The sequence below is a fragment of the Taudactylus pleione genome, unplaced genomic scaffold (assembly GCF_031769625.1).
Source record: "Taudactylus pleione unplaced genomic scaffold, aTauple2 ptg000017l, whole genome shotgun sequence".
Classification (NCBI taxonomy): domain Eukaryota; kingdom Metazoa; phylum Chordata; class Amphibia; order Anura; family Myobatrachidae; genus Taudactylus; species Taudactylus pleione.
This window is the reverse complement of record NW_028284419.1, coordinates 6,194,530-6,338,708: the sequence shown is the minus strand read 5'-3', so window position 1 is coordinate 6,338,708 and position 144,179 is coordinate 6,194,530. Positions and strand designations below refer to the sequence as shown.

Here is a 144,179-nt window from a genome sequence, read left to right as displayed (position 1 = left end):
AAGCAGATATCTGAAATAAACAAAATCACCAAGTTTATTTATATATCTTTATATTTTTCAGTTTATATATAAGATTATACAGTAAAACCATACTATAAAATAAAAATAGAGCATGTACGAGGGGGCGTGGCCTGGAGGGCAAGCAGAGTGGACGTGCCAACACGCAGCTCCTGTGATTCTACGGAAAAAAGGCTTATATTTGCCGTTTTTACGGTAACCCTGAGGGTGAATTCGCGGTGGGAGACAGCCGGTGACTCGGTGGTCCCCTTGCCTGGCTTCCCGGTAGAGGATTGGAGGGGAGAATCTACTGAGGCCTTCTTGACTGCTGACATCCCCGACCTCGGGTGCTGCACCTGGCCTGGAGAGACGCTGAGCGCTGCTGGATCACGGCGCGTCCTCGCCACGCTACATAGATATCGCCTACCTTGCGGGGTCTCTGGAGCTGGTGATCCCTGAAGTTGTGGCTCATACTGACCGCTCCCAGCTATGCGGCGTCCACAGATTTCCGCGCGAGTCCTGGAGTCGATGAGGCGGCCAGGCCTCCTACACATCACTGGAGCTGCGACCTTTATCTGCAGGCGTGGGGCCGAATAACCCTGCACCCTGACTAGTGGTGTGTGGATCTCCGGCTGCGCGGCTTAACAGCAAGCTGACTTCTAATAGCTCCGGAGTAATTGCCCCTTCTGCAGTGTGTGTCACTGCCTGGTGGCTCTGAAAAGGCACATAACATCTGAAGCGTGCTTGCCTGCACTCTCTGCCACAGGTACTGACATCACCCAGCCCCCATAAGCCAAGTTTTCTGGCCCTTGTTGATAGGTGAGGCTCTGCAGGTCAGGCCTCCTTATATAAGGGCTCATTCTACATTTGGCTGTAATTACATATTTTTTAATTTTGCTTTTTCTTTTTTCCTTTTTCATTTGTAATTTTCTCATTCACCACTAGATGGTGGTATAACCCACCTCTTTGAAAAGTTGCTGAATATCATTATGTGAACCTTCGTGACGAGCGTTGTCACAGCCATCCTACTACGATATTGACTACCAAACACGTGTCATTTTAGCTCTTTCTACCCATAACATTCCAACTGCATTATGGATAAATTTGTAGCTCCAAATACCCCTAAAACACAAAGAGCTAGGGGCGGTGGCAGAAAGGGTGATCAAGCTATGGAATCCATAGATGACTCATCTATCTCCTCAATTAACACTACCGACCGTAATGCCAGTTCTACCTTCGTGACTCCTTCACTATCCTATGCTGAGATTGTCAGAGCTATAAAGGAGACAGTGGAACCTTTACTTCAAAAACAGGCAGACAAATTCATGGGAGCTATAGCCGATCTAAAATCACAATTATCCTCAATAACACATCAAGTATCTGTGAATGAAAATAGAATCGGGACTAATTTCCATGAGATTTCTGAACTAAAGCAACAGGTCTCGTCCCTGACGTCTAATCAAACTCATTTATTAGCCAAGGTCGACGACCTAGAAAATAGATCTCGTCGCAGTAATCTTAGACTCGTAGGCCTGAAGGAGTCTGTAAAGGGTCCGGACCTTACCAAATTTTTGATGTCAGACCTCCCTGGTTTGCTGGGCCTGTCCTCGGAATTGTGCTCATTGGAGATTGAGAGGGCCCACCGTCTGGGACCTTTCAGAGACTCTAATAACTCCAGACCCAGAGCTGTAATCTTTAAATGCCTAAACTTCAAACATAAGGAACTTATCTGGATGTCGGCAAAACAGAAGGGTCCTTTGCAATATGAGGGCCAACGTCTCTTGATCTTTCAGGACTACTCAGCCGAGGTCTCAAGGGCATGTAGAAGTATGTCACCTATATGTTCCCAACTGATCAAAACGGGAATGAAATTTACTCTTATGTACCAGGCTTCGTATTTTTGCACCCGAAGGCATAAAAGACTTTACGGCGGTATCGGATGCTCAAGCCTACCTAAGGGAAATGGAACAGGAAACCGGCTCGCCTAGCATGGATCAAGCTGACTGATAGGACTCTGGCCCTTCAAGATTCAGATTGACCCTAAGCACAATTTCACTTAAGTAATCATTTAATGTCGACATTTGTTTAACTAATTTTCTCCTGCTTACAGATAATTTGAGGTTTATTCTTATAACTGTTACATATGGCTCTTTTGATCTATTTGAAGGGGCCTGTTGGTAGATAATTCCCAGTATTAGATAATTCCTAGTACTCTTTGGTTATTCTGATGGGAACTCTCTTATTTAGTTAGTTCCTCTACACTGGTTTTGATCTAGTAAATTTTAACTTTTTGATAGTTATTATGTTTGGCTGTGACTGTGCTGTTATGGCAAATTCACCCTCTCTCTACCATGTTTCTACTTTATTTTGGTGTTATTTTTATTTTAGTTTCTGTGTTTTTCTGAATGCGATATTTTTAAATGTGTTTTCCAGCAGTGGTAAATTAATAGAGCTTGTGAGACTTGAGAGGATTATTTTCCGAAGTTTTGAGTTCCTTTGCTACCCATGTCATTCCTGCTGTTTATGCTGCCTCCCTGGTAACCCCCAAAACTTAAATCTCTCTCATAGGAGGTTATATAGAAAAGGGTATATGATCCGATTTTGCTTACTGAACCATAGATTAATCCATGCTCGTGTTTCACTATGACTTCCAAACTTAGATTCTGCACTTGGAACGTCAGGGAGATTCATTCCCCGGTGAAGCGGAAGCGAATACTAACCTATTTAAATAAATTGAAAGCGGATATCACATACCTCCAAGAAACCCACCTCTCCCCCTCTGAGCATGACAAGTTAAACATGTTACATCAAAAAGTACTGGCTTCTTCCTCATACTCTTCCAAGGCACGTGGTGTGGCTATATTAATTAGAAAAGGGATTTCTCATACTATACATTCGACTATCATAGACCCCAATGGTCGATATATCATAGCAGATGCCACCTTAGATGGCACAAGATACACATTGTGCAATGTTTATGGTCCTAATAGTTATGACAAGAAATTTGTTTTGAATTTAAAAAATATCTTGTACCCTTTCGCTGATACCCAAATTATATTGGGCGGGGATTTCAATTTAGTTGTTTCTCCAATTCTGGATAGAAAATTTACGTTGGGGGATGCTTGGACTGAGTATGAGATTAATAATCAAGGCCACAAAAATGATACTAGTCTTTTTTGGCAAACTGTTAAGGCAGTTCTACGTGGTGATATTGTATCTTTTATGAAAAAATATAGAATTGACCAGGAAGCCATGTACAAATCTGCTCAATCTTCCCTGACTAAAGCGTTCCAAACATTTAAAGCGTCTCCCTCTTCGGCTAATAAAACAGCTTATTATGAATGCAGGCAACATTTTAGCCAAGTTCTTACCCAGATTGATGACCGTTACCATCGGTCTGGTAAATCTATTTTTTTTCAACATGGAAACAGGTCTAGCCGCTTACTATCGAATATGTTAAAAGGAGAAAGGGGTCATACTAATATAGCAGCACTTAGAGATGAACACTCAATTCAAGGGAGATAAAATAGCAGATATCTTTTTTCAATATTATCAGAAGCTATACTCTCAGGAACCTATATCTCTTCCGCAATTATCACGAACACAAATGGAGCATTTAACTAATAATTTCACTACTGATGAAGTCGATCAAGCTATAAAAATGCTTAAACCCATGAAGTCACCGGGCCCGGACGGTTTGAGTGGGGAGTTTTACAAAATACTCCGTCCGCATATCGTACAACCGTTAACTGACTTTTAGAATTCTTTTCTAGCCGGGGACCCCCTTCCGCAACACTTTAATTCAGCTACAGTGAAAGTGCTACCAAAACCTGGTAGAGACTTACTCCTCCCTTCATCCTACAGGCCCATATCTCTACTTAATGTAGATTACAAAATCTTTACTAAACTATTGGCAGACAGACTAAAAATTATACTCCTCTCTATTATACACCCGGATCAGACCGGTTTCATATGGGGCCGTAGCTCAGCTACTAATATCAGGAAAGTTCTTGCTGTTTTGCAGTTCCTTCGCGACTCTCCGACGGATGATCCCAGATTTCTTCTCTCATTAGACGCTGAAAAAGCTTTTGACTTGGTGACGTGGGATCATCTGTTCGAGACTCTTAAGAGGTTTGGCATGCCCCCCGCTTTTATCCACTTAATTTCCTCTCTATACTCATCCCCTAGAACGCAAATCTTAACCAATAAATATCTATCCCCTTCCTTTGTCATACAAAGAGGTACGAGACAGGGGTGTCCCCTTTCCCCTCTTTCATTTGCAGCTGCCCTCGAGCCATTGGCCATAGCATTGCGACAAAGTCAAGACTTCACCGGCATAAGAATTAGACACCAGGAATGCAAGTTGTCCTTATTTGCGGACGATATGTTGCTTTTTATTTCAAGACCATTACATTCTATCCCAGCCATACTAAAAATTGTTGATATGTTTGGTTCCTTTGCAGGCTACCGTATTAACATAGATAAGTCAGAACTGCTTCCAATTAGTGCACCCTCCTTCTTGATTTCTCATCCTCATGTTGCTTCATTATTTGCAGTTGTACCGCATAAACTTAAATATTTGGGTATATTTATACCAACAACACTTTCATCATTATATAGTTTTAATTTCTCACTTGTTATTCAAAAAATCCGGTCCCAATTACTACACTGGAAAGACCTTAAATTATCCTTATTAGGCCGAGTAGTAGTTGTTAAAAATATAATATTTCCCAAGTTGGCGTATCTGCTACAAATGCTACCTATTATGATCACGAAGGCTGATGCTCTATTATGCACGCAGGTCTTTTCTAAATTTATTTGGCACTATCGTAAATCTAGGATGTGTCGATCCCGCACTTATCTACACAAAACTACTAGAGGTGGACTCGGTGTGCCACATATTGAGGGGTTTGCCAGATCTGCCCTCTTTCGTTATATAACAGATTGGCTGTTACACACTAGTAACTTCACTGACCCTGGTCTAGAAGAAGCCCTTTTCCATCCGTATGCACCAGCAGCTCTACTTCACACCCCTATTACACAAATTCCCTCAGGGTTTAAATCTAATATATTGTTTTGGGACACCTATAGAGCATGGATTAACATAAATAAAAGCCTAAAGAGGTGCCCTTTCTCATCTCCCTATATACCCTTCTGGGGTAACCCATCTTTCACCTCCTCCCTCGCTAACTTGAATTTTCGAATCTGGTATCAGAAGGGCATAATGTCTATTAAAGAAGTATTTGACCCAGGTGCTCATCTCCTTTCTTTTTCAGATTTGCGGAAAAAATATGATATTCCCCAAACGCACTTTTTCATGTTTTTACAAATTCGCCATTACATTCAATCCTTGGATCCTCCTCTGATTACCTTCGGCTCCCCAGATGTATTGTTATCAATATTATCTTAATGTAAACTAATTAAATTTCGTATTAGACACCTGTACTCCCATCTGGTTGAAGCATCTCCTCATACGTGGTCGTCCACCATCCAGGCATGGCAATTAGAATTGACCGATTTATCAGATTTCGAATCCATTCTCAATTGTTTAGACAAGATTTTACCAGCCCTTAAATCTGCTCGTTTACAGGAAGTGCACATCCGTACTTTAAACCGTACTTATATAGCTCCTATCCAAAGAAAGTATTTTGTTCCCTCTGATTCGGGCAATTGCATTAAATGTGGTCAGTCTGAAGCTTCGCTAACGCACAATTTCTGGCAATGTGGTAAAGTCGCTAAATTTTGGAACAAACTATTAGAATACATAAATTCCATGTTACATGCACGATTACCCAAAACAGCTGCGCCATTCATATTCACGGAATTCTCCTCTTGGGAGAATATCCATTCTTTGCAACCTTGGAAACCCCTGTTGACTGTTGTGGTCACAGTGGCTAAACATTTGATCCTCAAACATTGGATCTCCAGTTCGGCACCTACATTAGCTGAGTGGAAGTCTGCTATGCTGGAAGTGTTATATCACGAGAGGCGGATGGCCACGTATGATATAGAAAGAGGTGTTCTGATCTTCTCCAAAAAGTGGGAAATATATATTGCATAGTTACCTGATCATTTACAAGATAACATCTGGAAGGTATTCGAACATGCGGAATGGTTCTTACAAAGACAAATTGTTTAGATACCTCTTTAATTACACTTTCATCACTTCTTCCTCTCTACCTCTTATATGATTAGGTGCCTGGTTTAGGAGTTTGGGTGCTTAGACTTGTAAATGTACTTTCTGATATTATAAGTTTTGATCCGAGTATGGCATGGGAATTTTTCGGGAAACCCTGCTGAAAACACTTAACTCTCACAGGAATGTATACCTTGTTGTATCAACTGAAATACCATTGTGTGATGCACATGTCGTTTTATTATATTTTATTGATTTTATTTTACTTTATTTTTCTTTTATTTTATTATCTTATTTTCTGGTTACTTTTATGTTTTTTTTTTTCTTATCTCTATTTCCATTCCATTGTAAAAAAAAAAAAAAAGGGGGACAGTAATCATTGTATTTGTCTTTTAAACTAACATTGTTTGTATGTGTTTATGTAAAATTTCGATTGATTGAAATGTACATTCATACGCTATGTGACATTTCTCTTTTGCTGTCCAATAAACAGTTTTCAAAAAAAAAAATAGAGCATGTACATTTCTATTTACAAATCAGTAGATACATATTATAATGTAAGTTTGATAAACATGACAAAATACATTTGTAAAAATTAAAACCCTTCATTTTTCACAGTATTCCACAAATATATTTCTTGTCACATGGTCCTGCCAATGTGCCACGTGTCCAGTGCTAGGTATCACCTTGCCCAACTGCAGGGTAGAATTCTAAAAAAAAAAAATAGGACGTTTTTTAGGGAAGGTGATGAGGAAGAGTTCCTGCCATAATCAGGAATGAACTAAAGGGCATTGGATCATATTTTAGCACTTGCAAGTCTACACAGTAATAAAAATGTGAAATTGCTTGGTTATAGTTCAGGACACAAAATGATACAAAGCACAGTGTTTATGCACATACATTTACTGCAAGTAGGTATCAGTACGGTGTGAAATGCATACACAACTGATCTCCGCTACCAGATTACTGCACCAGGGATAAAAAATGGTGCAATAAAGGTTGCAGACACAATTTAGCAATGGAGGTCAGAGACAATTAAAACCCTATGGGGCACCCTAGGCAAGATACTAGTATGCCCCCATGCCAAAATTACTTTCCAAGGCATTCTCTGGAGGCTTTATTTACATACAGCCACATTTTCCTCCTCATAGCCAACATTATGACTCATATACACCTATACACGTATAGTCCTCCAGACAGCCGGCACTGAGCACAATCATGTCTCTCCGCATATACATAATCAAACAACTCTGTTACTCTTAACAAACCCACACACACACACACACACGCACACACAATTCCTCCCACAGACAAATCAGAAATGGCCCCATAACTAACATTCCGACATTAGATTTAAAAGGGGAAAGCACCCTTCCCAGTACGCACTAGCAGCAGGAGAACTAGAAGCCCTGGAATACTAGGCTTGCAGCAGCTTGTAGTTTCACATCAAATTGAGGGAATCAGATTTCATAATACTGACAGACTACAAATTACTTCACTATGAATGGCAGGGAAGGAATGGATGCATGCAATGCCCCCTTCACAAGCAGTGCAGCATGAGGTGTGACATACCACCTAACTGTTTGCAGACTGTCCTGCTCTCTACCACCTGTTCTTGCAGCTTTGACTACTGTACCTGTTGCTGCTGTGTCTTATGTTCAGTAGCTACTTATCTGGATCCTGGAATGTTTGGTCCCTGTTTGAAATGTGATAGGCACTATTCACCACCTGGGATCTAAGCAATGAGTTACCACTCTAGTCCACCCTCTTCCAAACCAGACTTGACATTTAACCAATCGCACCCACATTTAATAGTTATGTCTTTCCTTCTAACAAGAACAAGCCCTGACATTGTCGATCTAATAATCAGGCTCAGCCTCTATGTCATACTTGCCTATATTTGAAAAAGCTTTTCAGGGAGATTGTGAAAGCAACACCTACTGTAAGAGCGTGGTGGTAAAGTGGGCATTTATTGCTACATCTGAGAGGCGTGCCATAATAATGACTTACATGCAAATGTAAATGAGCCCTGTAAGCAGTTAATTAGATCTACTTGTTGGTAAAAATACACTGATACTTTTCAGAAAATGCAAGTAGCCATAGGGATCATTGTGCCTTATAGTCAATGCAGGGAAATGATCCCATTTCAATGTATTTATCTCTGGGTTTTTTATATAACCACTTCATAATGGGGGTAAAGTGCAATAAGGGAGATTTGGCAAGTATGCTCTATGTCATGTAGTTCTTTCTATATAGAAAGACACAAATTAAGAACAAAATCAATTACAGGTCGAGTCTCCCATATCTAAAATGCTTGGGACCAAGGGTATTTTGGATATCGGAATATTCTGTATTTTGGAATATTTGCATATCATAATGAATGTTTTAGGAATATGGCCCAAATCTAAACACAGAATGCATTTATGTTCTATATACACTAGGGGTGTGCACCGGCCACTTTTCGTGTTTTGTGTTTTGGTTTTGGATCTGGATCTTTCTTCGTGTTTTGGATCTGGATTGGTTTTGCCAAAACCACCCTTCCGTGTTTTGGGTTCTGGGTTTTGTGTTTTGGATCTGTATTTTTTTGAAAAAAAGCATAAAAACAGCTAAAATCACAGAATTTGTAGGTTTTTCTGCTCCTATGCTATTATTAACCTCAATAACCTTAATTTCCACTCATTTCCAGTCTATTCTGAACACCTCACAACTCACAATAGTGTTTTTATGTCCAAAAGGTTGCACCGAGCTAGCTGGATGACTATGCTAAGCGACTCGAGTGGGCGGCACAAACACGTGACCCATCTAGGCGTGAAACTGCAGTGGCAGACAGGATGGCAGTTTGAAAAACTAGGCCCCAAACTGTACATAATGCAAAGAAAAAAAAGAGGTGCAAGATGGAATTGTCCTTGGGCCCTCCCACGCACCCTTATGTTGTATAAACAGGACATGCACATTTTAACAAACCAATCATTTCAGCGCCAGGGTCTGCCACACAACTGTGGCTGAAATGATTGGTTCGTTTGGGCCCCCACAAAACAAGCTGGCAATTAATCTGTCCCTGCACAAACTGGCTCTACGGAGGCAAGATGTCATCCTCATCCTCCTCATCCACAGATTCCTCACCCTCTTCAGTGTGTACATCCTCATCCTCACAGAGTATTAATTCGTCCCTGCTGGAACCACAGGTCCCTCTGTACGTTCTGGAGGCTGGTCTCCCTGGAAGAGTTGATAATTCATTTTATGAACATCATCTTCTCCACATTTTGTGGAAGCAACCTCCTACGCCTTTCGCTGGCAAGGTTCCCGGCTGCACTAAACACTCTTTCGGAGTACACACTGGAGGGGGGGCAACTCAGGTAAAATAGAGCCAGTTTGTACAGGGACCTCCAAATTGCTTCTTTTTCCTGCCAGTACAGGTACGGACTGTCTGACATGCCTACTTGGATGCTGTCACCGATGTAATCCTTTAACAGACAGACGCACGCTTGGCACTGCTGCTTTGAGGATGCAAGTGCGGCTACAACCCACACAATTCACAAAGACAGAAAAAAGAAGAATATTTTTATTGTTTGTGTAGCACACTTTGAGGGTGTCACCACCCTTTAACAGACAGACGCACGCTTGTCGCTGCTGCTTTAAGGATGCAGGTGCAGCTACAGCCCACACATTTCACAAAGACCGAAAAAAAAAGAACAATATTTTAATTGTTTGTGTAGCACACTTTGAGGGTGTCACCACCCTTTAACAGACAGACGCACGCTTGTTGCTGCTGCTTTAAGGATGCAGGTGCGGCTACAGCCCACACAATTCACAAAGACAGAAAAAAGAAGAATATTTTTATTGTTTGTGTAGCACACTTTGAGGGTGTCACCACCCTTTAACAGACAGACGCACGCTTGTTGTTGCTGCTTTGAGGATGCAAGTGCGGCTACATCGCACACAAGTCACAAACACATTAAAAAAATAGTTTTTTATTTTTTGGAGCACTTTGAGAGTTACACCACCCTTTAACAGACAGACGCACGCTTGTCGCTGCTGCTTTGAGGATGCAGGTGGAATCTAGACGGGATTTGGAACCGAGGACACACTACCTCCATCAATTGTCTAAATCCCACTGCACTAATGGCGGATACCGGACGCACGTCTAACACCAACATAGCAGTCAAGGCCTCAGTTATATGTTTTGCTTCAGGATGACTGCTGTCGTACTTCATCCTCATCGCTAGGGACTGTTGGAGGGTCAATTGTTTAGTAAAAGTAGTGATGTTCCTACTTCCTCTCTGGGATGATGAACAACTCCCAGCAGCAGCAACAGCACTAGGAGGAAGTGGTTCTTGATCTTTCCCTATTTTATTTTTATCGGAGAAAGTTTGGTCCTCCATTTATGTTATATTGATATATACGCGCGGCTAAAGCGCACACAAACACAGAAAATATTTTTTTATTTTTGCTGGAGAGTAGTGCACTTTGTGGGTTACACCACCCTTTAAGAAATGAGCCAGCCGGCTCTTTACTTATGGGACACAGGCTCACGCTTGGCGCTGCTCCTTTGTTGATGCACGTGCAGCCACAGTACACACAAGTCACAAACACAGAAAATATATGTTTTTTTGGTTTGGAGTGTACTTTGGGGGTTACAGAACCCTTTAACGGTCAAGCCAGCCGGCCCTTTACTTATGACACAGGCGCACGCTTGGCACTACTTTGTTGATGCACGTGCGGCTACTGCGCACACAATTCACAAACACAGAAAATAATTTTTTTTTTGGTTTGGACTGGAGTGTACTTTCGGGGGTTACAGCACCCTTTAACGGTCAAGCCAGCCGGGCCTTTACTTATGACACAGGCGCACGCTTGGCACTACTTTGCTGATGCACGTGCGTCTACTGCGCACACAATTCACAAACACAGAAAATTATTTTTTTTTTGGTTTGGACTGGAGTGTACTTTCGGGGGTTACAGCACCCTTTAACGGTCAAGCCAGCCGGCCCTTTACTTATGACACAGGCGCACGCTTGGCACTACTTTGTTGATGCACGTGCGGCTACTGCACACACAATTCACAAACACAGAAAATAATTTTTTTTTTGGTTTGGACTGGAGTGTACTTTCGGGGGTTACAGCACCCTTTAACGGTCAAGCCAGCCGGCCCTTTACTTATGACACAGGCGCACGCTTGGCACTACTTTGTTGATGCACGTGCGGCTACTGCGCACACAATTCACAAACACAGAAAATAATTTTTTTTTTAGTTTGGACTGGAGTGTACTTTCGGGGGTTACAGCACCCTTTAACGGTCAAGCCAGCCGGCCCTTTACTTATGACACAGGCGCACGCTTGGCACTACTTTGTTGATGCACGTGCGGCTACTGCGCACACAATTCACAAACACAGAAAATAATTTTTTTTTTAGTTTGGACTGGAGTGTACTTTCGGGGGTTACAGCACCCTTTAACGGTCAAGCCAGCTGGCCCTTTACTTATGACACAGGCGCACGCTTGGCACTACTTTGTTGATGCACGTGCGGCTACTGCGCACACAATTCACAAACACAGAAAATTATTTTTTTTTTGGTTTGGACTGGAGTGTACTTTCGGGGGTTACAGCACCCTTTAACGGTCAAGCCAGCTGGCCCTTTACTTATGACACAGGCGCACGCTTGGCACTACTTTGTTGATGCACGTGCGGCTACTGCGCACACAATTCACAAACACAGAAAATAATTTTCTTTTTGGTTTGGACTGGAGTGTACTTTCGGGGGTTACAGCACCCTTTAACGGTCAAGCCAGCCGGCCCTTTACTTATGACACAGGCGCACGCTTGGCACTACTTTGTTGATGCACGTGCGGCTACTGCGCACACAATTCACAAACACAGAAAATATATTATTTTTTTAGCACTTGGAGGGAGCACCCCTGATGGACAGAGCACCCCCTGGACAACACTACGGCACCCCTTTAGGACTGGGACACTGCACAGGACTTTGGAGTGGACACAGCCCCTATGGAGAACTGACTGCACAACACTGTCCAGCCAGCCCCTATGGACTTTGAAGTAGTGGACACAGCCCCTATTAACAACAGCAGCACAGCACAACACAGCCAGCCCCTATGGACTTTGAAGTAGTGGACAACAGCAGCACTACGCTACACTACACTACACAGCCCTAACTCCCACCCTCCCTCTTCACTGTCCACAGCCGAGTGAGAAAATGGCGCCGACGCGAGTACCTTATATAGGATCCAAAACCCACGAGACTCGGAAGGCGGGATGATGACGTTTTGCCTCGATTTCAGATCCGAGTCAGGCGGGAAAAGTCGAGCCTGACTCGGATCGGACTCGGATCGGACTCGGATCGGGGGGGCTCGGGGGGGTTCGGATTTCAGAAATCCGAACCCGCTCACCCCTAATATACACCTAATACACACAGCCTGCAGGTCATTTTGTACAATATTTTCAGTAATGTTGTGGCTCAAACAAAGATTGTGTACATATATGAAATTTATTAGTTTCATATACACCTTATACATACAGCCTATAGGTCATTTTATACTTTATTTTTTAATAATTTGAGCCTTAAATGTATATTGAACCATCAAAAATCAAAGGTTTCACTATCTCAGTAATGCTAAAAATATTCCGTATTTTTCGGAATATTTGGATATGGGAGACTCAAGCTGTACCTGCAAAATAAAAAGGAAATCAGAAAAAAAAAAAATACTATTTTCCCAAGGTGTATTAAAAAGTAGTACACACATACTGGGCAGTTTTATTTTTACACTGCAATTTAGAGTAGGACTAACACATGTACTTTTCCCTATTTTAATAATTTCATTATGGGTACACACTAAATGATGTGTACCCAGCCCGACATCGACAGCAACGGGACTCAGCGGGGGAGCCGGCATTGGCAAGTGCATATGCAGGGAGCGACGGCGGGGGCCATTCTGCATGTAGGGCTGGCAGAGATTGTCGCTGACGACCCGAGTGAGCGCACATAGGCCCTGATTCAGAGCCGCTCGCAAGCGGCGCAATGTTTCTGCACTACGCTTGCACCACATCCGGCGTGCCCCGCTGAGCGAATGAAGTTTAGTCGCTACAGGGCTCACAACAATACGGGGTGGCTGTCGATGGCGAGTGACAGCTCGCCCCGTTTTGTGGACGGTCGGAGGGGTGGCTGGACAAATGCGGGTGTTCCCTTAGGAACGCCCGGCGTTTGTAAGGATGTCAGTAGTAGACTTTCTGCTCCATTAGAGCAGGTAGTCCACTCGGCCTTGCGGCAGCCTAGACCCTACTGTAAGGTCTCGTCTCAAGGCTGATGGTCGCAATTATTGCGATGGTCTCCTTGGCCGCTCGCACAAGCTGTGGGTGGTCTCCCACAGCTTTGCGAGCAGCCGGAGACCAAAAAAAACCGCCCACAATCCCTGCAAGCGGGCAGCGACAGCGAGCGGCTCTGAATCAGGGCCATAGTCAGTGACATAGTGGGTACACATTAGTTGATTGGACGATATTTTGTCTAGTGTGTACCCAGACTTATTCTGTCTACACAATTTCAATTTGCTTCTCCTGCAGCTCAACACAGTTTTCCCAAGGTGTAAAACTTCACCTTCTAGCTGGATTTACTCACCTCTCTAACAGGACCCCAAATGTCCACTTGTTGCTTTTCAGAAGAGAACTGCTAAAATAATTTAGGACACCAAGAACCGCACTTTTAGAGGTCTTTTGTTCACCCTACATATTTTAGACGGCAACTGCATTGTAATAAACATATTACCCAGCTAGTATTACAATTAATAAAGTTGGTACATTTTCTGTACTCTATCTCCCACCATAGTTGGTATTACCAGGGTTTTATTCGTGGCATGTTAGCATGTGGTGCATTTTGCGCCGCCACATTTATAAAAACCTATCAGTTTAGAGGGTAGAGAAAGAAAAAAAAGAGAACTCTCATCTTTCTGGGGGCACACTTACACACGTTAGTGAGATATAACTTTTATTAGTACATTAAAATAGTTTTAGAAAGATGGGTGTCTACCAGCGATATGTCTGTGAATGACGTCATTCACAGACATAACGCATCGGCTGTGCAGCACAGCCGATGGCCAAAGTATCTGCAGATATATCGGTACATTGTGCTGTGAGTACGGGGACTTTGCCAACCACCTGTACTCTTGCTACAGAGGCCGCCAGTGACTGACATCACAACTGGGTGGGCACATGTAAATACCTGCCCAGTTGTGACATTGGTAAGTGTGTATGCACTAACCAATCATCCTAGTGTGTACCCAGCTTAAGTATGAGGATTGGGAAATGGAAAAAGTGACCTGTCAATGGCTCTCTTAAGAAATAAACTTTCCAAATTTTATACAGAGCCTATTATACAGTACTTCTGCATATCTTATTATTACTGATGTAAATGCCTTTTATTTCAGTGGTTGTGATTTAGTTACAGATTTTACACACATCACGGTTCTGACCTAAACTCTTCTCATTTGCCAGGCTGCACCTCTAACTCATTTAACTCCTTGAGTGCAGATGATGAGTGGGATTCGTCCTCCAAAAATGGGGCCTCCTCATTTGATGTGGTAGGTCTTATTTTGTTTTGTATTCTTGTTGTGTTATAATATCATTCCTACACATTGGGGGTAAGTTACTAAACTGCGGGTTATTAGAAGTGGAGATGTTGCATATAGCTACTTTACATTTACCTGGCACATTCTAGAAGATAATAGTTAGAATCTGATTGATTGCTATGGGAAACATCTCCACATCTAAAAACCCACACTTTTATAAATATACCCCATTGTATGCGTTTATAGTTTAAGATGGCTAAAACTATCAAACAAATGTAAGTGATCATCAATTTCAAGTGCAGATTTTATGAACACCTACATGTAGAATCCTGCTCTTTGCTGTTTTGGAAAGTAGATTAAGGTCAAAGCAACAACCACAAAGAATATTGCTGTGTGTTTAGTTTTTTATTTAAAAAAAAAAAAAAAAGATAAAAAATGTTTATATATATATAGAAAATAAAATCTAAATAAAACAAAACGCTATTGCTAATTAACACTTTTGTCATAACAATCTTGCCACTAGATGGTAGGGCCCTGTATAGTATGGATGGAGTGATGATGACACAATGCAATTGGTGATGTCATAGTGCTGTATGACTAAGGAAAACAACAATCCGTGTAGTGCACAGTCACAGAAAGTTTATCGGCTGATAAGCAGTGACACAAAGCGATGGACAAATTTACTTTGTTTTCCAAAGCGTTCCCTCGGACTCCGAGGACTGTCACCCCAAAGCAAAGAACTGGCGCACTGCCTGTGGTGCCAGCACCTACTGACCAGCTCAAAGGTAAACTATGCAGCCATCCATTATATATATATATATATATATATATATATATATATATATAGCGGTTATTTGCTTCATTCTTCACCCTGCATTTTCTAGCCTGCCGATTTTGATAGATAATTCGGATTGTAGCCTCATTTGGGCCACACTGCTATAAAATAACCTGCAATATTACAGTAGGGGAAATGTAATGAATAGTGATTTGTGAAAACCCCAGATTTTCTGCGATTATTGCTGTATGATTTAAAGCAGCAATGCTATAAGGTATTATTATTCTTAATATAAAACCAGATAAGCAAAACTGGAGATAGAACTGTAAATATATATTACTGTATGATTCAGGAAATGTTTATGATAAAGCAGAGAAAATAACCTACTATTTTCTTTGTTAGTTACAAAGGGGTCTATTTACTAAGCAGTGTTAGGAGACAAAGTGAAATAAGATAAGGTGCCAGCCAATCAGCTCCTAACTGCCATGTCAAAAGCTGTTTGAAAAATAACAGTTGGGAGCTGATTCACTGGTACCTTATCTCTTTTCATTTTGTCTCCTAACAGCTTAGTAAATAGACCACAAAGTTTGCTGCTTATCTTCTGTAAATCTGTGTATGTAATTATTGCCACTTTGATAAAGGAATAATGAAGCTGCAATGCAATTGCCAACCTGCATAATATTTATTCTCTACCCTCTTACAGGTAGGCACGGATCCAGCAATGGGAGACAGAATATTCCCTGGTGGCGTTACTTATGCTGTTGCCTTTCTTCAAGTCATTCCACCAAATCAGGCTCCAGCATAGAGACTCTGTCTAATAATACAAAGAACAAGAAGAGTTCTTGGTCTGACAGTTAGTGATAAAAAGACTATTAGAGGAGGAAACATCCAAAAGGCAGCAAATGTTTGAACAAAACATCACAACTGCTACAGACATGGTCACTCTCAGCACCTGGGACATCCTTAGGGTGTCTGCCTATATGGTGCCAAAGGGGAATGGATATGGCTGTGCTGCCTGCTGTCAGCAATTCCCTACCCTCCCATCCCTAGTGCAGCACATCCACACTGGCCATACACAGGGCTACAGCTGCAATCTATTCCACCGAAAGTTTAAGACCTTCTGGGAGAACTCTGAAGAGGTATCCAGCCATGGTACAACTAGGGCACTGGTCAGAGGAGAGAAGAAGCAGCGTGACACAGGAGAAAGCAAGACACCAATGCAGTATACAATACTGACCATAACCATTTATCTCAGTACAGTATAAATGGGAAAATAAAATAATTTACTGTATTTATACAATATTGATCTGGCAGGAGTGGTATATGTATTATACTGTATATAGTATATGATATAGCATATTTTCACAGGTACATTTATATATAACTGGGTGTACAGCATGTATATACCAGCCAAGTGAATGAAAGTAACAAATGTGACAGGTTCAGAAGGAAAGAAGACAAATGGTCTTGTATACATCATAAAAGGGCACAGAGGCTTCAGATCATTGATACCATCTTTATGCTCTCAATCCATGTACATTATTATTACATATCACAGCTTGTACACTGTCCATACACTGGTATATCTAGTCACTTGGCTTGAGAGCTGAACATAATCAGATTTTTTATTCACACATATACACAAAGTCATTTGGGGCCAGATGACAGAAAGGTTAGCGTGAAGTCTGTTTTTTAAAGCAGGGAACTGCGCACTGCCCTTATTTGGAGCGCCACACTGACCTCCGGACCTAAGCCAAAATTGGAGGAGGCCATTTGTATACTGTCTTGAAGAACAGAGAACCAGATTATCCGATTAGAAATTCCAAGAAGGACGTCCGGTTGGCGAGGAGAGAGACCATACTTTAATGTGCTGGCCCTGGATAGGGTGAGTGAATCCCCCATTGTATGAAAAGGGGAGAAAGCGCAGATTAAGAACTGGCATTAAAAGAGCAGTGTGAAGGTGTCCTCCTTCATAGGTTTATATAGTAAGTGGTGAAGCTGGCGGATATACCTTAAATAAAAAACAAACTTATATGTATGAGAAACAGAAGGAAACAAAGTTGCTGTCACCTTGACATTATCTACAAATCTGTAAAAGCAAATTAAGAATCTTGTGCAATGAAGCAAAGCAAAGATGGTGATGCTTTTAAACATTAGAATAGTTTTCTTATTATAAAGGAAAAGTACATATTTTAAGACATTGCCATCCATCCAATAAATAACCACTATTTTTAATAACACATAGGAAATCTATATTTAAATATGGACTTATTAAGGATAATATTAACAGCCAGAATAATTAGCATATAAAGTCAGGACTATATTATAAGAAATATATAGTATATTGAAACCTCTTCACTTAGTATGTGCCATATTACATGTAAAGGGCAATATAAAAATTAAGATAAAAGTAAATAATATATTGAATGAGACTTAATATGGTGAAAAAAAATATACAATATTGTCTGGTGTACAAAGAAACTTAGTTTTTTTGGGGAAAAAAGCTGAGAATACTTTATCTTGAAATCTATATCTGAACACTAGAGAAAGCTATTGTGACGTGGGGAGGTGGTACACCGTGTACCACCTGCACCCTGAGAGACCTCTACTGTGCATCGGGAACACAGGTAAATTTCCACACAAATAAATGATCGATTATTAACATTCTATGTGATTTACAAGAAAAATGAACTAAATGATAAACATATCAAAATTAACATAAAAGATTTAAATAAGACACTCTGGTTTTAACATCTGCAACTTGTGGATCCAAAAGGATTATCAGGCATGGTTTATTGTATCCCCCCCCATTTGTTTTGTAACAGTCCAGGTTTTAAATGATATCTATGCTTGACCACAGGTAACTTAATTAGTACCTCTGTCAATTTAATCATCTGTGCGCATCCATAGATATCTCGAAGACCTGAACTGTTGGGGAGCCTTGAGGACCACATTTGAGAACCTCTGTCTTAAGGGCATTTCTTAGATGTTCCAGAAACCTATCTTTTAGTCTACGTGTGGTGTGACCAGTGTGTTGGACACCACACTTACATTCCAGCACAATATGCCTGGTGTGAGTGAGCTGCCTGGTGCTGCGCGGCTTTGTTTGCCTTATATGCATCTAAGTCACAACGTAATGCGACTAGGATGCACCAGGAGACTGGATTAATATGATATGTGACACTTGTATATCTGTGTGCAACTGAATCTGTAAATGGAACTTGGCGTAGAAAAATAGCTGTGGCCGCTGCATCGTTGCACTGTGCATGCTGATTCCGAGACTCATCTACAAGTGTCACATATCACATTAATCAACACATCCTCCTGGTGCATCCTAGTTACATCGCATTGCGACTTAGATTAATTTTCGACATTAAAAGACCCAGAAAAAGATGCCCGCGCTAGAAGAGTCTCACGGAACCAGGGGCGGTGAAAGGGGCTGTTTGGCATGACTGCAGCAAAGATGTGTGGACACATCTGTACTTGTACAACAGCATCTCCATCTTTGGCATGTACAGTATATCACTGGGTTTGAGCTGAATTGTGTACACAGCAGTATACGTTACACTAACTCAATCAGAACCAGCCAACATCATTAGTGATAAGCTGTTGAATACTGAGTAAGGCCTGGTCAGATAGGGAAGAGTTTGGGGCAGCTTAACATGTATTGCCCCACATGGAACTAATATTTCCTGTTTTTATGCGCTTTCAAGATAAGCTGCATAGCCTAAAATGTCTTATTTAATATATTGCTAAAGGTTATTGCAAAAGGGATGGATTTGCTCCCAGTCACAATAACGGCCCTTAATCTGTATTTAAATATGAACTTATTATTAAGGACAATATTAACCGCCAGAATAATTAGCATATAAAGTCAGGACTGTATTATAAGAAATATATAGTAAATTGAAACCTCTTCACTTAGTATGTGCCATATTACATGTAAAGGGCAATATAAAAATTAAGATAAAAGTAAATAATATATTGAATGAGACTTAATATGATAAAAAAAAATATACAATATTGTCTGGTGTACATAAAATATTCTCAGCTTCTTTTTTCCAAGAACTAATTTTCTATCTAGAAATCTATATCTGAACACTAGAAAAAGCTATAGTGACGTGGGGAGGTGGTACACCATGTACCACCTGCACCCTGAGACCTCTACTGTGCATCGGGTACACAGGTAAAATTCCACACAAATAAATGATTGATTATTAACATTCTATGTGATTTACAAGAAAGATGAAATAAATGATCTAAATTTCAAAATTAACATAAAATATTTCATTAAGACACTCTGGTTTTAACATCTGCAACTTGTGGATCCAAAAGGATGATCTCAGGCACGGTTTATTGTATCTATCGCCCCCCCCCCGTTTGTTTTTAACAGTCCAGGTTTTAAGGATATCTATGCTTGACCACAGGTAACTTAATTAGTACCTCTGTAAATTTCATTTAACTATTTGTGCTCATCCATGGATAGCTCTCTAAGACCTGAACTGTTGGGGAGCCTTGAGGACCACATTTGAGAACCTCTGTCTTAAGGGCATTTCTTAGATGTTCCAGAAACCTATATTTTAGTCTACAGTACATGTGGTGTGACTAGTGTGTTGGACACCACACTTACATTCCAGCACAATATGCCTGGTGTGAGTGAGCTGCCAGGTCCTGTGCAAATCTGCTGGTGCCGGGCATTTTTTGCCTTATATGCATCTAAGTCTCAACGCGATGCGACTAGGATGCACCAGGAGACTGGATTAATTTGATATGTGACACTTCTATATATCTGTGGGCAACTGAATCTGTAAACGGAACTTGGCGTAGAAAAAAGCTGTGGCTGCTGCATCGTTGCACTGTGCATGCTGATTCCGAGACTCATCTACAAGTGTCACATAGAAAGTTAATCAACACATCCTCCTGGTGCATCCTAGTTACATCGCATTGCGACTTAGATTAATTTTCGACATTAAAAGACCCAAAAAAGATGCCCGCGCTAGAAGAGTCTCACAGAGCCAGGAGCTGTGAAAGGGGCTGTTTAGCACGACTGCAGCATAGTTGTGTGTGGACACATCTGTACTTGTACAACAGCATTTCCATCTTTGGCATGCACAGTATATCACTGGGTTTGAGCTGAATTGTGTACACAGCAGTATACGTTACACTAACTCAATCTGAACCAGCCAACATCATTAGTGATAAGCTGTTGAATACTGAGTAAGGCCTGGTCAGATAGGGAAGAGTTTGGGGCAGCTTAACATGTATTGCCCCACATGGAACTAATATTTCCTGTTTTTATGCGCTTTCAAGATTAGCTGCATAGCCTAAAATGTCTTATTAATATATTGCTAAAGGTTATTGCAAAAGGGATGGATTTGCTCCAAGTCACAATAACGGCCCTTAATACTGAAATAGAGATGTGTATGACTAGCGCCAAATTCCCTGTAAGATCCAATAGATCCAGACGTGCAGCTGGGAACAACAAGGGCCTTTCAACAGTGTCCCCACAGAGTAATTGTGAAGAAATGGAATGGTTCCAGCACTATCTTGAGATCTGTGTTGTAGATAGATTTCATCTTGTTCCCGGTGTATTCCGAAATATGTTAAAAAAAAAAATGTAAAACTAATATTGTGTGATATTGTTAAATGGAATATATTATATTCAATGAAACTGAAAATGTACTCACCATTTGTAGGTGGTATACGAGCGTTGGACCAATTTCCACCGTGGTCCTGCGGTGGTTGCAAGATACAACGTTGATCCAATGTGTTCTTGGATCACTCAGGAACAGTGTCAGTCATTCGGAATAAACAAACCACCTGAGGAAGCAGACAGAGGCTCTGTGAAATGCGTTGCTAGGTTACCATTCATTGGTTCTCCTCACTCCTTCATTAATTCTTTTAGTACATTTTTTCTTTTTGAATTTTTTTTTTTTTAATATATAATTTTTTATCGTGTATCTTATATGTCTTTTTAGATTATTGATGTCAATTAGGTTTCACCAATTATGGACCAATAAAAGTATTTTGAATTAAAAGTACAGCAATTTGATTTTTCATAAATCAGTCTTTTGGATCCAAGAACCATAAATCTCATATAACTGACGGACATCGATTGTTAAAAATAAATGTCCAAGGCTTATATCATACACCACAGAAGGTGAGTACACTATCGAATTTTGTAGGAGTTCTTTTGAGTTTACTGATTTGCACTATGGAGGCATGTTACATTTGTTTCTTCCTAATGACTGACACCGTTCCTGAGTGATCCAAGAACACATCAAATCAACGTTGTATCTCGCAACCACAGTAGGACCACGGTGGAAATTGGTCCAACGCTCATATACCACCTACAAATGGTGAGTGCATTTTCAATTTAATTGAATATAAAATATTCCATTTAAAAATATCACACGATAATTGTTTTATATATATTTTTTTACATATTTCGGAATACACCGGGAACAAGTTAAAATCTATCCACAACACAGATCTCAAGATAGCGCTGGAACCATTCCATTTCTTCTTAATACTAAAATGTCAACTTGAACTGATTCAGTTACATTTTCTACACTACAAAATCCAAGCAGATATCTGAAATAAACACAATCACCAAGTTTATTTATATATCTTTATATTTTTTAGTTTATATATGAAAGATTTTACAGTAAAGCCTTATTATAAAATAAAAATAGAGCATGTACATTTCTAGTTACATATCAGTAGATACATATTATAGTGTAAGTTTGATAAACATGACAAAATACATTTGTAAAAATGAAAACCCTTTATTTTTCACAGTATTCCACAAATATATTTCTTGTCACATGGTCCTGCCAATGTGCCACGTGTCCAGTGCTAGGTATCACCCTGCCCAACTGCAAGGTACAATTCTAAAATAAATAGGATGCCTTTTAGGTAAGGTGATGAGGAAGAGTTCCTGGCATAATCAGGAATGAACTAAAGGGCATTGGATGATATTTTAGCACTTGCAAGCCTACACAGTAATAAAAATGTGAAATTGCTTGGTTATAGGTAAGGACACAAAATGATACAAGCTCCATGTTTATGCAAACACATTTACTGCAAGTAGGTATCAGTACGGTGTGAAATGCATACACAACTGATCTCCGCCCAGTGGCGGGCTGGGCCGGGGGGCAGAGTGCCATGTGCTCCCTGGACCACAGCATCATGCAGGCCACGGGCCGTCTGTGCCATTGTGACACAGACGGCACCGCCTGTGTAGCGCTGACTGGACGGAGTTCGGTCAGCGCTGCACAAGTGACAAACTCACAGCCGCCGGCACCGGCAGCTGTGTGTTTGTTTTGATCAGCAGCCAATGAGAGTCTGACAGACTCTCATTAGCTGCTGCTGTGCCCACTGCAGGAGCCGCTCCATCTTCCGGCTCCCGCAGTGGGCAATAGGAGAGGCGTCATGATGTCATGACGCCTCTTCCATAAAGCAGAGCGGCCCGGCCTGGGCAGGACAGTCGGCGGGAGCGGGGATTGAGGTAAGTGGTTTTTTTTTGTAATACTTGTGTCTACTGGGGGGGGCTGGCACTACAAGGGGGGAACCACTACTGGGGGCTCTACAAGGGGGGAACTACTACTACTGGGGGCACTACAAGGGGAAAACTACTACTACTGGGGGCAATATAAGGGGGGGACTCCTACTACTGGGGGCACTACAAGGAGGGGGACTCCTACTACTGGGGGCACTACAAAGGGGGAACCACTACTGGGGGCACTACAAGAGGAAGGGACTACTACTGGGGGCACTACAAGAGGGAGACCACTACTGGGGGCACTACAAGGGGAGACCACTACTGGGGGCACTACAAGGGGGAGATCACTACTGGGGGCACTACAAGGGGGAGAACACAACTGGGGGCACTACAAGGGGGGACCACTACTGTGGATTGTTACTGGGGTACTTCAAGAGGGGGACTACTACTGGGGGCTCTACAAGGGGGGACTACTACTGGGGGCACTACAAGGGGGGACTACTACTACTAGGGGCTCTACAAGGGGGGACTACTACTACTAGGGGCACTACAAGGGGAGGGGACAACTACTAGAGGCACTGCATAGGGGGAGGAAACTACTACTAGGGGCACTACATAGGGGGAGGGGACTACCACTGGGGGCACTGCATCAAGGAACCACTGCTGGGGGCTCTATAAAAAGGGAAATACTGGGGGTACTGCATAGGGGGAGACTACAACTGGTGCCACTATTTAATGGGCACAAGGGTTACCACTATTGGGGGCACTGCATGAGGGGTGGACTGCTACTGGGGCACTATATAAGGGGCACTGCATAGGGGTACCACCACTGGGGGCACTATATAAGGGGCTTACTACTGGGGGCACAAGGGGCACTGCACAGGGGGGACCACTACTGGGGGCACTACTGGAGGCTTGCATAAGGGGGTCCTCTCCTGGGGAACAGGGGGGCACTGCATATGGGCACGACGGGGCTGCCCCATATCTTTATTTTTACTTTACATTAATTCCATATGGACCTGCCTCCTCCCTGGAACACTTAAGGGGGGGTGCTGTAGCATGCACGTTCGGGCACCCTGGCTACACGCTACTCCTTTGCCAGGGCCGCCTGCATGCATTTGCCCCCCAGGCTAAAAGTTTTCAGCCAGCCCCTGTCTCCACCACCAGATTACTGCACCAGGGATAAAAAATGGTGCAGACACAATTTAGCAATGGAGGTCAGAGACGATTAATACCCTATGGTGTGCCCTAGACAAGATACTATGCCCCCCCATGCCAAAATTACATTCCATGGCATTCTATTGAGGCTTTATTACATAGTCACATTTTCCTCCTCATAGCCAACATTATGACTCATATACACCTATACACGTATAGTCCTCCATACAGCCAGCACTGCGCACAATCATGTCTCTCCACATATACATAATCATACAACTCTGTTACTCTTAACAGCTCACACACACACACACAATTCCTCCCACAGACAACTCAGAAATGGCCCCATAACTAACAGTCCAACATTAGATATAAAGGGGAGAAAACACCCTTCCCAGCATGCACTAGCAGCAGGAACACTAGAAGCCCTGGAATACCAGCCATGCAGAAGCTTGTAGTTTCACATCAAATGGAGGGAATCAGATTTCATAATACTGACAGACTACAAATTGCTTCCTTATGAATCGCAGGGAATGAATGAATGCATGCAATGCCCCCTTCACAAGCAGTGCAGCATGAGGTGTGACATACCACCTAACTGTTTGCAGACTGTCCTGCTCTCTACCACCTGTTCTTGCAGCTTTGACCTGTTGCTGTTGTGTCTTATGTTCAGTAGCTACTTATCTGCTGTACCTGTTGCTGCTGTGTCTTATGTTCAGTAGCTACTTATCTGGATCCTGGAATGTTGGGTCCGTTTGAAATGTGATAGGCACTATTCACCACATGGTATCTAAGCAACGAGTTAACACTCTAGTCAGGGCTGGCGCTAGGGTTTGAAGCGCCCAGCGCCGTTCCGTGTTGCCGCCCCTTCCCTCCTCCACTCCCTCCCACTGTGCGTATATCATCAACCTAGCACCAACATAGTCCACTCGGCCTTGCGGAAGCCTAGACCCTACCGTAGGGTCTTGTTGCAAGGCTGATGGTCGCGATTATCGCAATGGTGTGTGGTCTCCCACAGCTTTGCGAGCGGCCGGAGGCCAAAAAAAGACCGCCCAAATCCCTGCGAGTGGCTCTGAATCAGGGCCATAGTCAGTGACATAGTGGGTACACATTAGATGATCGGACGATATATTGTCTAGTGTGTACTCAGCCTTATTCTGTCTGCACAATTTCAATTTGCTTCTCCTGCAGCTCAACACAGTTTTCCCAAGGTGTAAAACTTCACCTTCTAGCTGGATTTACTCACCTCTCTAACAGGACCCCAAATATCCACTTGTTGCTTTTCAGAAGAGAACTGCTAAAATAATTTAGGACCCCATGAACCGCACTTTTAGAGGTCTTGTTGTTCACCCTACATATTTTAGATGTCAACTGCAGTGTAATAATCATATTACCCAGCTAGTATTACAAATAATAAAGTTGGACATTTTCTGTACTCTATCTCCCACCATAGTTGGTATTACCAGGGTTTTATTCGTGGCATGTTAGCATGTGGTGCATTTTGCACCGCACATTTATAAAAACCTATCAGTTTAGAGGGTAGAGAAAGAAAAAAAAAGAGAACTCTCATCTTTCTGGGGGCACACTTACACACATTAGTGAGATATAACTTTTATTAGTACATTAAAATAGTTTTAGAAAGATTGGTGTCTACAACATCATTCACAGACATATCGTGTCGGCTGTGCAGCACAGCCGATGGCCGAAGTATCTGCAGATATATCGGTACATTGTGCTGTGAGTACGGGCGCTTTGTCGACCACCTGTACTCTTACTAGAGAGGCCGCCGGTGACTGACATCACAACTGGGTGGGCACATGTAAATACCTGCCCAGTTGTGACATTGGTAAGTGTGTATGCACTAACCAATCATCCTAGTGTGTACCCAGCTTAAGTATGAGGTTTGGGAAATGGAAAAAGTGACCTGTCAATGGCTCTCTTAAGAAATAAACTTTCCAAATTGTACACAGAGCCTATTATACAGTACTTCTGCATATCTTATTATTAACCTGATGTAAATGCCTTTTATTTCAGTGGTTATTTAGTTACAGATTTTACATACATATCATGGTTGTGACCTAAACTCTTCCCATTTGCCAGGCTGCACCTCTGACTCATTTAACTCCTTTACTAAGTTTACTAAAGTGCGGGTTATTAGAAGTGGAGATGTTGCCTATAACTACTTTACATTTACCTGGCACCTTCTAGAAGATAATAGTTAGAATCTGATTGATTGCTATGGGCAACACCTCCACTTCTAAAAACCCACACTATTATAAATATACCCCATTGTATGTGTTTATAGTTTAAGATGGCTAAAACTATCAAACAAATGTAAGTGATCATCAATTTCAAGTGCAGATTTTTTGAACACCTACATGTAGAATTTTGCTCTTTGCTGTTTTGGAAAGTAGATTAAGGTCAAAGCAAAAACCACAAAGAATATTGCTGTGTTTTTTTTTTTAAATAAAAAACTAAACAAAGATAAAAAATGTTTGTATATAGAAAATAAAATCTAAATAAAACAAAACGTTATTGCTAATTAATACTTTTGTCATAACAATCTTGCCACTAGATGGTAGGGCCCTGTATAGTATGGATGGAGCGATGATGACACAATGCAATTGGTGATGTCATAGTGCTGTATGACTAAGGAAAACAACAACCCATGTAGTGCTCAGTCACAGAAAGTTTATCGGCTGATAAGCAGTGACACAAAGCGATGGACAAATTTACTTTGTTTTCCAAAGCGTTCCCTCGGACTCCGAGGACTATCACCCCAAAGCAAGGAACTGGCGCTCTGCCTGTGGTGCTACCACCCACTGACCAGCTCAAAGGTAAGCTATGCTGCCATCCATGATTATTATTTATATATATATATATATATTATATATACACACACACATATACATACATACACACTTTATCTAAAATCTGTCTTCAAAGGGTTCAAAAAGATTAAGCAGAGGTTCCCAAACGTGGTCCTTAAAGCTCCCCAACAGTTAATGTTTGACCACAGTTGACTTAATTAGTACCTCAGTTAATTTGATTTAGCCACCTGTGCTCAACCATGGATCTCTCTAAAACCTAAACTGTTGGGGAGCCTTGAGGACCACATTTGGGTACCTCTGGATTAAAGGATAAGGATGGGTCTTCTGTTGTTTTTGGGGAGAACAAAACAAAAAAAAGAAAATCTGTTGATTTCTTAGGCATTGAGAGCAATACTGCACTTTATATTAAATTATATTTTATTTTAAATATAAAACATTCCCCCCCTCCCCATTCATACATTACATTGGTGAGCAATCAGTTCAAAATTACGGTTAAAAAAAATGAGCCAGTCTCCTAACACTGCTTAGTAAATAGACCACAAAGTTTGCTGCTTATGTTCTGTAAATCTGTGTATGTAATTATTGCCACTTTGATAAAGGAATAACGAAGCTGCAATGCAATTGCCATCCTACATAATTTTTATTCTTTACCCTCTTACAGGTAGCCACGGTTCCAGCAATGGGAGACAAAATATTCCATGGTGGCATTACTTATGCTGTTGCCTTTCTTCAAGTCATTCCACCAAATCAGGCTCCAGCATAGAGACTCTGTCTAATAATACAAAGAACAAGAAGAGTTCTCGGTCTGACAGACAGTTGGTGATAAAAAGACTATTAGAGGAGGAAACATCCAAAAGGCAGCAAATGTTTGAGCAAAACATCACAACTGCTACAGACATGGTCACTCTCAGCACCTGGGACATCCTTAGGGTGTCTGCCTATATGGTGCCAAAGGGGAATGGATATGGCTGTGCTGCCTGCTGTCAGCAATTCCCTACCCTCCCATCCCTAGTGCAGCACATCCACACTGGCCGTACACAGGGCTACAGCTGCAATCTATTCCACCGAAAGTTTAAGACCTTCTGGGAGAACTCTGAAGAGGTATCCAGCCATGGTACAACTAGGGCACTGGTCAGAGGAGAGAAGAAGCAGAGTGACACAGGAGACAGCAAGACACCAATGCAGTATACAATACTGACCATAACCATTTATCTCAGTACAGTATACATGGGAAAATAAAATATAATTTACTGTATTTACACAATATTGATCTGGCAAGAGTGGTATATGTATTATACTGTATATAGTATATGATATAGCATATTTTCACAGGTACATTTATATATAACTGAGTGTACAGCATGTATATACCAGCCAAGTGAATGAGAGTAATAAATGTGACAGGTTCAGAAGGAGAGAAGACAAATGGTCTTGTATACATTATAAAAGGGCACTGAGGCTTCAGATCATTGATACCATCTTTATGCTCTCAATCCATGTACATTATTATTACATATCACAGCTTGTACACTGTCCATACACTGGTATATCTAGTCACTTGGCTTGAGAGCTGAACATAATCAGATTTTTTATTCACACATATACACAAAGTCATTTGGGTCCAGATGACAGAAAGTCTAGCGTGAAATCTGTTTTAAGCAGGGAACTGCCCATTTTTTAAACAGACAAATGTGCCCTGCCCTTATTTGGAGCGCCACACTGACCTCCGTACATAAGCCAAAATTGGAGGCGGCCATTTGTATACTGTCTTGAAGAACAGAGAACCAGATTATCCTATTAGAAATTCCAGGAAGGACGTCCGGTTGGCGAGGACAGAGACCATACTTTAATGTGCTGGCCCTGGATAGGGTGAGTGAATCCCCAATTGTATGAAAAGGGGAGAAAGTGCAGATTAAGAACTGGCATTAAAAGAGCAGTGATGAAGGTGTCCTCCTTCATAGGTTTATATAGTAAGTGGTGAAGCTGGCGGATATACCTTAAATAAAAAACAAACTTATATGTATCAGAAACAGAAGGAAACAAAGTTGCTGTCACCTTGACATTATCTACAAATCTGTAAACGCAAATTAAGAATCTTGTGCAATGAAGCAAAGCAAAGATGGTGATGCTTTTAAACATTAGAATAGTTTTCTTATTATAAAGGAAAAGTACATATTTTAAGACATTGCCATCCATACAATAAATAACCATTGTTTTTAATAACACATAGGAAATCTGTATTTAAATATGAACTTATTATTAAGGACAATATTAACAGCCAGAAAAATTAGCATATAAAGTCAGGACTGTATTATAAGAAATATATAGTAAATTGAAACCTCTTCACTTAGTATGTGCCATATTACATGTAAAGGGCAATATAAAAATTAAGATAAAAGTAAATAATATATTGAATGAGACTTAATATGGTAAAAAAAATATACAATATTGTCTGGTGTACATAGAAAATTAGTTCTTGGAAAAAAGAAGCTGAGAATATTTTATCTAGAAATCTATATCTGAACACTAGAGAAAGCTATAGTGACGTGGGGAGGTGGTACACCGTGTATCACCTGCACCCTGAGACCTCTACTGTGCATCGGGTACACAGGTAAAATTCCACACAAATAAATGATTGATTATTAACATTCTATGTGATTTACAAGAAAAATGAACTAAATGATCTAAATTTCAAAATTAATATAAAATATTTCATTAAGACACTCTGGTTTTAACATCTGCAACTTGTGGATCCAAAAGGATGATCTCAGGCACGGTTTATTGTATCTATCGCCCCCCCCCCCCGTTTGTTTTTAACAGTCCAGGTTTTAAGGATATCTATGCTTGACCACAGGTAACTTAATTAGTACCTCTGTAAATTTAATTTAACCATTTGTGCTCATCCATGGATATCTCTCTAGGACCTGAACTGTTGGGGAGCCTTGAGGACCACATTTGAGAACCTCTGTCTTAAGGGCATTTCTTAGATGTTCCAGAAACCTATATTTTAGTCTACAGTACGTGTGGTGTGACTAGTGTGTTGGACACCACACTTACATTCCAGCACAATATGCCTGTGTGAGTGAGCTGCCAGGTCCTGTGCAAATCTGCTGGTGCCGGGCATTTTTTGCCTTATATGCATCTAAGTCTCAACGTGATGCGACTAGGATGCACCAGGAGACTGGATTAATTTGATATGTGACACTTGTATATCTGTGTGCAACTGAATCTGTTAACGGAACTAGGCGTGGAAAAAAGCTGTGGCTGCTGCATCGTTGCACTGTGCATGCTGATTCCGAGACTCATCTACAAGTGTCACATAGCAAGGTAATCAACACATCCTCCTGGAGCATCCTAGTTACATCGCATTGCGACTTAGATTCATTTTCGACATTAAAAGACCCAGATAAAGATGCCCACGCTAGAAGAGTCTCACAGAACCAGGAGCTGTGAAAGGGGCTGTTTGGCGCGACTGCAGCAAAGTTGTGTGTGGACACATCTGTACTTGTACAAAAGCATATCCATCTTTGGCATGCACAATATATCACTGGGTTTGAGCTGAATTGTGTACACAGCAGTATACGTTACACTAACTCAATCAGAACCAGCCAACATCATTAGTGATAAGCTGTTGAATACTGAGTAAGGCCTGGTCAGATAGGGAAGAGTTTGGGGCAGCTTAACATGTATTGCCCCACATGGAACTAATAATTCCTGTTTTTATGCACTTTCAAGATTAGCTGTATAGCCTAAAATGTCTTATTTAATATATTGCTAAAGGTTATTGCAAAAGGGATGGATTTGCTCCAAGTCACAATAACGGCCCTTAATACTAAAATAGAGATGTGTATGACTAGCGCCAAATTCCCTGTAAGATCCAATAGATCAAGATGTGCAGCTGGGAACGACAGGGACCTTTCAACAGTGCCCCCAGAGAGTAATTGTGAAGAAATTGAATGGTTCCAGCACTATCTTGAGATCTGTGTTGTAGATGGATTTTAACTTGTTCCCGAAATATGTAAAAAAAAAAAAATATGAAACTAATATTGTGTGATATTGTTAAATGGAATATTTTATATTCAATGAAATTGAAAATGTACTCACCATTTTTAGGTGGTATATGAGCATTGGACCAATTTCCACAGTGATCCTACAGTGGTTGCAAAATACAACGTTGATCAAATGTGTTCTTGGATCACTCAGGAACAGTGTCAGTCATTCGGAATAAACAAACCATCTGAGGAAGCAGACAAAGGCTCTGTGAAACGCGTTGCTAGGTAACCATTCATTGGTTCTCTTCACTCCTTCATTAATTCTTTTAGTATATTTTATTTATTTTTATTTTTTTAATATAGAATTTTTAATTATGTATCTTATATGTCCTTTTAGATCTTTGATGTAAATTAGGTTACACCAATTATGGACCAATAAAAGTTTTTTTTATAAAAAGTACAGCAATTTGATTTTTCATAAATCAGTCTTTTGGATCCAAGGACCATAAATCTCATATAACCGACGGACATCCGTTGTTAAAAATAAATGTCCAAGACTTATATCATACCCCACTGAAAGTGAGTACACTACAGAATTTTGGAGGACTTCTTTTGCGTTTACTGATTTGCACTATAGAGGCATGTTACGTTTTTTTTCTTCCTAATGACTGACACCGTTCCTGAGTGATCCAAGAACACATCGAATCAATGTATATCGCAACTACCGTAGTACCATGGTGGAAATTGGTCCAACGCTCACATACCACCTACAAATGGTGAGTGCATTTTCAATTTCATTGAATACAAAATATTCCATTGAAAAATATCACACAATATTAATTTTATATTTTTTTACATATTTCGGAATACACCGGGAACAAGATAAAATCTATCCACAACACAGATCTCAAGATAGCGCTGGAACCATTCCATTTCTTCTTAATATTAAAATGTCAACTTGAACTGATTCAGTTACATTTTCTACACCTCAAAATCTAAGCAGATATCTGAAAAAAAACACATCACCAAGTTTATTTATATATCTTTATATTTTTCAGTTTATATATGAAAGATTATACAGTAAAACCTTACTATACAATAAAAATAGAGCATGTACATTTCTAGTTACAAATCAGTAGATACATTTTATATTGTTTGATAAACATGACAAAATACATTTGTAAAAATTAAAACCCTTCATTTTTCACAGTATTCCACAAATATATTTCTTGTCACATGGTCCTGCCAATGTGCCACGTGTCCAGTGCTAGGCATCACCCTGCCCAACTGCAAGGTACAATTCTAAAAAAATAGGACGTCTTTTAGGGAAGGTGATGAGGAAGAGTTCCTGGCATAATCAGGAATGAACTAAAGGGCATTGGATCATATTTTAGCACTTGCAAGTCTACACAGTAATAAAAATGTGAAATTGCTTGGTTATAGTCCAGGACACAAAATGATACAAAGCACCGTGTTTATGCACACACATTTACTGCAAGTAGGTATCAGTACGGTGTGAAATGCATACACAACTGATCTCCGCCACTAGATTACTGCACCAGGGATACAAAATGGTGCAATAAAGGTTGCCGACACAATTTAGCAATGGAGGTCAGAGACTATTAATACCCTATTGGGGCCCTAGGCAAGATACTATGTCCCCCCATGCCAAAATTACTTTCCATTGCATTCTCTGGAGGCTTTATTTACATACAGTCACATTTTCCTCCTCATAGCCAACATTATGACTCATATACACCTATACACGTATAGTCCTCCAGACAGCCGGCACTGCGCACAATCATGTCTCTCCACATATACATAATCATACAATTCTGTTACTCTTAACAGCCCACACACACACAATTCCTCCCACAGACAAATCAGAAATGGCCCCATAACTAATATTCCGACATTAGATATAAAGGGGAGAACACCCTTCCCAGCATGCACTAGCAGCAGGAGAACTAAAAGCCCTGGAATACCAGGCATGCAGAAGCTTGTAGTTTCACATCATATTGAGGGAACCAGATTTCATAATACTGACAAACTACTAATTGTTTCCCTATGAATGGCAGGGAAGGAATGGATGCATGCAATGCCCCCTTCACAAGCAGTGCAGTATGAGGTGGGACATACCGCCTAAGTGTTTGCAGACTGTCCTGCTCTCTACCACCTGTTCTTGCAGCTTTGACTACTGTACCTGTTGCTGCTGTGTCTTATGTTCAGTAGCTACTTATCTGGATCCTGGAATGTTGGGTCCTTGTTTGAAATGTGATAGGCACTATTCACCGCCTGGGATCTATGCAACAAGCTACCACTCTAGTGCACCCTCTTCCAAACCAGACTTGACATTAAACCAATAGCACACACTTTTAATAATTATGTATGTTCTCCTAACAAGAACAAACCTTGACATGGTCAATGTAATAACCAGGCTCAGCCTCTATGTCATGTAGTACTTCCGATATAGCAAGACACAAAGCAAGAACAAATCAATTACCTGCAAAAAATGAAATCATGCACAAAATGTATTTTAAAACAAATAATCAATTAACATATAGCTACTGCGTATGTGTAAGGATCTACTAATCCACAAATAAAACAGATAAACCTGAGAAAGAGAATACGATGGCTCTGGCTATATGTGTTACCTTTAAGGAAAAAATAAATACTCTTTTCCCAAAGAGTTTTAAAAATGAGTGCACACATACTGGGCTGTTTTATTTTTACACTGTAATTTAGAGCAGGATAAGCACATGCTCTCCTCCCAATTTTAGTCTGTCTGCACAATTTCAATTTGCTTCCCCTGCAACATAACAGTTTTTCCACCTTCCAGCTGGGATTTACTCACCTCTCTAAACAGGACCCCAAATGCCCACTTGTGGCTTTTCTGCAGAGAACTGCAAGAAAAAGACAATTTAGGACCCCTCACCAAATGACACTGTGCTAGTTTTCTCTAGTGCTGCACTAATTCCTCTATTCCTGGCTGGCTGAATACAGAAAGGCCAACAGGAACCTATTAGTCAGGGTCATGTCACCCCAAGCATAGCTGGTGCAGCTTTCATACGCCTAAGCACTTCAGCATTTTCAGATTAAGGGGTCTATTTACTAAGCAGTGTTAGGAGACAGAGTGAAAAGTGATAAGGTGCCAGCCAATCAGCTCCTAACTGTCATTTTTCAAACACAGTCTGTGAGATGGCAGTTAGGAGCTGATTGGCTGGTACCTTATCACTCTGTCTCCTAACACTGCTTAATAAATAGACCCCTCAATCCTGTGACATCACCAAGGTCCTTCTTGTTTGCCAGTACTAATACAGGGGCTATGGCCCTGATGCAGAGTTGTGCACTATGTCGGTGTTTTCGCAGATGAGCAATTATCGTCTGCATGGGTCAAGGTACATTACTGTAGTCACTGGCAGCGAATATTTGTAGTGTGACTGACAGGGAGCAATTGGGGGAGATAACAGGGCGTGTCAGCTAAAAATGTGGGCGTATTGTAACAGTCTCGCAGTAAACAAGGCTTGGGCGACTCAGTTCCCTCCGCCATTCTGCACGAACATACAGTTACGCAGGACGATAACATCAAATGATCTGCAACCGATGCTGCGTCTTTGTTCGCAGATGCTTGGATTTGCAAAGATGCCAGTGGGCGTATCAATATATATCCTGCTGGCTGCGACATTGGCATATTTTCACACAGCAGCTGCGTACAGGATCTCAGCTGCGGTAGCAGTAGCGTACAACTCTGAATCAGGCCATATAACAAGTATGCACCACTCCTTTGGCACTGACCCACAAAAATACTCTGTAATAAAATAAAAGGACTAAAACCACTCTAAAAGCATTTTCTTAATTACACATATACAGACAATAATGGATTAATTCCCCTTTTACTTAAATAACCTAAATAAATTGATGTGAAATTGGCTATCTCCAAAGCTGAAGTGACATTCACTCATTTATAATTAAATGCTTTCAGGTCATTTCACAATACATACACCTGTTTGTAAGAGGTCCCACGGTTGGTTAGTGCATTAAGAAACAAAAGCTTCATCATGAAGCTCAAAGAAAAAACGTTAAAAGGAAATCCAAGAGAAGAGATAATTGACAAAAAACGAAACTAGAGGAAGGATATAAAAACATTTCAGAGGCTTTGTATCCCCTGGAGAATGGCTAATGCCGCGCATCCACTACCCGACCCAGGCAAGACAGTACGATTACGACATCGTAATCGTACAGTTGTTCCCCATCCTACACTGAACGATCAGTCGTTCAGTGTAGGCACCCTCCATCATCCCCGAACATGGTCAATCTGTCGTTATCGGCAGACTGACCAGCATGTTCAGGCGATGATTGATGAGCACGCATCGCTGGTCGTTTACAACATTTGCATGCCCGATTAACGAGCGATTGAACGATAATGATGTCGTTATCGTTAAATCGCTCTGTTTAATCGGGTAGTGGAAACCCGCCTTAAGTCTATCATAAAGAAACAGTTTATGGCATGACTGCAAATTTGAATGGGAGAAACTGTACAATGGTCAGCAAAACGGCCAAACACCTGACAAATCTGTGATATGTGCGACTGGTGCAAAGCAAAAAGCATTCATACTTCTTATATTGCCAAACTCATAGCTAGGAAATGTATTTGGTGCAAGCCTAACGCTGCAAATCACCCATGCATGATGCATTGTGGCAGGAGCATAATACTATGGGGACTCTTCGTCACTATAGAGAGCAAAATGGATGGAGCAAGATGAGGACAAATGTTGAGGGGAAAACCTGCTGCAGCCTGCATTGCATCTAAGCCTTGGGAGAAGACCTAAACCCCCACAGGACAATAACTGGGACCATACAGCAAAAGCCGCAGGAGTACCGTGCACACCCCATTGAGAATCTGTGGAAGAACAGCTAAAAGTGCTTTTAGCAAGTATTACAATAAAGGGCGCTAATAGAAGAAAAAGATTTAGAGCTTTGTTTTATATTCCAGGGTATTTTGTGTCATCATCGGTCAGAAGTCCAGAACAACTCCATTTGGATTCTATAATGTAAGTGAATAAAATGTGCAAACTGCCAAAGGGGATAAATACTTTTTTCTTACAGTCACATTAGGTCATATGAACTGAGGGCCTGATTCAGAGCCGGACGCTCTGACAAGAGAGCTCGCTCTGAATCAGGGCCCTCCTACCTCTTATTGGAGCGGCCTCCTGGCCACTCGTATAGCTGTGGGTGACCACCCACAGCTTATGCGAGCGGCCAAAAAGATGGTCGCGAGTAGATAGAGCCAAAATCACTCCCACTGACATCACTAGTGATGTCAGTGGGGCCGGACCCAGACGGTAGGCGTTCCAATGGGAACGCCTCCGTCTGGGCAGCAATGCCCCCGGCACGCCCACCAAAGGGGGCGTGCTGTCTCTCACCATCGACAGCACGCCCCCTTTGGTGCGAGACCCATATTCGGATCGCATCCGTCGTGCGCATGCGCACTAGGGCACCATCGACCCCCTTGCAAGCGCTCAGCGCTCGCGAGCTTGTCTAAATCAGGCCCTGAGTCTAACAGAAGCAGCTCTTTTAGATCCAGTTTACTCTGAATCAATTATACCCTTTTCAGACTTAAGATCTGGGTATTATACTATATATATATATATATATATATATATATATATATCCAGTATCATGGCCAGCACTCCAAAACAATAGGCATACAGCCAGGGTGCACTTCCAGAGGCCCTCTGCAGACTCCTCTCCTCCAATGTATACAAAGGAATGGCAGCTCTCCGTGTTACCAGACGATGTGCTGTGATCTTTTCTAAGTCCACAGAGTGCTTCCATTCTTTTGTGTATATATAGTGCAGATAGGCTGGCACTCCACATCAATGCAGTAAATTGCTTGCCTTTTGCCCTCCTACATGTTTACTCGGAACATCCATACATATAGCACAGAAAAAGAGAGGCGGCACTCACAGGTCTTGTAGATAAAAGAATCAGGGGTCTATGTACTAAGCAGTGATAAGTGACAGAGTGAAAAGTGATAAGTCTGTGATAAGGTGCCGGCCAATCAGCTCCCAACTGTCATTTTTCAAACACAGCTTGTGAGATGACAGTTGGGAGCTGATTGGCTGGCACTTATCACAGACATCACTTTTCACTGCTTAGTACATAGACCCGAGTCTGAAACGTTGAACAAGGCAGACAAAGTTGTCAGACTGATTCTTTCATCTACAAGACCTGTGAGTGCGACCTCTCTTTTTCTGTGATTATATATAAACTACTCACAGCACTATCACTCCTTAATATAAAAAAAAGTACACATATTTAGCATTTCTGTAATCAGAAGCTAGCCAATCACATTTTGGGGGTCACATAGGGCCGAATTCAATTACCTGCTGTACTTAAAGCGGGCTTGTAGCTCGTGGGTTGAGTGACCAAGGCTATTCAATTACAGCCTGTGGTAAATAGGACTTTCGGGTCTTAACGCGGCTGCTTGCGAGCCGTTAACCCACAATTCTTAGCACTTAACCAGGAATCTATGGGTTACCGCTCAAGAAAACAGGCTGCTGAATGAATAGCTCTGGGCTGCAACTGTGCAGCAAGTCCCGTGGCTAATTGGTAACTTACCCCTTAGAGATAACATGTACTAAGCCTTGGAAAGAGAAAAGGTAGAGAGAGAGAGATAAAGTACCAACCAATCAGCTCATGTCATTTCTCAAACACAGCCTGTAAACTGACAGTTAGGAGCTGATTGGTTGGTACTTCATTTCTCTACACTTAATATGACTCCAAGGCTTAGTACATCTACCCAATTTGTAATGATACTACTACAGTAATTGAATACAAATTTAGCAGAATTAGAATAAACACAAAAGTGCTATTTTTCTCTATTTATCCTCTTTACCGGACTTAGGGCCATATTCAATTTGAGGCGAAAAGTCAGAGGCCAGACTTTTCGCCATCATCACCGTTTTAGGGCGTGTGCCCGCTTATCCCCGTATTCAATTAGGAATCAGCGAAAACGGGACCAGGTGGAAAGGTAAGTATCGAAAAGTCCTGTCAGTTTTTGGGGAAATCATGCCGTCACCCCCAAAAGATGATCTGACATTGGGGATCACTATGGATACCCCCGATTTGGCCTGCTGAAGGTAGTCAGGGTTTTTAAATAGCCCAATGTAGAAAGAAATGAGGCCTTCAGCCTCACCAGAGAGCACTGTTCGATTGATTGAGATTCAATTAATATATTAACAATTTTATTAAAAATAATTCATATATCCACATCCAAAAATTGCCGGCAATAATATATAAAAACAGTAAAAACAATATGGTATCTATCCCACATTTAAAACCTACATTGATCTGTGTGATTGAATATACTCTATTCCAATAATAGACATTTACAGAAACCTTAGTTTTTCAACAACGACCTGGAACAAATAGTATCCCAATAAGCGCCTAGATAGCCTGCAGTTTAGTAGGCAAGATTTGTTAGAGCCAACAGCTGACAATATTCCTTTTGGAGCTGATTAGTATCCACAACACAGAATAACCAAGTGGCTTTTAATATATAGACAATTAATTGGTTTAAATAGTCCAAACACAAAAAAATTATATATCATGCAGTTCAACTTCTCTTATTGGTTAGTGTGGTTAGTAAGCGCTTATGAAGTAATATTAGTATTCAAGTTCATGCATGCTATAATAAGCAGCTATTTGCAATCTCATGCAGTTCACCATATGCCTGGTTAAAATCCCCTCCGATTTCACTTCACAAACAATATAACCGGTTATATCTCATGCTAACTAACCGCATGAGATATATGTATTATTGCCGGCAATTTTTGGATGTGGATATATGAATTATTTTTAATAAAATTTAATATATTAATTGAATCTATTAATTGAATCTCAATCAATCGAACAGCGCTCTCTGGTGAGGCTGAAGGCCTCATTTCTTTCTACATTGTGTTATTAAAGGGCACAACACTCTTTTGAGAGCGGAAGTTCTATTGTAGTTATACTGTCACCTAGTAGATTAGCGCCCTTAGTTCTCTTTTTTCTTTTTAAATAGCCGCGGCAGGTGCATAAATGCGCCTGTGAAGAAGTGGGGAAGAATAGCATTTATCTTTTTTTTTTTTAAATAACTAGTCCACTCAAATTTGGGGTACATATTTTTAAGTCCCTTAATTGATTTTTTTTTTAAATTCTTCAAAAATCGACCTGCCGCAACCACCCGCATTCTAGAAAACACCTTCCGCATACTTGGGGACCCCCACTGAGGCTATTTCACCACTTTTTAAGTTTGTTCCCCAACATTTTTTTTTTTTTACCCCAAAATTAAAGTACCTTTTTTGGGGTGTCGTAATGAATATTTTTACACAGATTACATTAAGGGGACATTCAAAGGCTGCAGGCTATTTTTTTTATTCTGCACCCCAAAACCCCAATTCTGCACTTTTTTTTGCCACCTAAACAGTGGTGAAAACTTATCCCCGTTTTTTTACAAAGACTTTTCGCAACTGTGAAAAGTCTTTGAAATTGAATATGGGGATAAGTGAAAATGGCGAAAATTACATTATCGCCGATAACGCACTTTTCGCTCCAAATTGAATATGGCCCTTAAATAGAAAACTAGGTGTTTCAATATGCCATGAATGGAAGCCATATTTGTTTCTTTGCCTCAATTGTGTTTTCAATTTACTAAAACAGGGTGGGGAATTGTTTCAGCTGGGGGTCCACTTAGTAGGTTGTGATAATCTGTAAAGTGCTCCACAGGCAGTATTCTGCCCACCTCACTTTTAGTACCGGTTCTCACTGTCCAGCCAGATCTCTTCCACTTCCATGTAATTAACACTAATCTCTACAATTCAAGACCAAGCTGTATGCACTTAAATTCCTTTCACATCAGCCATTATAATGACAGGACAGTTGTTTCAACCCCTTTATCCCCCAACAGACACACACCAGTAATTGTCCCTTTATAACTGGAAACTCAAACGTTCTCCCACATTGCTGTACAAGTCGCTGCACCTCTCAATCCCATTACCCCACTCATTTATGCACTAGTTACTGTGCTAACTCAGAAAAGCTCATCAAAATCCTAAAGCAGTAGGACAAAACACTACAAATATGGTCAACAGAACTAAGCTTATTGGCTCTATTGTACCTACAGTACGTTTTCCACATTGGGGGCTATTGCCGAGAACACACCACTATTACTTGATTCCCGTTTGGTGGATTGCATGGGTAGAAAAATGAGGAAAGAGAAGGAGCTTTCATTTATGCCACTTACAACTATTGCCAGAAGGGGATAAGAACTGAATGTATTTGATTGGTGCATTTCCCAGCTCATCTTCCCAAACTTGCCATTCCGGGGCAGTGCATGGAGGAGGAGTCTGGAGCTCGCAGTTCAGTTGTGGTGGGGGAGTTCTGTGGCGGTGAAGTCTTGGGCGGCCCTTTCCATCCAATTGTTGGTGCCCACCACTGTACTAAAGCAATTTATTTCAAGGTGTCAAACAAATACAACCCAAACCTGAAAATTGGCCAAATGAGGTAAGAATGAAAGAAGATTTGAAGTAATGTTAACATGAATTACACTAGTGAAAGGGTAGTAGGTGCTTTGAATGTATGTAGAGTCACAGAAAATAATTTAAACATTTTTGACATAAGGCAATATTAAAAGGCAATTATAATAATCAAGAACGTTAAATGGGCAAACCAAATGGACCTGATAGTACGTCTATTTTTGAACTTCATTCCACTAAGAGTGTAAGCTGTATTACTGCTTGCAGTAACTAGATAAGATGAAATATCTGTAGATTAAAATGAAAAAAAAAAAGTGTCCTGTAACCAAGTTATTATAAAATGGCAGAATATTTGCTTAATGTAACCAAAAACAAACTTTTAAATAAAACACGTTTCAGTCATTCAGAATGTATAAATGCAGTGGAATATATACACATTAGACACATGAAAGTCCCCAAATGACTAACATTATATTCTGCATTTACTTTACTCTGTGTATAATATATACATGTTCTTGCATAGCTTGTTTCTTCATAAAGGACCATACAAAAAAATTATACAAGCCGATACAGCACGAAAAGGAGCAGAAGTCTATGTTTGAATCTATGATATGTAAAATTGTATGTGTCTGTAACATAGCAAAACATTTTTCTCAGTTAACCACCATGTTCGGCTCTAAAAGACCAGACTGTATATTTCATTAATGGCACTCAAACACTTGTTTGCCTTTGTGAAATATAAATAATAAAGGGATGAATGTATAAAGATGTTCTAACTACCGGACTGTACTGTATGGTGTGTTCTGCAACCTTGCTAGAGTCATCACAGAAATAACACGGAGGTTTTTCCATATAACCCCTCTATAATACACAAATTATACATGTGTAAGCAGTGAGTTCTGATGTCATTGCTTATAATTGGGAAGTTCTGATGTCATCACTACTACTCATGTTCACCAGGAAGGAAAGATGCATCCCATGTAATCTTGCGAGCAGGTCCCTCTTACCATTTTATCGGTCTGTCTTGTTATATTACAATGCTTGTCCCCAGTTGTAAAGAGCTACGGCGTATGCTAGTGCTATATAAATAAATAATCACCAGTGTACTATTAGAAATCACATTAAATGTCCATGACATTTGTAAATACTCGGCCCACGAGTAGCTCTATGGTCATAGCATGCTAATCACAACTATGCCAAAGTGGGTGACATGACGGACAATCATTGTAGTAGAAAAATACAAATTTACTTAAACCGGTCAACTGTAGAAAGACACACTTGGTTTTTGGACCTGAAATGTTTGGTGTTTTACATCCTTTCCAACAATCTACATGTCCTATTTGTTCCTCTAAGAGATGGGAAACGGTCATGGACAAAGGGTTGGCTGTGAGCGATGATTGAGGTGTTGCCCATCACTGGTGTAACACATGGATAGACTGATGTATTGCCCATCACTGTAACACATGGATAAGGGTAATACAATGCAAGGCTACAAGGAGATGCTAGTGATGTGGTTGAACAACAAAACATATATAGCCCATGTTGACATAATTACTTACATTCTCTATACAACATTTTGGACAGTGCAGATCACACAGACCAGCTTTAATTACATGTTCCAGTGATGAGACAATGTTTATTTTACCAAGTATGAGTTCTATTCGAAGGATAAAAGGTCAGGATGGGGACCCTCATTATCGAAGGTAGAGTTTTTTGGCCAAGAACTCCAGTCAGCATTATTAGCATCCCCTTCTATTAGGTCTTCCTGGCTGAGGCAGGCCCTCCCCACCCTTTTATCAGGATAGTGAGAAGGTTCTCTGAGGTTTGTGTCTGACATCTCCTTGTGGATAAGGTCAGGGACAGAGAGAGAAAGCTCAGAAAAGACCTCGGTTTGGTTCTCGGCATGTTCAGAAACGTGAGCCTCTGCTTTCCCATTGGGTAATGAATCTGCAGGATTTTGGAAAGTATTTTCTTCAACAGCAATTTCAGCAGCGGTATCGTTTGCCCGATCTAAGCCAGCTTCGGTGGAAATGGCTTGCTTTTCTGGACTACTCAATACAGGGTTGGGAGAGATCATCATATCTTGGGTGGTGGTAAGAGCTCAGGAGATGCGTTTTTTCACCACTGGTGGAGGAGGTTCAATACGGGGGAAACTCTCAAACTTTGATCTACAATAAATAATACAAAATCATTTATTATAGAGACTCGTAAAATTCCACTTAAATAGCCAACAATCAATCTGGTACTAAAGCATTCCCATTACAGTTACAATGTTTACCAACAGTTAGACCTCCCATGTAAAATAGTTTGTCTTCCAGGCAATTTAAGAAAGCCAAGTCTGCTGAGCAGCTTGCGTATAATTGCTACTGGTTTCAACTAATATACTGATTTGATTTCATATGCTTGGCTCTAGTATGCTGCAGAAGGTTACAGGTCACTTAGCTATACTGGGCTTGTAACCCAGGAAACCAATGAGGATTTCAAAACATTAATTAGATGATATATCTTTAAGATTTAGCAGTGAGTAGGGTGTAGCAGTGAGTAAGATGTAGCAATAATATATAGCATTGAGTAAAGTGTAGCAGTAAGATGTAGCAGTGAGTAAGGTGTAGCAGTAAGTAAGGTGTACTAGTAATGTGTAGCAGTTAGATGCAGCAGTGAGTAAGATGTAGCAGTGAGTAAGGTGCAGAAGTGAGGTGTACTAGTAAGATATAGCAATGAGTAAGGTGTAGTAGTGAATAAGGTGTAGTAGTAAGGTGTAGGTAGTCAGTAAAGTGTAGCAGTAAGCTGTAGCAGTGAGTAAGATGTAGCAGTGAGTAAAGTGCAGAAGTGAGGTGTACTAGTAAGATATAGCAATGAGTAAGGTGTAGTAGTGAATAAGGTGTAGTAGTAAGGTGTAGGTAGTCAGTAAAGTGTAGCAGTAAGCTGTAGTAGTGAGTAAGATGTAGCAGTGAGTAAGGTAAAGCAGGAAGATGTAGCAGTGAGTAATGTGTACTAGTAAGATATAGCAATGAGTAAGGAGTAGAAGATGTAGCAGTGAGTAAGATGTAGCAGTGAGTAAGGGGTAGAAGTAAGATGTAGCAGTAATAAGGTGTAGCAGTAAGATACAGTAGTCAGTAAATAAACAGATAACACATGTTAAATGGTGTAACCAGATGCTACAAAGGCCTTCCACTGTGTTGAGTGGAATTATCTTTGGGAGATCCTGGTGAGATTTGGCATATTCATATAATTGCAAAAATGCAAGGAAGTAAAAAGGGGAATCAGTTTTAAATGGTTGCACTCATGTCCCCAATAGAGATTAATAATTATTTTAAAATCACTTTTTTATTATTAGGTATACATTAAAAATATGAGATATGGTAAGAACTTACCCTTGTTATCTCTATTTCTACGAAGTCCATAGGGTTCCACAGGATACCTTGGGGTATAGGTGTGACATCAGTCGCAGGGCACCAAAGAGTTAAGCTTTCAGCCTCCCAGGATGCACTAGGTCCCCCTCCTATACCCCGCCCCCGGGCCAAGGCACCTCAGTTAGTTACCAAGCCATAGGCCGGAGGAGGAGAAGGAAGAGAGAGAACAAAGATCTGGACACATACAAGAATCACATTCTCACCAGAGGGAGACGGAAAACCGGTGACCAGAGCAAAGCCCATCTGCAGCACAGGTGCGACAGGGCGGGAGTCCTGTGGAACCCTATGGACTTCGTAGAAATAGAGATAACAAGGGTAAGTTCTTACCATATCTCATATTTTCTACTTCAGGGTCCATAGGGTATCCACAGGATACCTTGGGGATGTCCCAAAGCAGTATCCTTTAAGGGTGGGGACGCTCCTGTGCAGAAAGGAGAATCCGCCGCCCGAAGGAAGCATCCTGAGAGGCGAAGGTGTCAAACCTGTAATACCTCACGAAGGTATGGACAGAAGACCACGTAGCAGCCTTGCAGATCTGAACTGCCGAGGCACCACATCGAGCTGCCCACGAAGGACCCACAGACCTAGTGGAATGAGCCTTCAGAGAAGGAGGGACCGGTAGGCCTTCATGAAGATAAGCTTCAGAAATAGCCATACGGATCCAGGCTGCCAAAGTTTGCTTTGAAGCAGGCCAACCCTTTTTACAGAAGCCATAGAGGACAACAAAGCGTCCGACTTCCTAAACGAAGAAGTGCGGTCAACATAAGTCCTTAAGGCCCGCACAACATCCAAAGAGGCCTCACCCACGGAAAGACCCGGTGAGTTAAAGGCCGGAACAACTATTTCCTCGTTAACATGAAACTGGGAAACAACTTTGGGAAGAAACTCGGGCCGAGTGCGGAGCACTGCCCTGTTCCCATGAAAAACCAAGAAAGGGGGTCTACAAGAAAGAGCCCCTAACTCAGAAACACGTCTGGCCGAAGCAACGGCCAGAAGGAAAACAGTCTTAGCTGTTAGCCATTTAATATCCACTGAGCCCAGTGGTGCAAACGGCGGTCCTTGGAGAGCCCTCAGGACCACAGCCAAATCCCAAGGCGCCACAGGTGGAACAAAGGGCGGCTGAATACGGAGAACACCTTGAATAAAGGTGCGCACATCCGGGATTGTAGCAATCCTACGGTGAAACCAGACAGATAGGGCCGAAACCTGTACCTTCAAAGAAGCAAGGCGAAGCCCATGATCTAGTCCCGCTTGCAGGAAGGCGAGAATCCGAGACAGACGAAACTCCCGCGGTGCATAACCTCTCGGTCGACACCACTGGAAGAACGTATGCCACACGCGATGGTATATCCTCGCGGAAGACGATTTCCGAGCTCGTAACATGGTACGCACCACAGAGCTGGAAAACCCCCGGGACCTCAGCATGGCCGTCTCAACAGCCACGCCGCCAAAGACAGCCGAGTCAGGTCTGGGTGAAGACAAGGACCCTGAGACAGAAGGTCCGGTCATAGCGGCAACCGCAGAGGACTGTCCACGGACAGACCCTGAAGGTCTGAGAACCAGTGCCGTCTGGGCCACGCGGGAGCTATCAACAGGAGCGTCCCTCCTTCCTGTTTGAATTTCCGGATTACCCGTGGAAGAAGGGAGACCGGAGGGAACAGGTATGCGAACCTGAACGTCCACCGGACGGACAGAGCATCCACCAGAGACGCCCCTTCGTCTCTTGTGCGAGACCCGTACACCGGCAACTTGTTGTTGTGCCGGGACGCCATGAAGTCGATTTCTGGAAGACCCCACCTGTCCACCAGTAGTTGAAAAACGTCCGGGTGCAGGGACCATTCCCCTGGATGAACGTCCTGGCGACTTAGAAAGTCCGCCTCCCAATTTAGCACTCCCGGGATGAAGACCGCTGATATGGCCGGAAGATTGCGCTCCGCCCAAACCAGGATCCGAGAGACCTCTACGAGAGCCGCCCGACTGCGAGTTCCTCCTTGCCTGTTTATGTAGACCACGGTGGTAGCATTGTCTGACTGGACCTGCACCGGGTGACCCTGGAGAAACCGCTGTGCCTGCAGGAGAGCATTGAAGACCGCACGGAGTTCCAAGATATTTATTGGAAGCTCCGCTTCTGTCGGCGTCCACCTGCCCTGGAACAAGTGTGGACCCGAAACTGCTCCCCAGCCCCGAAGACTGGCGTCCGTTGTCAACAGGACCCAATTTGGAACCCAGAACGGACGTCCCTTGTTGAGGTGGGTCGTCTTTAACCACCACGCAAGGGACAGGTGAACCTCCTGGGTGAGCACAATCGTCTGGAACTTCAGAGACTGAGGCAGCCCGTTCCACTTGGGACAGGATCAGGTGCTGCAGAGGTCTGGAGTGAAACAGGGCGTATTCCACCCTGTCGAACACCGACACCATGGAGCCCAGTAACCTCATCGCCGAGTGTAAGGACACCCGGCGGCTGTGCAGACAACTGCGCACCCTTGACTGTAAAGCAGAGATCTTGTCCTCCGTCACGAAGATCCTTTGCTGTCCCGAGTCCAATAAGGCTCCAAGATGCAGAATCCTCCGAGACGGGATTAGAGTGGACTTCTGCCAGTTGATTAGCCAGCCGTGCCGTTGCAGCAGTGCAATGGTCAGGTCCAAGTGGTGTAACAGGAGCTCTGGAGATCCTGCCACCAATAACAGGTCGTCCAAGTACGGCAACATGCGGACTCCTTGCAGCCGCAGAGAAGCCGCCATGACCGCCATCACCTTGGTGAAAACACGTGGTGCTGTCGCCAGGCCAAAAGGTAACGCCCAAACTGGAAGTGGTCGCTGCGGATTGCAAACCGAAGGAACTCTTGATGGCGCAAAAGAATAGGGACATGCAGGTAAGCGTCCTGTATGTCCAATGACACCATGTAGTCCCCAGGTTCCAGCGCCAGAATAATGGACCGTAGGGTCTCCATCCGAAACTTCGGGACCCGCAAAGACTTGTTGAGTGCTTTGAGGTTGAGAATCGGACGATATGACCCATTGGGTTTCTGTACCAAAAATAGATTTGAATAGAAACCCTGGCCCCTCTGGGAGAATGGAACAGGCACTATAACTCCAGCCTGGAGCATAGTGTGCAATACCTTCCGCAGCTCCGTAGCCTTGTTCCGGTCTGATGGTAGACCCGTGGTGAAGAATCGAGCCGGGGGTCTGTGCCGGAAGGAGAGGGCATACCCGTGGGAGACCACCTCCAGAACCCAAGTGTCTGTCGTAGTGAACGACCAACACCGGGAGAACTGCAGCAGGCGGCCTCCCACCCTGGGATCCCCCAAGGGGAGACCCGGACCGTCAGGCCGCAGGCTTGTCATCTGGCTTGGGGGCCGGACGTCTGGTACTCCATGCCTGTTTCCGGGGCTTGACCGATTTCTTAGGGCCAGCCTGTCGAGGAAACGACTGTGGTTTGGGCCTGCCCTGGGCCCTAGATGACTGAAAGGACGATGGTCCAGAACCAGAAGGAGCAGCGGCCGACGGGAGACAAGCAGATTTGGCTGCCGCCAGCGTGGCCACAATCTTATCCAGATCCGGACCGAAGAGAACTTCTCCGGTAAACGGCAACGCTTCCAGACCTTTCTTGGAATCTGCGTCCGCCTTCCAGGATCACAGCCACAAGGTGCGACGAGCAGCTACCGCTGCTGAAGAAATTCTAGACACCAGAGTACTAATGTCTAGAGCCGCCTCGTTGATGTAGGGGGCCGAATCACGGAGATTGCCAATCAACTCCGCCTGTTCGGCCGGACAGTCGGATTCAAAAGAAGCCTCTAATGAATCCGCCCAGCGCTCCATCGCTCTGGCAACCCAGCAAATGGCCATAGCCGGCCGTGCTGCCCCCCCTGCAAGGGAATAAGCGGACTTCAGGCAGATTTCTACCTTGCGGTCCGTAGCATCCTTAAGGGAGGACATGGATGGCATCGGCAATATGGCACTACGGACAAGACGGGTCACGTGAGAATCCACCTGTGGAGGGGATTAAAATAATTATCCGCGAACGGATAAGCCACCGCCAGGCGTCTCTGCGGCTGGTATCTTTTGCCAGGTTGTTTCCACGCCTCCTCTAAATGGTCCACCAACTGACCCGAAAGAGGAAAGACTGTGGCATCGCCCTTCACATCTTTGAAAAAGGCATACTTAGATTTAGCCGCTGGGGGAACTTCGTCCTCAATCACCAAGGCTGTGCGGACCGCCCGAATAAGTCCAGGAATATATACTTTGGACTTAGCATCAGCGTCCTTAGTATGGAGAGGTTCCTGATCGTAAGGATCCAGAATCTCCCCATCATCAGACGTCCCTTCGTCATCCTCATAAGGAGCGGACAGAGACGCCACCGGCCTTTTATGAGGCCGCATCACAGACTCCCCTTGCAACACATCCGACAAGTGCTGTACAGAACTCGTCAGGGAGTTAACCCACGCTGGCTCCTGAGAACCCGGGAGCGGGGAAATAGGGAGACTGTGGGGTACCACCAATTGTCGTGGGAACCCCTGCATGGGTGACGACACCACAGACTGCTGGGACAAACCCATCGGAGTAAACGCGGGCTGCGGAGCTAACTGGCCCACTAAAGCTGTTAACGCCTGAGCGAAACAAGCCCAGGGCGGCTCCTGTACCGGTGCTGTAACCGTAATAGGCCGCGCCATGGACAAACACTGCCGGCAAAGGCCCTCCGCGCTACCCTCCCCCTCCGCTAACGGTACTTTGCACGTGGTACACTGTAGCCGGAGGGGAAAATCACTTTCAGACATGATGGCACCACGTATGTGACATCTCTCACCAATTAAGTATTAAATAGGCGAGAGACCACCCTGCAGCACTGCACCGCAAGGGCTTTAGCAGAAAGAACAGGGACAGTAATAAAGCTGACAGTTTAGAGAAGAAAAGTTACTGGCAGCGCTAGCACAGTCACATACAATGCAGAGAAATAACAATTCCTGCACTAACAGCGCTGATCACTCAACTACACAGACACAGGGCCTGGTAGGACACAGCGCTGCATACACAGACCTGAGCCACAGCGGAGGAGAGGTATGCGGGGGGACCCAGACCACGATGCTTCCTTCCAGACTTCCAGCAGCGTTCACCATGCGTTGCAGAGAAGATGGCCGCAGAGGAGCAGAGAGAAGCTGGCCTGGGGGAGGAGCGCTGACACAGGACCAGTCAGCACAGTGCAGAGAGGGCTGTGTGCAGCGGGGGAGGCGCCGGCTGTGAGACAGGGAAGGCGCGCTCCCCTGGCATACATTTAACCCCTGGGACGCCGCAGCGCTACCGCTCTGCTGCGGTCCGCTGTCCCAGGGGGTAGTGGAAGCGCAGGTTGGTCGCCTGGCTCCACGCTGCAGCCAGTCCCCAGGGAGCCCCCTGCCTGGGGACTTAGGACCATGTGATCAGCGGGGACCCACCGCGGGACCCCGCTGCTTACCTCTGTCCCCTTTGAATCCGGCCATGGTCCGGAGCATCTGGGGTCACCGCTAGCTGTGACCCCAGACGCCCACCAGCATCCCCGGATCAGTACCGGCGTTCTGGTACCGGCGGGGTGTAGGGAAGACAGCATGGACGTCAGGACTGACTGTCCATGCTGTTCATCCAGATGTGCAGCCACAGCTGCATGAAGAAAAAGCTTCAGGGGCTCTTCTAGCCCCCACTCCAACAGGTGCACCCGACTCCGGCCGGGCACCAAACTAAACTGAGGTGCCTTGGCCCGGGGGCGGGGTATAGGAGGGGGACCTAGTGCATCCTGGGAGGCTGAAAACTTAACTCTTTGGTGCCCTGCGACTGACGTCACACCTATACCCCAACGTATCCTGTGGATACCCTATGGACCCTGAAGTAGAAATACAAATATCTTAAAACCCATGTTATAATGAAAATGCTGGTTATTGCTTAATATTCCAGATTTTGATATCAATGATTTCTATATACCCTTAAATTGGGTCAGATGTAGCGAAATATAAAAGCAACGGATAGTATGAAAATAAATAGTGATGAGTAGAAAGAAAATTGAGGAGAAAGAAAATTTCTATAAAGAAATATAAAAACAAGGCTGTGCGCTGTCCCTCTTTTTTTAATGTATAATAAAACCATTTGGGGTGTGTGTTCGGTTTTAACTAAGTGTAACACCAGAGGTAGACTGGTACTAAACTTCTAAAGGGATATCACTTCTTCATCTTACTATACTGAGTATGGTGACCCGCAGCTTTTGCAAATACTGTACTACAGGTGTGTCCTCAAACAATTGCGCCAAACAACCTTTCTTGGCGCACCATGTCCTGTAAAACATGGCTTGCGCCGGGCGCCTTTTTCGCCCAAATGTGCATCTTAGTCACAACATAATGCGACAGAACCGCTTCACAAGACTGCTCTGAGTAATCTGATATGCGACACTTGTTTATCTGTATGTGACGGAGTCTGAATCTGTATACGAAGTGCTACAATGCAGAGGCTGCGGCTTTTATTCATGCCAAGTTTCGCTGTACAGATACAGACTCGGGCACACAGATATACAAGTGTTGCTTATTAAATTAATCAGAACAGTTTTGTGATGTGGTTTTGTCAAATCACATCGCTGCTAAGACGCACATTCGATTAAAAATCAAAAAGGCTACATTGCTCGGCGCAGCTCACTTGCGTCGCACAGCGTATTGAGGCTAAGAGTATGAGGACACATCTGTATTCTCTTTTTATAAAAACAAGTACCACCTCCCTGGATGCATTCTGCAGCAAATAACAACAGTTGTACATGTCCTGGAGTCTCAAAAACAATTTGGGAAAAAACTCATTATCTTTAAAAACTTTCTGATGAAAGACTCACATTTCCTCCTCCCCATGACTGAATGTCTGCTCTTTACTGGATAGCACAGATGCTACAGTCTTGTTGACTTCTGTGAGACCAATGTCCCCTCGGTCAGTGTCTCTTCTACGTAAGAAATCGTTCACCTTGGCTCCAACAGCCTTTCCTAGGTTCTTCAAGTGCTGAGTGCTACCTGCCAAAATGCTGACCCCTGGCAGGTCAGCATTGCTCTGAGCAGGCTTTGTCAGCTGGGTGAGTGAACAGCTTAATTGTTGCTTTGGCATTTTTGCTACATTGGAGTTCTGGAACATGCTTTGGTCAACTACAAAATAAACAAAGTATTAAGGACAGAATAAGAACAGAGAGAACAAAACTGAAACACAGCTACACGTATGTTGGGATGTACATTAATGTGCCCGCTGCAGAATGGACGCAGGTATCAGAGGCTGACATCAACACTTGGCACAGGTCAAGATGCCATGACTTTACATGTTATACACGTCTTCCTTGTGACTTTTCAGCTCACACAAAACGTAAGGCCTTTATCTACTAAGCCATGGTGCACAGTAATACGAGTGTAACCTACTGTGCAGTACTCACCCAACCTACTGTGCAGTACTCACCCGTCCTCTATCCCTCCAGATTTGTTACTAGTGAATGTCCTCTGATGAGAAAGTGACTTTCCATTGACCATCAGAAGGCATCATTCTAACATGGGAGGTTATAGAGCAGGGGTGGGGAACCTTTTTTCTGCCGTGGGCCATCTTGATATATATAACATTATTTGCGGGCCCAGTGCAGGCCAGGCACCTTCCGTGTGACAACACACAGGGACGAGGTCACAATCGCCGGTGATTACAGCAATGCCCAGAGCATCCTGAGGATGCTCCAGGGAGCTGTAAGGGCAGCGGTGTGACCATCTGAAGCATCCTAAGAATACTCCAGGTGGCACTACTGCATAGATTATGGCTGCAGGGTGCCATTCTAGGAACCTTCAAGCCAGATGAGGCTAGCAGAAAAAAGCTCAGAGGGCCAGACCAAATGATTCCGGGGGCCTTATACAGCACCCGGCCCTGAGGTTCCCCATCACTGTTATAGAGGAGGAGAAAATGTGCAATGTACTTTGTACAATCATTCATCCAAATATAAAAAGGCTATAATGCAAATGGTGAAATTCACCGTGATAGACTCTGCAGCGCTGTGTTGAATGTTTAAATCAAATATTATGTGGCAGATCACTATACACATAAACCACATAAAAAAAACAACAAAGAGAAAGAATCATGTGTCCATAAAGTCGAAAAAATGTTCCTTGTAATGAACAATAGTGAAAGGTATTCTTTATAAACAACACTACATAGCGTCTGATGATGTTTTATGGATACTGTCCGAATGAGTGGTAACTTCTGTATACCACTTTAACGTTATCCTGGATGATTTTATAGTCACAAAAACAACGTGAGACTCTGTTCCTTAAAACAATATTCTAGCAGGTGAATCAAATGATTGCAGTTCACCCAAGACAAAAATTTTAAAAGTGTCGATGTTCTCCCAAAACCAATACTTTTAATAAAACTTCAAAGACAGTCACAGTAAAAACAAAAAACAGATTCCAAAATAGATCTTCTTTAGAAAGAGTATATCTCTTTCAAAATACACTAATGTCATTCAATGATGTTAGCTCCGTGTACGACAGGACTTGGAGTAGCTTACCGGACCTGCAGGGACCCACCGAATAGCAGCGTTATGAGCTCCGTCTACGATAGTAGGGATATCCCAGAGGAAATCCTATATCACCTGATGATGTCAGATTGGTAGATCCTCTGGGCAGTAGATGATGTTCAGGGCTCGGCTCTCACCCGGTACCTGTCTGCTCTCCCCACTATCTCCGACGTGCTGTTCTCGGCTCTCACCCGCGGCTCATGCGCTGTGTATTACCGTCTAAGCATGTGGGTTCTAAACTGCTCCGGCATCCAGCAAACATCTGCCCCCTGTCGGCTGGGTTCTCCTAATCCCGCGTAACTGCAATGGCTAATGTAATTAGAATCTCCGTCTCCAAATCAGCTTACCAACGCGTTTCTACCCTGTATGGGTCTTTTTCAAGGCATAGCTGACTTGGACACCTCCCCTTCCTTTTATATTCCCACAGATCCGGTTAGCTAATTCCTGACATCTTATACAAAAGTACATCTTACAGGGTAATAAAAGCCAAAATCATCTATCTTATTATATAAATGATGTATACATATTCAAACACTACCATAACATTAGTGGCATGTCTATCTAAAATACTAAGACGAACAATAACAAATACATATGTGCAAAAAGCGATATAGCTTGTATATAGTGAATAAGTACTGAGTGTGCCAATCAGATGTGTATACCCGTCAACAAGGAAAAGATACATTGTCATGCAGTAAATCACCTGACCTCATCCTCTCATAATAGATCCAACACTACAATATAACCTTTACATGTGCCCATAGGTGTATAAGGATTACATGAACCATTTTGTCTCAAGATACATTGTCATGCAGTAAATCACCTGACCTCATCCTCTCATAATAGATCCAACACTACAATATAACCTTTACATGTGCCCATAGGTGTATAAGGATTACATGAACCATTTTGTCTCAAAATCGCCATTAAGGCCTCTTGGTTGTAAAGTCCTAAGTTCATGAATCCACTTCATCTCAGCTCTAGCTAATGTGGCTTTAAGATCACCCTGTCTGAACCTTCTTTCCACTCCCTCAATAGCTTTAACGCTCACTATATTCTCAATAGAGCATCTATGCATATTTTTAAAGTGTGCTGACATATGGTGAGTTTCCAGGCCCTTACGGACATTTCTCAAATGTTCTGATATACGAACTTTAAAGGGGCGGCTAGTTCTGCCAACATATTGTTTATTGCAACTACATTGTATAACATATACAATGTTGCTGCTGTTACAAGTCAGAAATTGGTTAATTTTGTAATTCTTCTTAGTAACACATGATACAAAATTACTAATCTTATTCCCTTCTTCGCTCTTGATGTTTCTACAACCTATACAAGAACCACATCTGAAGAAATCCTTAGACGTTATTCTTGTACCTAATCTTTTAGGAGGTGACATTGCACTTTTAACCAGCACATTTCTCAGGTTAGGTGCTAGCTTATAAATTACTACAGGTTTTTCTGGCAGTATTTTTTTCAGGATGGGATCTGCCTGTATAATGTGCCAATGTTTATTTAGCACGGTTTCCAACTTTCTGTAATCTTTATTAAAAGTTGTAACAAAAGAAACAGAAAAATCTTTATCTTGTTTTACCTGCTTTTTGATTAAAAGTTCTTCCCTCTTGATAGTATCAATACTTTGAAGGGTCTTTTCTATAGTATCTTTATTATACCCCTTATTCAAAAATTGTTCCTTTAAGGGCTGTACCTGTTCTTTATATACATCTTCATTGGTACAGTTACGTTTTATGCGACGAAATTGACTGCTAGGAACTCCTTTCAGCCAATTTGGATGATGGCTACTCTCTATATCTATGAAGGAGTTACTATCAGTCGGTTTAAAATAATTTTTAGTACAAATTCTTGAATCCTCAATGTATACTGTCAGATCCAAAAAATGTACTTGCTTCTCACTAATGGTATATGTCAGTATTACTCCAAAGTTATTATCATCCATTGTTTCTTGGAATGTCTTAAATGTATTCAAACCCCCTCTCCACACCATCACGATGTCATCTATATATCGATGGTACGCGACGAGTCCACACCCCAGCTTCTGCCATACATGGGAATCTTCCCACATGCCCATGAAGATATTCGCGAAGCTGGGGGCGAATTTCGTCCCCATCGCTGTTCCGGACCGCTGGACATAATGTCCATCTTTAAATGTGAAGTGGTTATTCATCAGGATAAATTTTATGCCCTCCAAAATAAACGCTTTTGTATCCCCATCAAATATTTCTATATCCAGGGCTTTTTCCACTGCACTCAAGCCCACCTCATGTTTAATGATGGTATATAATGCCGATACATCGGCAGTAATGAGCAAATCTCCTTCCTTCCACTCTATAGCCTCCAACTTTTTGATCGCATCAGTGGTATCACTCAAATATGCCTTCCCTTTACGGGCAATCGGCTGTAAAAAGAAGTCTATGACTTCCGATAAATTAGCTGTAGCTGAATCGATACCTGCTACAATCGGACGTAAGGGGGGATCATTTACATTTTTATGGATCTTAGGCAGTCCATATATTACCGGTAATACAGGATTTTCAACCTTTAGAAAAATATTTTCTTTCTCTGATAGCACACCATTATTAGTATATTTATCAATGAGAGCATATAATTTTTTCTTAATATCTTCAATAGGGTTCTTTTTTAAAAGTGTATATGTATCCTTATCTGCTAATAATTCATACATTTTATTCTCGTATGCAGTGGTATCCAAAACAACTACACCTCCTCCCTTATCTGCCATTTTTATGGTAATTTCCTTCTTTTCTTTTAAAGCTTTTAACGCATCTCTCTGTACCTTTGAAATATTGCATCTGGGATATCTTTGCTTTTTCTTTTTTGTAATATCACACAATGTCTCTAAATCTTCCGTGACCAATTTCCCATATGTTTCCACAAAATTCCCTCTACTGCCCACAGGGTTAAAGGTAGATTTATCTTTAAATTTTTCTCTGCCATTATAAACAGATAGCTCTTTAGTTTCTCCATCTTCTTTATAAAAGAACCTTTTTAGGGCTAATCTTCGTAAAAACTTCTGCGTGTCTATATATACCTGTAAGGATTTCATATCATTTGTCGGCGCAAATTTTAAGCCCTTACTCAATAATTTGTTCTCTCCATCTGTAAGTACCTGTGAACTGAGGTTATATATTCTGGAACCCATGTTGTCTCTAGTTACTACATTTTTATTCTTATTCTTAACTCTTTCTTCCTTTATAAGTAATTTATTTTCCAAATATTTTTTTCTTTTTTTCAATCCTCCTCCCCTTTTACCTCTTTTCTTTTTGGGTTTTAAAATCTGTATTTTTTCCATCCTCTTTTTTGATAAGGTCTGTTGTATCCCCCCCCTAAAAAAGGCACCCTTTGGTTTGTTTCCTCATAATGCTCTTTATCCAACACATCAAATCTATTATTTGTTCTATACTCCAAATGGAATCGATCAGGATCATTTGTATATCTGTTCTCCCTCCAAAACCTTGGGGTGCATCTCATCATACCATTCCCTACATTTTCTCTCCTATAACTACCTATCCTATTTCCAGTCAGAATTGGTGATCTCTCAAAACCTGTTTTCATCCTCTTTTCAACTTTTTTAATACAATTGTTTTTAGAAACAGAATTCTTCCTTTTCTTTCTTTCACCCTGCATACTCTCCACATCCCATGTTGTTTCCAAATCATGATCTATACCGTTCTCATTTTCTGTAGAGGAAAAAGAGATATCTACCATACCCAATTTACATAGGTCCAAATTTATATAATCTTGTCCCTATTATATTTTTTCTGTTTCTTTTTGATAAGTTCTTGTTCCTTTTTTCCTATTCTCTCACTAATTTTTCTTTCCATTTCAATACAATCTTCTAGATCCCTGAACGGGAGAACTAAACTATTAAGCTCTTCTATCTCTCTTTCTACTTTATGTATATCTTTTTTCCTTTCATCAATGATAATGTGCATAAGGGCAAATGAACAAGAATTTAGGATCTCCCCCCATTCTTTTTTGAAACTTTCTGTCCCAGTATTGAATGAGGGTAATTTACTAATACGAAGGCCTTTAGGTATGAGACGATTTGCCACATATGTTTCTAATGTGGCAATCTCCCACCACAGATTACATTCTTTCAGAAGTAGTTTCTGCAGTTTTTTCATAATCCCTTCTAAATCCTCATCCATTTCATTGTCAGCCCTATATGAATCATTGAATACGCTTTTAACTACATTCTTTCTTTCTTCTCTAAATTTAAACATATTGATGCAGCTCAAGAAAATCCTAAATGCTGAAAACAAAATAGCAATGGAAAATGTACAAAGAATAATCAATAGAGCGCTTCACACTGCTGCTGCATCTAGCACTAACACCCGTCAGCTGGGTGTGAATAATGACTATAATGCAAATGGTGAAATTCACCGTGATAGACTCTGCAGCGCTGTGTTGAATGTTTAAATCAAATATTATGTGGCAGATCACTATACACATAAACCACATAAAAAAAACAACAAAGAGAAAGAATCATGTGTCCATAAAGTCGAAAAAATGTTCCTTGTAATGAACAATAGTGAAAGGTATTCTTTATAAACAACACTACATAGCGTCTGATGATGTTTTATGGATACTGTCCGAATGAGTGGTAACTTCTGTATACCACTTTAACGTTATCCTGGATGATTTTATAGTCACAAAAACAACGTGAGACTCTGTTCCTTAAAACAATATTCTAGCAGGTGAATCAAATGATTGCAGTTCACCCAAGACAAAAATTTTAAAAGTGTCGATGTTCTCCCAAAACCAATACTTTTAATAAAACTTCAAAGACAGTCACAGTAAAAACAAAAAACAGATTCCAAAATAGATCTTCTTTAGAAAGAGTATATCTCTTTCAAAATACACTAATGTCATTCAATGATGTTAGCTCCGTGTACGACAGGACTTGGAGTAGCTTACCGGACCTGCAGGGACCCACCGAATAGCAGCGTTATGAGCTCCGTCTACGATAGTAGGGATATCCCAGAGGAAATCCTATATCACCTGATGATGTCAGATTGGTAGATCCTCTGGGCAGTAGATGATGTTCAGGGCTCGGCTCTCACCCGGTACCTGTCTGCTCTCCCCACTATCTCCGACGTGCTGTTCTCGGCTCTCACCCGCGGCTCATGCGCTGTGTATTACCGTCTAAGCGTGTGGGTTCTAAACTGCTCCGGCATCCAGCAAACATCTGCCCCCTGTCGGCTGGGTTCTCCTAATCCCGCGTAACTGCAATGGCTAATGTAATTAGAATCTCCGTCTCCAAATCAGCTTACCAACGCGTTTCTACCCTGTATGGGTCTTTTTCAAGGCATAGCTGACTTGGACACCTCCCCTTCCTTTTATATTCCCACAGATCCGGTTAGCTAATTCCTGACATCTTATACAAAAGTACATCTTACAGGGTAATAAAAGCCAAAATCATCTATCTTATTATATAAATGATGTATACATATTCAAACACTACCATAACATTAGTGGCATGTCTATCTAAAATACTAAGACGAACAATAACAAATACATATGTGCAAAAAGCGATATAGCTTGTATATAGTGAATAAGTACTGAGTGTGCCAATCAGATGTGTATACCCGTCAACAAGGAAAAGATACATTGTCATGCAGTAAATCACCTGACCTCATCCTCTCATAATAGATCCAACACTACAATATAACCTTTACATGTGCCCATAGGTGTATAAGGATTACATGAACCATTTTGTCTCAAGATACATTGTCATGCAGTAAATCACCTGACCTCATCCTCTCATAATAGATCCAACACTACAATATAACCTTTACATGTGCCCATAGGTGTATAAGGATTACATGAACCATTTTGTCTCAAAATCGCCATTAAGGCCTCTTGGTTGTAAAGTCCTAAGTTCATGAATCCACTTCATCTCAGCTCTAGCTAATGTGGCTTTAAGATCACCCTGTCTGAACCTTCTTTCCACTCCCTCAATAGCTTTAACGCTCACTATATTCTCAATAGAGCATCTATGCATATTTTTAAAGTGTGCTGACATATGGTGAGTTTCCAGGCCCTTACGGACATTTCTCAAATGTTCTGATATACGAACTTTAAAGGGGCGGCTAGTTCTGCCAACATATTGTTTATTGCAACTACATTGTATAACATATACAATGTTGCTGCTGTTACAAGTCAGAAATTGGTTAATTTTGTAATTCTTCTTAGTAACACATGATACAAAATTACTAATCTTATTCCCTTCTTCGCTCTTGATGTTTCTACAACCTATACAAGAACCACATCTGAAGAAACCCTTAGACGTTATTCTTGTACCTAATCTTTTAGGAGGTGACATTGCACTTTTAACCAGCACATTTCTCAGGTTAGGTGCTCGCTTATAAATTACTACAGGTTTTTCTGGCAGTATTTTTTTCAGGATGGGATCTGCCTGTATAATGTGCCAATGTTTATTTAGCACGGTTTCCAACTTTCTGTAATCTTTATTAAGAAGAATTACAAAATTAACCAATTTCTGACTTGTAACAGCAGCAACATTGTATATGTTATACAATGTAGTTGCAATAAACAATATGTTGGCAGAACTAGCCGCCCCTTTAAAGTTCGTATATCAGAACATTTGAGAAATGTCCGTAAGGGCCTGGAAACTCACCATATGTCAGCACACTTTAAAAATATGCATAGATGCTCTATTGAGAATATAGTGAGCGTTAAAGCTATTGAGGGAGTGGAAAGAAGGTTCAGACAGGGTGATCTTAAAGCCACATTAGCTAGAGCTGAGATGAAGTGGATTCATGAACTTAGGACTTTACAACCAAGAGGCCTTAATGGCGATTTTGAGACAAAATGGTTCATGTAATCCTTATACACCTATGGGCACATGTAAAGGTTATATTGTAGTGTTGGATCTATTATGAGAGGATGAGGTCAGGTGATTTACTGCATGACAATGTATCTTGAGACAAAATGGTTCATGTAATCCTTATACACCTATGGGCACATGTAAAGGTTATATTGTAGTGTTGGATCTATTATGAGAGGATGAGGTCAGGTGATTTACTGCATGACAATGTATCTTTTCCTTGTTGACGGGTATACACATCTGATTGGCACACTCAGTACTTATTCACTATATACAAGCTATATCGCTTTTTGCACATATGTATTTGTTATTGTTCGTCTTAGTATTTTAGATAGACATGCCACTAATGTTATGGTAGTGTTTGAATATGTATACATCATTTATATAATAAGATAGATGATTTTGGCTTTTATTACCCTGTAAGATGTACTTTTGTATAAGATGTCAGGAATTAGCTAACCGGATCTGTGGGAATATAAAAGGAAGGGGAGGTGTCCAAGTCAGCTATGCCTTGAAAAAGACCCATACAGGGTAGAAACGCGTTGGTAAGCTGATTTGGAGACGGAGATTCTAATTACATTAGCCATTGCAGTTACGCGGGATTAGGAGAACCCAGCCGACAGGGGGCAGATGTTTGCTGGATGCCGGAGCAGTTTAGAACCCACACGCTTAGACGGTAATACACAGCGCATGAGCCGCGGGTGAGAGCCGAGAACAGCACGTCGGAGATAGTGGGGAGAGCAGACAGGTACCGGGTGAGAGCCGAGCCCTGAACATCATCTACTGCCCAGAGGATCTACCAATCTGACATCATCAGGTGATATAGGATTTCCTCTGGGATATCCCTACTATCGTAGACGGAGCTCATAACGCTGCTATTCGGTGGGTCCCTGCAGGTCCGGTAAGCTACTCCAAGTCCTGTCGTACACGGAGCTAACATCATTGAATGACATTAGTGTATTTTGAAAGAGATATACTCTTTCTAAAGAAGATCTATTTTGGAATCTGTTTTTTGTTTTTACTGTGACTGTCTTTGAAGTTTTATTAAAAGTATTGGTTTTGGGAGAACATCGACACTTTTAAAATTTTTGTCTTGGGTGAACTGCAATCATTTGATTCACCTGCTAGAATATTGTTTTAAGGAACAGAGTCTCACGTTGTTTTTGTGACTATAAAATCATCCAGGATAACGTTAAAGTGGTATACAGAAGTTACCACTCATTCGGACAGTATCCATAAAACATCATCAGACGCTATGTAGTGTTGTTTATAAAGAATACCTTTCACTATTGTTCATTACAAGGAACATTTTTTCGACTTTATGGACACATGATTCTTTCTCTTTGTTGTTTTTTTTATGTGGTTTATGTGTATAGTGATCTGCCACATAATATTTGATTTAAACATTCAACACAGCGCTGCAGAGTCTATCACGGTGAATTTCACCATTTGCATTATAGTCATTATTCACACCCAGCTGACGGGTGTTAGTGCTAGATGCAGCAGCAGTGTGAAGCGCTCTATTGATTATTCTTTGTACATTTTCCACAAATATAAAAAGGGTTAGAGATCCCCAAGCTGGAAGAAGACCAGGATGTGTTGTATAGTGGACTTTTACTTACATGTAAATGATGTAAAGTAAATGTTCCAAAATATAAACCCACTGCTTACTTCTACTGTATTTATGTCTCCAGTCTAGCCACCTGTCATAGCTGACAATTTACTTAGTGAATTAAAAGAAACATGGGACAAGATCTACACATCATTTTGCTATCAAGCTGCTGTTTTTCAGTTGTAAACCACATATCTGCCCGATTTACACAAAGTCCCCTTTCTGGCCAGCACAAAGGAAAGATAACCACATCACGTCACTCATCACATGGCTATATCGGCTTCCAGTATAGCACAATGACACTCAGAGATGAAATGTGCATACACCAGAATCATTATATGAATGAGACAATCACTAAAACGAGATGACATGTGAACAACGTCTGAGCCATAGAAGGGCTTTGTTTCACAAACCGACACAAATTAAAAAATAAAATAAAATACAATTTGCCACAGCTGTTTAAAACCACCAGGGGGAGACATGAAAGTCTTACCTTACTGAGACAACTCGGACAGCAAATGTTAAGAGGGAGACATAAATAGCATTTGAAACCAAGTGATTTATATATTAGGCATAATCTGCTATAACAGCATTCGGAGCACATGTGAATAGCTGTGTCCCCAGTTTAGTGGACAGCCATCTCTAAAAAATCAAATGCTATTTTATTATACTTATCTATTCTATGCATATTAAATCCTAAAACAAGTACCTATAATTTCCTGAATAAATAGCCTTATGGCAGTAACACATATCCTATATGTTTCTTAAAAAAAGAAGTACAAAACAAACAAAAAACACAATAATGGACCTCCCAGAGCTACAACTTCTTTTGTTCTTCAAGTGGACATTATAGTGAAAAATGTTTAGCATTATACAATGTATACGCCTTTATTTGGTGAATAACAGATCTTTAAATAAAGGGATTTTCTAAATAAGAACTGCTACATATTAATTTGACCTTCACAAGCAGACTTTCATAAGCTAGGATGCCTGATTATTACATTCTCACCTGGCCTAGACCTTTCATATAGCTTCAGGGAGAGAAAGGATTTTCCTGACAAGTGGACTGTATGGAATTAAAGTATGATGGGAAACATAAATGCTGCCAGACCAGTACTTCTTCCACAGCTTTCCCCAGAGCAGAGCATATCAGAGTTCCATCAGCAATTCCATTAGTTATCACACTTTCTATGCGACTCCACAAAAACAGCAGAATTAAGCCATATATTATAATGAGAAAGTGATAACAGGGAGGATGTTACTCTCCTTACCTGAGGAAATACTTTCAGGCTGTACAGCTGAGTACTAGTCTGGTGACCCAGAGCAACACTGTAGTACACATAGCCCACATTAGGGCTCTGAGATATCATTTAAATTGGTTTCCAACCAACAGATATTTTAGCTAAATACAATTTATATCCAAATTTGACGACATAACCCACTGCACGTTGTATGAGACGTGAGGAACTTTAGGTGGCCTATTAGAGGATCCAATCACACCCGTTGAAAAAAATGGTTAAAAACAGGCAGGCTGACCACACTTATACGTCTGCATATCTTATTATTAACCTGATGTAAATGTCTTTTATTGCAGTGGTTGTGATTTAGTTTAGTTTCACATTGCTAATGGCGGGTCGCACCTGGGATCTGTGCACATATCGATCCTGGGTTCGACCCGCCCGAGACACCCTTTCAGGCTGGCGGCACAACCCAGCACTAATGTCAGGTCGATGATATCACCGCCATCGCTTGGAAATTATCTCATCTCAAAGCGCAGACTCTCCCTATGCAGTGAACAGGATCGGGGTCGTCTCGACTCGGATTACCCATTACACAATGCAGTTGGTGATGTCATAGTGCTGTATCACTAAAGGTGCATACACACGGGACAATATGCTGTATGAACGATATTGGTGAAAGATTTCCCTTGAACTTTCTGTAGCGCAGGACAAATGATATTGGGTGAACACAATTAACCAGCATGGCTACCACAGCATTCTGCAGCGCCATGCCATCCCATCTGGATTGCGCTTACTGGGACCATCATTTGTTTTTCAACAAGACAATGACCCCAAACACACCTCCAGGCAGTGACGGTTCTAGGTGCGGGCTAATAGGGCCGTCGCCCAGAGCACCGACACCTAGAGGGCACCACTGAGCCCCCACCCCCCCGAAAAAAAAACCTAGAAGGAAAAAAAAAATACGCTGGTCCTAACCCCCCCCCTCCCCCCAGCAGCTGCCGCCGGGAGGCTGCATTTGCCGGGCGCCCGCTGATATTTGTTATCAGCAGGCACCTGGCTCCCTCCCTGCAGCGGCAACCGAGAGCCGGAGCTCACTCCTGAGCTCCGGCTTCCGGCAGAGAGAGTACTATGGGAGGGACGTCATGATGTCATGACGTTTCTCCCATAGATCTGAGGAGCCACGGTCGGAACGGACCACAGCGGCAGCGGGGCTAAAGGTAAGTATTGTGTTTTTTTTATTTCAGTCGGAAGCACTGGGGGCGCGATTATAGGGGCATTACTACTGGGGACATTACTACAGTGGGCACTACTATAGGGGGCATTACTTATGGGGGGATTACTACTGGGGAGCATTACTAATGGGGGATCTACTAATGGGGGCTCTACTACTGGGGAGCATTACTACTGGGGAGCATTACTACTGGGGAGCATTACTACTGGGGGAACTACTATAAGGGACATTACTAGTGTGGGCATTACTGATGGGGGCATTACTACTGGGGAGCATTACTAATGGAGGCACTACTATAGGGGGCATTACTAATTGGGGGATTACTACTGTGGAGCTTTACTACTGGGGGAACTACTATGGGGAGCATTACTACTAGGGGCATTACCACTGGGGGTACTACTACTGGGGCCATTGTGTAAGGGGCACCACTGCTGTGGGCATTGTATAAGGGGCGCTACTACTGTGGGCATTGTATTAGGGGCACTACTACTGTGGGCATTGTATTAGGGGCACTACTACTGTGGGCATTGTATTAGGGGCACTACTACTGCGGGCCTTGTGTATAAGGTACACTAATTTTGGTATTATGTAAAAGGGGTACCACTTTGTGTCATAACATAAGGGACTACTGTGTGGTGTAATTTGAATTGGGGATAATGTATTATAAAAGTAATTACTGTGTGTGGCACAATGTATTATACAGGGCATTACTGCATGTGGCATAATGTGTTATAAAGGGCATTACTGCATGTGGAACAGTGTGTTATAAAGGGCATTACTGCGTGTGGCATAGTGTGTTATAAAGGGCATTACTGCGTGTGGCATAGTGTGTTATAAAGGGCATTACTGCGTGTGGCATAATGTTATGTTATCTAAAAAAAACTAAGTTCTTTTTTTTTCTTCTCTGGGTATGGGTGCAACTGGGAACTTTCGCCCTGAGCTCCACAATGTCTAGAACCGGCCCTGCCTCCAGGCTATGTAAGGGCTACTTTACTTTAAGTAGGAAAGTGATGGAGTGCTGCGTCAGATGACCTGGTCTCCACAATTACCCGACCTAAACCCAATTGAGCTGGTTTGGGATGAGTTGGACTGACTGGAGAATGAAAGAAAAGCAGCCAACAAGTGCTCAGCATGACTGGGAGCTCCTTCAAGACTGTTGGAAAACCATTCCAGGAGATACCTCATGGTGCTGACTGAGAGAATGCCAAGAGTGTGCAAAGCTGTCATCCAAGCAAAAGGGGGCTACTTTGAGGAATCTAAAACATATTTTGATTTGTTTAACAGTTTTTTGTTTACAACATAATTCCATGTGTGGTCTTTCATAGTTTTGAGGTCTTCAGTATTAATCTACTATGTTGAAAATAATTTTGCAAAAAATAAAAACATTGAATGAGAAGGTGTGTCCAAACTTTTGATTGGTACTGTATGTATGTATGTATGTATGTAATAAAAAAAAAAAAAAAATATATATATATATATATATATATAAAATTCACAGATCTAAAGTCTGAAAAGGGTATAATTGATTCAGAGTAAACTAGATCTAAAAGAGCAGACTGGTACTGTATATACACACGCTAAAGGAGGGTTACCCATCCGGGAACCCATCCCCAACCCGGTAGGACGTAGTTAATGCTTCTTCAGGCATGTCTGCTCAATGTTGGCTGTGCTAGATTCTGAAGTGGCTGCTCAGGTAAGTCCTGCTCAAGTTCTTTGGTGAGGACTAATCTCAGGTTCATTGAGAAATTAAGTAATTTGGACATTTCTTTACATTTTTCTGTCAGAGATGTGTCTGTCAGTGAGGCACTGATGTGTGAGACACTGATGTGCTGCTTTTCTGTGAGCAGTGTCCATCTTAGAGTCAATATTGTTTATACTTGTGGAGTGATACAGCTGTGGCTTCGTGATGAGGCTCAGATTACAGTTGGAAGTAGACCAAGCCGAAGGTCATTGGAAATAATGTACGGTCATGTGATCAAGTGTATACAAATCCTGTTGCTTTTCTCTCCCTCAGTATACCACACCATTATATGTGTATATATATATATATATATATTGAAAACAGTCACCCATTCATGCTTTGTATTGGTGAGCAGTATGGGAAAAATAAGCAATTAGTTCAAAATTACGGTTGAAAAAATGAGCCTGTCCTGGAAAATATGAGACATATAGGAGCAGTAGATGAAAATAAGTACGTAAGAATAGAGATTTTCACCCTCTCTTAAAGGGGTTTAATATAAAATATCTTAAATAAAGAGACAAATTTCTAGACAGACGTTAGACAAGCAATAGGTCGACAGGGACAAAAGGTCAACACAATAAAGGCTAACAGGGTGAAACAGTCGACAAAAAATGGTTGACAATTTTTTTTTAAAACCCTAGCGATTTGTGAAAACCCCAGATTTTCTGCGATTTTTGCTGTATGATTTAAAGCAGCAATGTTAGAAGGTATTATTATTCTTAATATAAAACCAGGTCAGCAAAACTGGAGATAGAAAAGTAAATATATATTACTGTATGATTCAGGAAATGTTTACTATAAAGCAGAGAAAATAACCTACTATTTTCTGTTAGTTACAAAGTTTGCTGCTTATGTTCTGTAAATCAGTGTTTGTAGTTATTGCCAATTTAACAAAGGGATAGAGAAGCTGCAATGCAATTGCCAACCTGCATAATTTTTATTCTTTACCCTCTTACAGGTAGGCACGGTTCCAGCAATGGGAGACAGAATATTCCCTGGTGGCGTTACTTATGCTGTTGTCTTTCTTCAAGTCATTCCACCAAATCAGGCTCCAGCATAGAGACTCTGTCTAATAATACAAAGAACAAGAAGAGTTCTCGGTCTGACAGACAGTTAGTGATAAAAAGACTATTAGAGGAGGAAACATCCAAAAGGCAGCAAATGTTTGAGCAAAACATCACAACTGCTACAGACATGGTCACTCTCAGCACCTGGGACATCCTTAGGGTGTCTGCCTATATGGTGCCAAAGGGGAATGGATATGGCTGTGCTGCCTGCTGTCAGCAATTCCCTACCCTCCCATCCCTAGTGCAGCACATCCACACTGGCCGTACACAGGGATACAGCTGCAATCTATTCCACCGAAAGTTTAAGACCTTCTGGGAGAACTCTGAAGAGGTATCCAGCCATGGTACAACTAGGGCACTGGTCAGAGGAGAGAAGAAGCAGCGTGACACAGGAGAAAGCAAGATGCCAATGCAGTATACAATACTGACCATAACCATTTATCTCAGTACAGTATACATGGAAAAATAAAATAATTTACTGTATTTACACAATATTGATCTGGCAGGAGTGGTATATGTATTATACTGTATATAGTATATGATATAGCATATTTTCACAGGTACATTTATATATATATAACTGAGTGTACAGCATTTATATACCAGCCAAGTGAATGAAAGTAACAAATGTGACAGGTTCAGAAGGAATAAAGACAAATAGTCTTGTATACATTATAAAAGGGCACTGAGGCTTCAGATCATTGATACCATCTTTATGCTCTCAAACCATGTATAGTAAAGTACGGAACCAGTATGAATGACTGGCAGTTCAAGTCCCGACACCCGCAGCCCGATGGTTTAAAATACCAACTGCTAAGGTAAGTCTACTATCCCTACCCCTCCCCCCCCAACTTTCCCTTAGGGGTGCCTAACCCTAACCTACCCCCCCGGTGCTTAAACCTAGCCCCCCCCCACCCCCGCGCACCCTAAACATAACCCTCTCGAGGGGGTGCCTAACCCTAACCCCCCCCAGTGCCTAACCCTAACCCCCCCTTCCCCTAGCCTAACCATAACCTTCCCCGTGGCAGGTGCCTAACCCTAACTCCTACCGGCCGGTCCCTAAACCTAACCCCCCTCATCCCCGGCTAAGTGTACACACTTAACCCGGCTGAGGACGATTAGTCTGGCGTCCTCTCGGGGTTCCGGTGTAGGGATTAACATAGGCATCGGTATTTGGACGTCTATGTTAAATCCCTTGCCAAGATTTTTGTGTCTGGATTGAGACCAATAACTATATCCCGTATAGTACATTATTATTATTACATGACACAACCCGTACGCTTTTCTTACACTGGTATATCTGGTCACTTGGCTTGAGAGCTGAACATAATCAGATTTTTTTATTCACAGAAGTCATGTGGGACAAGATGCCTTAGATTTCACGCTATTCTTTTTGAGCAGGGAGCTGCGCACTGCCTGTTTTTTAAACAGACAAATGCACCCTGCCCTTACTTGGAGCGCCACACTGACCTCTGGACAAAAGCCGGGATTGGAGGGAATGAGAAGAGCCGTCATAGGATAAGGTAACACCTTTTTTACTCTCTGGGGAGAGACAGGGGACAGGGTTTGCCTGTTTCCCAGGTTTTCTCCCTATGAATTGGGGGCACTGCTGATAGGCATATTATAGATTTATGGGGGCACTTTTGTGTGGCATATTATGAATTACAGAATTGAATACAAATGGGTTTAAATAGCATGCAGTGGTTCCATGTACACATTTAAATGTGTATCGATAATTATATGTTTCAGTTTTGGCAATGTATCACGTCCAAAATTTTGCCCTTCAAAATTAATATGCGCCCTACTCGGTGGTCAGCACCTTGCCCAAAAAATACTAGCGTAAACACTGGGAACCTCACAGAAAATATTACATTTTATATACAGATGTGTCCTCAAACGCATCGCAGACGCAGTGAAACACCACTCAGAGGACCTCATTCAGAGCCTGTCGCAAGCGCTGAGCGCTCGCAAAAGACTCGATGTTTTGGTCCTGACGGAACGTTTGCCGTTTTGTGGGCGGCCGAACTGACATCAGCAGCGATGTCAATGGGGAGTTTCCTGCTCGAGCAGAGCAGGAAGCACCCTGGGGCTTGCGGGTGACGAGACCCAACCTTAGGGTCTCGTCGCAAGCCCCGATGGTCACGATGGTCTTGACCATCGCGATCATCACCCTGGTTGGGCGCTAAGCTGTGGGTGGTAACCCACAGCTTAGCTAGCGACCAGGAGGCCACACAAAAAAAAAAGCAGAGCCCGCACTCATTCAGAGAGCGATCGCTTCTTGCGACTGCCTCTGAATGAGGGCCAGAGTGTACTAGACACGTCGAGCTGCAACTTGAACCGTACTGGAATTAGTTTCAAACACGCAACTTGGTGTGAGAAAAAAAACATGTCCGTCCGCATCAGAGCCTTTCGTTTCACACAGAAATACAAATGTTGCTCATCAAATTGATCAGTGCCAGCCAGCAATGCAGTTTTGTGTCTGCTCCTCCTAGTGCGAATAAGAAGCACGTTTTGAGGGTATTTGAGTGTATGAGGTCACATCTGTATTCAAACACAGATGTTATTTGAGCTAACACAAATCATTACTATTCAGCATACATACTATACATTTTTAAATTGTAATAAAATCAATCTAACTAAGAAATGTAATCTATTTATGTTAAAGATGAACCTGGACTAATATTTTTGATGCAATTAAATTACTGTGATTAATTCCTTTCTAGTCACATAATTTCTATACTCAACTATTTACATATGTAGTACACATGGAAAATAGACAGAATAAAAGAAAATTAAAGTGTTGCCATATCACTAGCACAGATATGTCATAGCAAATAGCAGAATGATTTTATGCAGACAGACTGAACTGGTGGGGAATCTTACAAAGCACATAGGACAAACATTACACGCTTCTGGCACCAGCAAAACACTGAACATGAATAGCCCTGCTACTTATTTAGCTAGTGGGAATGTTTCATTGCTTACGGTAGAGGTTCCCAAAGGCGCCCCACCAGTTCAGGTTTTAGAGATATCCATGGCTGAGCACAGGTGACATAATTAGTACCTCAGACAATTTGATTTAACCACCTGTGCTCAACCATTGGCTATGCCTTGAGGAATGTGTTTGGGAACCTCTGGTGTATGGTATAAAATATATGTTGTACGTGTCTGTATTACAGGAGTATGTAAAAGAGAATATTAAAGGGTTTAATAAACAAGTCATAATAAACTGTAATTTATGAATACTTAGGGGCATGTGTATCAAAGCTTGATGTGAGATAAAATTGTGAGATATATATCACCAACCAATCAGCTTCTAACTTACATTTTGCAGGCTGTATTTAAGAAATGATAGTTTGGAGCTGTCAATTTTATCTCACATCAAGCTTTGATACATATGCCCCTATGTGTGCCAGGATTCTACACATATAAAGAGCATGATTCAACAAAGTTATGATATGCATTTCATATACACCCAGATAACATGGATCCCAGATAACAAAAATATACTGGGTGTGGACCTCAACCTATGTTTGTGACCGTGAGGGTTTGATTAGTAACTGCCCCTCCCTTAAATGGTACCCCAAAACCGTTCTTCAAAATACAAGTGATGTCAACAAAAATTTGTATGTAAAGATATGCACATGCTCAGTATATATCAGTAGTAATCAGTGATGTCATGCTCAGTATATCAGTAGTAATTAGTGATATCATGCTCAGTATATCAGTAGTAATTAGTGATGTCATGCTCAGTATATCAGTAGTAATTAGTGATGTCAGTAATCATTAGTAAGTCTTGGCCACAACGGTAATAATAAAACACCCTGGATAAACTCTCGGTTGTTAATTTTTTTGTTAGGATAATGGAAGAACATGGTAACTACAAAGCCAATACCGAACACTAGGGTGTACATTACCAATATATGATCATGTACTCCTCTGCATGTTCTGCAGCACAAATATTTCTGCAGTAAGTCAAATATTACTATCTATATTCAGAGACACACATAAGGGGCCCAAATACTAAATAGGGTGGTCATACCAGGTAGAAGCAGACCTCGACCTGCTTTAATACATAGACTAATATATACACAGTTGATCATACTCCATTAAAGGTTTTTTCATGAAAATAAAAAGTTTGGATTTAAAGAGACAGAGAAAAAATAGTACAAAGAACAGAGGGAATGTTAGAAATATAAGGTTTATTATTATTAAACAAAGAAGATTATAAGTGCACTTGATACAGACAACAAATTTAATCTTTTCTCCAAGACTTTATCAGCAGATTCTACATTGCATCAGTCTCTTCACCACTAGAGAGCATTAAGGAGTAAACAACGGAGATTAGGGGCCATAAGGAATGGAAAGCTTATTGTGTAATGTCTGTGTGAGAAACCACTTCTGTACAGCATTCTAAGGGGGAGGATTCATTTCTTTGCGATATACATGAACAAGAATTACGGTAGAACAACAAGTTTCTGTACAGGTCTATGGGCTGAAAAGGAAAAGCTGTGATATTTGTTGCCGTGAGTTGCCAGGGAACCAGTCCAAACGCTGGCAACTCACAGCCATTGCAAACAATTAGGCAATACTACAACTTCCCAAAGAAAACTATGGGGCCGATTCATGAGATTTGTGGCCTGTGCTAATAGATTAGCACTACAAGCATTTCGCATTGCGCTCCCGATTCCCTTGCAGTTCAATTAGAAACAAAGTCACAGATGTTGTGCGCTATTTCCGTAGTGTGCAACCTATGTAAAGGGCAGACTAGATGGGCCAAGTGGTTCTTATCTGCTTTCAAATTATATGTTTCTATGTTACATGTCCCAGGGGTACTGCACTGTTCCAATATTTTTTCCTTAAAATAAGGATGTTTGTCTACTTAGAAGCTGCAACCCAAAACCTGTTAAAATTTATAATTGAATAGCAAAAAGCCACGTACATGGGTTTTAACCCATGTTAAGGAATTTCTGGCCAACTTGTGACTAAGATTGATGTCTTCTGATATCAGTTACAGAAAAAGCAGCTTGAAGTAATCAATTTAAAAACAAAAAAAATATGAAAAAAAATAATAATAATTATATATATATAAAATCATGAGAAGAACAAAACTACATCTGACAAAAAAAGGAAAAAAGAAAAAAACAACAAGCAAAAGCTCCACAAATAAGGCAGAACAGGTCATCCCATTTTCTATACCACTCAACTTCTAAAACAGGAAACTAAAACCCTGTGTATATGACAATGACATTGTTGAAGCAACATCCAAAATAAAAATGGTATCCATATGACTAATTAAATATTCAGAAATTTAAGTAATGCGGTAAAAGGAAGCATTACTTCAGGTAAATTATTTCTGGCAGTGAAGGAGAGTCAAGTTAAATATAAAAAAATGGTAAAATAAAATTAATAAAAGGAGTCATCATATTAACAAACTACTGGCCACAATGTACCACACAGTAAATAATCTGTTCATTCACTTTCTGATTCTACATTATTATAAACATCCAGAGCAGCTAATGCTGCCCCCTGCTGGTGATATAGCTAAATTCCACCAGAAACACAGCACAAGGGTACACTCATCGCTTTTACTGATACATACTACAAAATCCTGGTACAGTCTAAATAAACACAAGTTACATTACTGACTGTATGCTGAGAGAGAAAACAGAGTGTTACAAATGAAACAATTTAAGAAGAAACATAGTAAGTGAGGAATGGGTGATTTAGCTGTTGCTCTCTTCCACACACCACAGACAGTGCCTAGATTACATGCTAGTAACCCTGGTGTTGTGTCCAAGAGCAAATATATCATGTACAGAATATACAACAAAACAGATGGTCTTCATATGAGACACAGGTGACCATTACCCAGCTGCATCCCATGCAATTACTTGTGTTTCAAGGCTTTGGTGTCAGCTATAGTAGTAGAGTTATGTAATATGGAGGTGTAACATGTGTTAACATTATAGAACAAAGACTGCAGCTCAGAAGTAATATAACCAAATGGTCCTCTGCTGTACTATGCAGCACGACAGCCTGAGTATTTGGAGAGATGTGGCTGGTAAGTACAAATAATGGGAGACAGCAATTTTGTAAGTAAAAACGGGTGGCCTCCAATGACTGACACGCAGAGGTGCACTGCACGGCATAATCACATAGCATATTATACACTGCATTTCCCCCGCTATTAAAACTCCATACATATCTCAAAGAATAACTGTCCTGAGGGAGATCGTAAATGTAATTACTTGCTCAATGGAACAATCCCACACCACCACACTCCACTCTCCGCTTGCCTGTTTGAAAGATCTAAAATGAGAAGGTCTGAGTGCATGAAGGTACGGACACCTATATAACTTATTTCACCCACAAGATAGCAAGGTAACGCAAGAGTGGAGAGCTGCATGGCACCTATAAACACATAAGTGACCCTGCAGATACAGTGAAAGGAGAGACGGAAGATTTACTGACAATACTGTAAATGAATAGGAATATATTACTGAAAAAAAACTGCCCTGTCTTCCCAGGTAATTTATACAATCCTCACTTTGTTCAGCATGCAGAGAAAAAACTGGGTACTTACGGATGCAATGGGAATTTGTTCCGACAACAGAACAAATGCCCTTGAACAGGGATTGCCCATCCACACTTGAACGAGTTAATGAACAACAGAACGTTGACTGTTCCATCCTTCATTAACTTATTATAGGTTCCTAGCGATCTAGACAGGTTTGATGTGCAGCACATCAAACCTAGTGATCGTTATAGCGACCGTGGGAGTGCGCAATCGCCCGTACACACTGAGCGATGTAGGTGATTTGTCGTTAACACACAGTAAAATCGGCCCGACATGGCTCCACTGTGTACCCAGCTCTAGATCCTGTGGGATCAGCATAATACTCACATCACTACGTACTCAGTGCAGCTAATAGCAGACTTAAAGTTTATGTTTTGCATTTAAACCAACTCCCATGTTTATTTGTTTAGGTTCTTTTCCTCCATTTTGCACAGTTGTCATACTATGTAGTGCTCTATTAATATACTATAAGACTCTTAAAAAGTCACACTCCCCTAATGTAGTTTGCAATCCTGTTTACATATACAATATTAAAAAAATAAAAAGGAAAAGAAAAGGGGTTAATATATGATCCATATATTGCTACTGGCAGGGTACTATAATTTACTCACTTCAACCCTGTGATCTAAATGGTTATGAAAAAATAGCTAAACATTTAAGTACAGGTTGAGTCTTCCATATCCAAAATGTTTGGGACCAGGGGTATTTTGGATATCGGAATATTCCGTATTTTGGAATATTTGCATACCATATTGAAATGTCTTAGGAATAGGGCCCACATCTAAACACAGTATGCATTTATGTGTTATAGAACCTTATACACTTAGCCTGAAGGTAAGTGTATACAATAATTTCAAGAATTTTGTGGCTCAAAGTTTGTGTATATACATGAAATTAACGTTTCATATACACCTTATACACACAGCCTATAGGTCATTTTATACTTTATTTTTAATAATTTTGTGCCTTAAACAAAGTTTGTGTACATTGAACCATCAAAAAGCAAAGGTTTCACAATCTCAGTCATGCTAAAAATATTCAGTATTTCGGAATATTTGGATATGGGAGACTCAACCTGTATTTAAATTGTGTTCACTTTCTGCAACATACTGTACTTTTATGACATGTAAAAACAGGTTACGTTGCAATTCCAGTGGTGTAATCCTTTCTAGATAACATCATGTACAGAAGGAGCAGTGTGTGGAATTTTACACGGAATGATTACATGGAAACCGGTGTGAAGAAGTGGATTCAATGTAGCTATTACAGTGGTTCCACATGTGTACAGTGGAGAGAAAACATAGCTCTCATGCTGGTGTACGCACAGTAGTCCCATGAGGTCTATGTGGAATGAAGGTTTATTAATTTTGTGTTACACAGTACAGACACAAAGTGCCCCAACTGTGTGCAGAAATGACTAACACAATCTATATTTTACTGTTACGTAACTTTGGTTTCTCTATAGGATGAAATTGTTCTAGTCGGCCACTTAGATGTGTGTGGTTTATTTAATGGATATTTAAACACCAGTGTATGCTACCGTATTTAGGCGATGTTATTTCAGTTTGTGCAATGTACAGTAGTGTTCCTTGGTTCTGTCATATATGATGGCATTAGTGTGTGTGTGTGTGTGAGAGAGTGAGAGAGAGTGTGCGCGCATGGGGGGGGGGGTTCCCCAAGACCCTAACGTCACACCTGCTGGATTATATTTGTCAACTTTAAAGGTGAAATTTGTTTAATGTAAAGTTATTTTACAACTGCCATATTCCTTCCAGCAATACTGGCTACAATGGTTAGGGGTGGGCAATAAGAGGCCACCCAGCTGTTGGAGAACTACACATTCCAGTATGCTTTGCCATAGTTTTGCCATGCTAAAACTGGTGCAAGGTATACTGGGATTTGTAGTACAACAGCAGCTGGAGGGCCACTTATTGCCCACCCCTGCCGCTACATGGTGCCCTTCTAGGCACTCTGCTAGCCAAATCTTTTGTCTTGTATACAAAAGATATGTCTCGCTTTGTAGTTTTACCCCCTATATAACATACCCAACCGCTCTACAATTGTTCCCTGGAAACACTCTATATTTCAGTGTATGCAAGATTACCCGGGTTAATAATAAAATTTGTAACAGATTCAGGAGCATGGCCTGTATTGGGATGAAAAGTACAGTACTCTTTTCAATAAAAATATAGTTCCTTATTAACCTGTAGAAAATTATAATGCAAGTATCAAAATGAGTGCTTTATATCCTGTTGGTAGCAGGGAGAGTGACGAAATGGGCAGGGTTTGTGTTTTATAATGTAGATTATATAAGTATTTGTTTAGCAGAGTAAAGATTTCCATAAGCAGCGTGATCATCTAGACACCGGCTCTCTGTCAGTTTCGGCCATGTGTACATACAGGTGTGTCCAAAGTCTGTTCCTCTGGCACTACCCCCATCATACAGGGCACAGTTACCGGCCTCTGTTCCGCAGTAAACAATGTTAATCAGAAGTGGATGGAAATCAGCAATTAGTTGGACCATATATGCCGCAATCTGTGCCAAAAGCAGACTAAAATCTAATACAGATAAAGTTGCAGTGTGTATGGTCACTTATAGGGGTGACAGGAATGACATTTCAGTCCTCATGTCAGCAGTGGAGTTAAACTTAAAATGTTATAGGCTAAGTGTCAAATCTAATTGCATTACATGACAAATTTACAGTCTACTGTATCTTCTGCCCATACAATACTATACAGACAATAGCCTAAACCAGAGATTTCCTACAGAACTGACACCATGTAGCAAAAACTTCTATCTGCCACAATATAATCAATATGTACAAATCCAGTTGCCCTGGTAAAACACACATGGCACAAAAGTATAGCCAACAGTGCGGATATTACAAAACACAGCAGATACTCCGGATATCACAAATACATGATTTAGTCCACAAATTTCCAGGTGTTCCTATTCCCTCCCCATGTCTATGTTCACACAGCAATCTCATCCTCCAGGCTGTCCCCCAGCATGTCTCTATGCAAGACATGGGCCAGCCTGCCACCCTCATCCTGCCAGGACTCCCTCTCCTCGCTGTCATCAGTATTGGATTCATATTCGGATGCAATGCCAGATTCTCTAAACCTATAAAGCTCCAGGCTGCCCAGCAGTTCACCTGACCCTTCCCCCTCGCCTGGAATAAAGCGATAATATTGCACCTTCACCAGGCAGTCTGTCCTACCTGTAGGGCTGCCCAGCTGGAAGGAAGAGTCAGGTTCAGTCAATAAGGGTAGATCTTCTGGTTGTGGTGTTGAAGGGTCACAAAGCACTGGAAGGACACTGGAACGGAATGTGATTCCAAGAGGCTGTCTTGAGATCCCACTACAAAGTTGCAGAAATATGTCAGTAAGAAATGCCCACCACACACACAGCCATTATGCCATGCAGTTTCTCAGGACCCATGAGCAGCACTCAAACAAGCATAAAGACGTAGTAGTAATAGGTAAAATATTGTACCGGTAATCATTATTGGTGTTTTTAACTTATAGGTCATCAGAAACTTCCCAACAAGAATCTTAGTAGAGAATACAAATATAAATCTTAACTGGATCCTGCCCAGCTCGCAATATAATCTTTCTGGTGTTCTTTCCAGACAACTTGAATTCCAGCTCCTGCACCTGTTTGACCAGTAGGGAAATGTGCTGTAGTAAGTCCTTGTTCTGCAAGAGCAGCTGGTGGACTCTGGCTTGAGACTCTAGCCTGGCAGCAGCTTCTGCAGATAACTGGTCCTTAAGCAGATGGACCTGCGGTAAATGGGACATATAATCAAGCAGGCTGATAAATACACAGGTCTAGTGGCAAGTAAGAGACACCAATACCCCTCCCTTACATTACCTGAGCCACAGCCACTTGTGTTTGCTGCTGTTGCTGCTGCAGTTGCTGTTGAAGGAGCTGTATTTGGTGGTGAATGGATAATGGTGTTCCAGGGGATAACTGGCTACCAGAGGGGAGCAACATCTTGGGTGAGGCAGAAAGAACTTGTTCCTGGAGAAAAAAAAACACTAAGTAGTGGTAGTACATACAGAAGGTACATAACCTGGAACACAAACTATTCATAAGAATAATGGGAGCATTTACTGGATTGACATCTAGAGCTGAGGAGTGTGTGTGTTAAAATTTGAAAGAGCAGCACAAAAGTATATTTTGTGTCTGTCTTTCAACTTCAAAGTGGCCACATCGCACATGAAGATGACAACCTAGAATTGCTATACTTTGACGGTCCAGCTTTTACGTTTCTCCGACTGTGCGGAACTCGCAGTTCAAAAGGTCTCCACTCTAGAAACCTTGAAATAAACAGGGTGAATCCTTACATGCTTACTCAAGTATTTCACCAATGCCCCTTTGTTTTCTAGAAAAAAACAAGTGCTTAGCTCTGTTTGTTAATACCCAAGTGTACTTGTTTATTATGTGTTTATTAATCTGCAAATGTAAAGCTTTGAGACTTATTGGGAGGAAAACGCTATACAGGTTGAGTCTCCCATATCCAAATATGCCGAAATACGTAATATTTTTTGCTTGACTGAGATAATTAAACCTTTGATTTATAATAGTTCAATGTACACAAACTTTGTGTAAGGCACAAATTATTAAAAATATTGTATAAAATTACCTTCAGGCTGTGTGTATAAGGTGTATGTGAAACATAACTGAAATTTATGTATGTATACAAACTTTGTTTGAGCCACAAAATTATTGAAACTATTGTATAAGTTACCTGCAGGCTATGTGTATAAGGGGTATATAACACATAAATGCATTCTGTGTGTATATTTGGGTCCCATTCCCAAGATATTTCATTATGATATGCAGTTATTCCAAAATACGGAATATTCCGTTATCCAAAATACCCCTAGTCCCAAGCATTTTGGATATCGGAGACTCATCCTGTATAAAGTATTATTATTAATAACATAGTTTTAGACAAATAGGGAAACAAACCAGAAGACTACAAAACAAAATTAGTGGTTCTGTGGGGTGTGGTAAGTTTTGTTGACAATGTCTATATCCATTAGGTCAACATGTGATTGTCAACGTGGTCGTAGAGTCAACATTGACCATGTCAAAATGTTCCTAATGATGCATGCACCATCTTTACAAATATAGATGGAAATATGGCGGTGCCAACCGAGAGTACTTATAGTCGGTTCTGCTGCATGCACACTGACCGCAGGGCTACGGCACAGGTATTGGGAGCTGCTGCATGCACACTTACTACAGGGCTACGGCATAGGTATGGGGAGCTACTGCATGCACACTGACCGCAGGGCTACGGCACCGGTATGGGGAGCTGCTGCATGCACACTGACCGCAGGGCTACGGCACAGGTATGGGGAGCTGCTGCATGCACACTTACCACAGGGCTACGGCACAGGAATGGGGAGCTACTGCATGCACACTGACCGCAGGGCTACGGCACAGGAATGGGGAGCTGCTGCATGCACACTGACCGCAGGGCTACAGCACAGGAATGGGGAGCTGCTGCATGCACACTGACCGCAGGGCTATGGCACAGGTATGGGGAGCTACTGCATGCACACTGACCGCAGGGCTACGGCACAGGTATGGGGAGCTGCTGCATGCACACTGACCGCAGGGCTATGGCACAGGTATGGGGAGCTGCTGCATGCACACTGACCGCAGGGTTATGGCAGAAGTATGGGGAGCTGCTGCATGCACACTGACCGCAGGGCTACGGCACAGGTATGGGGAGCTGCTGCATGCACACTGACCGCAGGGTTATGGCAGAAGTATGGGGAGCTGCTGCATGCACACTGACCGCAGGGCTACGGCACAGGTATGGGGAGCTGCTGCATGCACACTGACCGCAGGCTACGCCACTAGTATGGGGAGCTGCTGCATGCACACTGACCGCAGAACTACGGCACAGGAATGGGGAGCTGCTGCATGCACACTGACCACAGGGCTACGGCACAGGAATGGGGAGCTGCTGCATGCACACTGACCGCAGAACTACGGCACAGGAATGGGGAGCTGCTGCATGCACACTGACCACAGGGCTACGGCACAGGAATGGGGAGCTGCTGCATGCACACTGACCGCAGGGCTACGGCACAGGTATGGGGAGCTGCTGCATGCACACTCACCGCAGGGTTATGGCAGAAGTATGGGGAGCTGCTCCATGCACACTGACCGCAGGGCTACGGCACAGGAATGGGGAGCTGCTGCATGCACACTGACCGCAGGGCTACGGCACAGGAATGGGGAGCTGCTGCATGTACACTGACCGCAGGGTTATGGCAGAAGTATGGGGAGCTGCTCCATGCACACTGACCGCAGGCTACGCCACTAGTAGGGGGAGCTGCTGCATGCACACTGGCCGCAGGGTTATGGCAGAAGTATGGGGAGCTGCTGCATGCACACTGACCGCAGGCTACGCCACTAGTATGGGGAGCTGCTGCATGATCTGCTAAAACACCCCTGAAAAGATTGACTTGTCCAACTCGGAGGTGCGCAACTCATTTTGTATTTTTTGAATGGAGAACTGTACACACCCTTAGCATTAAGAAAGTGTGCAGGGGTAATGTAGTTCATAGAGCCAAAGGCATGTGGTCGTAAACGACTACCGGATGCTTGAACAGAGAATGGGCACACTTGTTCTGTCCCACAGGTGGGCAACAGTGCAGCAAATTACGGATACTCTGAATCTCGGACCAATTCAGATGGCCTCTCAATGAACAGTATGCCACACATTACTTTACATTGTATGGGCTACAGAAGTATAAGGTCTGTCCATTGCTATCTGAAACACCTCAAGTTTGCTCAGAAATGTAGGAATTGGACAGTAAATGATTGGAAATAGGTCAAGTGGTTTGACCAATCAGTTTTCAATTACACCATGCAGATGGCAGGATGAGGAGGACAATAACACGAAAGCATGAATCCTTCTTGCAACTCTTCAGACTGCAGATTCATCAAATTTGGACTAATATTTCCCATGAAAGATAAGTTAGTTGAATCCATGCCTAGAAGAATTCAAATTGTATTAAGGGCAAAAGGTGGCCCAACAAAGTACTAACTCAGGGGCCATACTGTGGTACTCTAGATGAGCGCGTTGTCTTAAAATGGTGTATATTTTCTTAAACCATGTATTCACTTTGCATACTTTAATTCAGAATTGACATATTTTATTTTAATTTTATTGGTTAAAAGTGCTGTTTTTTTCATCCCAGTTCTCTTTTTAAAGATAGTTTAACCTTCTTTCTGGGACAGCTGTTGTTTCTAGTTTCACCAAATGTCTCTTCTAAATAACCAGCGCCAACAGAGGTAATTTTTTAAGTGCACTTACCTTCTTTTCATCAGAGTGGTCACTCTCTCGATTCACAGCATCCAAATCTGTAACTCCACGGCTAAAGGTAGGACCCTGGTCTCCTGGTAGAGGACTATCCAGAGCATCAATATCTGTCTCATCAGCATTGTGGTCCACACTGGCAACTATGTGTGTCACTGGTGGACAGGGATAAGAGTATGGGACATATAACTAAGAAATGGTTAAAAAAAATGAAAATAACAGAAGTGTCATGTTTATCAAGCCACAAGGACAAAGATCTGAGTCACATGACACGCAATGACCAACAAGAAATTAGTTATGTGATCTACAGATGTGTCCTCATACATCTAGCCTCCTTGCACGTTAAACAGCCCTTCTAGTCATGCAATGCTGTGGCGTGACTCAGTAGCACAGAGCGTATTTCGTGCAACTTTTTACCTTCAAATGCGTCCTATTCGCATCATTTTGCGAATAAGATGCATTTGAAGGCAAAAAGTTGCAAGAAAAGATGCTCCACGCTACCAAATCACACAGCACTCACACGTTATGTGTAATGTGACTCGTAATACATGTAGGATATATGCATGTGGACACATCTGTACACCTAGCCTCAATACACCATGTGGCGTGAGACGCCTGGTGCGAGTGAGCCAGCAGGTCACTATTGCTGCAATTGTGCCACACAGCCTCCTCTCGGTGCACCAAGTCACGTGCGACTCAGCTTGCACTGAGCGACTTTTTCACCCGAAAATGCGTCTTTGTTGCAATGACATGTGACAAACCACTTTCCAAGTCTGCACTGATTAAATCGATACGTGACACTTGTATCTCGGTGTGCGCGAGTCTGTATATGAAGCACAACGGAATTTGGCGTGAAGAATAGCCGCGGTCGCTGCATTGTAGCACTTCGCATACAGATTTAGACTTTCGCATAACAAATTAATCAGTGCAGTCTCGGGAAGCGGTTTGTCACATCTCATTGCGACTCAGACGCATATTTGGGGCAAAAAAGAAGCTTGGTGCATGCAGAGTTGCACAGAACCCGGAGCGCCAAGATGGGGCTGTATGGCGCCACTACAGCAATAATGTATGAGGAAACATCTGTATCGACAGTTATATTACAGCGTGTTTAGGGTGAGTGACCAATTTATAACCCATCACATACCTGGGACACCAGAGTCATCATTGCTCTTCTCACTCTCATCATCCTCTCGCCCATCCCCACCCTGCTCCGGATGCTGCAAGCTCAGCTTGTGACACACCTCAAATGCTTGGCCCACAGTCCGCACCACACGCATGGCTTGGCTCTATGTTAAAGAATGAGAAAGTATATACCTTACCATAATGCAGTTTACCACAATGAAACACAACCATTTTATGCTTTGTGATAATTGAGGCTACACCTTGAACAAGTGCACAAGGAACCAGGTTTGTCATTATCCTAAATATTGTCAAAAACGTTAATTTGTTCTGAAAAGAGCGTAGCCAAACCAATGACACAGTTTGGGTATGCATTATCAGTTTGTGAGTGAGGTGATTAACATTTGTATGGATAAAGAAAATAAAGCATGCAAGCACCTCTGCAATACTGATCTGCTGCTGCTTGTAACTGAACTACTATTCATGAGCAAAACCAAACAAGGCTTTACATTCCAGGCAATTGCCTAAAACATGCATTTATTTTAACCAAAAGCACTGGGTTTGACACAGGTAGGAAGAAAAGCAGAAAACATTGGGCCTGATTCAGACCCGCTCGCAAGCGGGTCGGTGGCAGGGCAGTGTGCACGCAAGCCCTGGAGCGAGCGAGAAATCACTCGCTCTGGCGCTCGCATCCAATACAGCCAGAAGCTCACTGGGGCTTGGGACAGACGAGATCTTACCACAAGGGTCTCCTCGCAAGCCCGATGGTCCCAACCATCACATGGCCGCTCGCAAAATGTGCGGTTGGTCACCCACTGCTATGCGAGCAGCCAGGAGGCCGGTCATATAAAAAAAGCGGCCGCCCTGATTTAGAGCGAGCGCTCGCTTTTTGCGAGTGCCTCTGAATCAGGCCCTCTGTCCCTTGTGGCAAGTTTCTTTAAATAGCAGTCATTTTTTTTTGTTTGCATTTACTTCATGTTTAGCCTATATTAAAAATTTAACTACTTTAAGAAGTCTGTAATAACCGCATTAATATTCTATAACGCTACACTGTCATAATTATGGCTTAAATCAATAGTTAAGAAAAATAATATAGGAATGTGGTCATGATTCTTATCAGAGATAGGAGTTATTTTAGATAACATATAATATCATTGCGTGTAAGTAATTAAGTGATTCATGTGCATCAGAGGCCTGGCTTTGGTCACCTAGCTTGGTCTATTAACTTGTATGAAGTGTAGTAGATACAAAAAGTAGCATTAGCAAGTAATTTATTGTTTACTGCACAGCCCATATATGCTTTGATGACAATGGAATAGATGTGGCCCCTCCAAAGATAAAACTATTCTTTATAGACAAAATACATCAAAACAATGCTTTTCATAACCCATGTTTGGAGAGACTTCAGTAAAATTGTGTAATCAATGGTCACAGCCACAAGACACATAGATAAAAGTCATCCCATAATGAATCTATAGAAACAAATGTATCTTCCTATAGAAATTCATGTTACCTATGCATGTGTGCATAAAAAAAAAATATAATGTACATGACTTATTGGACTGCCAGCTGACACATACGGTCTCTGATGGCACCTCGTGACTATTATACTGGAGACGGCACACAGATCTCGGCAGGTCATTATATGCCAGAAGGTACCTTCTAAGTAATGTTTCCGATCTTATGAAGCAGGCTGTGACCCTCGAAAGGAGTCATTATGGAAACTATTGAATGATAGATATGAAGTGTCATCCACTTTTTTCTTAGAGAAATAAATGAAAAAATATAGATGAAATTATTCATCACACAACTGGAAAATATTTTTTTGATATTTCCGGTCCACTTGTGTGAGATACCACACGTCTGCTATTTCTACCCTAAAGGGGTACTGGGATTAAACTTCACAGGTAACCTCTATGTTGATTAGTGACACGGATCCCACATGTTTACCTTTCTATTAAAAATCTATGCAATTTTTTGACTTGTAGGGCTTAATAACATCACTGCTTCCCAAAGCTCAAAGTCGCCATCAAACCCCATCCCATCCTTGATCGAACAAACAGCAATTTAAACAGGGAGACTTTTGAGCAAGATCCCCCATCACCAACCCATATGAACCCCTGCATTGCTTAGGAAGAGTCCCCACTTATCTTTAGCACTGAAGGGGTTAATGAGCTTGCAAACAGCCTAGACTGTAAGATGTTCATATTTTCTGATGATGCAAAGTTGTTTCGGGATATTAAAACAAAATAGATTAACTTGCAACATAACTCTTTTGACAAAATAGTGAGCTGGGCCATAATTACATATTGCTAAGGGAAGTGTTACTTGCCTATACTGTGGTAACTATACTGCTTACACTGCAATAGAATACAATTGTGAATAACCAAGATGACAAAGGACTTCAGAATATTAGTTTACAGAAAACTGGATAGTGGCGTCTAGTGACAGACAGCAGCTGCAAATGTGAGTCAAATATGCAAATCGATAAAATGGGTGTTATATTGTTATATGCATGTGATGTAAACATCGTATAACCTGGGGTAGAGAATTAGGCACCTCATTGTAGGAAAAAAATAGAAACGCTTGCTGGTGTTTAATGCAAGCAATCCAATAGTACAGGGAAGAGTTCAATTATAAAGGTGAGGGGAAAAAAAAGGAGGAGGTTTTCTCCTTACAGGAATATATTAGTTTTAGTACCAAGGCTCATCCAGAAGAAAGTATCACAATGCGCGCAGCAAGAGGTTCATGTGTCCTCACACAGCGGGGACAAGGCCTGATGTGATTTGTGTAATCATGGCCCCGCCCACTTCACAACTCAGAGAAACTGCACCTAAAAGTGTGGCTTAAGCTGCAAACACAGGGAACGATATTGTGAATGATAACGAGATCGTTATCGTTCATACCGGTCAGTGTGCATGCAAGACATCGTTAACAATGTGCGCTCCCGCTGATAATTAACGATATCTTTCATCGCCCGTACTTGCAGGCCAAGTTGATGATATCGTTAGATCCTGCAAGTTCAGGGATGCAGCCGGTGACCTCACTGAACGATATCGTTCAGTGTGTATGCTCAATGTCGGGAATGACATTGAGCTCAGCAGGTGAGGGGACAACACCGAACTATATCGCTCATGGAGCATATTGTTCCGTGTGTACCCGGCTTTACTCTCCCCAAACTTCCAGACACACACACAAAGGAGTTTCTCAGACAATCCAGGAGAGTAGGCAACTTTGAAGGGTATTCAATATGGGAGCGAAAAGTCCAGCATCGGAGCTTTTCCTGGGATAAAGTATCGGGCGCGCGCCCGCTTTATCCCCGTATTCAATTAAAAAGCTACGAAAATGGGAGCCGGCAATATAGTATCGGCGAAAAAAAACCCAGGATTTACCTGGAATAAACTGTAGGACCACCCTAAAGCTGTCAAAACATAGGGGATCACTATGAATACCCCCGTTTTAGCCTGCAAATGAAAGTCGGGGTTTTAAATATCCGCGGCAGGTGTTTTTTTCGAGACATTGAAGAAGTGATGCAGAAGAGCACTTAGCTTTTTTTTCGTATTTAAAAGTGGTCCCATCAAATTTGGGGTATATGAAAATGGGTACTAGCATATTTTATGTCCCTAAAGTAATTTAAAAAAATTCTGCAAAAATGTACCTGCCGCTATTAGCCTATTCTAGAAAACACCTGCTGCATACTTGCAGAATAACCCTGAACCCAGTCAGGTGCATAAATATTTGGGACATTGACAGAATTTTCATATTTTGGCCTCTATTCACCACCACAATGGCTTTGAAATGAAACAAACAAGATGTGCTTTAACTGCAGACTTTCAGATTTAATTTGAGGGTAATTACATCCAAATCAGGTGAACAGTGTATGAATTACAACAGTTTCTATATGTGCCTCCCACTTATTAAGGGGCCAAAAGTAATGGTACTAGCAACTCAAAAGCTATTTCATGGACAGGTGTGGGCTATTCCCTCGTTATTTCATTATCAATTAAGCGGGTAAAAGTTCTGGAGTTGATTCTAGGTGTGACATTTGCATTTGGACTCAGTTGCTGTCGACTCTCAATATGAGATCCAAAGAGCTGTCACTATCAGTGAAGCAAGCCATCATTAGGCTGAAAAATCAAAACAAACCCATCAGAGAGATAGCAAAAACATTAGGTGTGGCCAAATCAATTGTTTGGAACATTCTTAAAAAAAGAATGCACCGGAGAGCTCAGCAACACCAAAAGACCTGGAAGACCACAGAAAACAACTGTGGTGGATGACAGAAGAATTATTTCCCTGGTGAAGAAAAAACCCTTCACAACAGTTGGCCAAATCAAGAACACTCTCCAGGAGGTAGGTGTATATGTGCCAAAGTCAACAATCAAGAGAAGACTTCACAAGAGTGAATATAGAGGGTTCACCACAAGATGTAAACCATTGGGGAGCCACAAAAACAGGAAGACCAGATTAGAATTTGCCAAACAACATCTAAAAAAGCCATTACAGTTCTGGAACAATATCCTATGGACAGATGAGACAACGATCAACTTGTACCAGAGTGATGGGAAGAGAAGAGTATGGAGAAGGAAAGGAACTGCTCATGATCCAAAACATACCACCTCATCAGTGAAGCATGGTGGTGGTAGTGTGATGGTGTGGGCATTTATGGCTGCCAATGTAACTGGTTCCCTTGTATTTATTGATGATGTGTCTGCTGACAAAAGCAGCAGAATGAATTCTGAAGTGTTTCGGGCAATATTATATGCTCATATTCAGTCAAATGCTTCAGAACTCATTGGACGGCGCTTCTTAGTGCAGATGGACAATGACCCGAAGCATACTGCAAAAGCAACCAAAGAGTTTTTTAAGGCTAAAAAGTGGAATGTTATGCAATGGCCAAGTCAATCCCCTGACCTGAATCCGATTGAGCATGCATTTCACTTGATGAAGGCAAAACTGAAGGGAAAATGCCCCAAGAACAAGCAGGAACTGAAGACATTTGCAGTAGAGGCCTGGCAGAGCATCACCAGGGATGAAACACAGCGTCTGGTGATGTCTAGGTGTTCCAGACTTCAGGCTGTAATTGCCTGCAAAGGATTTGCAACAAAGTATTAAAAAGTGAAAGTTAGATTTAGGATTGTTTAGTTTGTCCCATTACTTTTGGCCCCTTAAAAAGTGGGAGGCACATATAGAAACCATTGTAATTCCTACACCGTTCACCTGATTTGGATGTAATTACCCTCAAATTAAATCTGAAAGTTTGCAGTTAAAGCACATCTGGTTTGTTTCATTTCAAAGCCATTGTGGTGGTGAATAGAGGCCAAAATATGAAAATTCTGTCAATGTCCCAATATTTATGCACCTGACTGTATTTCCCTATTTTTTTAAAAAAAATTCCCTTTTTTTTTTTCACCCCAATTTTTCAATTTATTTTTTGGGGTGTCCCTATTTTTTTGTAAACTTTTTTTTACACAGTTATTTTTAAAATGTCATTCCCAGGGGTGCAGGCTATTTTTTTTTTAAGCCTGCACCCCTAAACCCCAATTCTGCACTTTTTTTCGCCACCTATTCAGTGGTGAAAAGTTATCCCCGTTTTTTTTTCAAAGACTTTTCGAACCTGGGAAAAGCCTTTGAAATTGAATACGGGGATAATCGAAATTCAGCGATAAATTTATCGCTGATTTCGAAATTTTCGCTCCAAATTGAACACCCCTGTATGTCTTTAGCCCATGAGTGGTGAGAGCAAATCCTTTCACGGAAATTATAAATGGACTGGCTTCCATTCTAACTGAAGATGTTTGAAAATGTATTTTTATTTTACAATAAATGGCATCTGTAGATATATTTAGTACAGGACATAATGGTGGTGAAGCATAAATTCCCCGCATCAGATTGCCATTTTGAGGTTAGAAAGCAATCCCATCATCCTGGTGTTTTTGTTTGGACTTCAAGCCCGTCGCTAAAGAGGTCGGTATACATACATTGTCAGGTGTGTACTGGCCTTAAGATCGGAGACAAGGCTTTCATCATGGGGAAACATTTATCTTACACACATCACATATCCCTTAAGAAAGGCTGCTAAGTATCCTATAGTCACAAAGCAAGATCTAATATAATGGTAAATGTTTACCTATACATACAGTGCCTTGCTATATAAAGTCACCACATGAAAGGGCAAACTCATCTGGACAGGAGCACTCATATGGTAAGGTATGCCTGCTATGCTGATGTAATCGCTCATACTGTCTGACATTGCATGAAGGTCGTGTAGAGTACTCACATACCAGAGGGAAACTGAAACCAAATAATACAATCAAAAATGTATTTTCTATTTTACCACCTGACATTTTTTTTTTACTGGCAAATGTGTCTGCCGGTCATCAAGTTTATGGCATTGGTTGTGTAAAGTAAGAATTCAAGTAAAACCATTGTGCCGTGTATTTCTACCAGAATAATACAATGGAGATTCCAGACAATCCAACATGACCCGTTCAAATAGGTACAAAATGCTCTTCTCCTGGAATTCCCACCTAATGTATGATTGCAGTCACCTGTGTGAAACACCTGTCTCATCAATTACCTAGTTCAACATAGGCGACTGCAATCATACATTAGGTGGGAAGTCCAGGAGCAGAGCATTTTGTATCGGGTGGAAGGGGTCATGTTGGAGGGTAGGAGATTCCTTATAAAAAATTAACCACTGTCACGTTGACTGCAATTACAATAGCAAACATGCAGGTGTACGGGGCAGACAGATGCATTTGCACAAAATGATATACGGTTACTGTATGGATTAGATATATATATATATATATATATATATACTAGGGATGTGCAGGCTCGGTTCTACTAATATATACACACACACACACACATTACACATGGTACACATGTAATGTATATGTGCAGGATGCTTGCAGGTTGTAAGGAAACTAAGGGCCTGATTCAGACCCGCTCGCGAGCGCAATGCGCTCGCAAGCGGGTCGATGGTGGCCCAGAGCGCATGATGGAGCCGGCTCCGTCGTGCGCATGCGCGAGACCCGGATAGCGACGGGCAATACGTCGCTCCGGGTTTTGTACCAAAGGGGGTGTGCTGTCGATGTTGAGTGACAGCACGCCCCCTTTGGTGGGCGGGCCGGGGGCATGGCTGCCCAGACGGAAGCGTTCCCATGGGAACGCCTGCCGTCTGGGGCGGCCCCACTGACATCACAAGTGATGTCAGTGGGAGTGCTTTCGGCTCTGGTAGAGCCGAAAGCACTCTAGGGCTTGCGCAACGAGACCCTACCACAAGGGTCTCGTCGCAAGCCCGATGGTCACGATGGTCTTGACCATCGCGACCATCTTCCTGGCCGCTCGCTATAGCTGTGGGTGGACACCCACAGCTATGTGAGCGGCCAGGAGGCCGCTCTGAAAAACAGGAAGGACGGCCCTGATTCAGAGCGAGCGCTCTGTCAGAGCGTCTGGCTCTGAATCAGGCCCTAAGTACATAACATACCATAATGAACAGAGTTGGCTTTTATTGCCATGTCAGTGACCAAGAACAATACAGTGCCAGAAATTTTCTTTTGTTATTTTATTACTAATACACGAACACTGGCGGCTACAGCCGAACACCTGCACACATAGGAAAGCATGAATCCGGCAAAGTGAAAAACAAACTTCTTCGAACACAGATTTATTTTAGCTGCTTCCCTGGGTCTTTAGATATTAATTCTCCATGGAAACAGACAATAAGGAAATAGAGGACCACAGTTTTCTCCTTTTAATAATCTGGCTCTCATAGATACCGTACTGTAAACATCAGGAAACCGCAGTGGAAAGCTATGGGTGAGTGGTTGGCAACTTTATAAAGTAAAAATGCTGAGGAGAACAGCTGGAGGCCAGTGCTTTGTATCAGTAGTCAGGGGAAGCAGAAACTATTGAGGTCATTAAAGGAAAGTTGGCTGTGGTTTTAATGAGCCACTGATGACCAAAGTAAGTAGTTTACATATACACCATAACCACAGATAATGCAGATGTATAGTAGTCTGTAGGGTAACAAAACAGCTAGATACTAATTAATGTACTCCATTACTATATTCAATATACAAATATATAATATAAATATATATATATTAAATGCGTTTTTGCCATAGAAAAAGATTCAGGTAACACATACTTTTGTAATGTTTATAAACTTTACATATAAATCAACTTTACAGTTCATTCACCAGGAGAGAATGTAGCTTTGTATTTCATTTTACCTGCACCAGATTTGAACCCCCCCCAGTTTATTCACATGCGCTGTGTAGACAATTGTGCCTGCAGCCTGGTCCAGACTGCAGCTAAATGTTCATTTTCAAGGTGAACCTCACCCAATCTGCTGGGAAGCCGGAAATACTTACAGGTTTATCGGGTACAGGTGAACATCATAAGTGTTCAACAACTTTTTAGCCTGGAGATATCGCTGATGCAATGGTTATATCGGTGTTTGATTCAGTGGGAACAGCTCCACAGCTGCTCCACCAAGGGAGTTAATTCTCAGTGCTGGGACTAGAGAAACATTGGCCCTCATTCAGAGCCGCACGTTAACAACAGTACGCTCGTTGCGTTCCGATGTTGCTTAACCGCGCATGCGTCGGTGTTACACTGCGCATGTGCGTACGGCAGATTGCGAGCTTTCTTTCTCTCGTTCCTAAAATAGCGTACAGGAAGTGACATGTCAAATGTGATTGACAGAACAGGGCGTTTTTGGGTGTTGACGGGGGTGGAGATGAAAAAACGCAGGCGTGGCGAGGCGTTTTTGGGGCGTACATACATTAGCAGATGCGAACGTCAAATGTGTTCGGACCGTCTCATACGTCACTGGAACATCCGCTTTCCCTTCAAAATGCTCGCACAGCTTAGGGTCAGGATTACTCGACCACATTGGCGATGGCCTTCTCCTCCGTCCCGGGACTCAACGATGGTGCTGCGATTAATCGCGGCTGGTCAGTAAAGTAATTAGTGTTGGATTGAAAACCGCCTTGGTATGTGTTTGGAAAGCAGTTTATTGGGATAGCACAAAAGCGTACGCAGGTGGAAATCAGAGCTGCTAATGTCATGATTACACAATCAATTAGCGTACATTTTGGGTGTTTTATTTTGGCCACAATTTGTTGGTTATGGCCTATTGTAACAATAATGTCATCATGTTTTAATTAGCTCCCCTTTTTTTTGGTTTACTGTGGAATTTGCATCGCTATGTGATTTTTTAAACGTTCCTTAAAGAGGCCTTTTTTTTTTTTAAGAGGGTCAGTTTTTGCCTTTAGGGCCAGGATTAAATGTAACCCATTTGTACAATAATGTCACAATACAATGTCAGTTTTTTGTTTTAAATTTATTGTTTAAACACAAACAAATTGGCCTAATATTTTTTGGCCTTTTTTTTGTGGCAAAGATATTTGTTAAAATTAAAAACAAAACCCATAACTGGTAACATAAACGTAAATACCAAATGTAAAAAAATTTCACAAGAAAGGAGAGGGAAGTTTTGACCAGAAAGGAATATGAGCCAAGCACAGAAGGAGTGTGGGCAAAGTCGCCATTGCTGTCACCGTTTTCTCGCCCGTTTGGCTGGGTGAGGGTGGGCGCCAGACCGGGTCCGGGATGCCATCGGGCTGGCCTGTCCAGAGGCAGATGTTGTGGCCTCTGGACTAGGCACAGGGCTAGGCACATTTGGAGGATTGGCTGATGTTGTGCCAGAGGTGGAGGATCCGGATGTTCCGGCAGGAAGGGAGGTCGGCTCCACCATGTGCTGGCGAACGAGCTGCTCCAGGGCATCGGCGATGCGGATGTTGGCCCTGGTATTTTCCGCCAGGGCCTGAGCAATGGTCACGTTGGCCGCAGCATTTTGCTCCAGGGCCTCAGCCACCCGTATCAGACTGGCGTCCATCCTCTGCAGAATCTCCGTATGGAAATCCGATTTAAAATTGAGTTCTGTGAGGAGGCTCACTGCCTGCGAGGGGGCACGCCCTGGACTGGCTTCTGCAGGGTCCTCAGCCGGATGTACTGGTTCCTCCCCTGCAGAGCCAGCAGAAATTCTGCGGCCAAGGCTCCCCTCTGGAGCAGACTCATCCGCCTCTGTCTCTGTTAGGAAAATTGCGAAAAGACTCACATTAGAATCTACATATTGGCACAATAGCATTTCAGAGTTGGTGACATCACAAGACTTACCTTGGCCAACATGAGGAGCCGCAAAGTCTGGCATGTCCGTATCCATGTTGGACACGCCAAACACCTCCACAGCCTGCACACACCCCTGTGCCAGCTCTTCTAAGTCTGTCAACTCCAATGACACAGGGGTGGGACCCCCACCTGTCCCCCTTGCATGCCTAGCCCTGTCGGCAAGTTTTTGCTTGAGACGATATTTGAAGTCTGCCCATCTGTGGAATGAAATTGGAACCATTATCCTTTTTTTTACAATGGGGTTTGTTTATAGGATGGGAAAGTGTTTACTTACCGCCGTTTGACATCCCGGGCTAGACGGACATAATCACCCACCCTATTGACAGCAACGGCGACCTCCTCCCACATTCTCCACTTCTGGCTTTGGCTCATATTCCTGGCTGCCTGGGGCAGGATGTCAACGCACTTCTGGATCAAAACCTCCATCTCCTTGCTTGTGAAATGTGGCTGCCTTTTTTTTTTGGCAGCTTTGGCGGGTTGACTGGGGCCAGCAGTCTCTTCCATGTCATCCTCCTCACCTATTTGGGTAAATATGCAGATTTAGCCACTTCACAACTTGCACAATATTATGTTTTAAAAGAATCATTGAGACAAAATGCATGAAGGCCTTACCGCCGGATTTTTGGCCATTGTTTCCCTGGTCTGAAGCCATGTCTCTGCTTCCAGAATGAAATCAACCAGAAATTAAATGTGATATCGTGACGTATTTATACATGCGTCCTTAGTTTGCGGCCGCATCATTGATTGTGCGTCCCTATGATTCATCCTTAATTTGTGCGGGAAAATAAACACTATTTATGGCTTGGTGTGTGTGGAGTCGAGGTTGCGTTGTTGGATTGTTGGCGGTTAAGTTGTTTGGATTTGGTTGTTTGCGGTTGGAGGATTTGGCGGAGTTTGTTTTTTGTTTGTTTTGCTACAGTTGTTTTGGTTTTCCGTTCGCATTTTTTTGGTTTATTTTTTTCCATCATTTCCTGATTTGGTAAGTTTTGTGCAGTCTAATTTGTGGCCAATTGGTGTCTACTTCTGGTCTTTGGTTTTATATATTTTTTTTACACTAATTTCATCTATTTTAGTTTGTTTTGGCTTTCGGACCCAAAGACCTTTTTGTTTGAAATCTTATATATTCGAGTTGGGTAAGTCCATTTTTTTTCTTGCATTTGCGAAATAATTAACGCATTTTTGACTGTTGGTGTAGTGACTTGCATTTGCGAACTAATTAACGCATTTTTGACTGTTGGTGTAGTGACTTGCATTTGCGAACTAATTAACGCATTTTTGACTGTTGGTGTAGTGACTTGCATTTGCGAACTAATTAACGCATCTTTGACTGTTGGTGTAGTGACTTGCATTTGCGAACTAATTAACGCATTTTTGACTGTTGGTGTAGTGACTTGCATTTGCGAACTAATTAACGCATTTTTGACTGTTGGTGTAGTGACTTGCATTTGCGAACTAATTAACGCATTTTTGACTGTTGGTGTAGTGACTTGCATTTGCGAACTAATTAACGCATTTTTGACTTTTGACTGTTGGTGTAGTGACTTGCATTTGCGAACTAATTAACGCATTTTTGACTGTTGGTGTAGTGACTTGCATTTGCGAACTAATTAACGCATTTTTGACTGTTGGTGTAGTGACTTGCATTTGCGAAATAATTAACGCATTTTTGACTGTTGGTGTAGTGACTTGCATTTGCAAAATAATTAACGCATTTTTCGAGGCTTATTCATCATGTAAACCAGTTTTGCTTTTCCCTTTTCCATTTTTGGGGTCCATTTGACCCCTATTTGACGTACGGTGTGCAATGTCGTTTTCATCGATGGCCAAATGTGTGTTTCGCCTATTTTATGTGTTGGCTTGCACCAATTTGACAAACAAAAAATCACCCTCTAAATTTTTGATGTCTCATTTTTGGCTTTTTTACAGTTTATACGTATCATGACAATACCCCGGCATGTAAGCAGCTATGGATGGTATCATAAAGCTAAGTTGTTTTATGTTACTTTTGGGGTGGCTCAAAAGCCTTACATTGTAAACTTTGAATTTCAGGTAGATCTGGGGCGAATTGTTCTGGCCCTGCTCCCGGAAGACGACCAACCTCAAACTCGTCCCAGGCATAGGCATCGTAGGCATGCAAGGCCCCAGATATTTCGAACACGTGTCACCCTTTTTGGAATGCCCGATGATGAGGTTTTAAGACGCTACCGTCTACCTCCCAAAATCATCATAGACACTCTCTCATTAATAGAAAGTGATCTTGAGCGGCAAATTGACAGTCCAACAGCAATACCACCACTGACGCAATTTATGGCGGTGTTACATTTCTGTGCCTCAGGATCGTTTCAAACAACGGTGGGAATAGTGGCGGGCATCTCCCAATCCTCCTTTTCCCGGATCCTGAGGGCAGTGATGGAGGCACTTTTCAAGCACCTCCATCATTTTATTAAAATGCCTTTGGATATGGGTGCCCTTAGTGTGGCCAAGGCCAATTTTTACCAAATAGCTGGCTTCCCACACATCATAGGGGTTGTGGATGGTACTCACATACCACTTCAGCCTCCAGCACGGCTGGAGGCAATATTTAGAAACCGTAAACACTATCACTCCCTGAATGTAATGGTGGTATGTGATGCCTCCCTCCAGATCCTGTCCCTGAATGCTAAATTACCAGGAAGTGCTCATGACTCCTTCGTCATCCGGCAATCAGGGATATGGCAGAAATTAACCAACCTACAAGCTGGTGATGCGTGGCTTCTGGGTAAGTGGAGACCTTTAGTACATAACAATGTTACGCTTGATACACAGTGTTCCTGATGTTGGCTATTTTTTTTCACAGGAGACAGTGGATACCCTTGCATGTCCTGGCTGCTCACTCCTTATTTGGCTCCCACACCAGGGCCACAAAGTGCGTATAATTCCGCACTTACAGCCACCAGGCAAGTGGTGGAGCGCTGTATCGGCCTTTTAAATGGCCGATTCAGATGCCTCCACCGCTCTGGTGGCGAGCTCATGTATGTGCCGGATATGGTGTCTAAAATTGTGGTCCTGTGTGGGATATTTCACAACATTGCCATAAGGAGTGGTGTCCCAATGCAGCCAGAGGATGCCTTACCTGAGGATGGCCCCCCCGAGGTTGGTCGTAGGTCAGTATGTGGGGGGGCCATACGCGATGATGTGGTGGCCAGATTTTTTAGGTAAGTTGTAACAAAACTACAGTGTTTATACCTAATGTGTTTGTGTTTGTTTGCGAACATCTAATTTTGTGTTTTTTTTCTCACCATCTTCTGTTTGGTCACATAATCTTTGGCACTCCAACGCTCACTACTTCCTGCTACCCTTACCAAACCTGGATCTGGTCCTTTTGGGCATATATTCTGGAACCCATATTGCAACGCCATGTTTGTGGAATCATGTTGGCATGGTCCTTCGTCAACCAGTTCTTGATTTTTTGTTTTAATTTAATTATTTCTTGGTATGTGTTGTATTTGAATTTATCACTGTGTTCTTTTTTTGGGAGTGACCACTTTGTTTTCTCTGTTATGTTGTGAATAAATGTTTGGAGAGTGAAATGGTCTTCCTTTTTTGGGACGTTAACAGCAAGTGTAACCAGGTTAACACAAGTTACATTTGACTAAGGGGTAATCCAGTACTGACGCCAGTTGAGCTAAACTGAAATATGTTTTCAGCTTCCCAACCCACACCAAAAGGAAGCCTGGCCCAACCTTGGGATTTGTAAGATTGGCCTAAGCAGCTTGCGCACCAACTAGGAACCTGTAAAATGTAGAAATATGTAATTGACACTACACCCAAAAAGGGAAATGACATTGTTACTGTTCTGTGTTTCTTGTGTCTGTTTGACATACAAAGACAAAACACAATCTAACTTTTAAAAAAGGGAAATCCTTGCAGGAACAGTCTACTTATGTCATGCTAAACTATCTTGGTTTTGGATTTTAAAAATGAGCCAGAACGTATTATTGTCTGAATAAATTTATTTAGAAACGTGAACATAAAAAAAAAAAACTACTGGCGAAGGAGGCCAGACAGCCGGTCGAGGGCCACCAGAATGCCGATTACATGTTGCCGCATCTGGCCAACACAATCCGCCACCTCTTGCCGACGCCTCTGTTCCTCTGTGGGTGAGAAAAGTGTGTGGGTTAATACAACAATAGGGAATCCACATTAAAAAAACAAAAACACAACGAAATCACTCCTAAACCTAAAAAAAAAAAAAAAAAAAAGGGGGTGCTGGCAAAAATACAAGGCCTATGTACAAATTCCCACAGGTGTGATATGTGTATGTTGAAATCACCAGGAAGAGGTAAAGGCAAACTGCAAAATCACCAAAAGTCAAGCCACAAAAACACGAAGAAAGGCACGACACATGATTACATACAAACAGTTTGTGCTTTAAAAAAAAACAAAATAAAAACATACCGGGAGCCAAAACGGGAGCTCCGGAAATGCCTCCATGATCCTCCTCGGAGGATCCGTCATTCCCCAAAGAATGGGGAGGAGTTATGATGGACTCCGGGGAGGGGGTAATTGGAAGAGGGGTGGGTGGAGGAGAGGGGGAAGTGGGACGGAGGAGAAGGAGGCCCGACATTTCCGGGAGAAGGTCTGGGAAGGATGGGGAGGAGTGGGTTATAGGGGAAAGATTTGGGGTGGAGTGTTGGCTGGGGGTTGGGGATAGTGGCCGGGAACGCCGTCTGGACGGACGGTGACGGCGGAGTCTTGGCTGTCCCCCTAAAATATGACAAAGAAATTGCGGTTAGTTTATGGACAAATCCGGGGACCAAAACTAAAAAAAAAAAAAAAACCAAAAAATAAGCCAAATAGGAGTAGAATGAATAAATCAGAAATAGAGGGAAAACATGCACACGCAGATATGAGTACAAATAATACATAGGACAGACAGGAAAACATGCACACGCAGATATGAGTACAAATAATAAATAGGACAGACAGGAAAACATGCACACGCAGATATGAGTACAAATAATAAATAGGACAGACAGGAAAACATGCACACGCAGATATGAGTACAAATAATAAATAGGACAGACAGGAAAACATGCACACGCAGATATGAGTACAAATAATAAATAGGACAGACAGGAAAACATGCACACGCAGTTTGCCCCACAAACACAAACATTAAAACCACAATACATAACACTTACTTTCCAGGATCTCCATGCGAAAGCATGCCAGCAAGCGGGGCGTTCGCCGTTGCAGGTCGGACCACCTGCGCTCCTACTGCCCGATGTTGCGGCGTGAGCCGAAGGACCGCAGGCGGGACCGTGCCTCCACATACGCGGAGCGCTTCTGCCGGTTGGTCATGGGTTGAGGTTGGCTGGTGATCCGGCGATCCATGACCTCCGTAAGCACCAGCAGCTCGCGCCTGGTGAATGCGGAGGCTCTCATGATGGCAATGGTGTTTTTCTTAAAAATCATTTTTGATAAAGTGTTTAAAAATTTTCTGATTGGCTAATGTATTTTGGAAATTAACAGGAGCAATTTTATTGGTTAGTGTTGGAGTCATGTGTTCGACAGGGCCAGAAATCTCTGGAGAGTTATGATAGGCTTGATGCAGTGACATGCGTAAGCAAATTTAAATAAAGAAATGAACCCAGGGAAATATGCGGGGATCCACAGCAATAGAACAATTGTTTAATTGTGGTTCACATGTTTTTTGAACAATAAAAGCGAATGTTTCATCCGTACGTATTCTGCGGGTAAACACAAACACGGACAAGAGTAAAGTTTCTTGCATTGTGTTGAAAAAAAACAAACAATTAAGCTAATTGATACATTGATTGGCATGATACGATTGAGGGAGGTAGGCAGAATAAAGGAGCAGGTAATCGACATCTGACAAGGCCACTTCCTGTTTATACTTGTGCGTGCGTTCCTTTCAAGCCATTTCGGGGATGTACGCTCGCTATTTCGTACGCTCGTTAGTTAGAGGAGGGGTCGTCAGAGATTAGGGAGGAATTTTAGATGCGAACGAAAATACGAGCGAGCCATTGAATTTAAATATTTTTGTACGTACGCCTAACGTACGTGCGCCCGCTTGCGAGTGGGTCTGAATGAGGGCCATTGTTTTGAACGCTATTAAAAATGTTGTGAAATGTTTTAATGCATTTTAGCATGTTCTATATAAAGCGTTGTGTGTATGTTTAAACGTATGGACTGTGCACTAATAGAAATATATTTCTAAAGGTATTTGTTTTATAAGATAATACAGTTTAAGAATAAGATTTGTTTGTGGAAAATATGGTAATTATCCTGGCCTTAGCAAAAGGTTTACTGCTAATTTGACCCTCAGCTTCTCTAGCTTGAATGCACACCATTGTGGAGAATGTAAAAGTGAGAACTGTATCATTAATAGACCACAGGGGAAGAGGAGGCTGCTGGGGTTTTATTTTTTTCATTTTTTAGAATTTCTAGTAGATTTCAGGAAGCGTGGTTTGGTGATTGTATTACTTTTAATGAGTTCCTGATCCAGGGGCGGATTGGGATGGAAAACCAGCCCGGGAAATTTTTGGAAGCAGCCCTAATGGGACGGGCTCAGTTGAGAGGACGGGGTATGGTGAGAGGACAGGATACTCCCTCCTTATAGGGCCTGATTCTAAATTGGATGCAGTCGCGGCTACTACTAACCCCTTGCATGATGCACAGCGGTAAATACAGCAAAACACCAATACAGATGCAGTGAGGGGTGCCACAAAATTCTTAGGTTTAGGGGGAGGATTAGGGATAGGTACTGAGGGAAAAGGGTTAGGTTTAGGGCGCGGGGAGGGGGAGGTTAGCTTTAGGAACCAGGAGCGGAGTCAGGATTTTGACTGCCGGGAACCAGAGTGATGGCATTCCATATATCTATCTATCTATATATATATATATATATATATATATATATACACATACATACACACACAAGTAAACACAAATATATATATATATATATTATATATACACAGACCCTCCAACATGACCCGTCCCATTAGGTACAAAATGCTCTGCTCCTTGACATCCCTCTTAATGTATGATTGCAGCCACCTGTGGCAAGTCCAGGAGCAGAGCATTTTGTACCAAATGGAACGGGTCTTGTTGGTGGGTATATATATATTAGGGGTGAGCGGGTTCGGATTTCTGAAATCCGAACCCCCCCGATCCGAGTCCGATCCGAGTCAGGCTCGACTTTTCACGCCTGACTCGGATTCTGAAATCGAGGCAAAACGTCATCTTCCCGCCTTCCGAGTCTCGCGGGTTTTGGATCCTATATAAGGTACCCGCGTCGGCGCCATTTTCTCACTCGGCTGTGGACAGTGAAGAGGGAGGGTGGGAGTTAGGGCTGGCTGGGCTGTGTAGTGTAGTGTAGTGCAGAGTAGTGTTGTGCTGTGCTGTGCTGCGCTGTGCTGCTGTTGTCCATAGGGGCTGTGTCCACTACTTCAAAGTCCATAGGGGCTGGCTGTGTTGTGCTGTGCTGCTGTTGTTAATAGGGGCTGTGTCCACTACTTCAAAGTCCATAGGGGCTGGCTGGACTGTGTTGTGCAGTCAGTTGTCCATAGGGGCTGTGTCCACTCCAAAGTCCTGTGTAGTTTCCCAGTCCTAAAGGGGTGCTGTAGTGTTGTCCAGGGGGTGCTCTGTACATCAGGGGTGCTCCCCCCAAGTGCTAAAAAAAAATAATTTTTTCTGTGTTTGTGAATTGTGTGCGCAGTAGCCGCACGTGCATCAACAAAGTAGTGCCAAGCGTGCGCCTGTGTCATAAGTAAAGGGCTGGCTGGCTGGATCGTTAAAGGGTGCTGTAACCCCCAAAGTACACTCCAAACCAAATAAAAAATTTTTTTCTGTGTTTGTGAATTGTGTGCGCAGTAGCCGCACGTGCATCAACAAAGTAGTGCCAAGCGTGCGCCTGTGTCATAAGTAAAGGGCCGGCTGGCTTGACCATTAAAGGGTGCTGTAACCCCCAAAGTACACTCCAAACCAAATAAAAAAAAAATTTCTGTGTTTGTGAATTGTGTGCGCAGTAGCCGCACGTGCATCAACAATGTAGTGCCAAGCGTGCGCCTGTGTCATAAGTAAAGGGCCGGCTGGCTTGACCGTTAAAGGGTGCTGTAACCCCCAACAAAGTACACTCCAGTCCAAACCAAATAAAAAAATATTATCTGTGTTTGTGAATTGTGTGCGCAGTAGCCGCACGTGCATCAACAAAGTAGTGCCAAGCGTGCGCCTGTGTCATAAGTAAAGAGCCGGCTGGCTTGACCGTTAAAGGGTGCTGTAACCCCCAAAGTACACTCCAAACCAAATAAAAAAATATTTTCTGTGTTTGTGAATTGTGTGTGCAGTATCCGCACGTGCATCAACAAAGTAGTGCCAAGCGTGCGCCTGTGTCATAAGTAAAGGGCCGGCTGGCTTGACTGTTAAAGGGTGCTGTAACCCCCAAAGTACACTCCAAACCAAATAAAAAAAAATTTCTGTGTTTTTGAATTGTGTGCGCAGTAGCCGCACGTGCATCATCAAAGTAGTGCCAAGCGTGCGCCTGTGTCATAAGTAAAGAGCCGGCTGGCTTGACCGTTAAAGGGTGCTGTAACCCCCAAAGTACACTCCAAACCAAATAAAAAAATATTTTCTGTGTTTGTGAATTGTGTGTGCAGTATCCGCACGTGCATCAACAAAGTAGTGCCAAGCGTGCGCCTGTGTCATAAGTAAAGGGCCGGCTGGCTTGACTGTTAAAGGGTGCTGTAACCCCCAAAGTACACTCCAAACCAAATAAAAAATTTTTTTCTGTGTTTGTGAATTGTGTGCGCAGTAGCCGCACGTGCATCATCAAAGTAGTGCCAAGCGTGCGCCTGTGTCATAAGTAAAGGGCCGGCTGGCTTGACCGTTAAAGGGTGCTCTAACCCCCAAAGTACACTCCAAACCAAATAAAAAAAAATTTCTGTGTTTTTGAATTGTGTGCGCAGTAGCCGCACGTGCATCATCAAAGTAGTGCCAAGCGTGCGCCTGTGTCATAAGTAAAGGGCCGGCTGTCTTGACCGTTAAAGGGTGCTGTAACCCCCAAAGTACACTCCAGTCCAAACTAGGGATGTGCAGGCTCGGATAGGTTCGAGTTTGCACGTGGAGTTCGGATTTTTCCCTCCAAAAAAAACGGAACTCACAACGAGGCAAAACGTCATCTTACATGGACGAACATCATCATTCCTGGTCTTTTGTCCAGGAATGATGATGTTCGTCCATGTAAGATGACGTTTTGCCTCGTTCTGAGTTCCGTTTTTTTGGAGGGAAAAATCCGAACTCCACGTGCAAACTCGAACCTATCCGAGCCTGCACATCCCTAGTCCAAACCAAATAAAAAATTATTTTCTGTGTTTGTGAATTGTGTGCGCAGTAGCCGCACGTGCATCAACAAAGTAGTGCCAAGCGTGCGCCTGTGTCCCATAAGTAAAGGGCCGGCTGGCTCATTTCTTAAAGGGTGGTGTAACCCACAAAGTGCACTAGTCTCCAACAAAAATAAAAAATTATTTTCTGTGTTTGTGTGCGCCTTAGCCGCACGTATATATCAATATAACATAAATGGAGGACCAAACTTTCTCCGATAAAAATAAAATAGGGAAAGATCAAAAACCACTTCCTCCTAGTGCTGAAGCTGCTGCCACTAGTCATGACATAGACGATAACATGCCATCAACGTCATCTGCCAAGGCCGATGCCCAATGTCATAGTAGAGGGCACATACAATCCCAAATGACAAAGTTCAGGAAAATGACCTTGAAAAAAACATTGAAATCATCTGAAGAGAAACGTAAACTTGCCAATAAGCCATTTACGACACGGAGTGGCAAGGAACGGCTAAGGTCTTTCCCTATGTTCATGACTAGTGGTTCAGCTTCACATGACGATGGAAGCCCTCCTCCCGCTAAAAAAATCAAACGAGTTAAGCTGGCAAAAGCACAGCGAAGAACTGTGCGTTCTAAGAATATATCACAAATCCCCAAGGAGAGTCCAAGTGTGGTGGTGGTTGCGATGCCTGACCTTCCCAGCACTGGACGGGAAGAGGTGGCTCTTTCCACCATTTGCACGCCCCCTGCAAGTGCTGAAAGGAGCACCCACAGTCCACTTGCTGATATGCAAATTGAAGATGTCACTGTTGAAGTACAACAGGATGAGGATACTGGTGTAGCTGGCACTGAGGAGGAAGTTGGCGAGGAGGATTCTGATGGTGATGTGGTTTGTTTAAATCAGGCTCCGGGGGAGACAGTTGTTGTCCGTGGGATGAAAAAGCCCATCACGGTCATGCCTGGGCAGAAGACAAAACATTCTACGTCTTTGGTCTGGCAATATTTCTATCCAAATCCGAACAACAACTGTCTTGCCATATGTACCATATGTAAAGGTGAAATAAGTAGGGGTAGGGACGTTAACCACCTAGGAACATCCTCCCTTATACGGCACCTACAGCGCGTTCATAAAAAGTTACTGTCAAGTTCAGAAACTTTGGCTCAGACCGTAAGCAGTCCAGGGACACCTAAATCCCTTTTTCCTGTTTTATCCAAGGAATCGGTGGATGAGGAGGATGAGGACGACATCTTGCCTCCGTAGAACCAGTTTGTGCAGGGACACATTAATTGCCAGCTTGTTTTGTGGGGGCCCAAACGAACCAATCATTTCAGCCACAGTCATGTGGCAGACCCTGGCGCTGAAATGATTGGTTTGTTAAGTGTGCATGTACTATTTATACAACATAAGGGTGGGTGGGAGGGCCCAAGGACAATTCCATCTTGCACCTCTTTTTTTTCTTTGCAGTATGTACTGTTTGGGGCCTAGTTTTTCAAACTGCCATCCTGTCTGCCACTGCAGTGTCACTCCTAGATGGGCCACGTGCTTGTGCCGCCCACTCGTGTCGCTTAGCATAGTCATCCAGCTACCTCGGTGCAACCTTTTGGCCATAAAAACAATATTGTGAGGTGTGAGGTGTTCAGAATAGACTGGAAATGAGTGGAAATGAAGGTTATTGAGGTTAATAATAGCATAGGAGCAGAAAAACCCACAAATTCTGTGATTTTAGCTGTTTTTATGCTTTTTTAAAAAAAAATACAGATCCAAAAGACAAAACCCAGAACCCAAAACACGGAAGGGTGGTTTTGGCAAAACCAATCCAGATCCAAAACACGAAGAAAGATCCAGATCCAAAACCAAAACACAAAACACGAAAAGTGGCCGGTGCACACCCCTAATATATATATATATATATATATATATATATATATATATATATATATATATATATAGCAAGTGGATGAGTGGCACTCTAAACGTATATATATGTACATAAATATATATATATATGTATATTGCGTATATATGTATATATATATATATAAACAAACACACACATACATATAAACACATACATGTGTGTATACATATATATATATATATATATATATACACATAGATATACATATATATATATACAGTATATGTATATCTATATGTATATAATTATATAAATATATATATATATATGTATGACATATAGATATACATATGCTGTATATATATACTGTTTATCTATATATCTATATATCTATATATATATTAGGGGTGTGCACCGGCCACTTTTCGTGTTTTGTGTTTTGGTTTTGGATCTGGATCTTTCTTCGTGTTTTGGATCTGGATTGGTTTTGCCAAAACCACCCTTCCGTGTTTTGGGTTCTGGGTTTTGTGTTTTGGATCTGTATTTTTTTGAAAAAAAGCATAAAAACAGCTAAAATCACAGAATTTGTAGGTTTTTCTGCTCCTATGCTATTATTAACCTCAATAACCTTAATTTCCACTCATTTCCAGTCTATTCTGAATACCTCACACCTCACAATAGTGTTTTTATGTCCAAAAGGTTGCACCGAGGTAGCTGGATGACTATGCTAAGCGACACGAGTGGGCGGCACAAACACGTGACCCATCTAGGCGTGAAACTGCAGTGGCAGACAGGATGGCATTGAAAAACTAGGCCCCAAACTGTACATAATGCAAAGAAAAAAAAGAGGTGCAAGATGGAATTGTCCTTGGGCCCTCCCACCCACCCTTATGTTGTATAAACAGGACATGCACACTTTAACAAACCAATCATTTCAGCACCAGGGTCTGCCACACAACTGTGGCTGAAATGATTGGTTCGTTTGGGCCCCCACAAAACAAGCTGGCAATTAATCTGTCCCTGCACAAACTGGCTCTACGGAGGCAAGAAGTCGTCCTCATCCTCCTCATCCACAGATTCCTCACCCTCTTCAGTGTTATGTACATCCTCATCCTCACAGAGTATTAATTCGTCCCTGCTGGAACCACAGGTCCCTCTGTACGTTCTGGAGGCTGGTCTCCCTGGAAGAGTTGATCATTCATTTTATGAACATCATCTTCTCCACATTTTGTGGAAGCAACCTCCTACGCCTTTCGCTAACAAGGTTCCCGGCTGCACTAAACACTCTTTCGGAGTACACACTGGAGGGGGGGCAACTCAGGTAAAATAGAGCCAGTTTGTACAGGGACCTCCAAATTGCTTCTTTTTCCTGCCAGTACAGGTACGGACTGTCTGACATGCCTACTTGGATGCTGTCACCGATGTAATCCTTTAACAGACAGATGCACGCTTGTCGCTGCTGCTTTGAGGATTCAAGTGCGGCTACAGCCCACACAATTCACAAAGACAGAAAAAAAAAAAGAATATTTTTATTGTTTGTGGAGCACACTTTGAGGGTTACACCACCCTCTAACAGACAGACGCACGCTTGTCGCTGCTGCTTTGAGGATGCAAGTGCGGCTACAGCCCACACAATTCACAAAGACAGAAAAAAGAAGAAGAATATTTTTATTCTTTGTGTAGCACACTTTGAGGGTGTCACCACCCTTTAACAGACAGACGCACGCTTGTCGCTGCTGCTTTAAGGATGCAGGTGCGGCTACAGCCAACACATTTCACAAAGACCGAAAAAAAAGAACAATATTTTAATTGTTTGTGGAGCACACTTTGAGGGTGTCACCACCCTTTAAGAGACAGACGCACGCTTGTCGCTGCTGCTTTAAGGATGCAGGTGCGGCTACAGCCCACACAATTCACAAAGACAGAAAAAAGAAGAATATTTTTATTGTTTGTGTAGCACACTTTGAGGGTGTCACCACCCTTTAACAGACAGACGCACGCTTGTCGCTGCTGCTTTGAGGATGCAAGTGCGGCTACATCGCACACAAGTCACAAACACATTAAAAAAATAGTTTTTTATTTTTTGGAGCACTTCGTGAGTTACACCACCCTTTAACAGACAGACGCACGCTTGTCGCTGCTGCTTTAAGGATGCAGGTGCGGCTACAGCCCACACAATTCACAAAGACAGAAAAAAGAAGAAGAATATTTTTATTGTTTGTGTAGCACACTTTGAGGGTGTCACCACCCTTTAACAGACAGACGCACGCTTGTCGCTGCTGCTTTGAGGATGCAAGTGTGGCTACATCGCACACAAGTCACAAACACATTAAAAAAAAAATTTTGATTTTTTGGAGCACTTTGAGAGTTACAACACCCTTTAACAGACAGACGCACGCTTGTCGCTGCTGCTTTGAGGATGCAAGTGCGGCTACAGCCCACACAATTCACAAAGACAGAAAAAAAAAGAACAATATTTTAATTGTTTGTGTAGCACACTTTGAGGGTGTCACCACCCTTTAACAGACAGACGCACGCTTGTCGCTGCTGCTTTAAGGATGCAGGTGCAGCTACAGCCCACACATTTCACAAAGACAGAAAAAAAAAGAACAATATTTTAATTGTTTGTGTAGCACACTTTGAGGGTGTCACCACCCTTTAACAGACAGACGCACGCTTGTCGCTGCTGCTTTGAGGATGCAGGTGGAATCTAGACGGGATTTGGAACCGAGGACACACTACCTCCATCAATTGTCTAAATCCCACTGCACTAATGTCGGATACCGGACGCACGTCTAACACCAACATAGCAGTCAAGGCCTCAGTTATACGTTTTGCTTCAGGATGACTGCTGTCGTACTTCATCCTCATCGCTAGGGACTGTTGGAGGGTCAATTGTTTAGTAAAAGTAGTGATGTTCCTACTTCCTCTCTGGGATGATGAACAACTCCCAGCAGCAGCAACAGCACTAGTAGGAAGTGGTTCTTGATCTTTCCCTATTTTATTTTTATCAGAGAAAGTTTGGTCCTCCATTTATGTTATATTGATATATATACGTGCGGCTAAAGCGCACACAAACACAGAAAATATTTTTTTATTTTTGCTGGAGAGTAGTACACTTTGTGGGTTACACCACCCTTTAAGAAATGAGCCAGCCGGCTCTTTACTTATGGGACACAGGCGCACGCTTGGCGCTGCTCCTTTGTTGATGCACGTGCAGCCACAGTGCACACAAGTCACAAACACAGAAAATATATATTTTTTTGGTTTGGAGTGTACTTTGGGGGTTACAGAACCCTTTAACGGTCAAGCCAGCCGGCCCTTTACTTATGACACAGGCGCACGCTTGGCACTACTTTGTTGATGCACGTGCGGCTACTGCGCACACAATTCACAAACACAGAAAATAATTTTTTTTTTGGTTTGGACTGGAGTGTACTTTCGGGGGTTACAGCACCCTTAACGGTCAAGCCAGCCGGCCCTTTACTTATGACACAGGCACACGCTTGGCACTACTTTGTTGATGCACGTGCGGCTACTGCGCACACAATTCACAAACACAGAAAATAATTTTTTTTTTGGTTTGGACTGGAGTGTACTTTCGGGGGTTACAGCACCCTTAACGGTCAAGCCAGCCGGCCCTTTACTTATGACACAGGCGCACGCTTGGCACTACTTTGTTGATGCACGTGCGGCTACTGCGCACACAATTCACAAACACAGAAAATAATTTTTTTTTTGGTTTGGACTGGATTGTACTTTCGGGGGTTACAGCACCCTTAACGGTCAAGCCAGCCGGCCCTTTACTTATGACACAGGCGCACGCTTGGCACTACTTTGTTGATGCACGTGCGGCTACTGCGCACACAATTCACAAACACAGAAAATAATTTTTTTTTTGGTTTGGACTGGAGTGTACTTTCGGGGGTTACAGCACCCTTAACGGTCAAGCCAGCCGGCCCTTTACTTATGACACAGGCGCACGCTTGGCACTACTTTGTTGATGCACGTGCGGCTACTGCGCACACAATTCACAAACACAGAAAATAATTTTTTTTTTGGTTTGGACTGGAGTGTACTTTCGGGGGTTACAGCACCCTTAACGGTCAAGCCAGCCGGCCCTTTACTTATGACACAGGCGCACGCTTGGCACTACTTTGTTGATGCACGTGCGGCTACTGCGCACACAATTCACAAACACAGAAAATAATTTTTTTTTTGGTTTGGACTGGAGTGTACTTTCGGGGGTTACAGCACCCTTAACGGTCAAGCCAGCCGGCCCTTTACTTATGACACAGGCGCACGCTTGGCACTACTTTGTTGATGCACGTGCGGCTACTGCGCACACAATTCACAAACACAGAAAATAATTTTTTTTTTGGTTTGGACTGGAGTGTACTTTCGGGGGTTACAGCACCCTTAACGGTCAAGCCAGCCGGCCCTTTACTTATGACACAGGCGCACGCTTGGCACTACTTTGTTGATGCACGTGCGGCTACTGCGCACACAATTCACAAACACAGAAAATAATTTTTTTTTGGTTTGGACTGGAGTGTACTTTCGGGGGTTACAGCACCCTTTAACGGTCAAGCCAGCCGGCCCTTTACTTATGACACAGGCGCACGCTTGGCACTACTTTGTTGATGCACGTGCGGCTACTGCGCACACAATTCACAAACACAGAAAATATATTATATTTTTAGCACTTGGGGGGAGCACCCCTGATGGACAGAGCACCCCCTGGACAACACTACAGCACCTCTTTAGGACTGGGACACTGCACAGGACTTTGGAGTGGACACAGCCCCTATGGAGAACTGACTGCACAACACAGTCCAGCCAGCCCCTATGGACTTTGAAGTAGTGGACACAGCCCCTATTAACAACAGCAGCACAGCACAACACAGCCAGCCCCTATGGACTTTGAAGTAGTGGACAACAGCAGCACTACACTACACTACACTACACAGCCCTAACTCCCACCCTCCCTCTTCACTGTCCACAGCCGAGTGAGAAAATGGCGCCGACGTGGGTACCTTATATAGGATCCAAAACCCGCGAGACTCGGAAGGCGGGAAGATGACGTTTTGCCTCGATTTCAGAATCCGAGTCAGGCGGGAAAAGTCGAGCCTGACTCGGATCGGACTCGGATCGGGGGGGCTCGGGGGGGTTCGGATTTCAGAAATCCGAACCCGCTCACCCCTAATATATATATATATAAGCAAGTGGAACGGCAGGCAGACATATGTTAGATATAATTAAACAGGTTACTTACTGTTTAATTATCAGCAGTCACACTGTGTATCTGCAGGCTGCTACTGTGCCCGGCGTTCTGTGTGTGCACAGGCTGCTTGTTGTAGCAGCCAGTGTGCACGTAGTTATCCTGGACGGAGGCTGGCCACAGAAGCCTGGAGGCAAAGCCGTCAGTGACAGGCTCCGCAAAGGATTATGGGAGGAGCTGCTGCTGCTGGGCATGCGCAGCAGCTCCCCTGGCGGCCATTTTATTTAACATACAGTGTAACTGTAATGCTGCGCGATCGGAGCTGAGCCCCGATCGCGGCAGCCGGGCCACCAAAGTAGAGGGGTGGGTAAGGGAAGTGCAGCCGCCGGCCCCTAAAGGCAACTAAGGGACCGGCCCAGCGGGAACCAGCCCGGCGTCCCGGCGGCCCAATCCGCCCCTGTCCTGATCAGTATTCAAAGGATGAATGCAATTGACAAATTGGTGTCAATTTGTTTGAACTCCAGATTGGCAAGGCTTCATTTTCAGATCATAAAGGTAAATATTTGTAAAAACATTTAGATTTGGGAAATAAACATACATTGGGCAGGGATACCCTGCTATATTCTGTGACAGAATTGCATAAAAATAGGGCTATGCAAGCTCAGAAATGTCTCCTGACCATATTGAGAGGAGTGTACTTCTGTATCATCTTGCAAGCTATGGAGCAACTGTGTTTGTAAATACATATCCTTTGAGCAACAACATTTCCTTTTTTCATTTTTTTCAGGAAAATACCTTCTTGTGTTGTGAATGACGATCAACCTCCTCTACATACAACAAACCTGCAAATGCCTGACACGTGAGATCATCCGGTTACAAGCTCTTAAAAACAGATGAACATCTTAAGGTCTGGACTGAATTGATAAAAATTCTTTATATATGCAATTCACATCGTACTATGGACCTGATTCAGACCTGCTCGATAGCAAGCAATCGCTCGTTGCTGGTGATGTTCGCCAATGTGCGCATGCGTATAGTTCGCAGTGCACGTGCGCAAACTAGTATGAGCGATCGGAATGCACTCACTCGCCCTGCAAAGACAGCCCAGTGGAATGAGTGACAGGAGGGCCATTTGTGGGTGGTAACAGGGGCAGGGCTGTAGTAACGGAGGAGTGGAGTTGCGGACGCAGACGTGCCAGTGTTTCAACGCCGTTTCAGAGGCGTGCATAATTACCATGCAGCATCATAGTATACGTCACCTGCTTGAATTTTACACTGAACTGCTCGCAATGCTTGCGGTAGGGTACAGTCAACCGCAAGCGCTGAGGTCAGATTCGATGGAAGCTGATGTACCGATGGTTGTAGATACTTCCTGGCGATAATGTTCGCTAGTGGCCGGCTAAAGACAGGCTGGTGGGTGTCTGTAAACACAAACTGATCGCTCAACCAAGACATAGTGGGCGTGCTAATGCCTTGCCGTGCGAGCGTCTGCCTTGACGTCACTTAACTGAATTTCCATACGCTGGGAGCGAGCGGCCACATCTAGCAAGCGGGTCTGAATCAGGCCTTATGTATATGAGCTGGATGTGGCCCTGGTAATGTGCACAGCGTACCCTCTAGGCTTCTTTCGCAGGGCACTGCACCCCTTTTTAAAAAAATCAAAATGCGCCCTACCGGGATCGCCAGCATTGAAGGCTGCAGAGCTGTCTCAGCTCACTCCGGCTGTCATCTCATCCCGAGTGCTTGGCACACCTGGTTAGTGAATAGATGCCATGCGCAAGGCATCTATTCACAATGCATGAGAGTTTGGGGCAGCCCAGCATTTTTGTGATTGCTGGGCACGTCCGCTACAGTGATGAAAAGGATCTCAAAGGCATGCCCCTTTTTTGGACATACGCACACAGAAAAATTCCCCTGAGAGCCGCCTGGCCCCCTAGCCACCCTAGAAGGAACACTATGTGCATATATTTAAAAAAGAGACACTTTACAGGAAAGCACAGTGTACAATATCCCACCAAAACAGAACACAAGGATTTGTTGCAGACTTACCTTTTTCTTGGATTTGAAGACGTTGCAGCGGAAAACATTACTGGACCCGTCTCTGGCTATGTAGCTGAAGATCTTGAGATCTTGGGAGTCATGAGACACATAAAATATTCTTTATCCAGATACAAGAGATGGATAATGGGAGAGAAAGAGAAACACAACTTTAAGGAAAAAACAGATCAATGGAAGCAAGAAATGGGATAAATGTACTATAGGCAGAGCGTAAACGTCCCATTGAATGCAGTGTATGGAGACTTGCATGCAGGATTGCTTTAAATAATTTTTCTACTTTCAAACACGTTGCTTTCATTAAAAGTATATGTATTTGGTAATGCAAAGTGGAACCCGGGAGCTTCAGGTTAGAACATACAGCAACACCAGGAATAATGGTCAGTTAGGTTCCTCTGGACGAGAGACTCTTCTATGCAGCTTTACAGCTCTCACAAAACCATGAACAAGTCAATAAAATACACACTCAGGCTTATTCCCTATATGTATATTGATTCCTTTAAGTTAACCCCTTTCTTGAGTACCTTAAATAAAGTCATCTTTACAGATGTGTCTTCATACACCTATCCCTTTTGCACCATATAGGGTGAGACACATGGTACAACTTACCCGCTCCACCACGGGTAGCTATTCCCAGACTTTTTTCTGAATTTAGCCTCTCATTCGTGTAGTAACTGCCTCAAAAGTTGCTTATAGTATCCTAGGCATTTAGAATTAGTACTTTTGTCGCAAAAGAATTAGTATGAGTTCGCAGATTAAGCACAACCATGTGTGGTGCAACGCATTGCAAGAATCACTTGTGTCGGTCCTCAGTCTTTTACTTTTTAACCCAGGTTAGCATCTGCATGAAAGGCCAGTGTCCAGGGCACCCATGCACTGTACTTTTGTTGCATTAGTGATGTGACTTAGACATATATTTTGAACATAGTGTTTGGTGCGACTTATTCACAATGTCTGTGGCACGCCAAATGGGGCTATTTGGTGTGATTTAAGGAAAGGTGTTTGTGGACACTGAAACAGAAGTAGAATGCTCTGCACTGACACACATCTCTCTAATAAGGGAAACACTGCTATCTCAGCATGGGACGTGGATAATTTCCGAAAAGACATGGGGAGGAGATCAGTAAAACAGTGCGGAACGCATATGTTTCACTACAAATAAAATACACTTAACTTGAACCAAATTTCATTAAAAATGTATTCTTTACTAGGAATCATCCTCCTGATGCTTAGGAGGTACAGCTGCTAATACTGAGGGCTGTGCCACAGAAAGTTCTAAATATAGAACCATCGGAAGAATGAGAGATCAAGAATTCCCTTAGTACACAATAATCAACATGATACTATATTGTGCAAAATTGCTATTCAAGTCTATGAACTATACTCATTATTTATATAGAATTTGAGACATAAAACTTACATTCAATGAGACATTTATTCTAATTTCCTGGTGATTATCAGACTATAGTGCACTTTAATATTATATCCCGTTACGAATTTGCTTGCATTAAGATAACCTGGTTGTTACTGCATCCCATGTTTTTTTATATAACTTTATGTTGTTTACATGTTTCTAGGTTGACAAATCTGGGCATTTGTTTCATATAAAGCAACTTTTGATACCACAATATTCCTGCCCCAGGGTGACAGGAGACCTACATCACTACTCCGTGCTGTTCAAGGACCCTGTTCCTTCCATTATCCAATGCTCAATTGAAAATTCAGTAAAGTCTGAGGCCCCATGCAATGCGGATGGCACTCATCCCGACAATTAAGGGAGAGCTGCCTTTGCTTATTTCTTTTGACACCTCGTAAAGCCGCAAGCAAAATTAAGTGAAGAAACCATTTTTTAAGTCCCAGCCTTGGACTGCACAGATGTGAAATGAATGGCTTTTGGCACTTAAGCCACATTAGTACACAAGCTAATTGAATCGGCCCCTCTGAGGTTTCTGGCTTGCCACTATTCCTTTTCCCATGTCTTGATACTGTCACAGACAGTTCAGCCCCATAACATGAGCACATGAGTAATCAATGTGCTAATGTGGGAATGCTGATAATCTGATTGACTTTGGTCTATTCCCACTTCAAAATATAGGTGTATACAGACAGGAAATGAAATAAATGAAAAGAAGCGATACTTTGACCATCGTTAAATGCATCTAAAAGCAAATCTCTCATTATCGGCCAAGGGTTACAGCACCTAATTGCACTTAACATTTGAAACGTTTTCATAAATGTCCCCAAATGTGTTATAATACATTATTAAAAGTAAAATAAGGTACAAGAGTAATATAACATTCATGAACAGCATTCTACTATAAAAAGCAATATAATTATCTACCAGCTAAGAAAATGCCTCTCTTCCCACTAGGCCAAAACATTGTTTATTCATTGGGTTATTTGGAATACCTTTTCATTTTGGATTACAGTATCTTGAAAAATCTAATGCAGTCACAGTATGAATCACATTAATTACAGACTTTAGTAACAAACCCAGCTGGTAGCAATTATACTTTCCTGCTTTCTTCCAGGGCCAAATTACCAAGTATAACTAAGTAGTGACAGTTTGTAATAACAGAATGTATGCAGGGCCAGATTAACAATGGGGCGGATGGAGCTACAGCTCCAGGCCTCCACATAAAAATAGGCCCATTGTCATGACAACATGATGTTGACTGGCCATCTGCTCTCCACACGGTCAGCCATAAATCATAAAATTGTATTTCTATTTACCTCACAAAATGAAGCATTTTTTTTCTTTTACATATTTTGTGTACACACCCACATGGCAATAGCCACACCTCTTCCGCTTCTCATAATAGGCCCTTGGTCATTTTCAGCTCCAGGCCCATGTGGCCCTCAATCCGGCCCTGAATGTATGTATGGACACTAACCTGTAAATAGGATCTTGCATGATAAGCATCTTGCTCTGATCCCAGGCCCACTCCTTTTTCTGCAACAAGAAGATTTACACATTTACGCACAGCCCACTTTCTTTCTTACTAGGGATCACCAAACAAAATATCATTTGTTTAGAAAATTATAATTTATATAGTAATTTAAAAATATCAGACGTTCAAATTTGTCACACCATTATACATGGATTCTAGTAACATCCCAGAATGATGTTTGCAAATACAATTAAATTATACTACCAACCTTTGTAACCAATTGTAAAGCTGCATGAAGGGCTGCTCAGATATCAGGCCCTGATGCTAGGGAGTGGCGCTATGCCCCATCAGATTAATTCTGCAGACCTCCCAGCTGTCCTACTTTTCGGGCATTGACCTGCAGTGTCCAGTGAAGGGGGGGGACGACAAGGTTGGGAGTTCTAGTTCTCCCATCCCATCTATGGCATAGCATAGAAGAGGTGAATGGATGCCGTACACATGCACGATGCATCCAAACACTAAATAGTGGGACTGGGAGCAGCCCAGCAGCTCTGAAAGCGCTGGGCATGCCCCCAACATTACAAAAAAGGGGGTGTGATGCACGGCCAAGCCCCATACCACAGAGCCAGTCACCTTTTAATGCTTGCGCAGAAAGCATGCGCACAATGTCCAGCAATCCTCCACCCTAATATTGGGAGGTATGGTTTCTGTATACTCAATTCATGGCATCTTGGGAGGCGTGGTTACACCTCTTCTTCAAGCAAAGTCCCAGAGTGGCCCGAGTACTTTGAAAACAGTGTATATCAAAGTATATGGTGGTGCAATTAATAGAGTTCCAAGGGCATCTATATCAGCGGTGGCCAACTCGCGACCCCTAGGGGAGCACTTACTGTAGATGGGTTTGAAACTTTCCAGGTTAGGATACAATGGTCTTGATAAAGGTCCGTTGAGAAACCAAAATGTCAACATTTTGCACAAGATAATGCTCTGTTTTGGTGAATAAAGATTTATACCTGCGATATGTTGAGAAGTCTGGTGAGTGCTCTCTATAAATACACTTGGCTCTATAGGAAGGCAGCAGGTCAACTCAATTACCTTCTGACAACACACCCCAGCGACATTCCCAAATGAAACTATGTTTGTGCAGATCTTTTCTGGTTTATATTATATCTCTCTCTCATATATATATATATATATATATATATATATATATATATATATATATATATGTACACAAATTATATCACCCCAAAAAAATTATAATTTTGTTATTTGTTTTACAGATATTTTTTATATTTTAAAAATACTTTTGCTGATACCACTTCAACATGCACTCCAATATTTTTGTCACAACTGAATCTCCTGTAGTTACATAATCTGTTCACATTTTAGTGAAGTTTCAGGTTATTAATCCAAGATGGCATGTAACATACATTTACATTACTTTTAATAACACCAGAAATTATAACAGAAAAAGGATCCAACTAGTCTCATGACCCAAATAGAGAGATTAATGTGATCAAAAAGGAGAACGTGTCAGTCACCTTCTTTTTCTTCTTTAGGACGACTTTCACTCCATCATCAGACACGAAGAGGTTCACTTTCTTCTTCTTGATGTTCTTTGCTTTGAATTCATACTGTTGAAAAGAGATTTCGGTTTATTACAAGGGCTAGAGACATTCAGATGGTCAGAAATGGGTCACAATATACATTTGTAAAGAGGGACCTAGTGAAAAGGGGGCAATAAATTCAACTAGGGCCAGGCTGGAGTATACAAAGTGACATATAGGCAGAAATTACTATCCTACAAAAGAGACCAAGGGCCGAATTCAATGAGCCGCGATAATCCATTATTGCATGTTAAATAGCAAAACATGTGTTAAAAAATAATTCAACCAATTCAATAAGCGTCCAGTTAATGAGTGTTAATTCTTTAGTGGCATTATCGTGCCTTTTTTAAAAGGACCCCTTGAGCAGGTGGCAAGTTTTGCAGAACCACTAGGACACGCTCCTTAATAAATACTTATTCAAAATTAATTTTAACAGACATCTATATTGTAAGCCAATATTGTTTGACCTTTTGGGGTACAGGCAAATTACCCCTTTTTAATCTGTACTTAACGCCTGTCATCCCTGCAAGAATTAACGGGTGAATGCCCGCAGACCACTTATCGAATTGAATTGCTGATAAATGGGAGCACGCATACAGGCAATAAGTGTATTTAATGCGCAGTAGGCTCATTTAGTCAACACCCGTTAACTTTACGATTTATTGCATGCAATTGAACTACCCCCCAAGTGTCACTTATAAATGAGATCATCATTAGAATGAGTACAACTGGAATTTAATAAAATATAAAAACTTTTAGTACACATTTAAAATGTTTTTTATTTTTTTTCAGAATTCTCCAGAATTCCATATCTGTATTAGACATCAAATAGAAAATGGACAGCTTTGGACAAATGCTCTTTCCATTCTGACAACTTAGAAACATGCTCCATCTCCCATATAACTAGCAAGCATTGGGTTTCTATAATTTCCATATGTTAGCTACAAAATAGACTTCTGCCGAAACCATGCCAACCACCACCCAAACACTGCAACCTACAAATTTTTAAAGCAAACACAAATCGTGGTCATATTATACGGATAAATTTAGCTTTTAGAAAAAAAAAAAATCTAAATCCACTGATGAATACCAAGACCCCTCAGTTCTAAGTGCTCATTACATGCATGAATCCCACCGAAAACGGTAATGTGAAAATGTGCTCATCAAAAGTGAAAGCACCAATGTGCTAGATAAAATAGAGGTGAAACGAAGGTGCCAATTGCAGGAGCCTCTCGCATGCAATTGCTACTGACCTGGTTATTGTCCACAGCATTAATATTCCACCAATGAGAGCTCAGAGAAAAGGAATCAGGCGGACATAAATCAACACTTTACAATGTTCAGTAGATTTCTCCTAAATACCAATATTAAACATAACTTTTGTTGCTTGTATCCAGGAGATCGATATCATCCTTTGTGTGGATATGCCGTTTAATGGATTCCCTAAACTTGAGTTGAGCAAATGTAGCTCACCATAAACCATAAAGCATCCACATCCAAATTGGTGTCCAATTATTCATATTCAAGTTTGTAAGATACTTTGTTGTGTAAAGAGCTGTTCTAACTATAGTTACATATGTCTTACTGGAAAAGCACTGCCTCACAAAACCCAAATATAATGGATTAAACCCTAACTGAAGTAATTGGTTTTGTAAATTATAGTACCTCTCACAAGTCCTACACCAGAAAAGCCACTGTCCCATGCCATCCACTGTAAAAAAGCTACTAGAAAACAACCATATACCAAGTGGCAATAGGGCTCTGCATCTACGTGAAAGAACAAAAATAATTCCAGCGCATCACTTATATAATGGGTATAAAATGTAAACTTCCAAACCGATGAATATAGTGTTATTCAAGATAATTAAAACGACAATCTTAGCAGCCTATATAATCTTAAGCGGAAGGAAAATTATCTCCTGGCCACATGTGACATCAAGTCACTATACACTGGCATAGAAGACCAAAAAGGTTGTGAATATGTGAAGAAAAATATAGAAGAAGAATCAGGTCTGCAAGGAGCACACATAGATTTCCTTATGGAAGGAATATATTTTATACTCATTCATAATTATTTATATTTCAAAGACAGTTTTTATATACAAAGCACAGCGACTGCAATGGGGACTAAATTTGTGCCATCATATGCCCTGTTTAAAGCCCAGTGGGAAAAAGAGAAAATATAGACCAATAACAAATATTATGTAAGGGTCATTACTTGCCAAATCATCACAAAAAAAAAGTAACTTTTCAACCCGACCATCTCGATTTTTGTGAAATTTGGTAGGATGATGGATGGCATAAAGTAACTTTCATATGTAAAATTGTAGCCCTCAGTGATACACGGTGTTCAGGCTACAGGATTGCAAACATGACAACAAAAAAGTAAAATTTATGCTTGCAAGGTCAACTAAAACGAATCATAACTTTGCTTCGAATTGTGGTAGAACTTTCATGTTGGTCTTGTTTTGAAGCTAAGGGATCAGAATTTAATAAAAAATATTTTTATACTCAAATATTGATGTTTACATTTCAAGGTCACATGATGTATTCTTTGACCTTGAATATCTAAAAAAGTGTATGTTTAATTTTTTTGCACATAGAGTATGTTATACACTTAAATACAATATCTTTTTGGTATAAATTTAATTTTCGGAAGCCTTTGGGAGTAAAAAATAAGTACGGCAGTTGAACCCTTCTTGCACTAACCATGCAACTGGCCAGTTCAGATTTGTCTTGTAGTGTCTCTCTCTGTGTTTTAGGGATAACAATCGGTAGGTTTCCATCGATGGTCACCATCAATGGTGCCATTGGTGATAACCATCAATGGTACAATAACAATCTATGATGAACCATCGATTGTTTGCACCACTAAGTCTGGCTGCAGCTTCTGCATTGAGAACTAGAGATACAAGACATGCTTGCACTAGAATCAATGAACATCTCATCAACATCAAAAACATGAAAGAAAACCATTGTATTAAAGTCCATTTTAAAGAAACCCATTCTAGTGTCCCGTCATCCATACAGCTCATAGGGCTCAAATGTGTCAAGAAATTGTGGAGAGGAGGCAATTATGAAGAAGTGCTATCAAGAGAGGAGTCAAAATTAATATAAGAATTTGAAACCCTAAATCCCAAAGGACTAAATATAGATTTTGAAAGCTGATCTGTCCCCTCCTGAACTATAACAGAGGTATGTCTGTATGTATAGATTTATGTACTCTTCAGAGTACTTTACCATTTCTCTACTTACATTCCCTTTTTCTTTGGCACTTGGCACTTTTCTTACCAATACTTTTTATACATTTTTATATATTTTTTTAATAATGTTTTTTTCAATTTTCTTTTTATAAGATCTTAGATCTTATAAGAACCGAGTAAAACCGAGTAAAACCGAACCCGCTCACCCCTAATATCTATATGTCATCTACACTTTATTCAAAATTACATAGGTCCATTTTTAGAACAGTAATCACCGATACAATACAACTACTCATATATTAAGATTGCATTAAAACCTCATCCCTCAGCCAGAAGAATATAAATAGGTCTATAAGAAGACTCCGCAATTGTGGAGACCGGAAATGTCATACTAAGGGCGGAAGTATGTGAACCACCAAGAAGGACGGAAGATACAAGGATAAAGCCTAGGATGGAAGTTATGTGGACCGAGATGACGCGGGAACTCCGGAAGTGGGAGTCCTGGAGGTGACGTGACAAGCCCAGAATATTATTCTCAGGGGCAGAATTATCTATGATTGGAAGGGCCATGACACAGGAGCCCGGACAAACTACTACTTTTTATAATACATTTAATGTGTTATTGTAATTTGGCTATGTTACGCAAAGAAAAGTTTTAAGAATTCTAGCGCAGTGGTCCCCAAACAGGGTGCCATGGCACCCCTGCAAGAGCCCCAAGACCATGGTTTAACGTTTATGTGATTGGCAGTCACCAGCACTGGTTTTGCCTATACTAAAATATGTGGACAAACAGAAGCGAAACACTGTATACCAGCACATAACGGAGCCTATGGATGACAGATAAACACACTTTACTTACATTTAATGATTGCAGACTTTCTTTAAAAAAATCCTGTTATCCTATGTGTGCCATATAAAAAAAGGCTGAGAAAGTTTGGGAACCACTGGTCTAGCGGCCCACTGGCATTAGAAAAAGCTAGATACACTGCATGGCAAATTCAACACTGTTTGGCAAGACATAATAACCAGCTCTTGTAGTCAAGGGGCCAGTAGAGTACTCGCCACTGAACCTCTTGAGTTTACTCATAGAATGAGAGTAAATAGAGAAGGCATTGCTACCACTGTTCCTGACCACAGGCATAAGTAAAAATGTGTATGGGGTCACTGAAACCAAGAGGTTCCATCATAATACTAGTTTGTACACTGAAGTGCCAAAAGTCATGGAACAGCAGTATGTAAAGATAATGGTAGGTGGTGCCAGTGTACTGTTACATCTTGGAAATGCCCAGACCTGAAATCAGTTGTAATCTGACATCTTGTGAGTCAATATGAACAACGGCTAGGCTGCTCATGGCAAAGCAATGTGCGTTATCAGAGTTCCAACAGGGCATGACATTCCATTTCTGAAGCTGTGCAGACATTCAACATTCCTTGATCTATGGTGTCACATGTGTACCGGAATGCCTAATGGAAGGCATTATTACCCGCCATGGACAGTGCAGAGGCCGACAATAGGTGCTTTATAATCGTGACCAACGGCATCTGGCCAGAATTGTCTGTGGTAGAAGACAAGCGACACTGGCTCAAATCACATCCAAAGCAGGAGGCACTAGACGCATATCCAGCAGGAGCAGAGGACCCACCAAAGTGCCCCTGTTAGCATGATGACACCAGACCCAGCATCACACAAGGGTTTGAGCCGATGAGTTACGATCCAGTTGTTTCGGCTGATGGTAGGGGTTCGGGTGTGGCGCAGACCCAGTGAGGCCATTGACCCCAGTTATCAACAGGGCACTGTGTAGGCTGGTGGTGGTTCCATAATGGTGTGGGGTGTGTTCACATGGCATGGATTGGGTTCGCTGGTTCACCTGAACACGTCATTTACTGGAAACTGCTACATTGCATTATTTGACGACCATTTGCAGCCCATCATGGACTTTATGTACCCCCATGATGGAATATTCCAGCAGTATAATGCACCAGGTCATCGGTCCCAAGTTGTCCAGAACTAGTTCGAGGAGCATTCTGGGGAGTTCTGACAAATAGTGTGGCCACACCGTTCATCTGACATAAACCCAATGGGGCATTTATGGGACATGGTGAAGAGGTCCATTCGCACCCAAGATACTGCACCTTCAAATATCAGGGAGCTGTGGGAAGCTACCCAGATGGCATAGGTCAATCTCTCAAGGAGGTCTTCCATCCACTTGTGGAATCGATGCCTCATCGAGTTGCTGAACTTCGCCAGCCTAGAGGCATGATACAAGACACCTATCCCATGACTTTTGGCACTTCAGTGTATGATTTTACTAGTCTTGATGCCTCTATTTCATCTGTGTTTTCAATTGCAAGCTATAGTATAGAAGCAAGCAGTACAAAATGATCAATGCCTGGTTAACAATAAAAGCATTCTAGTAGTAATGCTATAGCTTTGTAGGATGTAGTCAAGTTACCGGCGTCCGGAATGCCGGGCACCAGAATCCCGACAGGGAAAGCCCGATTCGAGACTAAAGATAGGCGTCGAAATACTGACGCCTATTTCTAGCCAGATGCCGAGATCCCGAAAACCGGCATCCCAAACAAAGGTAAGCGTAGACAGGTTAGGGTTAGGTGTGGGGAGAGAGAGGGTTAGGCTTAGGGACCCCCAGGGGGAGATTAGGCTTATGCACCGCCCAGGAGGGCTAAATTTAGGGTACAGGACAGGAGAGGGGGGATTTATGGACCACCGGGGGGGAAGTTAGGATTAGGCACCGCTAAGGGAGGGTTAGGGGGGGTGGACAGAGAAGGGTTAGGCTACTTTCCAGCCCCAGTCGGGATGGAGAGCCTTCAGTCTTTTGGTGACGGTATTTGATCTGGCAGCTCATCCACCGGCATTACATACCGATTGCATTATGTTATGTAAAATGCTTTTCAAGTCAAAGTAAAATGTTTTATTATACGGATTCTGTAGGAAAATTGACATATACAAAATATTGCTATTGAACTTACTAATCTTTATACTCACAACAAGTGTCTTAATACCTGCAGCTAAAAGTTTATATACTGTATGAACTATGAAGGTGAAATATATTCACTGTAGCTTTGTTAAAATGTAAACTAAATAAAACATGTAAATTAATAGGATGACAATTAGGTAAGAGTTTGGGTGACCCAGTCCTATTTATGAAACAAACCAGAGTCTTCACTAGCAAAATCTGGTCTTCACACAGGTTCTCCAGGGTAATGTGAAAGGATCTGCAGACCTCTATTACACTGCCTAAGGTCATTGTTTAAGACTCCATCAGGGAAACACTGAACAAGAATAGTGTGGGAGGACAGCAAAGAGAAACCCAATGCTCTCCAAGAAGTACATTTATGCCCATTTATAGTTTGTTAAAGAGAAGGTGGATGAGCCAGAAAACTATTGGAACAATGTTATGTGGATGGACGAGTCTAAACCAGAATACAAAAAATGGTAGGGACAGCAAAAAAAATATGAGATATGGTAAGAACTTACCTTTGTTATCCCTATTTCTACGAAGTCCATAGGGTTCCACAGGATACCTTGGGGTATAGGTGATGACGTCAGGCATCGGGCACCATAGAGTTAAGTTTTCAGCCTCCCAGGATGCACTAGGGTCCCCCTCCTATACCCAGCCCCCGAGCCAAGGCATCTCAGTTACGTACCAAGCCATAGGCCAGAGGAGGAGAAGGAAGAGAGAGAAAAAAGATCTGGACACACACAAGAATCACATTCTCACCAGAGGGAGACGGAAAAACCGGTGACCAAAGCAAAGCCCATCTGCAGCACAGGTGAGACAGGGCGGGAGTCCTGTGGAACCCTATGGATTTCGTAGAAATAGAGATAACAAAGGTAAGTTCTTACCATATCTCATATTTTCTACTTCAGGGTCCATAGGGTATCCACAGGATACCTTGGGGATGTCCCAAAGCAGTATCCTTCAAGAGTGGGGACGCTCCTGTGCTGAAAGGAGAATCTGCCACCCGAATGAAGCATCCTGAGAGGCAAAGGTGTCAAACGCATAATACCTCACAAAGGTATGGACAGAGGACCACGTGGCAGCCTTGCAGATCTGGACTGCAGAAATTCCCCGCGTCGAGCTGCCCACGAAGGACCCACAGACCTAGTGGAATGAGCCCTCACAGAGGATGGAACCGGCAGGCGTTCATGAAGATAAGCTTCTGAAATAGCCATACAGATCCAACCTGCCAAAGTTTGCTTTGAAGCAGGCCAACCCTTTTTACGGAAGCCATAGAGGACAAACAAGGCATCCGACTTCCTAAACGAAGAAGTGCGGTCAACATAAATCCTTAAGGCCCGCACAACGTCCAAAGTGGCCTCACCCACTGAAAGGTCAGGTGAGTTAAAAGCCGGCACAACGATTTCCTCGTTGATATGCAAACGGGAAACAACTTTGGGAAGAAATTCAGGACCAGTGCGCAGCACCGCCCTGTTCCCAAGAAAAATCAAGAAAGGGGGTCTACAAGAGAGAGCCCCTAAATCAGAAACATGTCTGGCCGAAGCGATGGCCAGAAGGAAAATTGTTTTAGCTGTCAGCCATTTAAGATCCACTGAGCCCAGTGGTTCAAACGGTGGTCCCTGGAAAGCCCTCAGGACCTCAGCCAAATACCAAGGCGCCACCGGTGGAACAAATGGCGGCTGATTTCGAAGAACACCTTGCATAAAGGTGCGCACATCAGGGATTGTAGCAATCCTACGATGGAACCAGACAGACAGGGCAGAAACCTGCACCTTCAAAGAAGTAAGGCGAAGCCCATGGTTTAGTGCTGCCTGTAGGAAGGCTAGCACTCTAGACAGACAGAACTCCCGAGGTGCATAACCTCTCGGTCGACACCACTGGAAGAATGTATGCCACACACGATGGTATATTTTTGCAGAAGACGGTTTCCGAGCTCTTAGCATAGTTCATACTACAGAGCTGGAAAACCCCCTGGACCTTAACATGGCCGTCTCAACAGCCACGATGTCAAAGACAGCCGAATCAGGTCCGGGTGAAGACAAGGACCCTGTGACAGTAGGTCCAGTCATAGCGGCAACCGCAGAGGAATGTCCACGGACAGACCCTGAAGGTCTGAGAACCAGTGCCATCTGGGCCACGCAGGAGCTATCAACAGGAGCGTCCCTCCTTCCTGTTTGAATTTCCGGATGACCCGTGGAAGAAGGGAAAACAGAGGAAAGAGATAAGCAAACCGGAACATCCACTGGACGGACAGAGCATCCACCAGAGACGCCTTTTCGTCTCTTGTGCGTGACCCGTACACCGGCAACTTGATGTTGTGCCATGACGCCATGAGGTCGAGATCTCTGGAAGACCCCACCTGTCCACCAGAAGTTGAAAGACGTCCTGGTGCAGAGACCATTCTCCCGGATGAACTTCCTGGCGACTGAGAAAGTCGACCTCCCAGTTGAGGACTCCCGGGATGAATACCGCTGATATGGCCGGGAGATTGCGCTCTGCCCAGACCAGGATGCGGGACCCCTCTACGAGTGCCACCCGACTTCGGGTTCCTCCTTGCCAATTTATGTAGGCCACGGTGGTGGCGTTGTCTGACTGGACCTGCACGGGATGACCTTGGAGGACCCGATGGGCCTGCTAGAGAGCATTGAAAATGGCGCGGAGTTCCAAGATGTTTATCAGAAGCTCCTTTTCCACCTGAGTCCATCTGCCCTGGAACAGATGTGGACCCGTGACCGCTCCCCACCCCCAAAGACTGGCATCTGTTGTCAACAAGACCCAGTTCGCCACCCAAAACGGACGACCCCTGTTGAGATGGGTCATCTGCAACCACCAGGCAAGGGACAGGCGAACCTCCAGAGTGAGCACCATCATCTGGGATTTGAGACTCTGAGGCAGTCCATTCCATTTCGACAGGATCAATTGCTGCAGAGGTCTGGAGTGAAACTGGGCATATTCCACCATGTCGAATACGGACACCATGGAGCCCAGTAACCTCATTGCCGAGTGAAGAGACACACGGCGACTCCGCAGACAACTGTGCACCCTCAACTGCAAGGCAGAGATCTTTTCCCCCATCACAGTGATCCTCTGCTGACTGGAGTCCAACAAGGCTCCGAGGTGCAGAATCCTTTGAGACGGGATCAGGGTGGACTTTTGCCAGTTTATCAACCATCCGTGCCATTGCAGTACTGCAATCGTCAGATCCAAATGGTGTAGAAGGAGCTCCGGAGAGCCTGCTACCAACAGAAGGTCGTCTAGGTACAGCAACATGCGGATTCCCTGCAGCCGCAGGGAAGCCGCCATGACCGCCATAACCTTGGTGAACACACGTGGTGCTGTCGCCAGGCCAAAAGGTAACGCACGGAATTGGAAGTGATCGTTGCGGATTGCAAACCTGAGGAACTTTATGATGGCACGAAAGAATAGGGACATGCAGTTAAGCGTCCTGTATGTCCAACGACACCATGTAATCCCCAGGTTCCAGCGCCAGAATGATGGACCGTAGGGTCTCCATCTGAAACCTCGGCACCCGCAAGGACTTGTTGAGTGCTTTGAGGTTGAGGATCGGACGGTACGACCCATTGGGTTTCTGCACCAAAAACAGATTGGAATAGAAACCCAGGCCCCTCTGGGAGAAAGGAACAGGCACTATAACTCCAGCCTGGAGCATAGTGTGCAAAACCTTCTGCAGTTCCGTGGCTTTGTTCCGGTCTGATGGAAGACTCGTGGTGAAGAATCGGGATGGGGGCCCATGCCGAAAGGAGAGGGCATACCCGTGAGAAACCACCTCCTGAACCCAACTGTTTTTCGTGGTTACCGACCAACACTGGGCGAACCATAGCAGGCGGCCTCCCACTTTGGGATTCCCCAAAGGGAGGCCCGGACCGTCAGGCCGCAGGTTTGTCATCGGACTTAGGGGCCGGACGTCTGGTACTCCAGGCCTGCTTCCAGGGCTTGCCCGATTTCTTGGGGCCAGCCTGTCGGGGAAAGGACTGTGCTTTAGGCCTACCCTGGGCCCTGTAAGGCCGAAAGGATGGCGTACCTGAACTGGAAGGAACTGCAGCAGACGGGAGACATGACGATTTGGCTGCCGCCAGTGTGGCTACAATTTTGTCCAGATCCGGACCAAATAGGACTTCTCTATTAAAAGGCAAAGCATCCAAGCCCTTTTTGGAGTCAGCGTCGGCCTTCCAAGATCGCAACCATAAGGTGCGACCAGCCGCCACAGCTGCCGAAAAAATCCGAGAAGTCAGGGTACTGATATCTAAAGCCGCTTCATTAATGTAAGTGGCCGAATCCCGGAGATTGCCTATCAACTCGGACTGTTCAGCCGAACAGTCGGAATCGAAAGACGCCTCTAAACTATCTGCCCAGTGCTCCATAGCTCTGGCTACCCAACAAATGGCCATAGCCGGCCTGGCTGCCCCCCCGGCGAGGGAATAAACGGACTTTAGGCAGATTTCCACCTTACGGTCCATGGCATCCTTTAAGGAGGACATGGGCAACGTGGCACTTCGGACCAGGCGTATCACATGGGAATCCACCTGTGGCGGGGATTCCCACTTAGCAAAATAATTGTCCGTAAACGGATAAGCCACTGCTAAACATCTTTGAGGCTGATACCGTTTGCTAGGATGTTTCCACGCCTCCTCTAAGTGGTCCACCAATTGACCGGAAAGAGGAAACACTGTGGCGTCACCCTTATCATCTTTGAAAAAGGCATATTTGGATTTTGATACCGGAGGTTCATCATCCTCAATAACTAAAGCTGTGCGGACTGCATGAATAAGGCCAGCTATATAAACCTTAGACTTAGCGTCCGACTCTTTAGTACGGAGAGGTTCGTGGTCCAAAAGATCCAGAATCTCCCCATCATCGGTCGTCCCCTCGTCATCCTCATAAGGAGTGGACAGAGACGCCACCGGCCGCTTATGAGGCCGCAATGCAGACTCCCCTTGTAACACTTCTGACAAATTCTGCACAGAACTTGTCAGAGAATTAACCCACGCAGGCTCCTGAGAGACCTGAGGAGGGGAAATGGGGAGACTGTGGGGTACCATCAGTTGTCTCGGGAACCCCTGCATGGGTGACGACACCACTGACTGCTGGGACAATCCCATCTGAGCGAACGCAGGTTGTGGAGCTAACTGGCCCACTAGGGTTGTAAGCGCTTTAGCGAAACAAGCCCAGGGCGGCTCCTGAACCGGAGCCGTGACAGTAATTGGCCGCGTCAATAAAAAACACTGCCGACATAACCCCTCCGCGCTACCCTCCCCCTCCGCTATAGGTACCTTACCCGTAGTACACAGAAGCTTGAGAGGAAAATCACTCTCAGACATGATGGCAAGTATGTGACCCCTCTCACTGATGCGCGTTAGTATAGTGGGAGAACCGCCCTGCAATCACCGCTCCGCAAGGGCTTAGCAGAAGAAGAGCAGGGACAGTGAAAAGGCTGACAGTAGAAAGTGAAAGTACAGGCAGCAGATGCTAGCAGCAGTCACATACCATGCAAATAAATCAATCCCTGCACTATCAGCACTGATCCTCAACTACGCAGACACAGAGTCTGGTAGGACACAGCGCTGCATACACAGTCCTGTTCCAACGGAGGAGAGGTATGCCGGGGGACCCAGACAACGATGTCACCGATCATCAGCGTCCAGCAGCGCTCACCATGCTTCAGCAAAGATGGCCACCGAGGAGCAGAGAGGAGGCCGGCCTGGGGGAGGAGCGCTGCCACAGGGCCAGTCAGCAGATGCAGAGAGGGCTGTGTGCAGTGGGGGAGGCGCTGGCTGTGTACAGGGAAGTCGCACTCCCCTGGCTTGCAATTAACCCCTGGGACGCCGCAGCGCTACCGCTCAGCTGCGGTCCGCTGTCCCAGGGGGGTAGTGGAAGCAGAGGTTCGTAACCTGGTTCCACGCTGCAGCCAGTCCCCAGGGAGCCCCCTGCCTGGGGACTCCGGACCATGTTCCAGCGGGGACCCACTGCGGGACCCCGCTGCTTACTTGCAGTCCCCGGGTTTTTTCAGGCACTAAGTGCCTTCCACAAGCTGCATTTAATGTGTTTTTTAATTTTTTTATTTATTGGGCATGCACAGCAGCAGTTGCTGCTGCACAAGCCCGGCCGACACAAGCCAGTGTGTGAAAGAAAACATTGGTTTCCTATACACCACTGGCTTGCAGGGATGGCACGGGCACGGCAGCCGTCATGCACAGTGAATACTTCCGGCTGTTACACGGCAACCGTGCCGTGCCCGGCCCGTCTGAAAGGATCTCACTGCTTCCTGTTATCTGCTACCCGTCATCAAAACCGGCAAGTGTGAAAACTAGCCTCAGGTTTAGGCACTAATGGTTAGGGTTAGTCTACAAGAAGGGAGGGTTAGGGGGAGAAGGGAGAAGGGTAAGTATACTTACCTGCCCCCTGTCGGAATACCAACCATCGGGATGCCGCTGTCGGTATTTTGACAGGAAGCATCCCAACAGCCGGCATTACATTCCTAAACACCAATTGATGTACAACATCACATTTTTTACAATAAAGAAGTTAAAAGTTAGGTCGGTTGGATAAATAAATGAATGACCGTAAATCCTTGCATGTTTCTTTACATGTTTTTATAACTTAGAGCAGTGGTTCCCAAACTGTGCGCCGCAGCACCCTGGGGTGCCTCGGGACACCTGCATGGGTGCTTCAGGTTTGTGATCCAGCACCAAATCAGATTATTTATGGTCAATGTAATGTAAATATATGGAAAAACAGAAGCACAAACCTGTCCACCACCACATAACTGAACCTAAAGATGACAGGTAAGCACAAATTACTTCACTTTACTACATTGTTTTCTGAATTTCTCAATAACAAACTTTTGGCTTAGGGGTGCCGTGAAAACAATTTGGATGCGCTAGGGCGCCACGATTCAAAAAGTTTGGGAACCACTGACTTAGAAGAAGATCTGAACACATTTAAGGTTGTATATATATGCAGAAATGTTGAACATTCTAAAAGGATTTACAAACTTTCTAGCAACACTGTTTTAATGTCAAATGGTGGCTTTAAAGGCCCCTACGCTCTAGACGATTTGGTTAACGATTTGGCCGATTCCAACACATCAGAAGGACAAATCGTCCAGTGTGTATACACTACATCATGCAGTGAGCGCTCCCGTGCTGTCATCAGTCGCATCGCCTGATCTTTTGAACATGCATTCCAATCAGGTGATGTGGCTGACGATCCCATGCAACGCTATGCGGCGGGGGCCAGCATATCGGGCACCGGATCACCCAGTGTGTACGGACCGCCCGATATGTCGGCCCATTGGCAGGGGGGCCTTGTGTTGCATCGCTGGGTACACACGTTGTTTAGTGTGTAACCAGCTTTATAGTTCCTTAAGAACAAGTAAATCTACATTGTTAATATATGCCAAAGTCTCTATATTCTTGAGTTTCCAAAAGTTGGTCAATGTAGTTTATATTCTTATACAAATTCAGTTTAGATACAGATCATTGTATGGCAGTGGCATTAATTAATGGCAGTTATTAAAGATACTTCTGAAGATCTGAACTGTTTGACTACCTCCTCATAGAGCTGTATGAGGGATCATTTACTCTCTCTCTCCTGTTTTCTGTTTTTTCAGAGTTAAAGCAGAGAGACTAAAATTCTTTGTGTATGATACTTAGGAGATAAGTCACACTGGTTTTTCAGCATCCATTATTATTCCATCATTTTTAAAGACACCTTTTATTCTCAACTGATCCAAATGTCATTTTAAATAAAAGGTTCCAACTAAATAATGTGATACAAGGATTTCCATAATAACTTACAGTATATATTAAGAATACAAATCTTAAACACTCCAAAGTGAGAATGACTTCATGCACGCTGCCAGCATACTGAGTTGTGTTAGCTGGATACAGTAGTAGGTATCACATAATAGGGCTTTAATGGCTTTATGAAAATGCTACAAAAAAGGAAAGCTGGGTTTTCTGTGAGCAGCTCTGGACCACTAAGCAATCTGCACCAAGCAGTGACTCATTAAAATAATTAAACCTGTATAAAGAAAGACAGGGAGACTTGTCAAGTAGAGGTAACCCAGTTTCCAGCGTTTGTGCAGAAAATATGAGTTTTATCTCTTCTCATTATTTAACAAAAGGCATTCTGTGGGGAAATTAAAGACTTCTCCAGAAATGTCTAAGAAATTTTGTAATATCACCACTGCCATAGTCGACTATGAAGGAGAACTACTTTATCAACTTAACAAGTGATGAAAAGCTGAGCTACCAGAGAGACACTGGAACACACTGCAAGAGCACTACCCGGACGGCCGCCCAAGCCCGCTATTACAACTGACCACAGGGGATCTGCAGAAGGACACTGGAGTTTGGGACAGTTATTTTTTCTTAGCACTATACACTTTTGTGAGGTCACCTATTTATTCATCAAAAGAGCTATAAACAATTCTAATGTGTTGTCTATATCCAGATGCCATTGTTTTATAGGTAATCTGGGTCCCAACAGATCATATAGAATACATGCTTTTTTTATATAAAGAAGTGCCGACATGGATTACCTTTGAATCATGAATTATAAATTGAAATTGAGCTATTCACTTACAGAGGAAGAGCGTAGTGATTTATAAATAAGAAAAGTCTAACTTTAATTAGTCTTGCTATTCAGCAGCTGAGCTACTCACACTGCCGATTTATGTATAGTACATTCTTTTATATTATACATTTTAGGGGGCGATTCAATTGTTTTAAACGTGGGTAATTCTTTTGGGCGACCAACGGAACAATTCAATTGTTGCTCCGTTCGGGCGCCAATCGGCGCGGTTGTACTGTACACATTTCTGCTCACAGCCTCCTGAGGTGGCGATCAGAAATGTGCGGTAAGTCGGCACTTTGGGTACTTTAGACGGGTTTAGACTCTTTGCGTGGCTAAACCCGATGCTTCTGTCTGGAGCGGAACCTGAATCACAGATGCTGTGATAGATTCTGAAGCTTCGGGAATTGGAAGGCTTGCAATCTAATATGCCGGGATTGTGTAATATGTGTAATGCTCTGTTGATTCTTATTTTATGTAGTGTATGTAGATCAGGTTAAAACATAGGAGATATGTGAACCAAAGTGAATTGCCAAAAAAAACTGATATAGCTAGTTTAAAATATAGACAATTTATGAAGAGTAAAATGGACTGGACTGGTTACAAATGATAGAGATATATATATTAGGGGTGAGCGGGTTCGGATTTCTGAAATCCGAACCCCCCCCGAGCCCCCCCGATCCGAGTCAGGCTCGACTTTTCCTGCCTGACTCGGATCTGAAATCGAGGCAAAACGTCATCATCCCGCCTTCCGAGTCTCGCTGATTTTGGATCCTATATAAGGTACCCGCGTCGGCGCCATTTTCTCACTCGGCTGTGGACATTGAAGAGGGAGGGTGGGAGTTAGGGCTGTGTAGTGTAGTGTAGTGTAGTACTGCTGTTGTCCACTACTTCAAAGTCCATAGGGGCTGGCTGTGTTGTGCTGTGCTGCTGTTGTTAATAGGGGCTGTGTCCACTACTTCAAAGTCCATAGGGGCTGGCTGGACTGTGTTGTGCAGTCAGTTCTCCATAGGGGCTGTGTCCACTCCAAAGTCCTGTGCAGTGTCCCAGTCCTAAAGGGGTGCTGTAGTGTTGTCCAGGGGGTGCTCTGTCCATCAGGGGTGCTCCCCCCAAGTGCTAAAAAAATAATATATTTTCTGTGTTTGTGAATTGTGTGCGCAGTAGCCGCACGTGCATCAACAAAGTAGTGCCAAGCGTGCGCCTGTGTCATAAGTAAAGGGCCGGCTGGCTTGACCATTAAAGGGTGCTGTAACCCCCGAAAGTACACTCCAGTCCAAACCAAAAAAAAAATTATTTTCTGTGTTTGTGAATTGTGTGCGCAGTAGCCGCACGTGCATCAACAAAGTAGTGCCAAGCGTGCGCCTATGTCATAAGTAAAGGGCCGGCTGGCTTGACCGTTAAAGGGTGCTGTAACCCCCGAAAGTACACTCCAGTCCAAACCAAAAAAAAAATTATTTTCTGTGTTTGTGAATTGTGTGCGCAGTAGCCGCACGTGCATCAACAAAGTAGTGCCAAGCGTGCGCCTGTGTCATAAGTAAAGGGCTGGCTGGCTTGACCGTTAAAGGGTGCTGTAACCCCCAAAGTACACTCCAGTCCAAACCAAAAAAAAAATAATTTTCTGTGTTTGTGAATTGTGTGCGCAGTAGCCGCACGTGCATCAACAAAGTAGTGCCAAGCGTGCGCCTGTGTCATAAGTAAAGGGCCGGCTGGCTTGACCGTTAAAGGGTGCTGTAACCCCCGAAAGTACACTCCAGTCCAAACCAAAAAAAAAATGATTTTCTGTGTTTGTGAATTGTGTGCGCAGTAGCTGCACGTGCATCAACAAAGTAGTGCCAAGCGTGCGCCTGTGTCATAAGTAAAGGGCCGGCTGGCTTGACCGTTAAAGGGTTCTGTAACCCCCAAAGTACACTCCAAACCAAAAAAATATATATTTTCTGTGTTTGTGACTTGTGTGCACTGTGGCTGCACGTGCATCAACAAAGGAGCAGCGCCAAGCGTGCGCCTGTGTCCCATAAGTAAAGAGCCGGCTGGCTCATTTCTTAAAGGGTGGTGTAACCCACAAAGTACACTACTCTCCAGCAAAAATAAAAAAATATTTTCTGTGTTTGTGTGCGCTTTAGCCGCACGTATATATCAATATAACATAAATGGAGGACCAAACTTTCTCCGATAAAAATAAAATAGGGAAAGATCAAGAACCACTTCCTCCTAGTGCTGTTGCTGCTGCTGGGAGTTGTTCATCATCCCAGAGAGGAAGTAGGAACATCACTACTTTTACTAAACAATTGACCCTCCAACAGTCCCTAGCAATGAGGATGAAGTACGACAGCAGTCATCCTGAAGCAAAACGTATAACTGAGGCCTTGACTGCTATGTTGGTGTTAGACGTGCGTCCGGTATCCGCCCTTAGTGCAGTGGGATTTAGACAATTGATGGAGGTAGTGTGTCCTCGGTTCCAAATCCCGTCTAGATTCCACCTGCATCCTCAAAGCAGCAGCGACAAGCGTGCGTCTGTCTGTTAAAGGGTGGTGTAACTCTCAAAGTGCTCCAAAAAATAAAAAACTATTTTTTTAATGTGTTTGTGACTTGTGTGCGATGTAGCCGCACTTGCATCCTCAAAGCAGCAGCGACAAGCGTGCGTCTGTCTGTTAAAGGGTGGTGACACCCTCAAAGTGTGCTACACAAACAATAAAAATATTCTTCTTCTTTTTTCTGTCTTTGTGAATAGTGTGGGCTGTAGCCGCACTTGCATCCTCAAAGCAGCAGCGACAAGTGTGCGTCTGTCTGTTAAAGGGTGGTGTAACCCTCAAAGTGCGCTCCACAAACAATAAAAATATTCTTTTTTTTTTCTGTCTTTGTGAATTGTGTGGGCTGTAGCCGCACTTGCATCCTCAAAGCAGCAGTGCCAAGCGTGCGTCTGTCTGTTAAAGGATTACATCGGTGACAGCATCCAAGTAGGCATGTCAGACAGTCCGTACCTGTACTGGCAGGAAAAAGAAGCAATTTGGAGGTCCCTGTACAAACTGGCTCTATTTTACCTGAGTTGCCCCCCCTCCAGTGGGTACTCCGAAAGAGTGTTTAGTGCAGCCGGGAACCTTGTCAGCGAAAGGCGTAGGAGGTTGCTTCCACAAAATGTGGAGAAGATGATGTTCATAAAATGAATTATCAACTCTTCCAGGGAGACCAGCCTCCAGAACGTACAGATGGACCTGTGGTTCCAGCAGGGATGAATTAATACTCTGAGGATGAGGATGTACACACTGAAGAGGGTGAGGAATCGGTGGATGAGGAGGATGAGGATGACATCTTGCCTCCGTAGAGCCAGTTTGTGCAAGGACAGATTAATTGCCAGGTTGTTTTGTGGGGGCCCAAACGAACCAATCATTTCAGCCACAGTTGTGTGGCAGACCCTGGTGCTGAAATGATTGGTTTGTTAAAGTGTGCATGTCCTGTTTATACAACATAAGGGTGGGTGGGAGGGCCCAAGGACAATTCCATCTTGCACCTCTTTTTTTTCTTTGCATTATGTACAGTTTGGGGCCTAGTTTTTCAAACTGCCATCCTGTCTGCCACTGCAGTTTCACGCCTAGATGGGTCACGTGTTTGTGCCGCCCTCTCGTGTCGCTTAGCATAGTCATCCAGCTACCTCGGTGCAACCTTTTGGACATAAAAACACTATTGTGAGGTGTGAGGTGTTCAGAATAGACTGGAAATGAGTGGAAATTAAGGTTATTGAGGTTAATAATAGCATAGGAGCAGAAAAACCTACAAATTCTGTGATTTTAGCTGTTTTTATGCATTTTTTCAAAAAAATACAGATCCAAAACACAAAACCCAGAACCCAAAACACGGAAGGGTGGTTTTGGCAAAACCAATCCAGATCCAAAACACGAAGATAGATCCAGATCCAAAACCAAAACACGAAAAGTGGCCGGTGCACACCCCTAATATATATATATAATATATATATATACACACACACACACACATATATATATATACACACACACCCATACACACACCATCCAAAAATTAAAAAGTGGATAAAAACAGAGCAATTCTTTATCTTTCAAAACATGAGGTCAATAACAAAGTCACATGTGCAAACATTCCACTGTATTTAGAACTGTCTCCTTTGACGACAATGAAACAAAGGCACTTGCAGTCCCAGAACAGAGGCACTGATATTTGGGTTACCAACTGAGAAAAAGTTGAGCACCCACTGAACTAGAAGCTATCACCATAAACTTGAGAATGATGCCCAGATAAGATAGCACAGTCTAAAGCTGCCCATCCACTTAACGATGCGGGAGACGACGGCACGATTACGATGCCGTCGTCTCCTGCGGGGTGAACTGCGTACACTGAACGTTCAGACATATGCAGATCAATCATCTCCGAACATGGCAACCTGACTGCGGTCATCAGGATGAAAGTCATGTTCGGGCGATGATTGATGTTAAAAACGACCAGCAGGCGCACGCATCGCTGGTCATTTTTAACCTTTTGCTGCCCGATTTGCGGGCTATTACCAAGCAATGAAGCAATAGTGATGGTCATTATCGCTACATCGCTAGCTTTAATCGCCCAGTGGATGGGCAGCATTAGTCTTGATAAGCAGGGATTACTTCTCACCATACTTTTCTATCTCTCCATGAGTCCCTTGCCACAAATGCACCCTCTCATACAGAGCTGTAGCTGCCTCATCTCCTTATACCTTTAAGGGTTTCCAGGTGATAAAGCAAACATGTCAAACGAACATAACAGAGGCCCAAACCTGCTACATAGAACTGAACAATGGTTGCATTTGTTCTAGAAAAAAAATAAAATACCAGTATAAATTCCTGAAAATAGATGTAATATTATTTTACCCAAAAAAAGCTTGTTATACTCCTTAGAGTCACTACAATGTTATGTTACATTGAAAGAAACTATATGTCTCTTGATAGCCTCCTAGTTTAACAGCTGCATGTCCACACTTTAGGTGAGTGCACAGCTAAATATAGAAACTCAATAAAACAACAGACAGACAGGACTGCGCTCTAGATACCCAAATTGTGAGATGACAGAAATACTATATAGCAGTCAGGATTTACCAAAAAACTTTGGTTTTAATCACATGTGAAAAGTCACAGCAATATACATATTAATAAAACAATGAAAATACATAGCATGCTAATTTAATGATAAACTGCTAATTGATAGGTATCTGGATATCAATCCAGGCTATCATTCAAATAATCTATATAAAATATTGTCCCGCAAGAATATATCATACTAATGAAAGTGTATAGTGGATCTCCTTAGGATACATATAAGTTCATTGATTGCTGTTTAAAACTTTCAATTGAAGAAATGGAAGAATCCGTGATAGATGGTGTGCACACAGATTTAATATCTCATTGAGTAATGTCCGTCTCAACAGGATAAGAGACTGATGTTTTGATTAAGTGAAGTCTCCTGCAGTGTCACGGCAGACAGCCGCGTTATAAGTACCTGATCAGCTGAATGGTTCCAAGTAGCAGCACGAGTCAGGTAGCCCTGCACTGGCAGTATCAATTGGCTCCCGCAGTTTCCCGATGGTCCGGCTGTATAATGTGACCAAGACTGACAGTGCGCATGGCTGTGTGCGGCGTAAGAGCTTGCCGCGTCTCCTCCGTATTGCGAATAGATGAACTGAAATGACACACCAGTGTCTAAAGCACGGATTTTTGGTGCTTGTTATCCAGAAGTCCACTAACACGTTTCGCCCTTGCATATGAAGGCTTTATCAAAGAGTAATGATGGTTTGACTTCTTCCTTCTTATATACCCACACCAGGCAAAAATAATTAAAACAGATGATCACAATTGATTAATTGCCTCTGGTGCAATCCACCTGTTGTGCTTAATTGTTCTAAGATTCCATACATGGAACAATACCATTTAAAATCATTAGCACTATACTGATGCTTATTGATGCATATATCTATATATGTGTGTGCATCCTCCGTCAGAATGGAATAAATACTTATTGAATAGCACACATACATAAACATATGAACCTGTATTAAAAAACAATCCGACTGCTATAATCAAAATGATTAAATGAGTAACCTTTGAATACAAAAATAAATTTAAAAAAATATATATATATATGTGAATACACTCTTAAATCACCTATCTGGGAACCGAACCCCTGACCTTATGCACACCGAACAGTCAGCTTTATCCCTGCTCTACAGAGGTTTCTGTTATTCCTATGTATCACCATATAGCATATATTTAATTAATGTATTTAGACACATCTAGGTCAAAAGTACTTGCTAGAAACAAAGATGTGACTCAACATTCATCGCAATCGAAAATAGATAGATGTTTCATTTAGATATAGAGATCTGATAAAACTTTTGAACAAAATAGGGAATGTATTATTTTATTGTCTTATCATTTAACTATAATATACCGTGTTTCCCCGAGAGTATCTTAATGTCTTATTTTTTTTTTTGGTAAAAAAAAATCCATATGGCTTATTTTCGGGGTAGGGCTTATTTTAATTAACATTGACAGCATCATGCCCTCAGTCCTGCTTTTATCCCCATCATGCCCTCAGTCCTGCTTTTATCCCCATCATGCCCTCAGTCCTGCTTTACAATTCTTTACTTACCTTCATTTTTTTTCTCTTTTTCTCTACTCTCCTCCGCGGCGCTGCTGTAAATGATGCTGCCACGCATGCCAGCTGCTGTGCGCTCACTGTGAGAGTGAGACGCTGCAGCTGTGATTGGATGCCACTGTTAAATCTTTAACAGCGGCATCCATTTCATGCGGGGGGGCGGAGCTGGAGGCATTTTAGTGTAGCGCAGGGACTGGACAAAATTGGGATTTTGTTAGGTCTTATTTTTGGAGTAGGGCTTATTTTGGACCGTTTTTTCAAAAGTAAGGGTAGGGCTTATTTTCGGGGTAAGTCTTATTATCGGGGAAATACGGTAGATATTGATAAACCTATAGCCTCCATCAATATACAATCTAATTCCTGCAACCCTAACTTAAACATAATACAATCCACTTATCTCTAGAGCACATAGTTTATCTCCATAATGCACTAGTATATATGTAACCACTCCTTTCCCATATGTATATATATATTAAGCGTTCTTTGCTTAACATAACTAAGTGCGGAGGGCTCAAATAATCCAACAGATTCAGACTTGTACTACATGCCCCATGCTATAAATTGTAACAAGACTACATATACCATGGCCAATTTGGAATTAAACATGACTGGTTTCATATAATTCTCTTCATGAAAAAGATTCAAAATCGATATTTTCATTGAGGCCAGCAGGATACAAAGAATGTAACCGAAAGATCCAGAATGCTTCTTGAGAACATAGCATTCTGTATCTATCTCCACCTCTAAGTGTTTTCTTAATGATCCTGACCCCAGTGATGTCAGACCCTCTGGGTGCCCATTGTGATAGCTAGAAAGGGGTCTAGACATGCTACGATGTTGCAATTTCTTAATGATGTTTAAACGATGTTCTCTGAATCTCGTTTTGAGGGTCCATGTTGTTCTGCCAACGTACTGCAGGCCACAAGGGCACTGCAGAATGTAAATACAATAATTGGACTCGCAGTTAATGAAATCTGTTATGGGAAACAACTCCTTACAATGGTTAGATGTCACTTGATCTACTCTATTGGCCATAAATTTGCAGGTGAGATATCTATTCCTACCACATTTGAAACAACCTTTGATGATATTGGTGTTGTTGAGCCAGGTACCTCGTCCCAAACCAGAGTGTGGAACCTCTCTCAATCCACTTAGGGCCAAGTTCTACTTGAGATTTCTGTTCTTCCTAAACACTATGGACCTCATTCAGAGGCGGTCATATGGAGCGATTGGACGTAGCGAGCGATGTTTTTTTCAACTGCGCATGCATGCACCTGGCAGTGCGCATGTGCAAGCCTGTCTTCCCGACCGCAATCCTCTTGCTCGCTTGTCACTACGAGGTCGTAGCTGTGATTGACATTTCATGCCATTTGTGCGTGGTTACAGGGGAAGGTGCTTGTGAACGGGGGTGTGGTGGTGCGCACGCAGGCGTGGATGACCTTAAAAAGGGCGTTTTAAGGGCGTGCATATATTACTGAGCGAGTCATCACACACATCATCTCATTGCAATAACAATGCTATTGGTCGCAGAGCTAAGGGTAGCCCAGGGTCTACCTTAAGCATTTTGAGTGCTGGCGATGGTTACTGCCTCAACCGATGTTTGTAGGCAATTAACAATGTAACAGGTGTTAATCGTGCTGATGTAGGTTGCCGCCTGCGACCACCTCTGAATTAGGCCGTAGAGATAGGAGGTGTGCTTTCATTGTTGTGGGTGTTTCCGCTCTTACGATGTGCTTTGCGACTGAGTGCTCCTTTTGCATATTCTCGGTCACTTTGGGTGCGACCGATCGCTCCCGAGCGACCGCCTCTGAATGAGGGCCTATGTTAGGTTCAGTCTTTATTATATCATTCAAAATAACATCTTGTTTCAAGATATTCAAATTGTTGACAAGGGTTTTTCTAATTTGAGAAGATTTGTTTTTATATTTGGAAATGAAGCAAATCTTGGCTTCTGAAAGATGTTCACTAATATTAACAGTATTATCTTTTTTCGGAACGAAGATCATTCCATTCTCTAGGCTGTTATTGAATGCCTTCTCTACTACTTGTAAAAGGATAACCCCTAGTCACAAAGTCATTATGCATAATTTCCGCTCGTTCCTTAAAGTTTGCAATAGAGTAACAATTGCATCGAATTCTATTGAAATGACTTTGAGGTATATTCCTAACCCATGGCTTGTAATGGCCACTTGAATAGTGCAGAAAATTATTTGTATCTACAGTCTTTTTTAAATTTTTAGTGGAAATTTTAGAGCCCTCCGAGAAGATAGTCAGATCCAAGAAGTCTACAGATGTGTGATTAATATGTTAAAATATTAAGTTATAAGTATTATTAAGACTACAACAAATTCTAGTGCTTTGTGCTCCTCCCCAGTCCAAATGATAAATAGATAGTCTATATAACGGCCATAGAACACTAGGTTCGCTCCGAACGGGATCATTCCAGATGAATGCTTCTTCAAGCTTCCTCATATATAAATTGGCAAAGCTCGGAGCGAACCTGGTGCCCATGGCCGTACCCACCACCTGTAACTAAAACACCTCCTCAAAAATAAAATAATTGTGTTTCAAAATAAATGTGATAGTCTACAATAAATTGTCTTAAAATCTGAGAGATTTCTACATCTATCTCTAAAAAAGCTGACGCCTGTACACACAAATCATGCGGGATGTGCGTACAGGGCTTGTACATGCAATGTGAAAAATAAATACTCTTTCTTGCAACATATATCCTTAATAATATTCAAAATATGCATGGTACCCCGTATATGTGATTTAAGGGCTGTGACATATTTCTGTAGAAAAAAAATCAATAAACTGTGATCAATTAGACGTGAGGGACCCAATTCCAGAAATAATAGGCCTACCAGGGGGTGCTGTGAGTGACGTGAATTTTGGAAATGTGATAGAAAATAGGTATAACAGGATATTCGTTAAAAAGAATATTCATCCTTGAATATTATGTCTTCTCGGTGGGCTCCCATAAGAATCATTATAAATTCTGTTTGAAAAGTCAAAGTGGGATCTCCCAATAATATATGATAAAAGGATGGGTTGTTTAATTGATTTAATGCGTCTTTAACAAAGTAGTCTCTTGTCATCAGAACTACCCCCCCACCCTAATCTGCTTTATGTATAACCAAAGAAAGGTCTCTTTCTAGAAATTCTTTCAGCTTTTGTAAGATTAGACCAATGTATTTTTTTAGAGCAGATCTGTTTAAACTAAGTCACTCAAAGTTTTTTTGTAGAAAAAAAAAACAGTATTGTACTAGATTTATGGTTCTGTGGAAAAATGTTTTACTTATTTCTAAACTTGATCCTTCTCTATTCATTAAAATTGTTTATTGATATAAAAAATAAGTTCATTAGGGGTCAATGTTGAATCATCTGCAGTACTTTCTTCTCTTAATTCCTCTAGCATGTCTATCATGGCTCTATTATCCATATCTAGTAGAATCAGGGACTCATGAAGTCTCACTCTGTCCATTATTTTGGAGGCAAAATACCTTTTTCGATAGAGTATTCTTACAAATTGATTTAGATCTACAAATAATTCAAATAGATTAGGGACTTTACTTGGGGCATAGTTTAATCCCTTTTTTAAAAGTTTAATCTGAGTCTCATTAAGGGTTTTACCCGTTAAATTAAAGATTCCTTGTGATGTAGTCAGTTCTATTTGAACAGAGGTCTTCTTGTGTATTTTTCTCCCCACACCATTCCCTCTTCTTCTCTGGATCTTTTGGGGGTATTTTGCATAAGAGGAGCATTCGGATTGGGGTGGGTAAATCTCCGTGCTCTTGGACTTGGGTCTAAAAAAAAAAATCATTCTCTGAGATGTTTCTCTGTCTAAATTTTGATTGCCATCTCCCATCATGACACACTGAATGGTGAATGGATTTCTTATTAGACCAATGCAATTAATTAGCTCTAAGGGATTTAGGGCCTGATTCAGAGCCTGACGCTCTGACCAGAGCGCTCGCTCTGAATGAGGGCCCTCCTCCATGAAAATGGAGCGGCCTCCTGGCCGCTCGTATAGCTGTGAGTGACCACCCACAGCATATGCGAGCGGCCAAAAAGATGGTCGCGATGGTCTTGACCATCGCGACCATCGGACTTGCAACGGAGACCCTGCGGTAGGGTCTCCCTGCCACAAGCCCTGGAGTGATTTTGGCTCTATCAGAGCCAAAATCACTCCCACTGACATCACTAGTGATGTCAGTGGGGCCGGCTTCAGATGGTAGGCGTTCCCATGGGAACGCCTCCGTCTGGCAGGCACGCCCCCTGCACGCCCACCAAAGGGGGCATGCTGTCAATCAACATCGACAGCACGCCCCCTTTGGTGCGAGACCTGGAGCGATGGAAAGCCCGTCGCTCCCCGGGTCTGGCGCATGCGCACGACGGAGCTACCTCCGTCGTGCGCATGCGCAGTGGGGAACATCCACCCACTTGCGAGTGTACTGCTGCTCACGAGCGGGTCTGAATGACCCCCATAGTTTTACTGAAATGATTCATCTGGTTAAAATTGTGAGCGTCTCTTTTAGGAACAGTGGGCCTGATTCAGAGCCGCTTGTAAGCGGCCGCTCGTTCGTTCCGAGCGATGTTTGCAGAACTGTGCATGCATACGGATCGTAATACGCATGCGCGAACCAGTCAGTGCGGCCGAAAATCGTTTGTTCGCTAAATAGCGAATGCCTGCTATTTTGAGTGATAGGAGGAGGCGTATGTGGGAGGTAACAGGGGAAGGTGCTTGAAAACGGGGAGTGGAGATCAGAACGCAGGCGTGCTTAAAGGTCAAAACGTGCGTTTTATGGGTGTGCATAATTAATACAGCAGCGTCATTGACCACGTCACTGGGTTATTTTATAGTCAGAACTGCTCTCATGATTGCGGTAGGAAAAACCAACCACAAGAATAGCGAGCAGTTCATACGCTGTTCGATGTACTCGATTAATCTAATAAATAGCGGACATGCGAGCGGCCAGGGGGCGTAGTTTTCCAAAAAACGACCGCAAGTTTTGATCGCTCGTTCAGACCTAGAGGCGTGAACAGACCGCAAAGAGCGAACTGTTCATTTGAATAGCCACCTCTTTTTTCTGAATGAGCAAGCGCAAATAGCGTCCGGCTCTGAATCAGGCCCAGTGGCCCTGATTCAGAGGCGGACGCTCTGACAGAGCGCTCGCTCTGAATCAGGGCGTCTTTTTTTTTTTATGGAGCGGCCTCCTGGCCGCTCGCATTGCTGTGGTTTGCCACCCACAGCTAATGCGAGCGGCCAGGATGATGGTCGCGATGGTCAAGACCATCGTGACCATCGGGCTTGCGACGAGACCCTTGTGGCAGGGTCTCATGGCCGCAAGCCCCAGAGAGCTTTCGGCTCAAACAGAGCTGAAAGCTCTCCCACTGACATCACTTGTGATGTCAGTGGGGCTGCCCCCAGATGGTAGGCGTTCTCTAATGGGAAACCCTCCATCTGGGCAGCCACCCCCTGGCCCACCCACCAAAGGGGGCGTTCTGTCACTCAACATCGACAGCATGCCCCCTTTGGTGCGAGACCTGGAGCGACCGATTGCCTATCGCTATCCGGGTCTCGCGCATGCGCACGACGGAGCTGGCTCCGATGTGCGCATGCGCACTGGGCCACCATCGACACGCTTGTGAGCGGGTCTGAATCAGGCCCACAGTGTCTATGCAGACCCATTGTAGAGTGATTGACAGGAAATATCGTGGGGTGGTGGTCGGGTGAACACAGGCGTGCAAGGGTATTTGAAAACCGTTGCAGGAGTGTGCATAAATTAGCCACTGCGATGCCGTATGCAGATTGAGGACTCATAATGTGCGATGAATTTAGTAATTGCTGAGTAAGATCAGAGCTTGTGCAAGTGTGCGTGAGGCTGTGATGGTACTCGACTGTACTGATGGATTCACAGTCTTGCTAAAGGTTACGGATATGTGTATGGTAAAGTGGGCATCCTTATGTTCTGCTGCGATGGCATAGAGATCGCATGTGGACACAGTCTCTATAAATTGTACAACAATTAAACTTTAGCATCTATTATATAGACAATCCTCAGTGTGGGATAGATCCCTGTGTGATGATCTTTCTCCCGGCCCTAGTCAATAGATGTCCGAAGCCCGGCTTAGTACAAATAAGGTAAGAAATGTGCAACGTGCATTTCTGCATTCACAAAACTCAGCCAGCGGCACCTGTTCAATCTAAGTGGTTGCACAGATCCACGGCTGTAGCACAGGGAGAAGGTCAGAGCTGCCTCTACACTATGAGTATCGCCGTTGTTGGATTTATGGGTGGAGGAGTGGGGAACGAAGCAGTGTTGGTGCCACTGTAACGGCATACTGGCCAGGTGAGCGGGGACATGGAGATATCAAGCCGGGTAAAGTACTCATTTACCGGCACGCTAATCCACCTATACGCACATTGCACTTTTCTTACTTTATTTGTACTAAACTAGGCTTCGGACACCTATTGATTAGGGCCGGGAGAAAGATCGTCACACAGAGATCTATCCCACCCTGAGGCTTGTCTATATAACAGATGCTAAAGTTTCATAGATGTACAATTTAGAGAGACTGTGGGCCTGATTCAAAACGGATCGCAATTCTGCTTATACGCGGCTGAGCAGAGCCGGGAGTTGGGCCCCAACAGAGCAGAGCTGGGCTGTGTGGTCTAAATAAACCACAAGCTGATCACGGCAACAAAAAAAAAAAAATTGTTAAAAAAAAAATAAAAACCTTGCCTACATCCAGGAACCGGAGATCTGTGCTCCGATTATGTCCTCTGGGGCTCCGGTCACCTGGTCTCCCGGCTCCTGCACTGTGACCCTGGTCAGCTGTTTTAAGCAACAGTGCAGGAGCCGGTAGACCAGCTGACCAGAGTCCTAGAAGACATCACCGGAGCGCCACTCATCGGAGGTAAGTGTAAGCTAAGCAGGGGGGGAAGAGGTTGCGGTATCCGGTGGCGGTAGATGCGCAGACACATTCTCCCTGTATTTTTTCTGAAAAATATAGGGAGAAGTGTAAATAGGGCCCTTAATCAGACTTGAGTTGGCATTGTTTGGCTGTTGCTCTGCACTACTTCCCTTCTACATTGCTGTTTCACCTTTCTTTGTTTTGCCATACTGTACCTCCGCTTGTAATGGAACCTGTCATATCAAAGCTGGATAATTCCCTGTCTTGCAGACTTGAGTTCTTGGATTCCAGCTGTCTTACATGTTCTCAACTGCAATTAGAGAACATATAATTACATCCCTGAAAATTCTTGGCTACCTCTCTGTGCAGATACCCATGCTCTCAATAGTCAACCTGCATATAGATCAGTTAGTGCAGATTACCTCCATCACAAACTCCAGTCCCTTGATTGTAGAATACACAACTCCTCCCATATCAGTGACACATTCCCATGCCTCTGGTGGTGGTATAGTATTATCAAATGTAATAGGATCTCTGTATACATACAAGACCCTTTATTAAGTTTGAGTAACTTAAACATAACCAGTGTCTAAATTCCTAAGAGTAAGTGCTGTGTGAAAGCAGACTAGCATTAAAAATATAATTGAATACTAATAATAAACTCACTCCATACCTAGACACTTAAGACACTAAGCTCCAGAGGTATCCAGTAATCCAAACCACAACTTCACTCCAACACCAGCTTTCTCCACCCTAAAAGTCAGACAAATGACTGCATGATTACAATGTGGTAATCGTGCAGTCTTTCTACTTCAGGATACCTTGGGGTATAGGTGATGATGTCAGGCATTGGGCACCACAGAGTTAAAGTTTTCAGCCTCCCAGGATGCACTGGGGTCCCTCTCCTATACCCTGCCCCCGTGCCTCAGGACTAAGTTTTCGTCGGTGCGTGTGAGTCAGATGCATCTGTACAGAGGGGGGTCTGTTAAGGCCCCTGAAGTTGTTTCTGGCAGCTGTGGCTGCACATTTGAGTGTACAACATGGACTGTTGTACTGACGTCCATGTTGTAACTCCTCCACCCCGCTGGTACCAGAACGCCGGTACCAATCCGGGGATTCTGGTAGGTAACTGGGGTCACAGCTAGCGGTGACCCCGGTTACCTGGACTGTGGCCGGATATACTGGGAACAGAAGGTAAGCAGCGGGGTCCCGCGGAGCGTCCCTGCTGGGAACACAGACCTAAGTCTCCAGGCAGGGGGCTCCCTGGGGACTGGCTGCAGCGTGGAGCCAGGTACTAACCTGCGCTTCCACTACCCCCCTGGGACAGCTGGCCGCGGCGGTGCGGACACCTCCGGCGTCCTGGGGGTTAAATGCAGGCCA

The 144,179-nt window shown here is 42.8% G+C and overlaps 1 pseudogene; it reads right to left on the bottom strand.

The window, feature by feature from the left end:
• Positions 1-41,300: 41,300 nt before the first annotated feature.
• On the bottom strand, positions 41,301-120,917 carry LOC148540770 (carboxyl-terminal PDZ ligand of neuronal nitric oxide synthase protein-like; annotated as a pseudogene).
• Positions 120,918-144,179: the final 23,262 nt, after the last annotated feature.